The sequence below is a fragment of the Helianthus annuus genome, chromosome 6, assembly GCF_002127325.2.
Source record: "Helianthus annuus cultivar XRQ/B chromosome 6, HanXRQr2.0-SUNRISE, whole genome shotgun sequence".
Taxonomy (NCBI): Eukaryota; Viridiplantae; Streptophyta; class Magnoliopsida; order Asterales; family Asteraceae; genus Helianthus; species Helianthus annuus.
Window position 1 is genome coordinate 147,137,161 of NC_035438.2, and position 144,179 is coordinate 147,281,339.

A 144,179-nucleotide genomic window follows, 5' to 3' on the forward strand; every position below is an offset into this window, starting at 1 on the left:
CAAAGGCGGAATCAGTGTAGACAAAGTAACAACAATTGTTCCTCTTAATTTCCTCTTTATAAACACTTTCTGAGTCGTTTTACAACAAATCTGACAAAAATCCGGCAGCACCTCGACTCTGATTTCGCTCCAACTGATGCATAAGCGAAATCACATTCTGGTATTTATAGGCATCAGGTTTCGCTCCAAACAACATGAGCGAAACCCCATGATTTCCTTATGAGTGAAACCCCCTAGTTACTATGTACGCAGGAGCGAAATCTCAATAATCTGATTTCGCTTCAAATGACATATGTGACATTTGGAGCGAAATTAACACTCTAAAACCCTAAATTGATTTCCAAGCTCCAATCTAACCTATCTAGACCTAAGACTCGATACAGACACAGTTAACTGACATTTAGTGCACCAACACATATATCTAATCTCAAAAAGTGCTTAGCTGATGAATCTCTAATAGTACCTCTTAAGGATATAGAGGTAAATGAACAACTCAAGTTTGTAGAAAGGCCTCTACAGATTGAAGACAGGAACGTCAAGAATCTTAAACACAAGAGATTAGTTTTGGTCAAATTTAAGTGGGACTCCAAAAGAGGACCTGAGTATACATGGGAGCTTGAATCTGAAATGCAACGGAAATATCTGCATTTGTTCCAATAGATCTCGAGGACGAGCACTAAAACAAGGTGGGGAGAATGTAACAACCCTCGGTAAAACCAACACTCTCATAATATTTCCGACACCCTAAGTATATCTTAAAATGTCCCAATATGTCTTTATATACACCCCATATAAGAAAAACCGAGCCCGAAATATATAAAATAGTATTTAAAATAAATAAAAGTTTTAATCTAGGGCTGAGGCGGGCCGCGTAGACCCACCCCAACCCTTACGCGGGCGGTATAAGGGTTAGAACCAGATTCCTTTAATTTTCTTTAGTTTAGACGGGCCGCGTAAGACCCCCGTTTAGTTAACGCGGGCCACGAGAGATCAAGATAAGTGGCGCAACCCGGTGATGACACATGTCATCATCGTGGCTAAGCTAGGCGATGACCCGGATCACCTAAACCCTACCCGGGCTAGTACGCGGGCCGCGTAAGCCCCGCTTATCTTTTACGCGGGCCGCGTGAGAGTCCAGTTCAGCAAGTATAAATCGAAGGCATCAGATTTCATTTCGAATTCGCTTACAACGATTTCTTTCTCCCTAATTCTGATAGTAGGCTTATAATACACGGGTATTATACCCCCTAATTAGCGAGGTTCTGCTCCGTTGTAAGTATTATAACCCCAGTTTCGTAATAGATATGCTGTCCGATTGATTTAGGGTTCCGTAACAACTGTCGTGGTTCTGCCCGACGTAGTTGTTGGAATACCGTCTCGAGGAGGGTATCATTAATATTTTCAAAGGGTTATTATACTAACCTATGTACATTTGTATAAATTATAGATTATTCCCACGAAACCCTTACGCGATGTCTAAGATAGCAACGTGAGTTTATCCTCTTTTTGTTAACATTTTTGGAATATATTACAAAACCTTAATTATTTTATAATGTGATTAAGCGGTGATTGAGTCTTTGTAGTTCTTCAATTACTGCCAGTATGTTGGGGTTTTGTATACAAAATTTACTACTGCGAGTAGTAAGTCGGGATGACAGTACGTTACCATTGGACGATGAGTTAGCCAATGTGTAATATGACCCGCAAGTCAGGATTGACAGTACTGAATGAGTAATTGTGTAGAAATAAACAATGTGATCGCTCTCAATACTGTTTTAATTAATAAAATGTTTCTTGATTAAACTGGGATTCACTCACCAGTATTTCCCACTGACAAAAATGTTTTTAAAACGCGTTTCAGGTAACACAATGTGACATCCAATTAGTAAAAAGCCAGCTGGAGAGCACTGAAGGCTTGGGAAAAATGTGGCTATAAAAGTTACCAAATAAACGATGTTTTAAATTCAATAAAATAGGGTTTATCCCTATAAATGTATTGTAATAAGAAACTTGGGTTTTGCCCATGTGATTATTAATATTAAATATGGTGGTTTTACTTTCATAAACATTTCCTAACTACGGTCCTGATGTAATTTCCGCTGCCAAATTAACAAGCTGATACCACCAGATATCTGAGTTCGCGTCCGCCTGTTCCCGGGACAAATAAGGATCAAGGGTTGCAACATTGGCAATCGGTGCCGTTCCTGGTAAGAGGTGGATTCTGAATTCAACTTCCCTATCTGGCGGCAGTCCTGGCAATTCTTCTGGAAATACATCTGAAAACTGAGACACTACTGGAATGTCTTTTAGTTCTTTTCCTTTAGTGTTAGTGATTATAGAAATCAAATACACTATAGATCCTTTTCTTATACAACTTGCAGTTTTCATCACATAGATGAATTTCGTGGATCTAAATGGTTTATCTCCTTTAATTGTGATCTTTTCACCTTTTGGTGAATTTACTTGGATTGACTTTTGATCACACAAAATACTGGCTTTATTGGCTATTAACCAATCCATTCCTAATACAACATCAAATCCTGCTAGATTTATTGGATAAAGGTTTGCAATAAATTTTTGATTTAAAATTTCTATTCTTGCTCCCTGCAAGATTTTAGAAATCCTAACTGTTTCTCCATTTGCTGTCTCTACTAGACATTCTTGTGGGAGTTTAGTTAATGATTGATTTAGAAGTTTGCAAAACGAAGTATTAATAAAACTTTGGTTTGCACCAGAGTCAAATAATACTTTAGCAAAAACGTCATTAACTAAAAACGTACCAGCTATCACGTCCGGAATCATCTTGGCTTCATCTGTAGTCAGAACAAATGCTCTAGCATTTTTAGGGTTCTTGTCGTTCGCAGCTGGAGCCAATTTTGGACAATTCGGCTTATTGTGACCTTTTTCTCCACAATTGAAGCACAGTGCATTAGTAGGTTTCCTTCTGCAAGTTTCTTCCTTGTGCCCTGGTACTTTGCAGAAATTGCAGTAAGTGGAGCATCTTCCTGAATGCTTCTTTTTGCAGGCTTTGCAGTATGGTGCAGAGGTAGAACCTACATTCCTACGGTTAGAATTTCCAAAACGGAATTCTTGGGTAAGTCTTTGGGTTAGGTTTCTCCTCTGGTCTTCTTCTCTAGTACGGATTAATTCATCTGTCAAGGTATTGGGTAGTTCTACAGCTTCTTCTATGGTTTGGAGCCTAGCTGCCTTGACTACATGTCTAATCTCTCCAATTAATCCCTAGATGTATCAGGAGATTAATACCGGCTCAGGTGATGCAAGGGTTGGCACTATTCTAGCATATTTAAAGAATGTAGTAGTATAACCCTTACTATCTACCCCGGTCATTCTGAGGTTCAGAAACTTATTCGCTATTTGTTCCTTTTCATTGGGAGGGCAAAATTTCCTTTCTACCATATTTCTAAATTCCTCCCACTCCATGTTGTATACCCTATCACTTCCTCTTGACTGGAGGATAGTGTTCCACCACTCCAAGGCTGAGTTCTTAAACAGATTAGAAACAAACATTATCTTGTCTTCTTCAGCACACTTGCTTATTTTTAAAACAGCCTCAGTCTTTTCTATCCAGCATAGAGCTGCAATGGGTCCTTCATTGCCCGAGAATTCTATTGGTTTGCAGGACTATAATTCTTTATAAGAACAACCATATGGCATAGTTCTTCTTCTTTTGGGAGTGGGCACTTGAAGTACGGGTCCATTGTTTACACTGTGTTCTGGTTCAGTTGGTCGCTTACTGCTATGTTTACTTTTATTTTCTGCTTCCTTAACAGTTTGAATAATAAATGGGATTGCATCTATGATTCCTTGTGCCACTATGTGTTGGATGACACTATTATCCACTTGGTTTCCATTGTTATTGTCGTTCGGATTCTCATTATTCAGATTATTGTTATTCGGGTGGTTGGCGTTCTAGGTGTTATCATTCTGGTTTTCTTGATTCGCTTCGTTGTCCATCTGAATTTTAGACATTTACCACATATTAATATTATGAATAATATTGAATATAGCCAATCACATGTCACGCACTTTGGTCAAAAGCGTCGATCATTGCAACTTTACTCTATTCATATAATATGCATCTATTACACACTAGTACCGAAATAAAAATTACAATACCAACTGGAATTTAAAGTTACACTAATAAATATAGGCATCCGTAGTTTTTTTTTAACACACATATTTTATTATTATTATATTATTACTACCATTTTCACCATCTCATTCATGGATATGGATTCATCCAAAAATCCATATTGCGTTCGTCGTATTTCCATACGAGACGCTCTCCCACCTGTCTCATTCTCTCACTGCTTTCTAAAATTTCCTCACCAAATGTCCTAAGTTCTTATACGTTTTCTGCACTCATTGGGGGTGCAGGTTCTAGGACTGGGTTAGGAGTCTGGGGTGCGGGTTCCTGGTATGGAGGTGTAGGGGCCTGAAATGGGTAAGGATTCTCTAAGATCTCTCTAATGTATACATCGTTATCGAAATAGGGATCTAGAGGATCTAAACCTGGGTAGGCTCCTAGGTTCTGCATTGGCATGTCTTCTTGAATAGGGTAGCATTGCACATAGTCCCTGTTGTCGTCCCACCATTGGTCGTAATTTGGGTCTAAGGGATTTGGTGTGGGTACCCTAGGTATTTCCTCTGGATCGAAGTCATGCATTTCTACTTGGTTTTCAGGGTTTTCTATCTCCATCGGTTGGTCAGGAATTGGCGGTTGTGGTTGGGGTGCTAACATTTGCTCCAGGTTAGGGTCTGCTGCAGTGGTTGCTAAGATGTAGATATTCTCTATACCCCTATTAAGCATATCCTGGGCATATGCATCAGTTTTTCTTTTGGCTGCAGCTAATGCTCTCTGCTCTTGTAACTTTTTCATACGCTTCCTACGCTCGTGTGCTCCCCTACTGAACCATCCCCTCTTTTTCTGAGGAAATGGCTCTTCAGATTGAGCCTTAAATACGAATATTCCTTCTTCCGTATCAGCAGAGTACCCCGAAAGGGCAGTCTGAGAAGAGGCACCTTCGCTTCTAGGTGAACCAGACAATTGACGGTACGCGTCAGATGGTCCTTAGTCGCTCATACTGTAAACTAACAGATAGTCAAATAACACATAACAAGAAAATACAATTATGCACGTATTCCCATAATTTATTTCCTAACACTTTGAATTTTGGTGTCAGCAGAACACTTCTGTGGCTGAATCAGTGGCTTAGCTCTGATATCACCTTCTGTCGCAACCCCCGTCCCCCTAGTACAAACCCGGGAACGGGCGGCCACGGCCAGTTTTGGTGGTATCTTGTTTTTGTCTAATTTGGCAGCGGATGTTACATCAGGACCGTAGTTAGGAAATATTTTATCAGAGTAAAATACCACACTTTCATAATATTAAACACATTGGATAAAACCCAAGTTTTTTGTCACACCCCCAAAATCCACATGCGGAGTGCCACCGCCTGGGGGCGTGACTGACCAGGATCCAGCCACCAATTATACTGAGCATTTCAATTCATATCATAAGTAGTATTCACCAACCACAAGGTTAGCAAATATCATAACCAAGGTTCAAAAGATTTAGATTCAAATAGTAGTTTAGGTAAGTAGCGGAAGCATAGACAAAATAGTTTAAAACAAGGTTCTTAGTTCAAGTTTGTTTAGAACCCAACACAAGAGTTAGACGACCACTACACATCCACAAGCTGCAAGCTCCTGAGTCACTGGGTACCTGCAAAGCATGCAGTAGGGTATCAACATAACGTTGGCGAGTTCACGAGGTGTCAAGTTTTAGTTTTCGAAAACGTAAGTTGTTTAGATAAAGCATTTATAATCACGTTATGGGGAGCTACCCCATCTGTAAGCTCACTAAACTGTAGATACCGAAACTGTTAACGTAAAGTTGTTGTGCCCCGAGTCAATGTCTATCGTCATTGACCAAGATGCAAGGTCTACTAGTTCACGCCCGATCCCCCCGGTCACGGTGTGAGGTTGTCAAACCTAATAGCGCTATCAACTAATAACCCGTTCGCCCCCGGCGATTAATCGGTACTGTAAGCAGGGACTTAATGTGATAGAGTTTCGTTTAGCTGGGCTAGTTGTGATTTATAAATAATATCCAAACGTATCTCCCCTGGAGATAGTAATTTAAAAGTACCCAGTCGTATTTCCCCCGGAAATAATAGTTCAAAAGTATTTTCCCCAAAGTTGGCAGTTTGTCTGTGTCCCTCCCTGGGACGCATGCTTTTAGTGTGTGAACTCACCTTGGGTTGCTCGGAAGATTAGGTTACTTGGTCAAGCACGCTGGTCACCACGTCCTAGCATGGTTACCAGCATAGGTCAGGTTTGGGTACAGAGAAGTCACGTATATTCTACACGTATCTATCACACAGTACACATAACATATACGGTTATTGGGCCAGTCCTATCACCTGATCCGTTAATAGTAACACATAGTCCAGTTAAACAGTAGCAAGCACGAACGGTCCGCACAATTCGGCCCAATAACGGAGACAAGCAGCCCAGTCGAGACCAGGCGGTCTTGACTCAAGAACATGCGGTCTCGAGTCGCATTCAGGAGATCTCGAGTTGTAAATGGCTGGTCTCGAGTGGTGCAGGCATGACTCGCAACCTCGGAGGTCTCGAGTCCCGTCTCGAGCCGAGACTATGTGATCTCGAGTCGAGACCTTGATGGTCTGGAGTCCCTGAAGTCTGTTTTGAGTTGCTTGGTCTAGGTCCCGAGTCCCAATCGCTGCGGTCTCGAGTTGTAGCTCCATGGTCTCGAGTCGACACCAAGGGTGTCGACTTCACCACCTGTTGTTTCCTGCATGTCTGCACAAGTCGTACTATCCAATAGAATTCCCATGTCATGCTCCTATGTACTATCCAATGAAAATGCACAAACATGTTTCTTTGTCTAACAATTAACCAAAATGGATCAAACAACATGTTTTTCAAATCTTCATATCATATTCAACACATATTCATCTAGTTCATCTTTAGGGTTTTTCATCCTAGACAAACATGTTCCTTTAAACCGATTTATGCTAGTATAATACACCTAGTTTAATGTATTATCAATCATCATCATTTACACACATCCGAAAACATGATGACACCATATTCATACATTTTTCTACTTATTCATGTGTCAAGTTAGCATGATAATAAATCACTCTATTCTTCCTAACCATAACTTTATCTAGAATCAAGCATCTACATCATAGATAAACAACAATCTTCATGTATTTCATGATTTTTACTCACTAAATCAATCAAGATCATGCAAAAGAGGTTAAGCATATATTTCATCCATCAAGCACACATGACATCTAGTACACATATAACACCTAGTACACATTAGAACACTAACCGGTAGAGACTCGAAGTGTGAGGGTATGAAGGGTCGATGAGTGAGCTTCCGAATGATGATTCCGAGCTTGAACCGAGCCGAGGGTCCTTGTTGCCACCGGTTTGGTCTGAGAGAAAGGAGAGGAGGTTTTGTAGTTCTAGGGTTTTAGTGAGGGAGAGAGTGTGTGAGAGTGTAAGGGAAAAGGTGGATGATGGGTTTTTATACTCGGTTTGGGTGGTGCACCCTACAAGGGTTTCGAGTGGGCTCAAAGGGGTTTGCAGCCCAACCGGCCCAACTATTTACTGTTCACTCGAGACCGAGTGGTCTCGAGTCATGGTCTCGGCCTAGTAGTATTTATACACACACACACACACACACACACACACATATATATATATATATATATATATATATATATATATATATATATATATATATATATATATATATATATATATATATATATATATATATATATATATATATATTTATTACATACACGTTATCAACAACACATAGCATATCAAGATAATTCATACGTACACATTGTCGCTACAAGATATGTGCTCGAGAAAACCCAGAGTGTCACATTATCCCCAAGTTTTAAGAACTTTCGTCCCGAAAGTTAAGGCAGTCACTGTCAAGCTAGTATGAGTGAGAGTGTTTCAACGGGGTGTCACATCATCCCCCCGTTGGTTTGGAATTTCGTCCTGAAATTCGGTTGTAGCTTCAGTGCTGGGGGTTTCATTTGGGAACAACTGGGGATACTTGCACTTCATCTGGTCTTCCCGCTCCCAGGTAAACTCTGGGCCACATCGCGAGTTCCAACGAACTTGCACGAGAGGTATCTGGCTACGTTTGAGGGTTTTGATCTCTCGATCCGTGATCTCAATCGGTTCCTCAGTAAAGTGTAGCTGTTCATCAATAGTGAGTTCCTTAAAGGGAATGATGAGTGTTTCATCTGACAGACACTTCTTCAGATTAGACACGTGAAAGACGTTGTGCACCGCACTCAGCTCTTCAGGCAGATTCAATCTATGCGCAACCCTACCGATTTTCTCAGTAATTTCGAATGGTCCAACATATCGCGGATTAAGCTTGCCCCGTTTACCAAAACGAACCACACCCTTCCAGGGTGAGACTTTAAGTAGAACCCGGTCCCCGACCTGGAATTCTAGCGGTTTCCTACGCTTATCAGCGTAACTTTTCTGACGGTCACGAGCTGCCGCCATGCGTTGTCTGATCTGGGCAATCTTTTCCGTTGTGTTTACCACTAATTCCGGGCCTGTGACCTGGCTGTCACCAACTTCCGCCCAGCAAAGTGGTGATCGGCATTTACGACCGTACAATGCCTCAAAGGGTGCTGCCTGAATGCTGGTGTGGTAGCTGTTATTGTAGGAGAATTCCACTAGCGGTAGATGCTTCTCCCAATTCTTGCCAAAATCGATCACACATGCCCTAAGCATGTCTTCCAGGGTTTGGATGGTGCGTTCCGACTGCCCATCCGTTTGTGGGTGATAAGCGGTGCTCATGTCCAAACGCGAGCCAAAGGATTTGTGCATAGCTTGCCACAACTCAGAAGTAAAACGTGCGTCCCGATCGGAAATAATGGAGGTTGGCACCCCGTGCCTCGAAACCACTTCTTTTAAGTAAACATCTGCCAAGGTAGAAAACTTGTCTGTTTCTTTAATAGCCAAAAAGTGTGCAGATTTAGTTAATCGGTCTACTATCACCCAGATAGTGTCGTTTCCGCGTTGGGATCTAGGTAGGCCAGTGACGAAATCCATGGAAATTTGCTCCCATTTCCATTTCGGGATTCTTGGTTGTTGGAGTAGGCCCGCTGGTTTCTGATACTCAGTCTTGACTCTCGCGCAAGTCAAACATTTGCTGACATATGTTTCTATGTGGGCTTTCATGCCAGGCCACCAATATGTGGTCCTTACGTCGTGGTACATCTTATCCGAACCAGGATGTACTGAGTAACGGGACTTATGGGCTTCATCCATCACAAGTTCACGTAGACTTCCATAGAGTGGAACCTAAATGCGCCCTGTCACATAGTAAGCGCCATCTTCTTTTTGATCTATTCGCTGCCTCGATCCTCGCAGGGACTCAGCCCTGATGTTCTCTGGTTTCAGTGCTTCAACCTGAGCATTTCGAATCTGAGTAGGGAGGTTAGACTGGATGGTAAGTTGTAGCGCTCTCACGCGCTTGGGCGTAGTGTCTTTTCGGCTGAGGGCGTCTGCCACGACATTGGCCTTGCCCGGATGGTACTTGATTGCGCATTCGTAATCATTCAAGAGTTCGACCCATCGACGTTGTCGCGTGTTTAATTCCTTTTGCTTGAAGATATGCTCGAGACTCCTGTGATCGGTGTAAATAGTGCACTTGGTACCGTACAGGTAATGTCTCCATATCTTAAGAGCAAAAACCACTGCTCCCAGTTCCAAGTTGTGCGTAGTGTAGTTCCTTTCGTGAGTCTTAAGTTATCGAGAAGCGTAGGCAATAACCTTCTCGCGTTGCATCAACACGCAACCGAGCCCATGAATAGACGCATCACAGTAGACCGCAAAGTCGTCGGTACCTTCAAGTAACGAGAGAATAGGAGCACTACATGTAACGCCCTGCTTTTTCATACTTTCCATAATTAGAAAGCTCGCCTTGTAATGCTATTTTTGGAAATCTTGTATTATTGTAGTCGTCTTTTCGTTGTAAAATCCAAGACTCGGATCATAAATAAAATTCGTATTTCTTTAAATTCACCATCTACATATTCATACATGTTCATACGTTCGAATTCATTGTACATCGAATCCTTATTTGTAATTCATACTTATACGATACTTATTCACGATGCATGTCCATGCTTATCCTTAAATTGTTGATACCTAGAAACCCCTAATAATATGCTTATTTATACAACGGTTAATCATCTAATATGTGACATATACTTGTCACTTACAAACATGTTACATACTTGTACATTACACTTTTTACCTAGTTAAATCATGTTTTATTTCATATTTTACCTTGTTACAAGTTAGGGGAAACATTGTTGCATATTATTACACAACTTCATTAACAAAATTACTCGTTATAATGTTTTAAAAATAAAAAAATAAAGAAATATGGCAGCCCCAATTCAGCAAAATTCAGCCCCATATAGTTGGGTTTTGTGGGCTAGTTTCAAGGTGTAACCCCTTCTAAACACTTCCAAAGCCCAACCCATTGAAACCCTAATCCTTCTCCCTATAAATACCACTTATAACCAGCCTCCCTACCACTTTTGCAACACTAAAAACTCTCAAAACATCCTCCAAACCGTAGCTGAAAGCAAGGGTTCGAGCAGATTGACACCCCTTCACGAAAATGAGCATAACTCAATCAATTCTTATCCGATTCACTCGATTCTTTTTCCTACTACTTTGTATTGACCTTATCTACGTTTCCATGGGTTTTTCACAGTAAATAAGTCCCTGGAATGTCCCCAAATAGGCTCCAAAGTGGGCTGTTCGTTTCTGTTTTTATCTAAACTTTGTTAAACTCATCCAACTTGAGTCTATCTCATCTCAAACCTATGTCCTAATGCTTACAACCTCACTTATGGTTGGTTAAGCTTAAAAACAAGGTTGAGACACTATAAATCAGAGGTTAAAACCTCAAATACTTTCTGTTTTGTTAGGGTATTTAACCCACAAATCATGTCAAGCTTAGATCTTGATGAATGAGTGATTATGGAACAACTTGGGTTGTTCTACATACAATCCTCACATGATTTGGTGATTTCTCTGTAGTTAGGTTGTTTATGTTATTGTGCTAAACCTAGTTCGTGACCCTTCTTGGTTGTTTTTACATCAAGTGAAGTGGTGAACATTCAAGGGGTTCCTAAATGGAAGCATGTTCTTCCTACCCCATACATGACATCTATGATAACACGAGGTGCCTAAATGAAGATCCTAATCTTCTACCTCATACTTGAATTATTGGACTAAATAATATGTAGTACTTAACCTAGATATATATATACGCTCATTCGAACCTTTGATGTTGAACTTGTGTTTATATGTTAAAGTAGTAGAACATCACCTAAGACCTAAACTTTGTTGTGATTCTTATGGGTGTTCAACTCATGAAAACATTATCATAACCCTTGTGGTTACCAAGTGTCATACAAGTGTTAAGTGTTGAAGATGATTATTTTCACATGCTATTCTCATATCTTACTTTTATGTTGTTTTAAATACCGAATCTCGACTCTAAGCATACTTGAACTTTAACCCTACACATTCAATCTTCTAACCTCATCAACTCGTCAATAATTGGATAATTGGAAAGCATATGCAAACTTTGTGAGTATACTCGTATTTCCCCTTTTTTTACTTTTACCACTTTTGGGGTATAACATGTTTACTTATCAAAAACTTACACATGAACATTTTGCTTAAACACATGAACATTCCTATAACATGCTTGTATACGTGATGGCTTGATACTTTAAACTTGGGTGAAACTTATGTGTTGAATTTATCATTAACTTCGTACGAGCCAAACCGTGACATATGTAGCGCTATAGGATTAACGACCCGCCCTTTATCATCGGTAATGTCATGAGCATATTGCGTTTTCTTGGTTTGATATGTTAGACACATGCCATGTTTAAATGTTTATCTTGAATCACATGCTTGCTATGAGGAATTGTTTAAAACTTATATTTTGTTATGTACGTACCAAACTTGTATACTCGCCTTTGCTTTTGCATTGAATTGTATTTTAAACATGTTACAGGTTGATGATGACGATGCCATGGAAAGAAGTAGCGTTGATGCCTAGATACACACATAGACGTTTAGGTTTAATATGTCGTATCAATTTTGCTTATGTTATCATGTATTTCTTTTGAAGTTGTTGTTACTTGAGTTTATGTAATGTTGACAACTGAAAGTTATGAAATGAAATGGGAATTATTTAATTATCGTCACAAATAGTGTTATGATGTCTCGAGCTATCTTCACACTTCGTCTCATCCCGATGTTTCCGCCATTGGTTGGGGTGTGACAGATTGGTATCAGAGCCATAACTATAGGGAATTAGGAAAAGTAGGAATGCTTTAGCCTAGTCTATAGTTTTAGAGCCTTATTCTTATGTTTTACTTGAAACTACTTGCATGCTACCTTATTTGCTCTTATTCATTCTCTTTTGATCTTTTAAGCATATATGGCGCTTATGTGTTAACACTTGACATGCTATACTTGCTTTATTATGTGCTAATACATGTTTTATTGTCCCACTCATTATGTGCTATTCTTAATATGCTTCATTGTGCGTTTATATTTGTTGTTTATTCCTTTAACATACTCTTTCCCTCATGCATTTTACTCGACTATTCTAAATCCGTAAACACTCGAGACGAATTCACCAAAATAGGCGTGAAACCCACAATTTGGTGAACGACTCACAATCTACCTATTCTTCTTTTTACACGAGATATCGCCATTAAGCTAGGAGTGAAATCCACATCTTAATGGTAAATCTCAAATTTCAAATTCTAGTGGACCCTCGTCAACATGTCGAAATTAAATTTTGACCCGACGAGTACCAACCACACTTAGGATACGAAATCGTCAAGTTAGGGGTGAAACCTGCACCTTGGCGACTAGTTCCACTCCTTGATATTTTTTTTAATCCCGCCAAGTCTCGAAATTTCGATTGATTTGGGACATGTAGTAACCGGAAGGGTAAATACCGTTAACCGACTTGTAGGCAAGAGTATTTTACCTATTAGGCCAAAGCATGCTCCTCAAATTCAAAAGACTTTTCGACCACTTTGGTTAGTCAAAGTTCCGTTTTGGAACCATCCAAATTTTGATCAAACATGTGTTTCTATTATTTATTTATACGATGCAATCTTTCAAACTCGAGTTTACTTTCGATTTCTTTTTTCACACGCACAACATATCGAACCTTTTCCATACATTTATATATATGCATGATTTCATATAATTTAAATTCGTATTCCTTGTAACGACGACTGGAGACATATCATTAAGATTGGAGTGATTTCCTTACCTTGACGATTAACTCCACTCCCCTTTTCTTAAAAAAAACGACCTCACCAACGAGTTAGGGGTGATTCCCTTACCTAGGTGATCGCTACCAAAACGCCTCTTCAAAATATCTTATTATGCAAACTCGATCATATTTTATACCCAAATTGTTTATCATTATTCAAAATACCCACTCATACCGATTTCAAAATACATTGTTTTATCAAACGTACTTCTTATTCTACAATCTATTTTCACTCAACTCATATACACGAGATTCTTAATCATATCTTAAAACGTCTTATTACTCGAACTCCAAAACCTTACGAAATGCCACCTATCAATTAACTCGGTCCAACGAAACTCTTGCCCATGAACTTCATATTCGACTTAATCACTAAAACTTGCTCACATTATATCGTCATACTAGAGACTTCCATTCTTAATTGAAACCAAACCAACCTTTCTCAATTACTTATAGGATCTTATAGATATTATGAGATCGTTTTACCAAAGAATATTTCCAACATCAACGAACCATTTGTCAAAACCCTTTAAAATGAACACTAAGACCTTTGATAAATCCCTTTTCCAAGGATCAACGTATTCAAAAAAACTCCAAAATTTCTTGTTTTGATGAAACGAACTTACTTTTTCGAAGACCTTTTCCTACACCTATTTTCCAAAACATGTGGGCAAGAAGACTTCATAGGGACCGACCATTTTTTTCGGATTACGTAAACCCTTTTAAACAAAATTAGCATTTCTATTTGTTACAAAATACGTTATGCATAACCAACGAGTACTTTATGTTCCTTTACATATACAAACTATATTCTACCTTTCAAACCAAGCTCAATCTAATTTTGATTCGACAAACTCAACGTTTTGTTTAAACAACTATACATGCACATCATCATACACATTTTAGTCGATATCTCGCGACAACATCATTTATATCGTTCGTATCTACATACTTAACCTTTTTTTCCGCAATGTCTCAACGTACACTATATACGCAATATTTATTATTCATACCTACACCTATGTTCATACGTTTATGTTTGTACTTATACACATACTACTTACACGTTTATGTTTATGCTCATACATACATGCGTATTCATACTTAAACTTATGCTCATACTTTCATCCATACTCATGATTCATACATTCGTACCAATACGCGAGGGTAATCCAAGAGATTTGCTTGCGTGGGTCCCATACATACTTAAGCATGGAATTGCTTACATACTATATTCTTATACGTACACATTCTTATTCTTTTTATGTATACCCTGATTCATACACAACTAGTACAAGCTATGCAGATCATGCGACGATCAAAATAATCGCGGGTGCACACGGGATTATAGTGATAGGCGTATGAGAACCATAGAGTGTACTACAGTGTATGGTAAGACACGGAACGTAACCTGACACCGAATACGAGACAGGCGTGACATGGTCAAAACATGGTGGATACGCCGCTGGTACTTCCTATATATAAGTGTTTCACCATGTTACCAAACCGTCGTAAAACGTGCCACGAGAAATTCAGTGTTTTGCAGACCCTTTGACCTAATACAAACTTTAAATAACTCACAAACGCATTATATCCGATTATCCATGACGAGACTTCATCTTTAACACGCTACTTTCATCATATACTTGCATTCATTTAGTGTCAATTGTTCACCCCATACTCCTATTATTCTCCATTATCCTTTCTTTCATATGAACCCCGTTCGCAATCAAGCTTGTTTAAACATTCAAATCCTAACTTATCTCATTACCTTTAAAACCGTCTTCCTATTCTCTTTTCTTATGTAAATGTACTTAGTATACCTTTAACAAATCTTTTCGTTACTCTCAATAAACAATTTTTACGAAAATGTGATTTTTATACTATCCTTTAGACTCCCCATGCAAACTACCACACTTTTCATCGAAATACTAAACGCATTATACGAAAGTTATACTTCTTGGATATCATATTTTAAAGATACCTCTCCATTCTGGGACATTCAAACTTATTTAAACTCCTTTGCCTATGCGCACGCATACACGTTTTACCTATGCTTAAATGCCTCAACTCATTTTAGTCAAACAAATTCCTATCCTATCGTTCTTCAAAATTTCGTACTTTTCTAAACGTTTCAAAACTCCCAAGTCTCGATTCTTTTAGCCAAAATGCTTTTTCTCCAAGGTCTTCCTCTTGAATAAATTTCGGGACGAAATTTCCTAAAGGAGGGGAGACTGTAACGCCCTGCTTTTTCATACTTTCCATAATTAGAAAGCTCGCCTTGTAATGCTATTTTTGGAAATCTTGTATTATTGTAGTCGTCTTTTCGTTGTAAAATCCGAGACTTGGATCATAAATAAAATTCGTATTTCTTTAAATTCACCATCTACATATTCATACATGTTCATACGTTCGAATTCATTGTACATCGAATCCTTATTTGTAATTCATACTTATACGATACTTATTCACGATGCCTGTCCATGCTTATCCTTAAATTGTTGATACCTAGAAACCCCTAATAATATGCTTATTTATACAACGGTTAATCATCTAATATGTGACATATACTTGTCACTTACAAACATGTTACATACTTGTACATTACACTTTTTACCTAGTTAAATCATGTTTTATTTCATATTTTACCTTGTTACAAGTTAGGGGAAACATTGTTGCATATTATTACACAACTTCATTAACAAAATTACTCGTTATAATGTTTTAAAAATAAAAAAATAAAGAAATATGGCAGCCCCAATTCAGCAAAATTCAGCCCCATATAGTTGGGTTTTGTGGGCTAGTTTCAAGGTGTAACCCCTTCTAAACACTTCCAAAGCCCAACCCATTGAAACCCTAATCCTTCCCCCTATAAATACCACTTATAACCAGCCTCCCTACCACTTTTGCAACACTAAAAACTCTCAAAACATCCTCCAAACCGTAGCTGAAAGCAAGGGTTCGAGCAGATTGACACCCCTTCACGAAAATGAGCATAACTCAATCAATTCTTATCCGATTCACTCGATTCTTTTTCTACTACTTTGTATTGACCTTATCTACGTTTCCATGGGTTTTTCACAGTAAATAAGTCCCTGGAATGTCCGATTCACTCGATTCTTTTTCCTACTACTTTGTTAGGTTGTTTATGTTATTGTGCTAAACCTAGTTCGTGACCCTCCTTGGTTGTTTTTACATCAAGTGAAGTGGTGAACATTCAAGGGGTTCCTAAATGGAAGCATGTTCTTCCTACCCCGTACATGACATCTATGATAACACGAGGTGCCTAAATGAAGATCCTAATCTTCTACCTCCTACTTGAATTATTGGACTAAATAATATGTAGTACTTAACCTAGATATATATATACGCTCATTCGAACCTTTGATGTTGAACTTGTGTTTATATATTAAAGTAGTAGAACATCACCTAAGACCTAAACTTTGTTGTGATTCTTATGGGTGTTCAACTCATGAAAACATTATCATAACCCTTGTGGTTACCAAGTGTCATACAAGTGTTAAGTGTTGAAGATGATTATTTTCACATGCTATTCTCATATCTTACTTTTATGTTGTTTTAAATACCGAATCTCGACTCTAAGCATACTTGAACTTTAACCCTACACATTCAATCTTCTAACCTCATCAACTCGTCAATAATTGGATAATTGGAAAGCATATGCAAACTTTGTGAGTATACTCGTATTTCCCCTTTTTTTTACTTTTACCACTTTTGGGGTATAACATGTTTACTTATCAAAAACTTACACATGAACATTTTGCTTAAACACATGAACATTCCTATAACATGCTTGTATACGTGATGGCTTGATACTTTAAACTTGGGTGAAACTTATGTGTTGAATTTATCATTAACTTCGTACGAGCCAAACCGTGACATATGTAGCGCTATAGGATTAACGACCCGCCCTTTATCATCGGTAATGTCATGAGCATATTGCGTTTTCTTGGTTTGATATGTTAGACACATGCCATGTTTAAATGTTTATCTTGAATCACATGCTTGCTATGAGGAATTGTTTAAAACTTATATTTTGTTATGTACGTACCAAACTTGTATACTCGCCTTTGCTTTTGCATTGAATTGTATTTTAAACATGTTACAGGTTGATGATGACGATGCCATGGAAAGAAGTAGCGTTGATGCCTAGATACACACATAGACGTTTAGGTTTAATATGTCGTATCAATTTTGCTTATGTTATCATGTATTTCTTTTGAAGTTGTTGTTACTTGAGTTTATGTAATGTTGACAATTGAAAGTTATGAAATGAAATGGGAATTATTTAATTATCGTCACAAATAGTGTTATGATGTCTCGAGCAATCTTCACACTTCGTCTCATCCCGATGTTTCCGCCATTGGTTGGGGTGTGACACTACAGAGGTTATCCTTCAGATTCTGAAATGCGGACTCCTGAGCTTCATTCCATTTGTAAGCCATGCCCTTTTGGGTGAGAGCCGTGAAGGGCTGAGCAATCTTCGAAAATCCTTTGATAAATCTACGATAGTATCCTGCCAATCCCAAGAATTGGCGAATTTCGGTCGGAGTTTTAGCTGTAGGCCAGTTCTTTACAGAGTCGATCTTAGTTGGGTCGACGTGAATTCCGTCCTTGTTGACCACGTGCCCAAGGAAATGGACTTCTCGAAGCCAGAAGTCACATTTCGAGAACTTGGCGTACAGTTGTTCATTGCGAAGGAGTTCGAGAATAAGACGCAGGTGTTGTTCATGCTCCTCTTGGCTTTTCGAGTATATCAGGATGTCGTCAATAAACACAATTACGAATTTGTCGAGGTAAGGCTTGCATACTCGGTTCATGAGATCCATGAAAACCGCAGGTGCGTTAGTCATTCCAAAGGGCATGACAAGGAATTCGTAATGTCCATAACGAGTTCTGAACGCAATCTTGGAGATGTCTTCATTACGGACTCTTAGCTGATGATAACCTGATCGTAGGTTAATCTTAGAGTAGTAGCTCGATCCTTGCAACTGATCGAATAGGTCGTTAATACGTGGGAGAGGGTAGCGATTCTTGATGGTAACCTTGTTCAGCTCACGCTAGTCGATGCACATTCAGAATGTGCCATCCTTCTTCTTAACAAAGAGCACTGGTGCTCCCCAGGGTGACGAACTAGGACGGATAAATCCTTTATCCAATAGTTCCTGTAGTTGCGTAGAGAGTTCCTTCAGTTCTGCGGGGGCTAGTCGATAGGGCGCACGAGCTATAGGTGCTGCTCCGGGAGCTAGCTCGATTTGGAATTCGACCTGACGGTGGGGAGGGAGTCCAGGCAGTTCTTCAGGAAATACCTAGGGGTAGTCGCGTACCACTGGAAAATCTTCAATCCTCTTTTCCTTCTCCTGTGTGTTGGTGACAAGTGCTAAGATAGCGGTGTGCCCCTTTCGTAAACACTTCTAGGCTTTTAAGAACGAGATGATGCCCGTGACCTCTCCGCCTTTGTCACCTTGAATGATGAGGGGTTTGCCAGAACAGCGGGGGATGCGAACCTTTTTCTCTTGACAGAGGATTTCAGCGCGATGTTTGGATAACCAATCCATACCGATGACGACGTCGAAGCTTCCAAGAACGATAGAGAAAAGATCGATGTTATAGGTCTGTCTAGACAGTACTAGTTTGCAGTTGCTGATAACATGTGAGGCCTCGATGTTTCTACCATTAGCTAACTCGACGATATACTTAGAACTTAGTATCGTAGGCGGGTGCTTAAGCTTCTTACTAATACGTAGGGATACATAACTAGCATCGGCTCCAGAATCAAATAATATGGAAACATAACGATCATCGAGTAGGAACTTACCCGCCACGACGTTGGGGTCATTCCTTGCTTCTCCAGCTCCAATCACAAAAGCCCTTCCTCTTGCACCATTCCCGGCATTGTTGTTTTGATCGTTGTTTCCAGCTCCCTGATTGTTGTTGCGGTTCTGGTTCAGTTCAGGGCAATTCCTCTTAATGTGTCCCTCAGCTCCACACTGGAAACATCCCTTGACATTCCCATGATGTTGCTGCTACTGTTGCTGGTTCTGCCCCGTGGGACGTGGACTCCTACAGTCCTTGGCCTCATGCCCCATCTTGCTACATCGCTGACACTGACCTTTCCCACAAGGCCCGCTGTGGTGCCGGTTGCACTTGTTGCACTTGGGGTGGTTTCCGCGATAGCCACCTTGTTGTTGAGGGCCCTTGTTGTTTTCAGTTTTCCTTTGCTGGGTTGGAGCCTGAGTGGGGTTAGCATCCTTGCTTTGATTTCCTTCCCACTTACGCTTGTTGTCACTAGAAGTTCCAGCAGTAGCACTGATCCTTTTGGGCAACTTGCCCTGTTCCACAGCCTGATCAGTGAGTTTGTGAGCAAGACGAACAACTGGCTGAATGGTATTGAGGTTGGCTACGGTTACATGGCTCCGGATTTCCGGGGCCAAACCCTTGATGTACAATTGGATCCTTCGATACATAGGTCGAGACATGTTTGGGCAAAGAGCAGCATAGTCGTTGGACTGTTTGGTGTATGCCTCGATCTCTGATCCAACCATCTTGAGCTCAAAGTACTCGTTTTCGAGCTTGTGGATGTCATCCCTGTGACAATACTCTTCCTTAATCATGTCCTTGAAATCTTCCCACGCAGTAGCATTAGCAGTTTCCAAACCAAAAATCTGAATTTGCGCCTTCCACCAGGAAAGCGCGTTCCCTTCGAGCGTACCAGTAGCAAACTTCACCCAATTCGCAGGGGGACACTCACAGACAGCAAAGACGGCTTCGACTTTCTCAATCCAGTGTAGGAGACCTATGGCACCCTCAGTGCCATTGAAAGGGAGAGGCTTGCAATCCATAAAGGTTTTGAAGGTACAAACATGTGGTTGCGCAGGCGCGTGCTGACCTGTTGTGAGAAGCGAAGCGAATAGGTTTAGGGGTGAAAAGACGATGTGACGGTAGGATCTAAACATCCTAAAATAACGAGTTTACCTCCAGGGTGAGCTGCGAAAGCTGCAGCCACCGTGTTAAGCAGGTTAGTGAATTGAGCCTGAGTCATGTTAATGTTTCCTCTTCCACGTCCACTCGTTGTCTTCATAATCAGAAAACATAGTATGAGTGTGATGTCGTAATGTAGCGAGAATGAGATAGAGGAGGGAGGTGTATCTATCTAACTAGGCACACTAGTACGTATAGCAGAACAGAAAGCATAAAGCAAGAAAGCAAGTAAACACTAGTCCGAGCTATGAGGTCTAATGTGTTGAGTCTTGCACTTGGAGTATAGTGTCGTCACGAGTCACGGGTTATAGTCTGGTTTTCCTCAAAAAGATTCCCTTTTTAAAACCAAGTTCACTATAACCAATGGCTCTAATACCAATCTGTCACACCCCCAAAATCCACATGCGGAGTGCCACCGCCTGGGGGCGTGACTGACCAGGATCCAGCCACCAATTATACTGAGCATTTCAATTAATATCATAAGTAGTATTCACCAACCACAAGGTTAGCAAATATCATAACCAAGGTTCAAAAGATTTAGATTCAAATAGTAGTTTAGGTAAGTAGCGGAAGCATAGACAAAATAGTTTAAAACAAGGTTCTTAGTTCAAGTTTGTTTAGAACCCAACACACGGGTTAGACGACCACTACACATCCACAAGCTGCAAGCTCCTGAGTCACTGGGTACCTGCAAAGCATGCAGTAGGGTATCAACATAACGTTGGCGAGTTCACGAGGTGTCAAGTTTTAGTTTTCGAAAACGTAAGTTGTTTAGATAAAGCATTTATAATCACGTTATGGGGAGCTACCCATCTGTAAGCTCACAAAACTGTAGATACCGAAACTGTTGACGTAAAGTTGTTGTGCCCCGAGTCAATGTCTATCGTCATTGACCAAGATGCAAGTCTACTAGTTCACGCCCAATCCCCCCAGTCACGGTGTGAGGTTGTCAAACCTAATAGCGCTATCAACTAATAACCCGTTCGCCCTCGACGATTAATCGGTACTGTAAGCAGGGACTTAATGTGATAGAGTTTCGTTTAGCTTGGCTAGTTGTGATTTATAAATAATATCCAAACGTATCTCCCCCGGAGATAGTAATTTAAAAGTACCCAGTCATATTTCCCCCGGAAAAAATAGTTCAAAAGTATTTTCCCCAAAGTTGGTAGTTTGTCCGTGTCCCTCCCTGGGACGCACGCTTTTAGTGTGTGAACTCACCTTGGGTTGCTCGGCAGATTAGGTTACTTGGTCAAGCACACTGGTCACCACGTCCTAGCATGGTTACCAGTATAGGTCATGTTTGGGTACAGAGAAGTCACGTATATTCTACACGTATCTATCACACAGTACACATAACATATACGGTTATTGGGCCAGTCCTATCACCTGATCAATTAATAGTAACACATAGTCCAGTTAAACAGTAGCAAGCACGAACGGTCCGCACAATTCGGCCCAATAACGGAGACAAGCAGCCCAGTCGAGACCATGCGGTCTTGACTCGAGAACATGCGGTCTCGAGTCGCATTCTGGAGATCTCGAGTTGTGAATGGCTGGTCTCGAGTGGTGCAGGCATGACTCACAACCTCGGAGGTCTCGAGTCCCGTCTCGAGCCGAGACTTTGTGATCTCGAGTCGAGACCTTGATGGTCTCGAGTCCCTGAAGTCTGTTTTGAGTTGCTTGGTCTAGGTCCCGAGTCGCAATCGCTGCGGTCTTGAGTTGTAGCTCCATGGTCTCGAGTCGAGACCAAGGGTGTCGACTTCACCACCTGTTGTTTCTTGCATGTCTACACAAGTCGTACTATCCAATAGAATTCCCATGTCATGCTCCTATGTACTATCCAATGAAAATGCACAAACATGTTTGTTTGTCTAACAATTAACCAAAATGGATCAAACAACAAGTTTTTCAAATCTTCATATCATATTCAACACATATTCATCTAGTTCATCTTTAGGGTGTTTCATCCTAAACAAACATGTTCCTTTAAACCGATTTATGCTAGTATAATACACCTAGTTTAATGTATTATCAATCATCATCATTTACACACATCCGAAAACATGATGACACCATATTCATACATTTTTCTACTTATTCATGTGTCAAGTTAGCATGATAATAAATCACTCTATTCTTCCTAACCATAACTTTATCTAGAATCAAGCATCTACATCATAGATAAACAACAATCTTCATACATTTCATGATTTTTACTCACTAAATCAATCAAGATCATGCAAAAGAGGTTAAGCATATATTTCATCCATCAAGCACACATGACATCTAGTACACATATAACACCTAGTACACATTAGAACACTAACCGGTAGAGACTCGAAGTGTGAGGGTATGAAGGGTCGATGAGTGAGCTTCCGAATGATGATTTCGAGCTTGAACCGAGCCGAGGGTCCTTGTTGTCACCGGTTTGGTCCGAGAGAAAGGAGAGGAGGTTTTGTAGTTCTAGGGTTTTAGTGAGGGAGAGAGTGTGTGAGAGTGTAAGGGAAAAGGTGGATGATGGGTTTTTATACTCGGTTTGGGTGGTGCACCCTACAAGGGTTTCGAGTGGGCTCAAAGGGGTTTGCAGCCCAACCGGCCCAACTATTTACTGTTCACTCGAGACCGAGTGGTCTCGAGTCATGGTCTCGGCCCAGTAGTATTTATACACATACATATATATATATTTATTACATACACGTTATCAACAACACATAGCATATCAAGATAATTCACATCTTTCATTTAATAATTCATACGTACACATTGTCGCTACAAGATATGTGCTCGGGAAAACCCAGAGTGTCACATTTTCAGTACACATATTTTCATAGGGGTAACTTTATTGCCACTTTTCCATGCCTTCAGTGCTGTCCAGCTGGCTTCTATTTGGCTTTCACATTTTGTTACCTGAAACGCGTTTTAAAAATATTTTGTCAGTGGGAAATGCTGGTGAGTGAATCCCAGTTCAATCAAGTTTTAATAAAAACCATTGTACAGTATTGAGGGCGATTCAGCAATTACATTTGTTTCCAAGTCATATCTATTAACACCCACGGTACTGTCAACCCGACTTGTGGAAATGTTACTCCTCGCAAGGCAGTAACAAATTTTGTATACAAAACCCCAACATACCGACGATAATTATATCCTTACAAATACTCAATAACTGCTTAATATATAATTAATTGTGTGAGGTTTTGTAAAAACAATTTACAAAGAGGAGATTACTCACATTGCTGTCTTTGATTATCCTTTAGGGTTTCCTGGTGACAATCTATAAATTACACAAATGCATGCGTGTTAGTATAATAACCCATTTTAACATTAGCAATACCCTCCCCGAGACGGCATTCCAATGACTACGTCGGGCAGAACCACGACAGCCGTTACGGAACCCTAGATCAATCGGGTAGAGTATCTAATACGTATCCAGGGGTTATAATACTTACAACGGAGCAGAATCTCGTTATTTAGGGGGGGTGGGGTATTAGACCCGAGTATAATGCCTACTATTCAGAATTTAGAGAAGGAAAATTTTTGTAAGCGATTTCGGACTGAAGGCCGATGCCTCCTTTATATAGGGCCTGATTCTCACTTTCTCGCGGCTCGCGTAAATGTAAGCAAAGGCTTACGCGACCTTTTGGCCTAGGGGTCTAGGTATAGCTGATCCGGGTCATCGACTAGGTTCAACACGCGTCGGCCACGTGTCAGGACCGGAGCTCGCCTGGTTTTTAAGTTGTCGCGGCCCGCGTAAGGGTTAACTAAGGTTTACGCGGCCCGCCTGAAACCAATTTTCTTTGTTTTTTATTTATTTTTAATATTATAACGTATTTTGGGCTCGTTTTTTCACATACGGGGTGTATTTTAGGACATATTAGGATATTTTAAATATTTTTAGGGTGTCGGAAAATATTACAAGGGTGTCGGTTTAGGGTTGTTATATTGGTTTACACATTACATGATTTACATTTTGACATTAAACATTTTGACATGGTTTATACAACAACAAAATTGGTTTAAACATGAACATTTTACATTGGTGGTTTGTTTGGGTAAGTGATTTAAGTAACGAGGTGTGTGTAATATGATACAAGCATGGTGGATACGCCGCTGGTACTTCCTATATAAAAGTACTTGTATGATATTACACATCGTAGCGTTATTTAAATCATTTCAATTTAGACATATAACATTTTACATAAATAACATATTTTTCACAAAACACTGTTTTACAAAACAGTTTGTTTTATACAACTCATTTTACTTGGTTATATTATTAACCATACACCTTTCTTTTATATAATCTGATTTCTTATCGTGTTTTCATATGATTTATAAATGAAAACACTTAACAAGATTCATGACAAATTTTTGTTAAACATTTCTTTAAACCTAAGTCATGAATCCAATTTTCATAAAACCTATGTATCTCACAGGCATTTTTATGCTGACGTACCTATCCTCACATGTGTTTTTCAGGAGCTCGTGCATAGGTTTGAGAAGGATACACTAGGGTGGACTCGGGCCTTAGTGACATAAAATGAAGCTAGACTAGTTAAATAATGTTATGTACTCTTGTTTTCTTTCATTTAAGACAATGTAACTCTCATGTTTGATAAATAAAACATAACTTTAAATGCCATGGTTGTGAAACAATAATTCTGTTACAACACTCCCCGACGTTTCCACCACGATTTGATGTTTTACGTGGTCGGTGTGTGACAATATTCTTGTATAAAATTTACAGAAAAAGGAATTATATTCAAAGCAGAGTATTTTTCTGGTATTGTAATATATACTGAGCATCGTTGCCATAACGAACCGACCCACTACAAGTGCTAATACCATACCCGCGCCATAGGCCAATGTGAAAAATGATTTTTTTAGGTTTCAGTTTCACCCCTTATATTACAAATAATATATGTTTTTAACCATTTCATTTTCATTAAATTTGATTTTTATATAATAACTTGCATTCTTAACTTTAAATAAAAATTGAATACACAATTGTATCCCGATAAAAATGTTTATTAAAAACAGAGTGCTATTCAAATTTCATATTGTAAACCAATGTTTTTAAGGCCGGACTGGACCGGCCAGCTTACTCTATATATATATATATATAGGGGATGGTTCAAATGAAAACCACTTTTATTGTGAAAACTCGAAAACTAACTAAAATAGCCTAAAAAGCACACCAAAAATTTTTTTCAATTTTTTTTATAAAAATCGCAGGTTTTTTTATATAAAAAAAATTCAAAAAAAAATTGTAGTACACATACACATGTGTAGTATTACACATGTGCACTACAAATTTTTTTTTTTTTTTTTTGAAAATTTTTTTAATATATTAAAGGTGGCGAAAATTGGTATGCAAAAAAAATTTGGTATGTTTTTTTGACTTTTTAATTAGTTTTCAAGTTTTCACAATAACTAGTGGTTTTCATTTGAATGTTCCCCTATATATATATATATATATATATATATATATATATATATATATATATATATATATATATATATATAATTACAGGTAGAGGTTCCTGTAAAAAAAAGTTTTTTTTTTGTGAGAAAGGTAAGAAAGATTCTACACCATTAGATCAAACTAATGGTTGAGATCATAATGGCAAAATTGTAAATAATGTTTACTATTAAACATGTTAATTTTTTAGATTAAGGGTATATAGGTAAATTTAACATTTTTAAATTAAGAAACTAACATTAATGCACATGTAATTTCCCTTCGTCTTTTTTAAACGTCAATAACTAACTTTTTATACGTAACTTTTAAAAAAAATTACACCGTAATAACAACGAGCGTTTTTTTATGTTTAATATGAGTACCATATTGCTATACATATATTGAGAAAAAATATGTTTCGATCAGATGTTTAGTCATTTAGTCCGTGAATGGTGTTATATACTTATTGAATTGTGTTATATACTTACTGAATGGTGTTATATACTTGCTGAATTGTGTTATATACTTGTTGAGTGGTGTTATATACTTACTGAATGGTGTTATATACTTGCTGAATGGTGTTATATACTTACTGAATGGTGTTATATACTTGTTGAATGGGGTTATATACTTGCTGAATGGTGTTTATAGAGATCTTTAAAAAAAATCCAGTTCCTATAATTAAGGTGGCGGTTATGAGAAGTTTTTAATTAATTGAATTAATGATAAAATTACTTATTTACCCTTTTGAATTAATTTAGATTTAGGACACATGTCATTTCCACAATATTTCTCACCTTTCTCACACTTTTAACTTTTTTTACAATAACCTTACCCATTAATTACATATCTAACTAGGTTAATGCCCGCGTAATACGCGGGCTTCAACCAAAACCATAATATTTACTTTAAAATGAAATGTTGTGTACACATACATACATTGGAAGAAAAAAACAGAAAACTATTCAAATGCCGAAAAAAACTTCCTTGTAGACTACATTTGTTGTTTTACTCGTTACATATTTCGGTACATTACACTAAATATGGGTGTCAATTCGCACCCAGAAAAATCCATTTAGTTAACAGATTAAATATAAAATTTCTTCTTACTTGGGCAAACCGTTAAGCGGGTCAAGAAGAGCTTTCGTTTCAACAGACTTTTCATAAAGTTAATCACAGGTATAAATTTATTGATTGCTTAGGATTCGTGTTTAAAAATTACTTTGTAAAAGGAACAATAATCACTTTCATCAAATAACTTCAACAAATGGCATCATACCTAAAAGGAACAAAATATTATAAATACTTATATTTATTAATAAGCCGTGTATAATTATTAATTATAAGTATATAAATTATCTGACTCACTATTCAAGATTAAAAGTTCCAAATGAAATGGTGGCATGACACATGTAACTGAAGCATCGACACATGAACCATTTTTAGTAAAATTTCAACATTGGTAAGGAATATGGGATGCATGGCGGACTTATCCATAGTCGTGGATGGACAGGGATACCACTTGAAAAAAAAACTAATGTATATTTTAGGAAACAAAATCCGACCGCACCCCTGAAAAATATGGTTGAACGCTTCATCCGCACCCCAGCAATCATGAGTTTCATGATATTTCTCTATTTCATCCTCTGCACACCAAAATTGTGTCTAATTATTATTATTATTATTATTATTATTATTATTATTATTATTATTATTATTATATAACATTAAATTGAGTGATAAAAAACACTATAATTAATCCTTAAAGAATGTGACATACCCGCATGTCAGCTCAATCAAAGTGAGCAATTATGTCTGGTATAACACAAACTTGCTCATATAATGAGGTGTCTTTTGTAATATCTCGCTCGGTCGCTCGGTCCCATGTAATGTTGTTGAGCTCTTTATTAACCTTCAAAAGAGTTCTTAGACAACTATGTTATCCTCGGACATACGAAAGCACACCTCGACTAAACTTGAGACAGTGCACAAGCCAATGTCTGCATACATTTCAAGGTGGAGGTTGCTTTACATTTAACTGTTTGACCTTGAGTACGCAACGCCCGAGCCCTCTCAGAGCACGCAACGCCCTCCAAGCCTGAAAACAATATTAGCAAAGAGATCAAAAAAATGTTTTATAGCTTTTTAAAATGGAGGTCTAAAGTTCATGAGATAATATTTTACCAAGTGCCATATGGATGGCTGAATCTCGGGATGAAGCCATTTCTTCTGTGAATTTTGCAGATAAATTGGTAGTGGATGTCAAGCAAAACTGATTACTACAATTTGCATGTGTGAGATTCATCAAGAGAACAGAAGGTATCATACTCTCACCCCAGGCAAAACGTCTCACCTCTTGCAGTGCATCCTTATAATCCTATGAAGTATGAAGTAAAACATCCTACTATATTCAATGCATCCTAAAAACGAACCTTAGAGAAGTTTTCTTTATCGCTCATAAGAGAATCCAGCATATTAACAAAATAAATATATGAAAAACTCATAGGCTCATCGTACAAAAGTCAACTTTATTATGTCAAGTTCTGCCCTCTTTTCCAGCAATTGAAAAACTCATATTAACTTGTGACAGAATTAATAGTCTGTGACGAAAGTAAGAACCAGACCCAGACCCAGACGGGTAGGGTTTATATCAAGATGATTCAACTACAGAAACGTGTTGGCACAAATAGACACCGTATCACACCGGGTCGGCAGCGACCCGGGCACCCGACCCTTCCACTTGTCTAAACGGAGTGACCCAACAATGTTGAATAGGTCACCCATCTCGATCCCATCGTCACGTTGCATACCCTTGAAAATTCATTTGTTCATCACGAATTGAAGAGATACCCAGATGTGATTAATCCGAATAGAGCTGAATTTGAAGAAAGAACTCAAGAGTTTGCAAGTTTATGTTAATCATAAAAGAAAATAAAAGACCAAGACATACCTTTAAGCTTTGCCGTATATATAAATGAAACACCTGATGACCTTCTCCATGCTAATGCTTATCCACTGTTGCATGAAAAACCTTGCTATCAAACCATGAGGCGATAACAAATTAACATATCCTTCATGCTTCCTTAATGATAATCAATATTCAAAAACATGTATTATATGTATCAAAATAAACCTGAGCAGTGACAGTGTGTGATCGAGTCGGTAAGCAATATTAAATCCATGCTCAGACAGCCATATATCAACTCGAAGTCCAGCACTTCCTGCCCTAACCACCACCGCATCATAAACTGCATGAATATATACAGACATCCACATATGAGATATATTCTTGCTAAAACACTTAAACACAATTTGGGTTCATAATAATTCAACTAATTATGGCCGTGGTAATTTTAATTGGCCATGTATCGTGTGTCACACTTCCACAATGATCAGGTGGTACAATAATTTACCCTTCATAAAATTATCTAAATTACCAAAAAGCCCCTTAAAGCACCAGCTATGTAGGTTTTTCTCATGCAAGCAATCTTGTTAATGCTCCTCGACTCCTATAGTGGACATCATTACCAGAATGGTCATTCAGATGCAAACTCAGGGTATTCAGGTAAACTACAATGGTTACAATGGTTATTATGGTCAATGTTTATATTTTCAATACTATTGTAGTGGACATCATTACCTTCTCGTAATCATCTTTAACAATTATATTAGTTGCAAAAAATGTTATGGGCCAATCCGGCCCATATATATTGACTGGTACAAAAACTTACCCATTTTGACCCATTACCCGCCCGGTCAATGAACTAAAGAAAACTACCCAAGGGCGGCCCGGCTGATCTAGCATCCATCTGGCAAGAAACACAGCCGCTGCAGTGATATTTGATGGAACAAATACCAAGAAATTATAGTCAATCAGGGTCAACTCAGCCAGATAACTTGCCAAACACTACAATTCAAGACTCGGGCTCTAACAAAAAGTAGAAAACAACAATTAAAACTGCGAACAAAAAGGATTATTAAACCCACATTACAAGCAAAGAGACAATATGTACCTGATGGGAAGCTTGTGCTGCTCTTATAAATCTCCTGCAAACAATAAGTATTCATAATGGTGCTCTCTTTACAAATAACGTACGCAAAACATAACTTTTTTACGCTTACCTGAGAAATATTTGTGATGTTCGTGGTGAAAGGTGAAAATTCAAAATGTTCAGAACTTGACTCTCCATTTTCAGAACCTACAAAACTTATTTGACTAAATACTCTGATGATATAGTTAAATAAGTTATACAAGAGTCAAATAATTATAGAAACTAAACCTCTTATTTTGTGTAAGTACCGTCTATGATGCTACAAAAATCCTCAACACTTGGTGCAATGGTTTTTTCATATTTCCTTCAAACGAAAAGTTTTGTTAATATAGTAAGAAGCACCGAAAGATAGTTTAATGCAAGAAAAAAAAGATGTTAGAGCTTACGAAGCTATTAGCATACAAATGATGCCTAACAGTTGAAGTTTTTGTCGTTCAATATAGTTTTTAGAAAGAAACATGTCAATGAGATAAATCGTGCGATGGAGTGTGTATGGCTCCGGTTTATATTCCACACTTACCTGAAAGTAAAAAATATACACACGAAAAACAACTATTGATTCGAACCTAACTCAACTTTTTATCAGCCCGTTTAAGATTAAACAAACAACCCAAATCGACCGATATATAACTTATAAGTAAATGGGTTAAAACTAATTTCGTATAAATAGAAGTAAAACTAACCTCTACAAGCCAATCAACTAAGACTCCCCTCATACTCTGAGTTACATAAGACACTTGTTTAAAACTAAGACTCCCCTCAACTAATGCACTATAAGACGTTTGTTTAAAACTAAAAGTTCCAAAGTACAAATTGTATTTAAGGAAAAAAAAAGAATTATGTTAAAATGCCAGATAAAATCCAGTAAATACATGAGGATAGCAGTGCTATCAAGCTGCATATTTGTTAACTTACTCAACAAATGCTTGAATTGTTTCAGTTGCAGTATCTCCAAAAAATTCAAGATATGGCTGCCATATAAAGTTACCATATAATTTTAAATGCAGAAATGACCAAATAATATTCAACTATCGTAAACTTGATGAATATTCAGTTCAGTTTTATGGGTTTTACCATTTGTAGACCGAGAACCTGAACTCATATAAAATGCAAATTACAAGACCATAAGCATATATATTCATCCTGATATCGATATTGAGTCACTGGTCCATTCAACTTCAACCAGGCAGCAACCACCTATCACCATCAAGGCCCAGACCTGTAGAATTCAGAAATGAGTAAACCAAAACCCATCTAATTCTTTAGAAATTATATGAGACCCGACAATAAAAAAAAAAGATGACTAACGAACAAAATCAACTTCCATATGAGTTTAAATTACAGCCTACTTGTAACATCACCACTACAAACATTATCCTTTTCTTAAAGCTAAAATGTAGCACCTCGTAAAATCGTGTCCAATGATGTGGTGACACGTGTAATAAACCCTAATAAAGTCAAACGTTGACTATGAGGGACTAATTTTGTCAAAAATCGAAAACCATGATTATAGAAGGACTGAAAGTGTCAACATGCCTAAACTAGGCCCCTGAGTGACCTTATACGGTGTCCGTATTCTCAAATGAGCCACTTGTCGGATGAGAGGAGCCGTTTGCGTAATTATGTGAAAGTTTGCACGTCAAAGGGTTAAGAGTGTCAACATGTTAATTCTTACCTCTGAGTGACCTTTTAACATACCGAGAGCTTCATTATGTTTCATCATATTCTCGGGAATGCCTAATATTGGCTATGCAAGGCTTTTATGCCAATAAGTGATGTTGCGCGCAAGTTTGTAAGTTAGAGGGATTAAAAGTGTCAACATGTTTAATTATACCTCTGAATGACCTTTTAACGAACCCGAAGCATCGTGATGTATTATAATACTCTCAAGAATGCCTAACATGGACTAGATAAGGCTTCGATGCTATTAAACGATGATATGCGCAAGTTTGCGCATTAAAGGGACCAAAAGCGTCAACTTTTGAATCTACGCCTTTCGGTGACCATTTAAGAAAACGGGAGTGTAGAAATAACTAAACACATGCTTTGGAATACCCATTAGGGTCCATGGAAGGCTTGGATATGATTAAATGACATTTCGCGCTACTTTGTGCGATTAAAGGACTAATTGCGTCAAACGCCAAAAATATACCGATTCGTATGGTATCGAACCTTCCGGAATATGATCATAAGGTAAACATGCCCTAGATATCCTTTACATAGCTTAGAAATAGGCTTAGAGGTGTTTGGTGCGCAAAAATAAACTTATTTGATCAACAGGGGCTAAAAGCGTCAAAAAGTGCCTAAGTTTGCATTTTCGCGCATATCTTACGTTCTGAATATATCTGGGCATCCAAAATTTATGTAAGCATTAAAATATTTTATTTTAGTGTTCGGTATGATAATATTTCATTCGTCGCGTTGGATCGTTTTTCGCGTCCGTTCGTGTTTCGTCGTAATTAGCCGAACAACGCGACGGTACGACCAAACGAAACGACATCCGACATGTTTTTGAGCATGTTTTATGTTCCCTATGCTTAGGCATCATTGTAGAGCCTTGAAAATGGCTTAACGGGCTTTAAACATGTCAAATAAGGGCTTAAACACATGCAGGGACCAAAACTGCAACTTCTGCAAGTTGTTTGATCTGTGCAGGCCGTAGCCTACGCCCCCAGCAGCGTAGCCTACGCCCAGGTCTAGGCAACTTTGTTTTTTTTGCTTGCAGCCCACTCCATTCACTTCTTAACCAATCAAAAACGATTCCTTGGGCTCCAAATCAAGTTGGACAGCTGGGGTAACACCTGTAGTGATCCTAAAGATCCATCTAACACTTGTCTCAATCCAAATCATATCCAAAACCTATAAATAGTTCAAGCTTTCATTCATTTCATTGCACAATTCTCATTCTATCATCACATCTCTCAAATCTGGAGCTTCCAAAGCTGAATCGAACTTGTATTCTTGTAGAAAAGTTAGCATGGACCCTTTGTAAGTACCTTAGCCCACCTTATAGTTCAGTTTCATAGTTTTATAAACCGAAATGTCACACCCCCAAAATCCACATGCGGAGTATCACCGCTTGGAGGTGTGACTGACTAGGATCAAGCCACCAATCATATAGAACAATGTAAATAGTAAAAGTAAATGTAATTAAACCAAACCAATCCATATGAAAGGTGTTCCAAAACATAAGTATAATAACAAAGTTTAGCGGAAGCGTATGAGTAAAAGCCCATTCACAGATAGAGTATGTAATGTCATAATGTTTAAATCAAGCATTCACGATCCTTGTCCACAACGACCGCGCCTTCTAGTGTAAGCTCCATGTATACCTAACGACCTGCAAGGCATGTAACAGAGAGTCAACAACTAGTTGAGCGAGTTCACAGTAAGTAAGTTTGTTATAGTAAGTTCCTTTTGTAACGTGTGGCTCTACTGGGCCGACAGTATGTTCTATTGGTGGGGGCTTCCCATAATTGCATATACACCAAACTATTTGTAACCATAAGTGTTCTTCTTAATCTGAGAACGGTAGTACGTACAAGGTTTACGTAGGCTTTACGTAAGTGTCCTTCACAACCGAGGACAGTGGTACGCGGGGGTTTACGTAGGTTTTACGTAAGTGTCCTTCACAAACCGAGGACAGTGGTAGGTGTAAGTTTACGTAGGTTTTACGTAAGTGTCCTTCGCAACCTGAGGACAGTGATGAGTACAAGTATACGTAGGTTTTACGTATGTATCCTGCGCATCCGAGGACGATGGTAGATAGTCTAGTAACAGTGTAAGTACAGGTATCTATTCAATCTCATTTCTTCAATCCCATCCCCAAATCCCGGGAATCCCATGCCTTGGTAAGAGTGTGAACTCACCTTGGTTTGCTCGGTATGTTATTTCTTCTAGTGTTAATTTATGATTAGGTCCGTTACACACGACCTAGGGTACATTGCACATAAACCCAATGTAAGTGTTTACGTTCAATTAGGGTTTACAAGTCCTTGATGTCCAAACAACTGTGATTCGTGTGATAGTTGTGTACAGAATGATAACACACAGATTGTTCGTACATACAGCATCATAAGTAAACTCAGACTTTTCAAGCATTAACAGAACTCGAAGTATGTATCATTACTACAATCCGGATCATGTATTCAATCAAAAATTCAGACAATTCATCGACAAAAGTCGGATCATTCATCAAGCATAAAGCTCAGACAAGGCATCAAGGCATAAAAGTTCCGACAGGGCATTAAGCATAAAATTCGGACAATAGATAACAAGTAAAAAGTCGGACCATATACAACAAGCAAAATTCAGACCTTGTAACATCATATAAAGTTCGGACCTTTTTTTTATATCTTTCAAAAAAAGTCGGACCCCCTTATAACTTTCAAAAAGTCGGACCTCCTTATCTTTCAAAAAGATCGGACTCTTTAATCATACAAAAGTCGGACCTCATATGATTATCACAAAGTCGGACTCAACATTAACTCATATAAATCGGACCATTCACATATCATAAACTCGGACAAGGCACTATATTAAGCATTTAAAAGTCGGACCCTTCTCTTTATTCATAAAAGTTCGGACCATGTTAAGCCAATAAAGGTCGGACCTTTATTTTCATGCTAAAAGTCGGACCCCCTTTATGATCATACAAAAAGTCGGACATGGTATCATACTATAATTCAGACTATTCTTTAAATCATAAGAAACTCGGACTCCTTCATATACATAAAGTTCGGACTCTTGTTTAATTAATAAAGTTCGGATAGCATCAAGTAAACAAAGCTTGGACTTTACATGCAATCAAGAGTCGGGCCAACTATCAATCATGCGAACATTCAACTTCATTGCAACAGTTATGTTTTTACGATCAAGAAACCCTAGTTTTCATATATTCAAAGTGCAGTAATCTAATCAGCAAATCAAACATCTCTATCTTACAAGCATTTCATTGTCAAGCATTTGATTACACTACTAATCACAAACCATTTCACAATAATCAGAATTGACCAAAACACAGAGCCATTATATGTAGAACTAGGGTTTTGCATGAATCACATAATCAAAGATTAACAACAAGAAATCATAAAACGATTACCTTGGATTGATTCTAGATAAAGAGAGGAATCAAGAGTGATGATTGAGAGCTTGTGCCAATGATGAATGTCACACCCCCAAAATCCACATGCGGAACACCACCGCTTGGAGGCGTGACCGACCAGGATCCAGCCACTAATCATACTGAGCATTGATTTAATAATAGACACTATTCAAAGTAGTTAGCAACATCGCAGTTTAAGTTCGATGATTAGTTTAACAAAACAGCGGAAGCAAAAACCAAATAGTTTTAAAGATAGTTCTTAGTTCAAGATAGTTAAACCCAACACACGGGTTTTGACGAACACTACACATCCCCAAGCAGCAGCTCCACAGTCACTGATTACCTGCAAAGCATGCAGTAAGGGGTCAACAATAATGCTGAGTGAGTTCACTAGATGTCCAGTTTTAGTTTACCAAAAGCTTAAGTTATTTAGATAAAGCATTTAAAACCACGTTGTGGGGAGCTACCCCAACTGTAAGCTCACTAAACTGTAGATACCGAAACTGTTGACGGAATGTTATTGTGCCCCGAGTCAATGTCTATCGTCATTGACCATGTTGCAAGGTCTACTAGTTCACGCCCGATCTCCCCCGGTCACGGTGTGAGGTTGTCAAACCTAATAGCGCTATCAACTAATAACCCGTTCGCCCCCGGCGATTAATCGGTACTGTAAGCAGGGACTTAAAGTGATAGAGTTTCGTTTAGCATGGCTAGTCGTGATTTATAAATAATATCCAAACGTATCTCCCCCGGAGATAGTAATTACCCATTCTGTTTTCCCCCGGAGTAATGGGTCAACAGTGTTTTTCCCAAAGTTGGTAGTTTGTTCGTGTCCCTCCGCGGGACGCATGCTTTTAGTGTGTGAACTCACCTTGGGTTGCTCGGCAGATTAGGTTACTTGTCAAACACGTTGGTCACCACGTCCTAACATGGTTACCGGTATAGGTCAGGTTTGGTGTACAAGTAATCACGTAAAAATCTACACTTAACTAACACGTAGCACGCATGAAATCAGACAGTGGGTTATTGGGCCGGCCTTAACATTTACACAATCAAACAGTAACACGTAGATCAGTCAACAGGTAGCCCATATTAAACACATTATGGCCCAATAACCAAAGTGGACAGCCCAGTCGCAACCAGGTGGTCCCGAGTCGCAACCAGGAGGTCTCGGCTTGTCACGCTGTGGTTGCGAGTCGCAACTGTGTGGTCTCGAGTTGTCACGCTGTGGTTGCGAGTCGCACCCGTCGTAGTCTCGAGTCGCAACCGTTGCGGTTTCGAGTTGTCACGCTATGGTTGCGAGTCGCAACCGTGTGGTCTCGAGTCGCAATGCTGTCCTTTTCTTGTTCACGTGTTGATGCTGATTTAACAGTCAAATGATGTAATGCACAGACCCATATCAGGAAACAACCAATAGGGTCTAACTAACAACTTACCCAAACTATCTATTAATCAAAAATGGATCAAATCCTAAGGGTTTTCCTATCTTTAACTATTATTCAATCATGTTCATCCCAAGTTCATCTTTTTAGGGTTTTCTCATTCACACAAAGTAATTATAAACATGCATTTTATGAGTCCCAACACATGTTTTAACAAGATCATTATGCAAGAAAGCAAAAGAAACATACTTTTGTAACATCAAGCATGAATTTGGTTGATTTATCATTCCTAAAATATCATTCTTTAGCCATTTTGAATCATGTTATCAAATGTTATCACATAATGATTTACACATATCATTAAACCCACAAATCACTTCAAAGATCATGCATAACATTTCTAACCCTCATCTTTCTAGCATTCAAAGTAGGCATCATAGTTCATATATCATTTAGTAAATCTCAAAACTAACCGGTTTGTGAAAAAGGCACCGAATAGAAGGAAGAAACCTAGAGTTAAAGTATCCGAGTAATGATGATGAACTTGGCCGAGTTTCCTTGTGAGATCCGAGCTTGAACCGAAAGTTGGAAGAGATGGGATGTTGTTGAAGGTTTTCTAGTGAGAGAGAATAGAAGGAGTGTGGATATGTTTGTGTAACAAATGAGGGAAGTGGGGAAATGTTGGAGATTATATACCAAGTATCAAATAGGCTAAGGGGGTTTCGGCCCAAACCGGTTACGGCCCACTCGAGACCGAGTGGCCCACTCGCAACCGAGCGGTTGCGAGTCATGGTCTCGACTCACATACACATATATACATATATATATATATATATAACACATATCATACAAAAGTCACGTTTCCATTTAATAGCATATATATGCACAAAGATATTACAAGGTGTTCGTTCAGAAAAACCTAGAGTGTCACATTATCCCCAAGTTTTAAGAACTTTCGTCCCGAAAGTTAAAGCAGCCACTGTCAAGCTAGAGTGTTTCAGCGGGGTGTCACATCATCCCCCTGTTAGTTTGGAATTTCGTCCCGAAATTCGATTGTAGCTTCAGTGCTGGGGTTTTCGTTTGGGAACAACTGGGGATACTTGGACTTCATCTGGTCTTCCCGCTCCCAGGTAAACTCTGGGCCACGTCGTGAGTTCCAACGAACTCGCACGAGAGGTATTTAGCTACGTTTGAGGGTTTTGATCTCTCGATCCGTGATCTCAATCGGTTCCTCAGTAAAGTGTAGCTGTTCATCGATAGTGAGTTCCTTGAAGGGAATTATGAGTGTTTCATCTGACAGACACTTCTTCAGATTAGACACGTGAAAGACATTGTGCACTGCACTCAGCTCTGCAGGCAGGTTCAATCTATAAGCAACCTTACCGATTTTCTCGGTAATTTCGAATGGTCCAACATATCGCGGGTTCAGCTTGCCCCGTTTACCGAAACGAACCACACCCTTCCAGGGTGAGACTTTAAGTAGAACCCGGTCCCCGACCTGGAATTCTAGCGGTTTCCTACGCTTATCAGCGTAGCTTTTCTGGCGGTCACGAGCTGCCGCCATGCGTTGTCTGATCTGGGTAATCTTTTCTGTCGTATCCACCACCAGTTCTGGGCCTGTGATTTGACTGTCACCGACTTCCGCCCAGCAAAGAGGTGATCGGCATTTACGACCGTACAATGCCTCAAAAGGTGCTGCCTGAATGCTAGTGTGGTAGCTGTTGTTGTAGGAGAATTCCACCAGCGGTAGATGCTTCTCCCAGTTCTTGCCAAAATCGATCACACATGCCCTAAGCATGTCTTCCAGGGTTTGGATGGTGCGTTCAGACTGCCCATCCGTTTGTGGGTGGTAAGCGGTGCTCATGTCCAAACGTGAGCCAAAGGATTTGTGCATAGCTTGCCACAACTCGGAAGTAAAACGAGCGTCTCGGTCGGAAATAATAGAAGTTGGCACCCCGTGTCTCGAGACTACTTCCTTTAAATAGATTTCTGCCAAGGTAGAAAACTTGTCTGTTTCCTTAATGGCCAGAAAGTGTGCAGACTTAGTCAATCGATCTACTATCACCCAAATAGTGTCATTCCCGCGTTGGGATCTAGGTAGCCCCGTAACAAAATCCATGGAAATTTGTTCCCATTTCCACTTCGGGATTTCTGGTTGCTGGAGTAGGCCTGCTGGTTTCTGATGCTCAGTCTTGACTCTTGCGCAGGTCAAACATTTGCTAACGTATGCTGCTATGTGGGCCTTCGTGCCAGGCCACCAGTAAGTGGTCCTTAAGTCGTGGTACATCTTATCTGAACCAGGATGTACTGAATAACGAGACTTATGGGCTTCGTCCATCACAAGCTCTCGTAGATCTCCGTAAAGTGGGACCCAAATGCGCCCTGCCACATAGTAGGCGCCGTCTTCTTTTTGCTCTAGTCGTTGTCTCGATCCTCGCAGGGACTCAGCCCTGATGTTTTCCGGTTTCAGAGCTTCAGTCTGAGCATTTCGGATCTGGGTAGGGAGATTAGACTGGATGGTAAGTTGTAACGCTCGCACGCGCTTGGGCGTAGTGTCTTTTCGGCTGAGGGCGTCTGCCACGACATTGGCCCTGCCCGGATGGTACTTGATGGCGCATTCATAATCATTCAGGAGTTCGACCCATCGACGTTGTCGCATGTTTAATTCCTTTTGCTTGAAGATATGCTCGAGACTCCTGTGATCGGTGTAAATGGTGCACTTGGTACCGTACAGGTAATGTCTCCATATCTTAAGCGCAAAGATCACTGCTCCTAGTTCCAAGTCGTGCGTAGTATAGTTCCTTTCGTGCGTCTTAAGTTGTCGAGAGGCGTAAGCAATAACTTTGTCGCGTTGCATTAACACACAACCGAGCCCATGGATGGATGCATCGCAGTAAACCACAAAGTCGTCAGTGCCTTCAGGCAACGAGAGAATGGGAGCACTACAGAGGTTATCCTTTAGTTTCTGAAATGCGGTTTCCTGAGCTTCACCCCATTTGTAAACCATACCCTTCTGAGTAAGAGCCGTGAGAGGCTGAGCAAGCTTTGAGAATCCCATGATAAATCTTCGATAGTACCCTGCTAGTCCCAAGAATTGGCGGACTTCGGTCGGAGTCTTAGGGGTAGGCCAATTCTTTATAGAGTCGATCTTTGCAGGGTCGACGTGAATTCCATCCTTGTTAACCACGTGCCCAAGGAAATGGACTTCTCGAAGCCAGAAGTCGCATTTCGAGAACTTGGCATACAGTTGCTCATTGCGAAGGAGTTCGAGGATAAGGCGTAGGTGCTGTTCATGCTCTTCTTGACTTTTCGAGTAGATCAGGATGTCGTCTATAAACACGCTCACAAATTTGTCGAGGTAAGGTTTCCACACTCGGTTCATGAGATCCATGAATACCGCGGGCGCGTTGGTCATTCCAAAGGGCATAACAAGGAATTCATAATGGCCATAACGAGTTCTGAATGCAGTTTTGGAGATGTCTTCATTACGGACTCTTAGCTGATGATAGCCCGATCGTAAGTCGATCTTAGAGTAGTAGCTCGATCCTTGCAACTGATCGAATAGGTCGTCGATTCGCGGGAGAGGGTAACGATTCTTGACGGTAACCTTGTTCAGCTCACGATAGTCAATGCACATTCGGAACGTGCCATCCTTCTTCTTAACAAAGAGTACCGGTGCTCCCCAGGGTGATGAACTAGGGCGGATAAACCCTTTATCCAATAGTTCCTGTAGTTGAGTGGAGAGTTCCTTTAATTCTGCGGGGGCTAGTCGATAAGGCGCACGAGCTATATGCGCTGCTCCGGGAGCTAGCTCGATTTGGAATTCGACCTGACGGTGGGGAGGGAGTCCAGGTAATTCTTCAGGAAATACCTCGGGGTAGTCACGCACTACTGGAAAATCTTCAATCCTCTTTTCCTTTTCCTGCGTGTTGGTGACAAGTGCTAAGATAGCGGTGTGCCCTTTTTGTAAACACTTCTGGGCCTTCAAGAATGAGATAACGCCGGAGATTTCTCCGCCCTTGCCACCTTGTACAATGAGGGGTTTGCCAGAACGGCGGGGAATACAAACTGCTTTCTCTTGACAGAGGATCTCCGCGCGATGCTTGGATAACCAATCCATGCCGATAACGACGTCGAAGCTTCCAAGTGTAACAGGGAAAAGATCGATACTAAATGTCTGACCGGACAATTCTAGCTTGCAACCTTTGATAACATGTGAGGCCTCGATGTTTCTACCATTAGCTAACTCGACGATATGGTGTGAACTTAGTAACGAAAGCGGACGCTTAAGCTTCTTACTAATACGTAGGGACACATAACTAGCATCGGCTCCAGAATCAAATAATACAGAAACATAACGATCATCGAGTAGGAACTTACCCGCCACGACATTGGGGTCATTCCTTGCTTCTCCAGCTCCAATCACAAAAGCCCTTCCTCTAGCACCATTCCCAGCGTTGTTGTTCTGATCGTTGTTTCCAGCTCCCTGATTGTTGTTGCGGTTTTGGTTCAGTTCAGGGCAATTCTTCTTAAAGTGCCCCTCAGCTCCGCACTGGAAACAACCCTTAGCATTCCCGTGATGTTGTGGCTGCTGGTTCTGCCCCACGGGGCGTGGACTCCTACAGTCCTTGGCCTCATGCCCCATCTTGTCACATCGCTGACACTGACTTTTCCCACAAGGCCCACTGTGATGCCGATTGCACTTGTTGCACTTGGGGTGGTTACCGCGATAGCCACCCTGTTGTTGAGTGCCCTTGTTGTTTTCAGTTTTCCTTTGCTGTGCTGGGGCCTGAGTGGGGTTAGCATCCTTGCTTTGATTCCCTTCCCACTTACGCTTGTTGTCACTAGAAGACCCGACAGTAGCACTGATCCTTTTGGGCAACCTGCCCTCTTCTACGGCCTGATCAGTGAGTTTGTGAGCAAGTCGAACGATCGGCTGAATGGTAGTGAGGATGGCTGAAGTTACATGGCTTCCAATTTCTGGAGCCAAACCCTTGACGTACAATTCGATTCTTCGATACATAGGTCGGGACATGTTTGGGCAAAGAGCAGCATAGTCATTGGACAGCTTGGTGTAGGTTTCAATCTCTGACCCAACCATCTTAAGCGCATAGTACTCGTTTTCAAGTTTGTGGATGTCATCTCGGTGACAGTACTCCTCCTTAATCATGTCCTTGAAATCCTCCCACGCAGTAGCATTAGCAGTTTCCAAACCAAACATCTGAATTTGCGCCTTCCACCAGGAAAGCGCGTTTCCTTCAAGCGTAGCAGTAGCAAACTTCACCCAATTCGCAGGGGGACACTCACAGACAGCAAAGACAGCTTCAACTTTCTCAATCCAATGCAGAAGACCTATGGCACCCTTAGTGCCGTTGAAAGGGAGAGGCTTGCAATCCATGAAAGTTTTGAAAGTACACACGGGTGGTTGCGCAGGTGCATGCTGACCTGTTCGAGAGAAGCGAAGCGTATCGATTTAGGGATAAAAGACAATGTGGCGGTAGGATCTAAACATCCTAGGGTAACGAGTTTACCTCCAGGGTGAGCTGCGAAAGCTGCAGCCACCGTGTTAAGCAGGTTAGTGAATTGAGCCTGAGTCATGTTGATGTTTCCTCTTCCACGTCCACTCATTGTCTTCATAATCAGAAAACATAGTATGAGTGTGATGTTGTAATGTAGCGAGAATGGGATAGAAGAGAGAGGCGTATCTATCTAATTAGGCACACTAGTACGTATAGCAAAAATAGGAAGCATACGGTAAGCAATCAAGTAAACACTAGTCCGAGCTATGAGGTCTAATGTGTTGAGCCTTGCACTTGGAGTGTAGTGTCGTCGCGAGTCACAGGTTATAGTCTGGTTTTTTCCCAAAAAGATTTTCCCCTTTTTAAAACCAAGTTCACTATAACCAATGGCTCTGATACCAATCTGTCACACCCCCAAAATCCACATGCGGAACACCACCGCTTGGAGGCGTGACCGACCAGGATCCAGCCACTAATCATAATGAGCATTGATTTAATAATAGACACTATTCAAAGTAGTTAGCAACATCGCAGTTTAAGTTCGATGATTAGTTTAACAAAACAGCGGAAGCAAAAACCAAATAGTTTTAAAGATAGTTCTTAGTTCAAGATAATTAAACCCAACACACGGGTTTTGACGAACACTACACATCCCCAAGCAGCAGCTCCACAGTCACTGATTACCTGCAAAGCATGCAGTAAGGGGTCAACAATAATGCTGAGTGAGTTCACTAGATGTCCAGTTTTAGTTTACCAAAAGCTTAAGTTATTTAGATAAAGCATTTAAAACCACGTTGTGGGGAGCTACCCCAACTGTAAGCTCACTAAATTGTAGATACCGAAACTGTTGACGGAATGTTATTGTGCCCCGAGTCAATGTCTATCGTCATTGACCATGTTGCAAGGTCTACTAGTTCACGCCCGATCTCCCCCGGTCACGGTGTGAGGTTGTCAAACCTAATAGCGCTATCAACTAATAACCCGTTCGCCCCCGGCGATTAATCGGTACTGTAAGCAGGGACTTAAAGTGATAGAGTTTCGTTTAGCATGGCTAGTCGTGAGTTATAAATAATATCCAAACGTATCTCCCCCGGAGATAGTAATTACCCATTCTGTTTTCCCCCGGAGTAATGGGTCAAAAGTGTTTTTCCCAAAGTTGGTAGTTTGTTCGTGTCCCTCCGCGGGACGCATGCTTTTAGTGTGTGAACTCACCTTGGGTTGCTCGGCAGATTAGGTTACTTGTCAAACACGTTGGTCACCACGTCCTAACATGGTTACCGGTATAGGTCAGGTTTGGTGTACAAGTAATCACGTAAAAATCTACACTTAACTAACACGTAGCACGCATGAAATCAGACAGTGGGTTATTGGGCCGGCCTTAACATTTACACAATCAAACAGTAACACGTAGATCAGTCAACAGGTAGCCCATATTAAACACATTATGGCCCAATAACCAAAGTGGACAGCCCAGTCGCAACCAGGTGGTCCCGAGTCGCAACCAGGAGGTCTCGGCTTGTCACGCTGTGGTTGCGAGTCGCAACTGTGTGGTCTCGAGTTGTCACGCTGTGGTTGCGAGTCGCACCCGTCGTAGTCTCGAGTCGCAACCGTTGCGGTTTCGAGTTGTCACGCTATGGTTGCGAGTCGCAACCGTGTGGTCTCGAGTCGCAATGCTGTCCTTTTCTTGTTCACGTGTTGATGCTGATTTAACAGTCAAATGATGTAATGCACAGACCCATATCAGGAAACAACCAATAGGGTCTAACTAACAACTTACCCAAACTATCTATTAATCAAAAATGGATCAAATCCTAAGGGTTTTCCTATTTTCAACTATTATTCAATCATGTTCATCCCAAGTTCATCTTTTTAGGGTTTTCTCATTCACACAAAGTAATTATAAACATGCATTTTATGAGTCCCAACACATGTTTTAACAAGATCATTATGCAAGAAAGCAAAAGAAACATACTTTTGTAACATCAAGCATGAATTTGGTTGATTTATCATTCCTAAAATATCATTCTTTAGCCATTTTGAATCATGTTATCAAATGTTATCACATAATGATTTACACATATCATTAAACCCACAAATCACTTCAAAGATCATGCATAACATTTCTAACCCTCATCTTTCTAGCATTCAAAGTAGGCATCATAGTTCATATATCATTTAGTAAATCTCAAAACTAACCGGTTTGTGAAAAAGGCACCGAATAGAAGGAAGAAACCTAGAGTTGAAGTATCCGAGTAATGATGATGAACTTGGCCGAGTTTCCTTGTGAGATCCGAGCTTGAACCGAAAGTTGGAAGAGATGGGATGTTGTTGAAGGTTTTCTAGTGAGAGAGAATAGAAGGAGTGTGGATATGTTTGTGTAACAAATGAGGGAAGTGGGGAAATGTTGGAGATTATATACCAAGTATCAAATAGGCTAAGGGGGTTTCGGCCCAAACCGGTTACGGCCCACTCGAGACCGAGTGGCCCACTCGCAACCGAGCGGTTGCGAGTCATGGTCTCGACTCACATACACATATATACATATATATATATAACACATATCATATAAAAGTCACGTTTCCATTTAATAGCATATATATGCACAAAGATATTACAAGGTGTTCGTTCAGAAAAACCTAGAGTGTCACAATGAAGAAGATGATTGTAGAGAGGATTGGAGGATGTGAAAGTACGTATGTTGATTGTGAGAATGATTAGGGTTAAGGGTTTTGTTTTATTTTCACTATTAACACTAAACACCCTTCAGTATTATCTATTACATAATACATGCACAAGACATACAATTTACAGTTTCATCACCAAGTTCATGTATTTGACAAATCATTCGTAAAACTTTATCAAATCAAAACGTATACAGTTACAAAGCAAACAAATTGTATAAGTAAGCAACTAAACAAACAGTTAACGTGCAATAAATGCGAAAGTATAATCTCGGAAACTCGAGTTGTCACATTATCCCCAACTTGAAAAAAAATTCGTCCCGAAATTTAGCATGCGGTTACTGAGGAAGCTAGGTAAGTTGTATCGTTTACTGGTTTTCCTGGGGTGTCACATCATCCCCCCGTTGACTTGGAATTTCGTCCCGAAATTCTGTAGTAGCTTCAGCCTCAGTAGTGGTTGCACGGTTTTGAAATAACTGGGGATATTTGAGTTCCATTTGGTCTTCTCGTTCCCAGGTATACTCTGGGCCACGACGGGAGTTCCAACGAACTCGAACAAGAGGTATTCTAGTGTTCTTGAGGACCTTAACATCCCGGTCCGTGATTTCAACAGGTTCCTTGACGAAATGCAACCGTTCGTCGATAGTGAGTTCCTTCAAAGGAACTATGAGGGTCTCATCTGACAGACACTTCTTCAGATTCGACACGTGAAATACGTTGTGAACTGCACCGAGTTCAGCTGGTAGATTCAGTTTGTAGGCCACTTTGCCTATTCTTTCAATGATCTCGAACGGTCCAACGTACCACGGATTGAGCTTGCCCCGTTTACCAAAACGAACCACACCCTTCCAGGGTGAGACTTTGAGTAGTACTCGATCCCCAACTTGGAACTCGAGCGGTTTCCTGCGCTTATCCGCGTAACTTTTCTGACGGTCACGAGCTGCCGCCATGCGTTGTCGTATCTGTGCAATTCGTTTTGTAGCATCAACTACCATTTCTGGACCGGTGATCTGACTATCCCCCACCTCTGCCCAACAGAGAGGTGACCGGCATTTACGTCCATACAATGCCTCGAATGGAGCGGCCTGAATGCTGGTGTGGTAACTGTTATTCTATGAGAACTCCACTAACGGAAGATGTTTTTCCCAGCTGTTGCCGAAATCGATAACACATGCCCGAAGCATGTCTTCTAGAGTCGGGATAGTGCGCTCAGACTGCCCATCTGTCTGAGGGTGGTAAGCTGTGCTCATGTCTAACCGAGAGCCAAAAGATTTGTGCATTGCTTGCCATAGTTCTGAAGTGAATCATGCATCCCGATCCGAAATAATAGAGGTTGGCACTCCGTGCCTCGAAACAACTTCTTTCAAGTAGACGTCTGCTAAGGTAGAGAACTTATCCATTTCTTTGATAGCCAAGAAATGAGCAGACTTTGTGAGTCGATCCACGATCACCCAAATAGTATCATTCCCACGCTGGGATCTAGGCAGGCCAGTAACAAAATCCATGGAAATTTCTTCCCATTTCCACTGTGGTATCTTGGGTTGCTGAAGTAGGCCTGAGGGTTTCTGGTACTCCGTCTTGACCCTTGCACAGGTCAAACACTTGCCGACGTAAGTTGCTATGTGGGCCTTCATGCTAGGCCACCAATATGTAGTTCTGAGATCGTGGTACATTTTGTCCGAACCTGGATGTACCGAGTAGCGAGACTTATGTGCTTCGTCCATTACAAGTTCTCGTAAACCGCCATACAGTGGGACCCAAATGCGCCCCGTTACGTAGTAGGCGCCGTCTTCCTTCTGTTCTAATCGTTGCCTTGAGCCACGTAAGGCTTCAGCCCTCACGTTTTCTGGTTTCAATGCTTCTACCTGAGCATCTCGTATCTGAGCAGGAAGACTGGATTGGATAGTGAGTTGCAAGGCTCGTACACGCCTAGGTAAAGTATCTTTTCAACTGAGAGCATCAGCCACCACATTGGCTTTGCCTGGATGGTACTTGATGGCACATTCATAATCATTCAGTAGTTCAACCCATCGACGTTGCCGCATGTTCAATTCCTTCTGCTTGAAAATATGCTCGAGACTCCTGTGATCGGTGTAAATAGTGCACTTGGTACCGTACAGGTAGTGTCGCCATATCTTAAGCGCGAAAACAACAGCTCCCAGCTCTAAATCGTGCGTTGTGTAGTTCCGTTCATGAACTTTGAGTTGTCGCGAAGCGTAGGCAATGACTTTATCTCTTTGCATCAATACACAACCAAGACCCTGAATCGACGCGTCGCAATAGACCACAAAATCATCCGTGCCCTCTGGCAATGAGAATAGGTGCGCTGCATAGCCTATCCTTTAGGTACTGAAAAGCCGTTTCTTGTGTATTACCCCAACGTTAGGTAACCCCTTTCTGTGTCAACAATGTAAGCGGCTGTGCGATCTTTGAGAAGTCTTTAATAACCGTCTGTAATAACCCGCCAAACCCAAGAATTGGCGTATTTCCGTTGGTGTACGCGGTGCAGGCCAGTTCCTGATCGAATCTACCTTGGATGGATCAACATGAATCCCATCCTTGTTTACCACATGGCCCAAAAAGTGAACTTCACGAAGCCAGAAGTCGCATTTTGAAAACTTAGCGTACAGTTGTTCCTTTCGAAGAAGTTCCAAGATAAGTCGTAAGTGCTGCTCGTGTTCCTCCTGACTCTTGGAATAGATCAGGATGTCGTCGATGAAAACAATGACGAACTTGTCTAGATAAGGCTTGCACACTCTGTTCATAAGATCCATGAAGACTGCCGGTGCGTTTGTTAACCCGAATGGCATGACTAGAAACTCGTAGTGGCCGTAGCGAGTTCTGAATGCTGTTTTGGAGACGTCCTCATCCCGGACTCTCAGCTGATGGTAACCTGACCTCAAGTCTATCTTGGAGTAGTAACTCAACCCTTGCAACTGGTCGAATAAGTCATCAATACGGGGAAGAGGGTAGCGGTTCTTCACTATGACCTTGTTCAGTTCGCGGTAATCAATGCACATCCTGAAGGTTCCATCTTTCTTCTTCACAAATAGTACCGGAGCTCCCCAAGGCGAAGAGCTAGGACGAATGAAGCCCTTATCCAAGAGCTCTTGCAATTGCTTTGACAGCTCTTCCAGTTCGGTTGGAGCTAAACGATACGGTGCGCGGGCTATTGGTGCTGCTCCTGGAGCTAGCTCGACTTGAAACTCGACCTGGCGATGAGGCGGTAGCCCGGGTAAATCTTCAGGAAACACTTGAGGAAATTCACGTACAACTGGGATATCCTCTATTCTTTTCTCTTTCGATGATGCATCAGTAACTAGTGCCAAAATGGAAGTATGACCCTTTCGTAAACATTTCTGAGCCTTCAGGAAGGAGATGATGCCAACCATAGCACCACTCTTATCGCCTTGAACTTCGAGAGGTTCTTTACCAGAACGAGGAATACGGATGATCTTCTCCTTACATAGGATCTCTGCTTGCTGCTTGGATAACCAATCCATACCAATGACGATGTCGAAACTACCCAGAACTATAGGAATGAGGTCGATGGAGAAAGCTTGACCAGCGAGGATAAGATTACAACCCTGAACTATGTGTGTGGCCTCTAGACTTTTACCGTTAGCTAACTCTATGACATGTTTGGTGTTTAGGGGAGTTGGTGCACGTTTTAACATTTGACTGACTTTAAGAGACACATAACTTGTATCCGCACCCGAATCAAACAATACTGTAACATAAAAGTCGTCGAGAAGAAACTTACCCATAACTACGTTGGGATCATTCCTGGCATCACCCTGCCCTAGCACAAATGCACGACCCCTAGCGTCATTGTTCCCATCATTGTTGTTTCCTCCATTATTGTTCTCGTTGTCGTGGTTATTGTTGTTGTTGTTGTTTTTCTGGTTTCGGTTTAACTGAGGGCAGTGCCTTTTGAAGTGACCTTCAGCGCCACAATTAAAACATCCCTTGTTGCCCTGTTGCTGATTCTGCGGTGGTTGGTGCTGCTGCTGATTCTGATTCGCAGGCCGCGGGCTTCTACAATCCTTGGCCTCATGACCCATCTTGAGGCACCTCTGACAGTGACCCTTGTTGCACTGGCCACTGTGATGTCTGTTACAGTTGTTACACCTTGGAAGGTTCCCTCGATAACCACCCTGCCTGTGACTGCCCGAAGATTGCTGACTAGGGCTCTGATAGTTGTCAGTCTTTCGCTCCTGCACCTGAGACTGAACTGAATCTGAACCTTTGCTGGAATCCCCCTCCCATTTTCTCTTGTTGTCACTGGGGGTAGCAGGAGTAACAGAAGTGGTAACGGTAGCAGTAGCGCTGACGCGCTTAGGCAGCCTGTCTTGTTCCACTGCCTGATCCGTGAGGCGATGAGCAAGGCGCTGAATATCCTGGATGTTAGCAAGGTTGGCCGATGTCACGTGGCTTTGAATTTCTGGTGCCAACCCCTTGAGATATAACTCAATGCGTCAGATAGGAGGGTCCACCATAGTTGGACACAGAACGGCCAGCTCGTTTGACCTTTTAGTATAAGCCTCAATTTCTGACCCAGTCATCTTCAAATGAAAGAACTCCACTTCTAACTTGTCGATGTCGTCGCGTGAGCAGTATTCTCGCTTAATCAGCTCTTTGAAATCATTCCAAGGAGTGGCGTTAGCAGCTGCCAATCCCAAAAGTTGGACTTGCGCATTCCACCAAGTCAGCGCGATTCCTTCCAGTGTGCCAGTGGCGTACTTCACCCTGCGAGCCTCAGGGCATTCACACATTTCAAACATAGACTCGAGCTTTTCAAACCAATGGAGGAGTCCTAGTGCTCCCTCCGTGCCACTGAACGTGCTTGGACGACAGTCCATGAAATTCTTGAAAGTGCAAACAGGTGGCTGAGCATGTTGACCTGTTGTGTATATAAGAATAGGACAAGGTTAAACACAGGAGTTGGTTTAGGAATGTAGGATCTAAAGATCCTAGTGTGAGTTACGACTGCAGGGTATACCTCCTGCTTGTGCGGCTGCAAGTGCCGCAGCAACTTCTTCGTTGATAAGAGCCGTCAACTGGGCTTGTGTCAAGTTAATACGTCCAGCCATGATCTTCATAGCAAATATAACATAAGTGAGAGAGGTTCGCGAATAGTGCGATGACAGAAGAGAGTAAGCACACAAGTGTTCTCAAGCAATAACAAATAGTAAGCAATGTAATCTAAGCATACCACGAGCAAAGTTCTACGCAATTCTCGCATGTAGGCCATAAACATAAACCTTATTACCTAGGATGTTGAGTCTTGCACGTGGAGCGAGGCGTCATTGTGGATCGTTGAGCACTGTACTGGTTATAGTCTGGTTTTAATAAAAACGTTTTCCCCATATTAAAACCAAGTTCTCTATAGCCAATGGCTCTGATACCAATCTGTCACACCCCCAAAATCCACACGCGGAGTATCACCGCTTGGAGGCGTGACTGACCAGGATCAAGCCACCAATCATATAGAACAATGTAAATAGTAAAAGTAAATGTAATTAAACCAAACCAATCCATATGAAAGGTGTTCCAAAACATAAGTATAATAACAAAGTTTAGCGGAAGCGTATGAGTAAAAGCCCATTCACAAATAGAGTATGTAATGTCATAATGTTTAAATCAAGCATTCACGATCCTTGTCCACAACGACCGCGCCTCCCAGTGCAAACTCCATGTATACCTAACGACCTGCAAGGCATGTAACAGAGAGTCAATCACTAGTTGAGCGAGTTCACAGTAAGTAAGTTTGTTATAATAAGTTCCTTTTGTAACGTGTGGCTCTACTGGGCCGACAGTATGTTCTATTGGTGGGGGCTTCCCATAATTGCATATACACCAGACTATTTGTAACCATAAGTGTTCTTCTTAATCCGAGAATGGTAGTACGTACAAGGTTTACGTAGGCTTTACGTAAGTGTCCTTCACAACCGAGGACAGTGGTACGCGGGGGTTTACGTAGGTTTTACGTAAGTGTCCTTCACAAACCGAGGACAGTGGTAGGTGTAAGTTTACGTAGGTTTTACGTAAGTGTCCTTCGCAACCTGAGGACAGTGATGAGTACAAGTATACGTAGGTTTTACTTATGTATCCTGCGCATCCGAGGACGATGGTAGATAGTCTAATAACAGTGTAAGTACAGGTATCTATTCAATCTCATTTCTTCAATCCCATCCCCAAATCCCGGGAATCCCATGCCTTGGTACGAGTGTGAACTCACCTTGGTTTGCTCGGTATGTTATTGCTTCTAGTGTTAATTTATGATTAGGTCCGTTACACACGACCTAGGGTACATTGCACATAAACCCGATGTAAGTGTTTACGTTCAATTAGGGTTTACAAGTCCTTGATATCCAAACAACTGTGATTCGTGTGATAGTTGTGTACAGAATGATAACACACAGATTGTTCGTACATACAGCATCATAAGCATCATAAGTAAACTCAGACTTTTCAAGCATTAACAGAACTCGGAGTATGTATCATTACTACAATCCGGATCATGTATTCAATCAAAAATTTAGACAATTCATCGACAAAAGTCGGATCATTCATCAAGCATAAAGCTCAGACAAGGCATCAAGGCATAAAAGTTCGGACAGGGCATTAAGCATAAAATTCGGACAATATATAACAAGTAAAAAGTCGGACCATATACAACAAGCAAAATTCGGACCTTGTAACATCATATAAAGTTCGGACCTTTTTTTTATATCTTTCAAAAAAGTCGGACCCCCTTATAACTTTCAAAAAGTCGGACCCCCTTATCTTTCAAAAAGATCGGACTCTTTAATCATACAAAAGTCGGACCTCATATGATTATCACAAAGTCGGACTCAACATTAACTCATATAAATCGGACCATTCACATATCATAAACTCGGACAAGGCACTATATTAAGCATTTAAAAGTTGGACCCTTCTCTTTATTCATAAAAGTTCGGACCATGTTAAGCCAATAAAGGTCGGACCTTTATTTTCATGCTAAAAGTCGGACCCCCTTTGTGATCATACAAAAAGTCGGACATGGTATCATACTATAATTCAGACTATTCTTTAAATCATAAGAAACTCGGACTCCTTCATATACATAAAGTTCGGACTCTTGTTTAATTAATAAAGTTCGGATAGCATCAAGTAAACAAAGCTCGGACTTTACATGCAATCAAGAGTCGGGCCAACTATCAATCATGCGAACATTCAACTTCATTGCAACAGTTACGTTTTTACGATCAAGAAACCCTAGTTTTCATATATTCAAAGTGCCGTAATCTAATCAGCAAATCAAACATCTCTATCTTACAAGCGTTTCATTGTCAAGCATTTGATTACACTACTAATCACAAACCATTTCACAATAATCAGAATTGACCAAAACACAGAGCCATATTATGTAGAACTAGGGTTTTGCATGAATCACATAATCAAAGATTAACAACAAGAAATCATAAAACGATTACCTTGGATTGATTCTAGATAAAGAGAGGAATCAAGAGTGATGATTGAGAGCTTGTGCCAATGATGAAGAAGATGATTATAGAGAGGATTGGAGGATGTGAAAGTACGTATGTTGATTGTGAGAATGATTAGGGTTAAGGGTTTTGTTTTATTTTCACTATTAACACTAAACACCTGTCACACCCCGACCACATAGGACAACAAACCGTGGCGGAAACGTCGGGGAGTGTTGTAACAGAAGCTATCATTTCACAACCATGGATACAAAAAGTGTTTCGTTTTATTGATATAATTAAACATTACATTGTTTTAACACATAGAACAACAAGTTTCATATCGACTATCATAGTTTTAAAGTCACTAAGGCCTCGTCCAGGTCCTATGTGACGCATGCATCCTAGAAAATCACATCATTCAACCACACCTGAAACATATGTAAAAACTTAGTCACCAAAGAAATTGCTGGCGAGTACATAGGTTTTATAAGGGTATTGGAATCATCGCTCGTTTATATGGTGCAATACTTTATTAGACTACAAAAGTCAAAATACAAACCTCGTTTTGAAAAGTGTATTGCAACATAGTTAACCAACTCAAATCAAGTTGATTACAGTTTATAAAATCTCGTAGCCATGATTCTTAACCCAAAAACATTTTGTTTTAGAAAAACGTCTTGTAAAACATCTAGTAAAAACTCGTTAATAAAACATTATTGTGTGACATCGTTTTAAAAATCGTTTACCCAAGTGAACTAATACGCCACGGTATGTAATATGTTGAAAACACTTATATATAGGAAGTACCAGCGGCGTATCCACCATGCTTTCAACATATTACACCCGTCTCATTATCTAAACACTAACCAAAAACCAATCGTTTACCCAAATCATTTAACTCGTTAAAATCGTTTCAAAATCGTTAACTCGTTTAAAATCGTTTAAATCATCCTCGTTTTAATTTGTGAAAAACTATATATGGTCGTCTCGCTAACAACATTCAAACCTTCGTGACTCGATCACCTCGCTTCTCGCTTCTCGTATTAACAAACCACCAAAGGGTAAGTTAACAAACATCAGATTCAGTCGCTACCCACAACCCCCACACATAACCATGGGTGTAGTAAAGTAACGGGATTTGTCAGATCCTATGGTACCATAACCTAATACTGGTCGGCTTGATTAATGCTAATGAATGTCATTTGTTATGTAACTACAACCATCAAGTTTTGTTCACATTATTAAAATCGTTATTAGTTTAGTAAAAATCGTTTTAATCGTTTTTGAAATCATCGTTTAAACCTTGAAAACATTTCATACATATGAATCACCCCAAAACATTTGAAAAAGGTAAAATAGGGGAACTAAGTACTCACATGAAGTGCAAAGTATCCTCAATCAATAGAACTTCAAACAACCTCAAGCAAACCAAAGGAATCAAGTAGCACCTAGTAATCGAACCACTAGTCAAACAATAGACGCCTAAATCGGACGATCGGATAGGATGAGGTCTTGTAAACCAAATGAGTGTTGGAACTCGTGTGATATGGTTTAACAAAGCCTACATCCTAAGTTGAAACCTAACCTAAGTGCTTTCGACCCATCGCGACCCATTAAGGTAGCTTACGCTACTTTAACGTGTCGTGCGCGCAAATGCGTGTTCGAGACGTCTAACTAGTCCTATGACAAGTATTATATGCCAAAACATGTTTTAAATATGTTACAAAATCAGTTATGTGACAAATGTTTAGGTTACATATGTTTAATTACCAATTACGCATGAAAAGGGTATTTTGGTAATTTACTTAAGGCATATAAACTACTTATCATACAACTATTTAAACTAGGAGACCATAAGGTATAACCTTGGAAGGTTATTCCCTATGCTATTATGGTCACAAAACATGTTTGGTCGGATCCTAATGATTGACCAAACGGGTCGTGTTCGGAAGTCTAAGCGGGTGTTTAGTCCGCTTGACTTACGACTCTACACAAGCACTAAACTAAAAAGTGACGAGCTAAACATGTCGAAACATGTTTAGTTAAGTTAGAAAACAGGTTTGGTATCAAAACAAACGGTTTTGATACCTAAAAGTAGCTTGGTTACAAAATACGTGAGAAAACGCATTCTGGCCGAAGCTACGACTTGTCACTGAGCCTAGATAACGTGGTAATCAGTAGGTATAGTTACTAGGGACTATAACCATCGTGATTACACTCACGTTATGAAGTTCAAACGAACTTTGCGTTGACCATAAACTGGTCAAAGCAGAAAGTCAAACACAGTTTGACTTTAACGATATTTACGAATGAAAAGAATGAAAGAATACTTACAGAAGGTCCCCGCAAGCTCTTGATCCGATTTACTCTCAGGTATGAAGCATAAACTTCAACTTAGAGAGGCAAAATCAGATTCAAGTGTGCTTTGGGAGTGAAATGGGTTTGGGTATTTATAGGAATTCAAGTACCGTTAAGATCGTTCGTCGAAAAACGTGCTTTGATCTAGACCTTACATGTGGGCACATGGTTTTCAAAACCATGGGAATACTTAAAACCATCAAATGGTATTGCAAAACAAGGATCAAAACCATCCATGTGTGGCACATTGTTTTGAAATACCATGGATGCCAAAAAAATGGACCAAGTTCAATGTATCTGCCAGAAATTTCAAAAATGGTCCATGCACTTGTAAAACTTGATTTTTTGGCACTTTTAAACCCCTTTAACCTCATTTCAAGGCTCTAAAATGATGTTAAAGTATAGGGAACTTAAAATATGCTCAAAGACATCACGGATGTCGGTTCATTTGGCCGTACGGTTGCGTTATTCGGTTAATTACGACGGAAGTCGTAACGAACGCAAAAACGATCCAAATTACGCGACGAATGGAATTTTATCATGCCAATCACTAAAATACAACATTTTAATGATTTCATAAATTTTTTGGAAGTCCGGATATATTCAGAACGTAAGATATGCGCGAAAATGCAAACTTATGCACTTTTTGACGCTTTTTGTCCATATTGATCAAATAAGTTTATTTTTGCGCACTAAACACCTCAAAGCCTATTTCTAAGCTATGTAAAGGTTATTTAGGGTATGTTTAACTTATGATCAAGTTCCGGAATGTTCGTTACTACACAAATCGGTATAGTTTCGCAGTTTGACACAAAAAGTCCCTGCGATCGAACAAACTTGATTTCAACACACCAAACCATCCAGAACTTATTTCTAAGTTATGTGGAGGTTATTTAAGGTATGTTAAGCCTATTTCACTATTCCGGAGTGTTCGTTGCATTGAACTGGTTATATTTACGCATCGGCGCGCGTATAACCTTCCAAAAAGCGATTTAGAGCTTGAAATTGGAATCGAATCAAATTGAAAAAAATCACCAAACACAAATACACACATAATAACACAAAAACACATATAATAACACCAAAGCACATTGTTTTATTAATAACTAACATTGTTTTACATTGAACCACGACTATAGAACACAGTTGTCACAGTCTCCCCTACTTCAGGAAATTTCGTCCCGAAATTTTTAACTAGAGGAAGCTTGTGAAAACAAATGAGGATATTTCGCCTTCATCTGGTCCTCACATTCCCAAGTAAACTCTGGGCCACGTTTGGACTCCCAACGAACTTTGACTAATTTAATCCGTTTGTTCTTCAACTGTTTGAAAGTACGGTCCACGATCTCCACGGGTTTCTCGACAAAGTGCATCGTTTCATCGATTTGGATCTCGTCGAGAGGAATGTGAAGATCAGCGTCAGCTAAAAACTTTCGCAAATTGGACACGTGAAAAGTCGGATGAATATTACCAAGCTCTGGAGGTAGCTCTAGTCAATAGGCAACCTTCCCAATTCTTTTCACAATCTTGAATGGTCCCACATATCGAGGTGCAAGTTTTCCTTTCTTTCCAAATCTCACGACTCCTTTCCAAGGTGAAACCTTGAGTAGAACACGATCTCTGACTTGTAATTCTAAGGGCTTGCGTCTCATATCCGCATAACTCTTTTGACGGCTTCGAGGTGTCAGAAGATTATCGCGGATTTTCTTGATTTTGTCTGTTGTTTCCAGAACGAGCTCAGGTCCAGTAAGCAAAGCTTCACCGATCTCATTCCAACAGACAGGTGAACGACATTTTTGACCGTAGAGAGCTTCGAATGGTGCCATATTAATGCTAGCATGATAGCTATTGTTGTAAGAGAATTCTATCAATGGCAGATGAGAATCCCAATTACCACCAAAGTCTATCATGCATTCTCTAAGCATATCCTCCAAAGTTTGAATCGTTCTCTCCGATTGACCATCTGTTTGGGGATGATAAGCAGTGCTTAGATTTAGTTGGGTTCCCATAGCAGATTGCATGGTCTTCCAGAAATGAGATGAAAATCAGGCATCACGATCAGAGATGATATCCAAAGGAACACCATGTCGTGTCACAATCTCATCAACATAAATCTTTGCAAGTTTATCAGCAGATAGGTCCTTGCGAATTGGAATAAAATGAGCTGATTTAGTTAATCGATTGATAACAACCCAAATAGCATCATGACCTTTAGACGTACGCGGTAACTTAGTGATGAGATCCATTGCAATGTTCTCCCACTTCCAAACCGGTGTCTCTGGTTGTACAAGCAACCAGAAGGTCGTTGATGTTCAGCCTTAACTTTAAGACAACTTAGGCATTTCGATACGTACAAGGCAACATCCTTCTTCATACCAAGCCACCAGCACTGAGTACGAAGATCCTTATACATTTTATCAGCACCAGGATGGATAGAATATCGAGACTTATGAGATTCATTCATTACCAAGGTGCGAAGATCGTCTTGTTTCGGAATCCACAAACGATCCTTGAAATAGAGCAAACCATCTCCTTTCGCTTCGAGCTTAAGCTCAAGCTGACGTGGTAATTCCTTACCAATTAAATTTTGTGAAACACAAAATTGCTGAGCTTGAAGGACACGAGATTGAATATCAGATAGAGTTCGAACAGAATGAAGCTTGACTCGCTCCTTTCGACTAAGCGCATCGGCTACGACATTCGCCTTACCAGGGTGGTAGCGAATCTCGCAATCGTAATCGCTCAAGAGCTCGTCCCAACGTCGTTGCCTCATGTTCAGCTCTTTCTGATTAAGAATATGCTGGAGACTTTTGTGGTCTTTAAAACCACACACTTCGTTCCATAGAGGTAGTGTCTCCAGATTTTCAGCGCGAAAACCACGGCTCTTAACTCAAGATCATGAGTCGTGTAGTTCTTCTCATGAATTTTCAGCTGTCTAGATGCATATGCAATAACTTTACCTCGTTGCATGAGGACGCAAGCAAGGTCTAAGTTGGACTCATCGCAGTAGACAACGAAATCATCGCTTCCCTCGAGCAAAGATAGAACAGGAGCATTACAAAGCTTCTGCTTCAGCGTTTGGAATGCTTCTTCTTGCTTGGGTCCCTACTCAAAAGGCTTATTCTTCTGAGTCAAAGCAGTGAGTGGAACCGCAATCTTCGAGAAATTTGAAATGAATCGACGATAATAACCAGCAAGACCAAGAAAAGATCGAATCTCTGTCGGCGTTGTCGGTGTATTCCGCTCCTTAATAGCAGCAATCTTGGATGGATCCACATGAATACCCTGCTCGTTGACTATATGACCCAAGAATTGAACTTCTTTAAGCCAGAATTCACACTTGGAGAATTTAGCAAAAAGTTGTTCCTCCTTCAGGAGTTCCAAAGTCAAACGAAGGTGTTGCTCGTGCTCGGCTCGAGACTTCAAATAGACAAGGATATCGTCGATGAACACAATAATGAACTTGTCTAAATAAGGTTTACAGACCCTATTCATTAAGACCATGAAGATGGCTGGGGCATTTGTCAAACGAAAAGGCATGACTGTAAACTCGTAATGGCCATATCTTGTGCGGAAAGCAGTTTTGGGAATATCTTCTTCGAGAACACGAAGTTGATGATACCCAGAACGCAGATCGATCTTGGAAAAGCATGAAGCACCTTGCAGCTGGTCGAAAGATCATCAATTCGAGGTAGGGGATATCGATTCTTGATGGTAAGCTTATCCAGCTCACGATAATTGATACACATTCAAAAAGACCCATCTTTCTTTTTCACAAAGAGGACAGGAGCTCCCCAAGGTGAAAAGCACAGTCGGATGAATCCTTTATCAGATAACTCTTGAAGCTCCTTCGATAATTCTTGCATCTCCGACGGTGCAAGTTGATAAGGCACTTTTGCAATTAGGTTGGCATTGGGTACGAGGTCAATATGAAACTCGACTTGATGAACTGGAGGTAAACCAGGCAGTTCATCAGGAAACACCTCTGGATAATCCCGAACAATCCGGAATATCCTGAATACTCTTGCTCTTGATTTTCTCCTCGGTGACATGTGCTAGAAAAGCGACATATTCTTTTCGCAAATACCTTTGGGCTTCCATACATGACATAAGCTTCAATCCACCGGAAGGTTTATGGCCACGAACTTCCAAAACATCGCCAGAAGACAAAGGAATGCGAACTATCTTATCAAAACAAACCACCTCAGCATGATGTTTGGTTAACCAATCCATCCCCACGATAATATCGAAACTCCCAAGTTGCATCGGCGTGCGGTCAATAGGAAAAAGATGGTTATCAAGGTTCAATTGACAACCATGAATAACAGAATCGAGAACAAGAGGTTTATTAGAAGCAACTTCGACAGATAAGGGTTTCCTCAGTTTAGTTCTAGGTATCGCAAGCAAAGGCTCAAAAGACAAAGAAACAAAACTTCTATCGGCTCCAGAATCAAAAAAAGAATAGAAGCAGGTCGATTGTTAACAAGAAACATACCGTTCACCAGAAAGGTACCATCGACAACGAGGTGGTTAGCTCGGGCCTCGTTTGCATTCAGATTGAATGCTCCTCCATGAGCGGGATCGACAATTGGAAAAACACAAGAGGCATCGACAAAACGCAAGAGAGGCGATCATTTGTTCGTTACCTCGAACAAACAAACGACGCGCAGAGATTAATCAAAGTAAATGGGTTAATATAATGTGTCGCCGAAGACATGCTCGCCTATTAGTGGACACTCACCCCAAGAGTTCCCATGTAAGAGTGACTGGTCCGATACTGCGGATTTGTACGAACACTCTAGCCTTAGACAGAAGACCCAGGGTACAGGCACCCACTCTTCCAGTTCGCACGTGTTCACACTATTTAGACCCAAACTTTGACGAGATTTTGAAAACTTAAAGGGTTCGAAACCTTATAACAAAGGGTTCAAAACCTAGTAATCAATCATCCTAGAACAGATGATTAGTTTTCAAAGCGGATTCGAATTTTGTGTTCTCATTGTGGTTATCACCTAAGGATAGGTGACCGTATTGTTTTAAAATCTAAACGCAAAGAAACTTGCTTTGGGGTCCTAAAGTTATAGTCTAGGTCAATGCATTACTAAAAACCTAATTCCCTATAACCATTGGCTCTGATACCAACTTCTTCTGTCACACCCCGACCACGTAGGACAACAAACCGTGGCGGAAACGTCGGGGAGTGTTGTAACAGAAGCCATCGTTTCACAACCATGGATACAAAAAGTGTTTAGTTTTATTGATATAATTAAACATTACATTGTTTTAACACATAGAACAACAAGTTTCATATCGACTATCATAGTTTTAAAGTCACTAAGGCCTCGTCCAGATCCTATGTGACGCATGCATCCTAGAAAATCACATCATTCAACCACAGTCACCAAAGAAATTGCTGGCGAGTACATAGGTTTTATAAGGGTATTGGAATCATGGCTCGTTTATATGGTGCAATACTTTATTAGACTACAAAAGTCAAAATACAAACCTCGTTTTGAAAAGTGTATTGCAACATAGTTAACCAACTCAAATCAAGTTGATTACAGTTTATAAAATCTCGTAGCCATGATTCTTAACCCAAAAACATTTTGTTTTAGAAAAACATCTTGTAAAACATCTAGTAAAAACTCGTTAATAAAACATCATTGTGTGACATCGTTTTGAAAATCGTTTACCCAAGTGAACTAATACGCCACGGTATGTAATATGTTGAAAACACTTATATATAGGAAGTACCAGCGGCGTATCGACCATGCTTTCAACATATTACACCCGTCTCATTATCTAAACACTAACCAAAAACCAATTGTTTACCCAAATCGTTTAACTCGTTAAAATCTTTTCAAAATCGTTAACTCGTTTAAAATCGTTTAAATCATCCTCGTTTTAATTTGTGAAAAACTATATATGGTCGTCTCGCTAACAACATTCAAACCTTCGTGACTCGATCACCTCGCTTCTCGCTTCTCGTATTAACAAACCACCAAAGGGTAAGTTAACAAACATCAGATTCAGTCGCTACCCACAACCCCCACACATAACCATGGGTGTAGTAAAGTAACGGGATTTGTCAGATCCTATGGTACCATAACCTAATACTGGTCGGCTTGATCAATGCTAATGAATGTCATTTGTTATGTAACTACAACCATCAAGTTTTGTTCACATTATTGAAATCGTTATTAGTTTAGTAAAAATCGTTTCAATCGTTTTTGAAATCATCGTTTAAACCTTGAAAACATTTCATACATATGAATCACCCCAAAACATTTGAAAACGGTAAAATAGGGGAACTAAGTACTCACATGAAGTCAAAGTATCCTCAATCAATAGAACTTCAAACAACCTCAAGCAAACCAAAGGAATCAAGTAGCACCTAGTAATCGAACCACTAGTCAAACAATAGACGCCTAAATCGGACGATCGGATAGGATGAGGTCTTGTAAACCAAATGAGTGTTGGAACTCATGTGATATGGTTTAACAAAGCCTACATCCTAAGTTGAAACCTAACCTAAGTGCTTTCGACCCATCGCGACCCATTAAGGTAGCTTACGCTACTTTAACGCGTCGTGCGCGCAAATGCATGTTCGAGACGTCAAACTAGTCCTATGAAAAGTATTATATGCCAAAACATGTTTTAAATATGTTACAAAATCAGTTATGTGACAAAAGTTTAGGTTACATATGTTTAATTACCAATTACGCATGAAAAGGGTATTTTGGTAATTTACTTAAGGCATATAAACTACTTATCATACAACTATTTAAACTAGGAGACCATAAGGTATAACCTTGGAAGGTTATTCCCTATGCTATTATGGTCACAAAACATGTTTGGTCGGATACTAATGATCGACCAAACGGGTCGTGTTCGGAAGTCTAAGCGGGTGTTTAGTCCGCTTGACTTACGACTCTACACAAGCACTAAACTAAAAAGTGACGAGCTAAACATGTCGAAACATGTTTAGTTAAGTTAGAAAACAGGTTTGGTATCAAAACAAACGGTTTTGATACCTAAAAGTAGCTTGGTTACAAAATACGTGAGAAAACGCATTCTGGCCGAAGCTACGACTCGTCACTGAGCCTAGATAACGTGGTAATCAGTAGGTATAGTTACTAGGGACTATAACCATCGTGATTACGCTCACGTTATGAAGTTCAAAAGAACTTCGCGTTGACCATAAACTGGTCAAAGCAGAAAGTCAAACACAGTTTGACTTTAACGATAGTTACGAATGAAAAGAATGAAAGAATACTTACAGAAGGTCCCCGCAAGCTCTTGATCCGATTTACTCTCAAGTATGAAGCATAAACTTCAACTTAGAGAGGCAAAATCAGATTCAAGTGTGCTTTGGGAGTGAAATGGGTTTGGGTATTTATAGGAATTCAAGTACCGTTAAGATCGTTCGTCGAAAAACGTGCTTTGATCTAGACCTTACATGTGGGCACATGGTTTTCAAAACCATGGGAATACTTAAAACCATCAAATGGTATTGCAAAACAAGGATCAAAACCATCCATGTGTGGCACATTGTTTTGAAATACCATGGATGCCAAAAAAAATGGACCAAGTTCAATGTATCTGCCAGAAATTTCAAAAATGGTCCATGCACTTGTAAAACTTGATTTTTTGGCACTTTTAAACCCCTTTAACCTCATTTCAAGGCTCTAAAATGATGTTAAAGTATAGGGAACTTAAAATATGCTCAAAGACATCACGGATGTCGGTTCATTTGGCCGTAAGGTTGCGTTATTCGGTTAATTACGACGGAAGTCGTAACGAACGCAAAAACGATCCAAATTACGCGACGAATGGAATTTTATCATGCCAATCACTAAAATACAACATTTTAATGATTTCATAAATTTTTTGGAAGTCCGGATATATTCAGAACGTAAGATATGCGCGAAAATGCAAACTTATGCACTTTTTGACGCTTTTTGTCCATATTGATCAAATAAGTTTATTTTTGCGCACTAAACACCTCAAAGCCTATTTCTAAGCTATGTAACGGTTATTTAGGGTATGTTTAACTTATGATCAAGTTCCGGAATGTTCGTTACTACACAAATCGGTATAGTTTCGCAGTTTGACACAAAAAGTCCCTGCGATCGAACAAACTTGATTTCAACACACCAAACCATCCAGAACTTATTTCTAAGTTATGTGGAGGTTATTTAAGGTATGTTAAGCCTATTTCACTATTCCGGAGTGTTCGTTGCATTGAACTGGTTATATTTACGCATCGGCGCGCGTATAACCTTCCAAAAAGCGATTTAGAGCTTGAAATTGGAATCGAATCAAATTGAAAAAAAAACACCAAACACAAATACACACATAATAACACAAAAACACATATAATAACACCAAAGCACATTGTTTTATTAATAACTAACATTGTTTTACATTGAACCACGACTATAGAACACAGTTGTCACAACACCCTTCAGTATTATCTATTACATAATACATGCACAAGACATACTGTAACGCCCTGCGTTTTCATACTTTCTATATTAAAAAAAAAAACGTTGTTCGTATTCCTATTTTTGGAAAACTTTGTATTCTCGTATTCGTTATAATTGTCGAAAAATCTTTATTTTTTTATTTTATTTCAGTCGTTATAAAAATGGTTATTTATTCATGGTTTAATTTATTTAAATAAATTAATTAATAATTAAAAATTTTATTTTTTTAAACTAGTTAGTCTTGTTAATTTTTGAAGTTAGTAAATACAAAATAACCTAGTTAGTTTAAACAAAAAAAGTTAGTTCCTTTAAAAATAACATAACTTGAGTTTTAATTAAAGTCAAAGGGTGTTAGAGTCAATTTTTGAAACTTTAAACTTACAGGGGCCATTTGGGTAATTACTGAAAGTATAGAAATTAAGAATGGAAAAGAAAAAAAATAAATAAACAAAACTGCTGCCCGCGGGATTCGAACCCGTGTCACCAGATCCAGCAGCTGCGCGCCCAACCAACTGAGCTACAGCCTTTTCAGTGAACTAACCCAGCTTTTAAATCATTTAACAACTCTCTCTCAGATGCCTGATCAGCGCAAACAGCTTGGTTTCAGCTCCATTTTAGCGCGATTTTTGCTTGTTTTTGAGTTTTAAACTCACTTATAACATTAAATACATAACCACCAACTACCTAAACTCTTCCCTATAAATACCACACCTCTTCCAAGCTTCATACACTTTTCAAACACCTCAAAATCACTCTCAAACACCCTCAATCAGCTGCAAATTCGGAGTCTTGGACAGATTCAACACAAGTTCTTAAAACAAGCATAACTTCTTCATTTCTTGTCCGTTTTCGTCGATTCTTCTTCCTACTTGTTTGGATTGACCTAAGGAACAATTCCACAGGTTTTCTATGGAAAACCAAGGTCTGGAATGTCCCCAAATAGGCTCCAAAGTGGGCTGTTCGTTTCTGTTTTTATCTAAACTTTGTTAAACTTAATAAACTTGAGTTAATCTCATCTCAAACCTATGTCCTAATGCTCATAATCAAATGAATGGTTAGTTGGGCTTAAAAACAAGGCTGAGAAATGTTAAATTAGAGGTGTAAACCTCACATATTTTCTGTTTTTATTCAAGGGTTTAACCCACAAGTGATGAACAAGCCTAAAGCTTGAAATTGTGTGATTATTTGGATAGCTTGGGCTATCCTACCTTCAATCCACACATCGCTTGATGATTTCCCTAGTTAGATAGTATGTATTTCTATTCCTTAACGTATGTATTCATGACCATCCTTGTTTTCTATGACAACTCGTGCATTGGTGAAACACAAGAGGTACCTAAATGGAAGATTTATCTTCCTACCTCCTACATGAATTCTATGACACAATAGAGGTACCTAAATGAAGATTTATCTTCTACCTCATGCTTGATTATTGGACTACATAATACATATAATACTTATACATATATTTACTATTCGAACCCTTGATGGTGGACTTGTGTTCATTCGTCAAAGTATTAGAATACATCATCCAAGACATAAGACTTGTTACGATTCTAATGAGTATACTACTCATGAAAACATTCACCCTTGAGGTTTCATAGTGTCAAGAACAAGTACTTGATGTCAAAAGATGATTACTTTCGAATACATATATTCTTGTGTTTTAACTTCCTAAATTCCTAAACGAACATATTCAACCTTCTAACCTCATCAACTTCGTCACATTGGATAATCGGAAAGCATATGCAAATTTGTGAGTATACTCGCATTTTTCCCCTTTTTACTTTTACCACTTTTGGGGTGTAACATGTTTACCTATTGAAAAACTTACACATGAACACTTTGTTAAACACATGAACGTTCCTATAACATGCTTGTATACGTGATGACTTGATACTTTAAACTTGGGTTATTCTTATGTGTTGAACTTATCATTAACTTCGTACGAGCCAAACCTTGACATATGTAGCGCTATAGGATTAACGACCCGCCCGTAAACTTGAGGTTATGTCTTGAGCATATTGCGTTTTCTTGGTTTGATATGTTAGACACATGTCATATTTAATGTTTATCTTGAATCATATGCTTGCTATGAGGAATTGTTCACACTTTTATCTTATGCTATGTATGTACCAAACTTGTATACTCGCCTTTGCTTTTGCATTGAACTTTATTTTAAACATGTTACAGGTTGAGGATGATGATGCTATGAAAAGAAGTAGCGTTGATGCCTAGATACACATATAGACGTTTAGGTTTAACATGTTGTATCAATTTTGATTATGTTGTTATGTATTTCCTTTGAACTTGTTGTTATTTGTATTTCTTGTATTGTTGACAATTTACTTATGAAATGAAACCGGTTTATTAAATATTGTCACAAATAGCGTTATGAAGTCTCTTGCAATCTTCACACTTCGTCTCATCCCGATGTTTCCGCCATTGGTTGGGGTGTGACAGATTGGTATCAGAGCCATAACTATAGGGAATTAGGAAAAGTAGGAATGCTTTTACCTAGTCTATAGTTTTAGAGCCTTATTCGTATGTTTTGCTTGAACTACTACATGATACTTTATTTGTTTCTTATTTATGCTCTTCTAAACATGTATGTCATTCGTGGGTAATATTCGACATGTTATTCTTATGCATTAATGCTTGTCTTTTTATGTGTTAATACTTGTTTCGTTGTTCGATCCTTTACGTATTATTCTTGACCTATTTCTCTATGTATTAATACTTGTTTTATTGTTTCATTCTTTATTCTTTATGTACCATTGTTGATATGCTTTCTTATATGTTTATACTTGTTTATGTATTCTTTTGACGTACACTTTTCCTCATGCATCTTACTTGACTATTCTAAATCCGTAAACCCTCACATTATACAAATGGGACGAATTCACCAAAATAGGCGTGAAACCCACAATTTGGTGAACGACGCTCAATCTATATATTCTTCTTTTTACACGAGATATCGCCATTAAGCTAGGAGTGAAATCCACATCTTAATGGTAAATCTCAAATTTTAAATTCTAGTGGACCCTTGTCAACATGTCGAAACTAAATTTCGACCCGACAAGTACCAACCACACTTAGGATACGAAACCGTCAAGTTAGGGGTGAAACCCGCACCTTGGCGACTAGTTCCACTCCTTGATATTTTTTTTTATCCCGCCAAGTCTCGAAATTTCGATTGATTTGGGACATGTAGTAACCGGAAGGGTAAATACCGTTAACCGACTTGTCGGCGAGAGTATCTTACCTATTAGGCCAAAGCATGCTCCTCAAATTCAAAAGATTTTTCGACCACTTTGGTTAGTCAAAGTTCCGTTTTGGAACACTCCAAACTTTGGTTAAACATGCGTTTCTATTATTCATTTTATACGATACGATCTTTCAAATTTGAATTTACCTTTGATATTCTCTTTTTACTCACACAACATATTGAATCTCTTCCATACATTTATACATATGCATGATTTCATATAATTTAAATTCATAATCCTTGTAACGACAAGTGGAGACATATCATCGAGATAGGAGTGATTTCCTTACCTTGACGATTAACTTCACTCCCCTTTTCTCAAAAACGACCTCACCAACGAGTTAGGGGTGATTCCTTTACCTAGGTGATCGTTTCCAAAACGTCTCTTCAAAATATCTTATTAAGCAAACTCGATCATACTTTATACCCAAATTGTTTAATGTTATTCAAAAATACCCACTCATACCGATTTCAAAATACATTGTTTTATCAAACGTACTCCTTATTCTACAATCTATTTTCACTCAACTCATACACGCGAAATTCATAATCATGTCTTAAAACGTTTTATTACCCGAACTTCAAAACCTTACGAAATGCTACCCATCAATTTAAGCGGTTCAATGAAACTCTTGCCCATGAACTTCATATTCAACTTAATCACTAAAACATGCCCACCTTCTACTTTTAATCAAAATCCAACCAACCTTTCCCAAATACTTACAAGATTTTATAGAAGTTATATGATTGTTTTACCAAATACCCTTTTCAACATCAACAAATCATTTGTTATTTTTTTTTTCATTACTAAGTCCTTTTGCAAAAAAAAATCTCTTCTAAGGATCCTAGTTTTCACAAGGACCTCCTAAGTTCATAATTTCTTATTTGATGAAACGAACCTACTTTTTAAACAAAAACCTTTTCCTACACCAATTTACAAAACACGCGGGCAAGAAGTCTTCATGGGAACCGACAATCTTTGACTTACATGAATTTTTTTTACAAAAGTAGCATTTCAATCATTACAAAAATACATTATGCCTAACCAATTAATACTTTATATCCTCTTACATACACAGCTATATTCTACCCTTCCAATCAAGGTCAACCTAATTTTGATTCGATAAACTCAATGTTTCATTTAAACAACTATACATGCATATCATCGTACACATTTTGGTCGTTACCTCGCGATAACATCATTTATATCATTCGTATTTACATGCTCGACCTTTTGAACGCCTTTATACACTTAAATCCGTAATGACCCAACAAACACTATATACGCGATATTTAGTTTTCGTACCTACGCTTATATTCATACGTATTATGCTTATGCTTATACACATACTACTTATACGTTTTACACTTCTGCTTGTACACATACTACTTACACGTTTTTTTTTTTTTTGTTTATGCTCATACTTTCATGATTCATACATTCGTACCTATACGCGAGCGTAACCCGAGGGATTCGCTTGCGTGGGTGCCACACATACTTAAGCATGGATTTGCTTACATACTACATTCTTGTACGTACACATTCTAAATTTTTTTTTTTTTTTTTTTTTTGTATACCCTAATTCATACATAACTAGTACAAGCTATGCGGACCATACGATGATCAATATAATCACGGGTGCACACGGGATTATAGTGATAGGCGTATGAGAACCATAGAGTGTACTACTATGTATGGTAAGACACGGAATGTAACATGACACCGAATAACGAGACGGACATAACATGGTCAAAACATGGTGGATACGCCACTGGTACTTCCTATATATAAGTGTTTTCACCATGTTACCAAACTTTCGTAAAACGTGCCATGAGAAATTCAGTGTTTCGCAGACCTTTTGACCTAATACAAACTTTAAACAACTCACAAACGCATTATATCCGATTATCCACGATGAGACTTCATTCTTAACACACTACTTTTCATCCATCTAACACTTACGCTATTCTTATACTTGCCTTCATTAAGAGTCAATCGTACGCCCCATACTCCTATTATTCTCCATTATCCTTTCTTTCATACGAACCTCGTTCACAATCAAGCTTGTTTAAACATTCGAATCCTAACTTATCTTATTACCTTTAGAACCGATTTTCTATTCTTTATTCTTGTGCAACATACTTAGTAGGCCGTTATCACTTTATTTAAAGTACCAAACCTTCTTGTCCCTTTCAATAAACAATTTTGTAATGTGTGATTTTTACTATCCTTAAAACTTCCTACGCAAGTTACCTCACTTTTATTGATTTCAACCCATTCTATATATAAAGATCCCTTTACGAACCTATTTTTTTTTCTCGTTCTTCAAAGTTCGCACTTTTCAAAATATTTTAAAATTTCATAATTTCAATTTTTAAAAAAATCATCTTTTGCCAAAACTCTTTCAAGTCTTCCTCTGGATTAAATTTCGGGACGAAATTTCCTAAAGGAGGGGAGACTGTAACGCCCTGCGTTTTCATACTTTCTATATTAAAAAAAAAAACGTTGTTCGTATTCCTATTTTTGGAAAACTTTGTATTCTCGTATTCGTTATAATTGTCGAAAAATCTTTATTTTTTTATTTTATTTCAGTCGTTATAAAAATGGTTATTTATTCATGGTTTAATTTATTTAAATAAATTAATTAATAATTAAAAATTTTATTTTTTTAAACTAGTTAGTCTTGTTAATTTTTGAAGTTAGTAAATACAAAATAACCTAGTTAGTTTAAACAAAAAAAGTTAGTTCCTTTAAAAATAACATAACTTGAGTTTTAATTAAAGTCAAAGGGTGTTAGAGTCAATTTTTGAAACTTTAAACTTACAGGGGCCATTTGGGTAATTACTGAAAGTATAGAAATTAAGAATGGAAAAGAAAAAAAATAAATAAACAAAACTGCTGCCCGCGGGATTCGAACCCGTGTCACCAGATCCAGCAGCTGCGCGCCCAACCAACTGAGCTACAGCCTTTTCAGTGAACTAACCCAGCTTTTAAATCATTTAACAACTCTCTCTCAGATGCCTGATCAGCGCAAACAGCTTGGTTTCAGCTCCATTTTAGCGCGATTTTTGCTTGTTTTTGAGTTTTAAACTCACTTATAACATTAAATACATAACCACCAACTACCTAAACTCTTCCCTATAAATACCACACCTCTTCCAAGCTTCATACACTTTTCAAACACCTCAAAATCACTCTCAAACACCCTCAATCAGCTGCAAATTCGGAGTCTTGGACAGATTCAACACAAGTTCTTAAAACAAGCATAACTTCTTCATTTCTTGTCCGTTTTCGTCGATTCTTCTTCCTACTTGTTTGGATTGACCTAAGGAACAATTCCACAGGTTTTCTATGGAAAACCAAGGTCTGGAATGTCCCCAAATAGGCTCCAAAGTGGGCTGTTCGTTTCTGTTTTTATCTAAACTTTGTTAAACTTAATAAACTTGAGTTAATCTCATCTCAAACCTATGTCCTAATGCTCATAATCAAATGAATGGTTAGTTGGGCTTAAAAACAAGGCTGAGAAATGTTAAATTAGAGGTGTAAACCTCACATATTTTCTGTTTTTATTCAAGGGTTTAACCCACAAGTGATGAACAAGCCTAAAGCTTGAAATTGTGTGATTATTTGGATAGCTTGGGCTATCCTACCTTCAATCCACACATCGCTTGATGATTTCCCTAGTTAGATAGTATGTATTTCTATTCCTTAACGTATGTATTCATGACCATCCTTGTTTTCTATGACAACTCGTGCATTGGTGAAACACAAGAGGTACCTAAATGGAAGATTTATCTTCCTACCTCCTACATGAATTCTATGACACAATAGAGGTACCTAAATGAAGATTTATCTTCTACCTCATGCTTGATTATTGGACTACATAATACATATAATACTTATACATATATTTACTATTCGAACCCTTGATGGTGGACTTGTGTTCATTCGTCAAAGTATTAGAATACATCATCCAAGACATAAGACTTGTTACGATTCTAATGAGTATACTACTCATGAAAACATTCACCCTTGAGGTTTCATAGTGTCAAGAACAAGTACTTGATGTCAAAAGATGATTACTTTCGAATACATATATTCTTGTGTTTTAACTTCCTAAATTCCTAAACGAACATATTCAACCTTCTAACCTCATCAACTTCGTCACATTGGATAATCGGAAAGCATATGCAAATTTGTGAGTATACTCGCATTTTTCCCCTTTTTACTTTTACCACTTTTGGGGTGTAACATGTTTACCTATTGAAAAACTTACACATGAACACTTTGTTAAACACATGAACGTTCCTATAACATGCTTGTATACGTGATGACTTGATACTTTAAACTTGGGTTATTCTTATGTGTTGAACTTATCATTAACTTCGTACGAGCCAAACCTTGACATATGTAGCGCTATAGGATTAACGACCCGCCCGTAAACTTGAGGTTATGTCTTGAGCATATTGCGTTTTCTTGGTTTGATATGTTAGACACATGTCATATTTAATGTTTATCTTGAATCATATGCTTGCTATGAGGAATTGTTCACACTTTTATCTTATGCTATGTATGTACCAAACTTGTATACTCGCCTTTGCTTTTGCATTGAACTTTATTTTAAACATGTTACAGGTTGAGGATGATGATGCTATGAAAAGAAGTAGCGTTGATGCCTAGATACACATATAGACGTTTAGGTTTAACATGTTGTATCAATTTTGATTATGTTGTTATGTATTTCCTTTGAACTTGTTGTTATTTGTATTTCTTGTATTGTTGACAATTTACTTATGAAATGAAACCGGTTTATTAAATATTGTCACAAATAGCGTTATGAAGTCTCTTGCAATCTTCACACTTCGTCTCATCCCGATGTTTCCGCCATTGGTTGGGGTGTGACACATACAATTTACAGTTTCATCACCAAGTTCATGTATTTGACAAATCATTCGTAAAACTTTATCAAATCAAAACGTATACAGTTACAAAGCAAACAAATTGTATAAGTAAGCAACTAAACAAACAGTTAACGTGCAATAAATGCGAAAGTGGAATCTCGGAAACTCGAGTTGTCACATTATCCCCAACTTGAAAGAAATTTCGTCCTGAAATTTAGCATGCGGTTACTGAGGAAGCTAGGTAAGTTGTATCGTTTACTGGTTTTCCTGGGGTGTCACACGAAAAGTCAAGTATCGTAAATTAACTTTGACTTTCGGATTAAACTCTCATGGTCCAGCCACTAACCAAATTAAAAGTGGGTATAAGACCATAGTTAGGTAGGTGATTAACCCCTGAAAGGGCACCTCCTAATTCCTTCGTTTGCTTAGTTAATTGTCGGGTCAAACCGTTTAGGTAAAAAGTCAAACTTGGCAGATTTGTGAATATTAATTAAAAACCATAGATGCAGAGGTTATAAATTATATTTTAACACTCTAATAACTTGGTAATAACTATTAGAACATGTCTAAGCTGGTCCAACCCGACAATTATGAGTTTAGGGTCGGTTCGCAACCGAAAGTCGCAAAAGCTTGACTTTGCTTTGACTTTTCAGTTCTGACCCGATTAAGCTTGATTCTTCCATGTTTTGAGCTTCCATTAGGAACATATTATTCAGTAGTATAACCCTCTGGAGTTATATTGCATGGTTCCTTGTGGTTTGAATTATATGCTCTTGTTTGTTAATATGCTCATAAATGTCGTAAATGCCCTTTTGACATACAAATGAGATTTTTAGAAATGTGAGAGGACAAAAATAGGGCTGCAAACGAACTGAACTTTCAGCGAACAGTTCATGAACCGTTCGGCGGGAAGTTCGTTTGTGTTCGTTCGTTTAATAAATGAACGAACACGAACAAAAAATTTCGTTCGTTTAGTTAAATGGACGAACATGAACAAAGGCCGTGTTCGTTCATTTGTGTTCGTGAACGTTCGGTAACGTGTTCGTTTACGTTCGTTTGTGTTCGTTTGTATGTTCGTGTTCGTTTATGTATAGGAATACATACATACATATATATATATATATATATATATATATATATATATATATATATATATATATATATATATATATATATATATATATATATATATTATTTTGTTACCCAACTTATATTATATTATATTGTATGGCCCAACTTATATTTTATCGTTTGTTTATGTCACACGTGTTGAGCTTACTTGATGATAGTTGGACGAATTCAAGTTTATTTTGGTTATAGACGATTTCAAGGTTATTTTGGTGGATTAAATGGAGACTTGAAGTTTAAGATGAAGTTTTGAGACACTACTTTGTGTTAGTTATGTTTATAAAAATTATATGTTAAGCTACTCAAGTTTGGATAATTAGCTTGGTATATTTTGGGTGGATCTACTTAGTGTTTTTTTTTTTTGTTATGATCATCTTCGAAAGTAAATATATGTTCGTTTGTGTTTGTTTATGTTCATTAACGTTTGTTTGTGTTCGTTTGCGTCCATGTGCGTTCATGAATGTTCGTTTGTGTTCGGTACCTAAATTAACAAACGAACACGAACAAGTTCATTTCCTTAACAAACGAACACGAACAAAAAATCTCGTTCGGTAAGTGTTCGTTAACTGTTCATGAACACATGAAATCCTTAACAAACGAACACGAACAAGGCCGTGTTCGTGTTCGTTCGGTTCGTTTGCAGCCCTAGACAAAAACCTTTGCTACTGATATTTAGACTTGTCCCGAAAATTTGACATCAGTTCTTTGTCCTAAATAGGAGTTATGCTTGATATCGTAATTAGAAGCTTTTTATTAGTTAATTTGCGATATCTTGCATAATGCATGTTTAAACTTGGATTTTGAACCAAAACTCATTACCTACTATTAAGATATTATTTTTAGGGAATTTTAAGATTTTTGTTCAGATTATTATCTGTTTAAAACATAGAGTTCTTGTATGATTCGGTTAATGACGATAATACCCTTTTTAAGCATAAAATGAGATTAACAAATGATTTGAATGCCAAACCTTTTTCTACTGATTTCATATATTAAATAAATTATTTTGAGATTCAAAACATCTTGATTATCGTCAATAAGCGAGTTTTTCGCTAAATAGGTGCATAGTATGGTTTAAAACCATATTTAACATCTAAGACTTGTTACCTACTGAAATTTTAAACAAATTTAAATATTATTACAGTAGGTATAAGTTATGAACTCAGGTTTCCAAAAATGCCCTTAAAAGCCTATGTGAAATGACCAAAATGCCCTTTTCGGGACATAGTTTGGTCATAAATAGTAAATTTCACATATGTGTAATATCTTGCTGATGTAATGAGATAAATTAAATATCTTTACTAATTAGAAAGGACCAGAACTTCGGTTTGTTATAAAATCTCTTTTATAAGTATTAAAATTTCCAAAATGCCCTTACGGGACTTAGAATGGTTTTAAATACTTTTTGGGCATATATGTTAACATCCTACTGATGTATTAACATATTTTAAGAATAATAACAACTAAGACTTGTATATAGTTCATTTGGTTACCCGTTACGCATTTATGCATTCGGATCAGTTTATGTAACTAGATTACGTAAAATAGCCGAAACGGGTTTAACCTTATCGTTTTCACTTCAAAATCCGGAATGTGTTTAGTTTACCCATATAATACAAGTATCCAAACTTGTAGGGTCTAAATAACATTCTATTCCGGTCATCGCTTAATCTAGCGTATCGTACCGTTCTAGATATCTTAAGCTAGCAAGTCTAAGTCTACGACTTAAATAAGACCGTTAGCATTCTAAATTGGTTATATATTACCATCACTCTAGACTAGAGCCACCCGGTAACAGCTACCTGCATTTAGATAGATTGGATACGACTGAGTTATTTTGCTGTAAATCAAGTATTAGCTCAGGTAAATACTTTTAATTTATTTTCCCTTATACAGGCTTGGGATACGGTAGATTAATACCGCTTGGTCGGGTGTGGATCAATCAAACGCCGGATTGTGGCTAGTAAATCCACAAAACCTGTTTTGATACTGTTCTGTTAATAACTAAAATATTGGGGGTTAACGACCGTGTCCTGGATATATCCTTGGCTCATTCATTTGTAAATGGCCACGACCGATGCGCAGGGTGTAGGCATACACCGAAAAGATGCCAATAATAAATTATTAATTACCCACAAGTTGGGGATAACTCCTTTATGGGTTTTATAAGTGGTGAGCCGTTTAATCATGTCTCAGTCTCTGTACTGGGCCCCATATGTATGGTAAACATGTAATTCAGTATACAAAATTATCTTTAAATAATTGTCCCAAGTTATAAAAGGTTTTGTGCCTTGTGCATTTAAATAAATTTTCATAAACTCTTTTCAAATGAGTCGGTTAAATTGTATTTACCAGTGAAAACTGACGTATTTTCAAAAGGCTAAGTGGCAGGTACTACTCGTAATAGGCTGGGAGTTGCTCGGTGTCAAAAAAGAGGATCTTGCAAATCCTTAAAGATGCCATAAAGTCTGCTAAGCTTCATGTTAAACATTCTGTAATGATCCTCCTGTGGATTTGATATTACAGACTCATCTATAATAAATACTTTGATATTTTCAGATATTGAGTTTGTAATAATATTTTATATTCCAAGACTTCCGCTGTGCTATTCTATGTGTGATTGACCATGATGATATCAACTACGTCACGATACTCCCCACCGGGCCCACCGGTGATATGTGGAAATATCGGGGTGTGACAGGTTGGTATCAGAGCCAACATTGAGTGAATTAAACATTAGTCCTTTGTGTTTAATCTCAATGACACAGTAGCATATTCCTTAGACCTTTTGAGTCTAGACTTAACATAGGAATGTTCTCATCCCTATTAAGTAAACACTGTTTTTGATTTTATGTATTTTAAATAAGTCGCCAAGCAAGGAAGTCGTTGATGGAAATTATCTTCAATCCGAAGCCAAGAATTGCCAAGCTTCACAATACGGCTAGAATAAGCGTGCGACTGGTGTGGAAGAAAGACCTTTATGGACTCATTCCTAAAACCAAATCTGTTGAATTGCAATCAGAATTTAGAGTCCATACCGGAGGTCCCTGAGGCTCAAATTTTAAAAGTTTGTGCCAGTGGAGTCCATACCAGGAGGTCCCTGAGGCTCCCGTTTTGAAAATAATGCTAGTAAATGCTGACGATCCTTATTTTATACCTCTAAGTTTTGGAATCCTAGACTTGGATTATATCAGTCAAAACCCAATCCATGGTCCATATCATTCCTTAACCTTTGAATCCTTAAATTCTGCTTTCTATAACGGATCTTGATTGTAATATTTTCAGCGTCCCTACCGTATATGATAAACAAAGAAGAGAAACAGTCGGAATGAAGCAAGGAAGGCGTTAGAGAATCCTTCTTTCATAATATTCTTTCTCTTTCAAGTCCTTATAAAGACCTATCTCTTCTATAGTGTCCCTGTGTGGACACACCTTTTGACTTAAGACCCTATATGGGCATTTGCTATATAGTCCTTTCATGGACGTGTGATTTTATTAAAAATCCCTTTTGTGGATACACTATTTTTAAATAGTCCTCTCATGGACATTATATTTCATCATAGTCCCTTCGTGGACATACTAGTTCTTCAAAATCCCTTGTGGATATGATATTTTATTATAGTCCTTTCAAGGACATATTGCTTCATTAATAAGTCCCCATGCGGACATATCTTATAGTCCCTTTATGGACTTATATTTCCTTTTAGTCCCTGCATGGACTAGAGTTAATTAAAGTCCCTGTGAGGACATCTGTACAGCAAGGCCCTTTTGTGTGCACGATGTACCAATATAGTCCTTTTATGGACATGTTATTGCATTAGAATCCCTTTGGGGATATGCTATTTTGAAATAGTCCCTTTGAGGAGATTGATATTTCATTATAACCCTTATATAGAATTGTAATATTTTATAGTCCCTATACGGACTTATAATTTTTCCACTTAGTCCTATGTGGACAACTATATTACTACAAGTCCTGATTAAGGCACTATCGTAAATTCCTAATGATTTATGGAAGATTTTGAGAATTTATATAGGTATTCGTTTCATCCTTTATCCAACAATAGTTCTGAAATTTTTCTCAAACTTTATTGCTCAGCTAAAAATCTCAAAAGATCCTCTTAATGGTATAACCTAGCCTATGTGTCTATGGACATGGCTATGATGGTAAAACCCTCTTAAGATTATTAATCTTTGTTAACATCTGAGAACATGTTAACATTCCTGGCTGTGTGACATGAGAGACCACACTAGCTTCCAGAAGTACTTGGACTTTTCCAAGCCACCTTCATAGCCTATATGATCAGTACGAATCACGGCTATCAAACAACAGTATGGAAAATTCATCAAAACATCCAATTAAGATGCATGCCTGTGGGCGAAGGTGTATTCATGACAATGATAGTTTTATTTTATAAACTTCTTGTCAAAAGGCGATGAACTATATTCGACCCTTAAAGATCACTGATCCCAGAGATCATTGATTATGTTTTAATTGTCCTTGTGACAAGGCCTTTTGTGCCATCTAACTGCCCTTCGAGACAAGCCTTGTGCTATATGAGGACGTCTCTATGACATTGACATTGTGATCTTTATGATCCCCTGTCCAAGGTAATGAGCTGTGCTCAAGCCTAATAGTCTACACGATCAATGCGATCATGACTAAAATCATCAGTACGATGATTAAATCTGACATCCTTAATGATGTTTTGCCTAAGGGCTATTTTATAATTGTCCAATTGAGACAAGGCAATTGTAATCTTTTCTGATTCCTTACCCAAGGGGGTGAGCCATGCTCAAATCCCATAGTCTATATGATCATTGTGATCCTGACTAGTATCATCAATATGATGATCATAATATTAACATCCCTTGTGATGAAATGCCTAAGGGCTACACTTTACTCTATTGTCGAAGAGACAAAGTTAGTGGTGGTCTTTATGATCCCCTGTACAAAGTGGTGGGTTATACCCAACCCTAACAGTCTGTATGATGACAGTATGATCATGACTAATATCATCAAATGCAATGATGATATATGAACATCCATTAGTGATGTCAGTTGGGTTACCTTAAGTCTTCTTTAGAGACAATGACGGTTGTAGTTTATGACTCCCTGTCCAATGGTGAAGAACTATGTTCAAACCTGGAAGCCTCTAATCCAATAAGATTGCGGCTTATAAACTAATGTCCTTGACGACAAAACAATGAGTTATGTTTTAAAGTCATTCATGACAAGCCAATGTGACATAATTTGTCATTCGTGACAAGTTAACATATTAAATGTTAACATTTCTAGTCACAGGCTTTTGTGACAGCATTGATAAATGTCCTCCGTGACAGGCCTTGGTGCCATATCTTATAACGTCATTATGACGAGGCCACTTTGAGCCGTATCTAAACGTGCTTTGCGTCAAGGCCTTCGTGCCATATAATCATTTATGTCCTTCATGACTAGGCTTTATGCCATATATTTTTACGTCCTTCGCGATGGGCATTTATGCCATATATGTGTATAATTATAATAAAAGTCATGTAAGACTAGCCTTTGAGCTATTCATAATCGTCCTTGTGACAAAGACAATTGTGACATTATGATCCCCTGTCAGGTAGGTATTGGACTCACTCCAAACCTTAAATGCCATTGATGGTCCTTTTGTGACCTAGACTAAATGTAATGGATATACATCCAAATAACATTCGTTAGGAGTGTTTGGAAAATAATAGCCTATACGGTTTACGGATGCCGTGGCTGATCTATGTCAGGTCATCAGGATGATGACTAACAATTGCTTAACATGGTGGTTAGTACCAAGTTTCGAGTATGACAAACTCAAATGAGGTGGATAGCAGTCGTGATACTATTAAGGCGACAAAAGCTAATAATGCTACAACATAAACCTCAATATTAATGGAGTTAGTCTCCAAGCTGTGATTTACGCAGCAATTTGAAAGACCATGGAAAAGGTCATGAAACAGTTTGAAGAGCCGAATACTTCTCGCTCTAAAGTTCATTCAGAACTACACTCAATTCCTCATGAAAAGAGAGCATGGTTCACACTTCAAATGAGAAGGATGAACCAAGGGAGGAGGATAACTCCCAGAAATCAAAGAAAAAGAGCAAATTATGGGCTTAATAAGAACCATCATAAGTTCAGTAAGTAGCCTGTATGTAAGAATTGCTATAAAAGACACTGGGGACAGTGTCGATTAGAACAAAGACCAAAGCAGTATGGCATCTGCTAAGGAACTGGTCATCAGTCCCATGAATGTAGGGACGTAAAGAATGCAGTCTGTTACGGCTGTGGTGAGCAAGGCCACATCAGAACTAGATACCATAAAGTTGCCAAAGAAGGTGCAGCTAAGCCTGGAAAGGCTTAGAAAGGAAACGCCTGAACTCACCTGATGAATGCCAAGAGGCAAAACATGATGTCGTCAAATGCATTCCTTATCATTTACCAATGATAGCTTCTGCTAAGTATCCTGTTTTTAATACAGGCAATAATGAGTCTTCATAGACCGTAAGATTAGCAAACTTTCATATTACCCTCAAGGTATAACTTACCAAGGAAACCATAGTAATCGATTCTTCTATTATCGGCGATGATCCTCCTGTAAAATCTAAGAGTACTCTTTCTTTGAATAGAGTACGACCATATATGTTATTTAATTTATTTTTCTCATTGATTTTATCAACTGCGAGTGCCAACTATGATTGACAAAAGCGCCATATGAGGATTGCGTATCCCAGTGCGTCCCATAGATTATGTCCATGCCTGATTAGTATGGAAGTTTAATGCATGGGGCCACTAAGATATTACAATGGTCATATTGTACTGAAGTCAGCTAGTGGTGTTCAAAGAAGATATCCATAATAAAAATGCCTAAGTAGGCGTCTCTACTTAAGGCATCCGTGCACTCGTAAGACAGATATGTCATTCGCATGACACAATCGACGGTAAGTGGACCAAGGTCGGAGATTGAAGCTACCCCTATCATAATTTATAACTTGATTTCTTCTCAGTTGAACTACCCTGTTTGACCTCTAGAGAGGCAAGATGGACTTAGGATTTGCACCCTATTAGGAGTTGTATCTGTTACAGTAGCCATATATCGGTCAGCATCAACGGAAATGGAAGAACTGAGAACTAACCATATGAGTTTTTGGAGGAAGGCTTGAACAGTCTAGCTCATCATCTTAAGGAGCTCTGATTATGGTGGATAAAAGAAAGCGTGATGCAATACGCTTGTGCATTGGTTGTTGCAACCTAACTAAGAAACGATTAAGAATCGTTATTAACTGCCCAGGATCGTCGATCCGTTCGACTAACTATGAGGATAGATGATTCCCTAAGATTGATTTGGGTAAGAGTTGGAATAACTATCTCACCCTAATTAAGTTATCCTATAACTGATAGCATTATATAAGCATCAAGGCTGCTCCTTTGGAGACCTTGTTTGGGAGAAATAGCCAACGCCCATTTGTTGGGTAGGAAATTGGGAAAGCCCAATTATCAGGATCAGAGATTTGTCTTAAGGACGACGGATAAGATAATATGAATATGTAATTGTTGAAAAACTGCCAGTAATCGACAGAAGAGCAATGCGAACAAGAGGCGCAAATCTCTTAAAGTTCCAAATGGGGAATAAGACTCTATTGAAAATATCAATATGAAAGAGTACGATACGTTTCAGTATAAAGGGCAAGTTAAGCCTTGGATATAAAAATCATTCGAGATCATCGAATATGACGGCAGTATAGCTCATAAGCTAAACTTGCCTAAGGAGCTCGGTGGAATTCACGATGTGTTCCACATTTCTAACTTAAAGAAATAACTAGCTGATGAATCGCTAGCAATGTCTCATAAAGACATATTGATTGATGAAAGCCTGAGGGTTATTGTAAGACCTATATCGATCAAGGATCTACAGGTTAAGAAGCTCCAAAGAGAAGCATATACCTATTGATTAGGTCAACTGGAACACCCATAAACGTCCCTAAATTACTATGGAAGTTAAGTCCAGTATACGACAAAAAGTACTTCCATCTTTTTGAGCAAATCTCGGGGTCTAGATTTCTTTTAAGGGGGTGAGGATGTAACACCTCGTAAAATCGTGTCCAATGATGTGGTGACACGTGTAATGAACCCTAATAAAGTCAAACGTTGACTATGAGGGACTAATTTTGTCAAAAATCGAAAACCATGATTATAGAAGGACTGAAAGTGTCAACATGCCTAAACTAGGCCCCTGAGTGACCTTATACGGTGTCCGTATTCTCAAATGAGCCACTTGTCGGACGAGAGGAGCCATTTGCGTAATTATGTGAAAGTTTGCACGTCAAAGGGTTAAGAGTGTCAACATGTTAATTCTTACCTCTGAGTGACCTATTAACATACCGAGAGCTTCATTATGTTTCATCATATTCTCGGGAATGCCTAATATTGGCTATGCAAGGCTTTTATGCCAATAAGTGAAGTTGTGCGTAAGTTTGTAAGTTAGAGGGATTAAAAGTGTCAACATGTTTAATTATACCTCTGAATGACCTTTTAACGAACCCGAAGCATCGTGATGTATTATAATACTCTCAAGAATGCCTAACATGGACTAGATAAGGCTTCGATGCTATTAAACGATGATATGCGCAAGTTTGCGCATTAAAGGAACCAAAAGCGTCAACTTTTGAATCTACGCCTTTCAGTGACCATTTAAGAAAACAGGAGTGTAGCAATAACTAAACACATGCTTGGGAATACCTATTATGGGCCATGGAAGGCTTGGATATGATTAAATGAAAATTTCGCGCTACTTTGTGCGATTAAAGGACTAATTGCGTCAAACTGCAAAAATATACCGATTCGTATGGTATCGAACCTTCCGGAATATGATCATAAGGTAAACATGCCCTAGATATCTGTGACAACTCTCACTAAAATCCATAATTAGGATAATAAGTATCTATTAAGGAAACCCTAATTGAGACACCCAAGTAATTCTGTATTAACCCTAAAATTTTCAGAACACTTGGAATCAGGATCAGGGCCCCTAAAACCCAAGGGGGGTAAACCCTAGTTGGACGTTTATCTAAATAAAACATTGCTACAATCTGATAGGTCCAATTTGTTGATTCAGCCAAGCTAGTCCCGAGCCTAGGCAGCCTATAATTAGACTGCTTAGCTTACGGACTGCAAAGGAAATGGCTTACGGTCCGTAAGCGAGTCTCAAAAATCACTATAAATAGCCGACCTTGGGACTTGAAATAGGAACTGAAAACGACGTCCCAATTCTGTCTGTACGTCAAAATTACATAGAATTAGTACAATTAAACACACACGATCACGAAGTGCTGCCGCAATCAGGGTAATAACTCGATCGCTATTACGATTCAACATCCGATCGATTATAACTATCCAACGATTGTCCGAGTGCTGCTCAAATTGAGCTTGTACTTTGATTATTCGTCGTGATTTCGACTCGAATATTTGAGTGTTGTTCGAATTCGGACTATGCTCTGTTATTCGTCGTGAATATTAAGTATTGCACTTGTAAATCATTGTGAGGGTTTAATCTCGTGAATTGACGTAACTGCTGTATTAGTTACTAACCCGTTTATGTGTGCATTATTGTTAAACAAGGTTAATCAAGGCTAATCAGTAGGCTTATATCTTGCTCGTTAAATCTGCAATGTGAGTCATTCTCTTTTTATCAACTGTTTTACAAAACTCCAAATTATTTTCAAAGTTATAATTACAGTGATTAAGTTTATGTAATCACCAAGTTACAGCCGGTATGTGGGGTTTTGTATACATTACTTGATAATCGTCACCATTGGGGCAGCCATTGGGTGATATGACCATAATCACAGACACCATTGGACAGGTGGGCCAATGGGTCGAGTGGTAAAGTACTATGGGTAGTTGGTTTGATATCAGAAACATTGTAATCTCTCTTAATACTGTAGACTATAACAAACATAAAGTTTTCAGTAAAACGAATGATTCACTCAGTATTTCCCTGCTGACAAAACCTTTTTCAAACATGTTTCAGGTGATCTGTTGTGAACCAAGAAAAGTGCCGTGAAGCACTACTAGCTCCGAGAAGTGGCTCAATGTGAATAAATAAAGAAACATGTTTTTTTTAAATAAAGATTTCCCGGTGAAATCACTTGATTGTAAATTATGGGATTGTATCCCTAAAAACTTATGTAATATATTAAACGGGCATTTTCAATATTAAACAAGATCCTGTATTAAAAGACTTCCGCTGTCGCCTAAATTAAATACCGCAGGTTTCCTGCCCCGCGGCTCTTAAACCGGGTCAAACCGGGCCGAGGGCCGTGACAGGAAAAAGGTGGTATCAGAGCCACTGATTTAAGCCTATAAATTAAGTATTTAGTAAAATACTTAATTCTATTGATTGCCATTCTGTGATTCTGTGTTTTATTAACTGACTATTTGTTAGATACAGTATGGGTAAACAAAAGCTTTCTGCTATCTACCACAAATTAGATACTACACCCCAGGAAAAAGGAACCTCTTCCTCCAAAAACCCAGCAAACCTAGAAGAAGGAATTTTTATCCGTAAGGCAAACTATGAAAATCCTCTTACCCCAGAGAAAAGAAATTCAATACTTAGAAAAGGTCAGAAGAAAAAGAAAACCCAAGCCAAGAAAGTGAGATTTAACCCAGAAATCCAGGAATTTGGCAATAATCCACCTTGGGAAGATAAACTAGACGAAAAATGGGCAAACCTTTATATGCTAGCTACCGTAGCCGAAAATGCAAACCTTTAAATTTCCAATAAGTCGGATCTAGTAGAAAATCACTATCCAGTAAATAAATAAATCCTAGTGTGTTTCTTTCCTGTTATCCTCTGTACAAAGTAGTATGCAATAAAACTTCAGTATTTATTTGTTAAACTTTGTTCCCAAAGTTTTAACGTTTCATTTTGCATATACGCTACACAGCATGAATGAGATATCAGAAGCATTTCAAAATCTCAACTTATATCCAGTACCAATTGAAGTCTCCCACGACTTTACTGGTTATATTGCTGATATAGAGGAACCCATGGAATTCCAAGCTCCACCGATGGAAAAAGCAAAACCTAAAAAGAGAAGAAGATATGTAGGATGGAGGAAAGTACGCCGAAGGAAGCCGGCCACTAGGAGACTCCCTAAAATAGAAAATCCTGTGAGCAAGGGGAAAGAAATAGAAATTGGGGAGAGTTGTAAACAGCCAGAAATAGACATTAAGAAAAAGGGAATAGAAATTGGAGAGAGCTCGAAACAAACTAAGGAAATCACGTTTCAAGACGAAATAGACCGTCTACTGGCAAACTGTGATGTCATAAGTCCTATCCACAATAATCTGTACCCTTACCCGGCCACAGCCCAATTTCCCTTTAACCTAGAACCAGCTATTCCAGACCCTTTAATCCACACTCGACCTCTAGGTGAAATGGAAGAATGGTGGACAAATGACTGGCAATTCCAAAATATAGTTAATAGCCCTTATACCTTCCTTCTCCAATTTGATCCAGAACCTATCCCTAATCCTCCGATGAGTAACGAAAACCTAGCCGAACTTCGTCAGTTTGGTGAAGAACTGATAGGTACGGGGAATAGGATTCGGGAGATGGGGGAACAACTATCCTGGAAGTATGACGAAAGGGAACGTCGTTACTAAAACTGCCAGTTAACGAACCAAATAGTGAATCAGGAAGTATGTTTATAGCAGTAAATAGAACTTTGTAAAATGGGCAATAAAACCTTGTAAGATACGGTGTGTACGGATGCCTATAGAATCTATAAAACAAAATAGAAGTCGAGAAATCGACAATTTTGATTATAAATATGTGGTGATAAGATTATGTGATTATGTGCAATTGTTTGTTAAAATTATTTGACACTAATAAGTTTATATCTATAAAAATCATCAGATGGAGAACGCTAACAATGAACCGATTAATGAAGAAAATCAATCTGAGCAAAACCAGGAAAATCAGTATATGATTAGACAAGATATTGAAAATATCATTACTCAAGGGATAGCCAATGCTATTCCAGAAATCATGGCTGCTGCTAGGAAACCTGTTGAATCACAACAAATCATTCCTAGTAAACGTACTCAGGAAGAAAATTTTAGCCATAGTGTAAATGGAGGCGGTAATCATGATAACAATCCGTAACAGGCTCCACTTCCTAAGAAAATGAAAGTTGCAACGCCTGGTTGCACTTACAAGGAATTTCTTGCTTGCAAACCCGCAGAATTTGCAGGTAACGAAGGAGCAACTGCAGTACTGCGTTGGTTAGAGAAAACCGAAGCAGTAATTGCAATAAGTAAGTGTGCCGAAGAAGATCAGGTCATGTATGCCTCAAACCTGTTCAAAGAAGGGGCGCTAGAATGGTGGAATACGGTATTACAAGCCAAAAGAAGAAGAATAGCCTATGCACTGAACTGGGAAGAATTTAAGAATCTTGTGGAAAGAAAATTCTGTCCCGAATATGAAAAGGAACAAATGGCAAATAAGTTCCTAAGTCATCGTATGACGGGAGTAGATTGTCGCGGTTATACTTCGACATTCTTTGAATACGCTAGAGTGGTACCAACACTGGCTTCGCCAGAACCGGTACTCATTTCCCGTTATATTTGGGGATTAATTAGTGAAATCCGTAACATCGTTAAAGCCGCAAGACCTCGTACTATTGACGATGCTGTGGAATTAGCTAATACCCTAACTGATGAATTAGTACGCACTAGAGAAGAAGATCGAAAAAAAGACTTGGTTCAGAAAATTACCCAAGGAGTTCGTATGGGTAATAATACCAGTTTCAAAAGAAAAGGAGCAAGGCAATCTTCAACCCCGCCATTTTGCAGGAATTGCAGAAGGAAGCATTTTGGAAGATGCAATGCAATTTGTAATTTCTGCAAATCTGCAGGCCATAGTGAAGAAAATTGTAAAAAGAAAACCGTAGTTTGTTATAACTGTGGAGAAACAGGACATTACAAAACAGAATGTCCTAAACTGGTTAAAACTGCAGACAACAAAGGAAAGCCAGCCGAAGGAGCTACTAAGAAGAATGCACGAGCATTTCAACCGACCACTCAAGAAGCTGAACTTATCCCAGACGTGATAGCCGGTACATTCTTAGTTCACGACGTGTTTGCGAAAGTATTATTTGACTCTGGTGCAAACCAAAATTTTATTAATACTTCATTTTGTCAAGCCCTTAAGCTACCCTTAACTACCCTTAGGCAAATTTCTACGGTTGAAACCGCAGAAGGGAATTCTGTTAACATAGATCAAGTTTTGCAAGAAGGAAAGATAGAACTATTAGGCCATAAGTTTTCTGCAAACCTGTTACCTATGAAATTAGCCGGATTCGATGTAGTATTAGGAATGGATTGGTTAGTAGCCAACCATGCTCGAATCCTATGTGATAAGAATTCCGTAGAAATTCAAACCCCCACAGGAGAAGTGATTTTAATTACAGGAGAGAGACCTCGAAAGCCACTGAAATTCATCTCAGTAATGAAATTGGCTAGTTAATCGAGAAAACAAGAAATGGTGTATATGATTTCCGTAATCATTAACACTAGAGATAAGGAACTTCAAGACATCCCCGTAGTCTCAGAATACCCAGATGTTTTTCCAGAAGAATTACCTGGATTACCACCCAATAGAGAAGTAGAGTTCAGAATTCATCTAATTCCGGGTACTACACCAATAGTCAAGGCACCTTATCGATTAGCACCCACCGAAATGCTAGAGTTGAAAAAGCAATTAGATGAATTACTGAGCAAAGGTTTCATACAACCTAGTTCATCCCTTTGGGGTGCACCAGTGTTGTTTGTGAAAAAGAAAGATGGAACGATGAGAATGTGTATCGATTATAGGGAATTGAATAAGGTTACAGTTAAGAATAGATACCCACTACCTAGGATTGATGACCTTTTTGATCAATTGCAAGGAGCTAGGTATTTTTCTAAGATAGATCTAAGATCCGGATATCACCAACTAAAAGTACAAGAAGAAGACATACCTAAAACTGCGTTCAGAACTAGGTATGGTCATTATGAGTTTACAGTCATGCCATTTGGATTAAAGAATGCACCCGCAGCATTCATGGACATGATGAATAGGATCTGTAAACCATACTTGGATAAATTTGTGATCGTTTTCATTGACGATATACTTATTTACTCCAAAAGTCAAAAGGAACATTGTGAGCATTTACACGCACTCTTAACTTTGTTAAGAAAAGAAAAGCTTTATGCTAAATTCTCAAAATGTGAATTTTGGCTGCAAGAAGTACAATTCTTAGGTCATGTGGTAAATCACGAAGGAATTCAGGTAGATCCTGCTAAGATAGAAGCAATCACAAAATGGAAAGTTCCGCAAACAGCTATGGAAATTAGAAGTTTTCTAGGCTTAGCTGGATACTACAGAAGATTTATTAAGGATTTCTCTAAGATAGCTGTACCCTTGACTAAGTTAACCTGTAAAGCTGTTAAGTTTGAATGGGGATCTAGACAAGAAGAAGCTTTTAAGATTTTAAAACACCGATTGACGAATGCTCCAATTTTAGCCTTACCTGCAGGAACCGAAGATTTTGAAGTATATTGTGATGCTTCAAAATTAGGATACGGATGCGTGTTGATGCAACGCAAGAAAGTAATTGCGTATGCCTCTAGGCAGTTGAAAAAGCACGAAGAAAATTATACGACTCATGACCTAGAGTTAGGAGCCATAATTTTTGCCCTTAAGATTTGGAGACATTATCTGTACGGAAGTAAGTTTACTATCTATACAGATCATAAAAGTTTAAGGTATATATTTGGGCAAAAAGAGTTAAATATGAGGCAAAGAAGGTGGATGGAAATCCTAAGCGATTACGACTGTGATATTCAATATCACGAAGGAAAGGCAAACGTAGTCGCAGATGCCTTAAGTCGTAAGTATCATGAAAAGCAAAAGCGAGTCCGTACTCTTAGATTAAATCTACAATTAGATTTAATGGAACAATTGAAGAACATTCAGGAAACGGAATCAAGGATGATGTCGAAGGAATGAAAGGTTACCTAAAGGAACTAGAACAAGGAAAAGATGGAATTTGGAGATTCCACAAAGAAACGAATTTGGGTACCTAAGCAGGGAGAATTAAGAAATAAAATCTTAGAAGAAGCTCATAAATCTAGGTATACCGTACATCCAGGAAACAATAAGATGTACCAAGATTTAAGAAATAACTTCTGGTGGATAGGAATGAAAAAGGACATAGCTGAATATGTAACCAAGTGTCTTACTTGTTCGCAAGTTAAGGCAGAACACCAGAAACCTTCAGGACTACTACAACAGCTAGAAATGCCTGTATGGAAATGGGAACTCATAACAACGGATTTTGTTACTAAGTTACCCAAAACTAGAAAAGGTAATGATGCGATTTGGGTAATTGTGGACCGATTAACCAAATCAGCTCATTTTCTACCAATGAAGGAAACCTTTAGCATGGAAAGGTTGGCCAAGTTGTACGTAGACGAAGTTGTATCCTTACATGGAGTTCCACTCTCCATTGTATCGGATAGAGATAGTCGTTTCACTTCCCATTTCTGGATAAGTTTTCAGAAAGCAATGGGAACCCGACTAAATCTAAGTACTGCATATCATCTACAAACAGACGGACAGAGTGAAAGGACAATACAAACTCTAGAAGACATGCTCCGAGCATGTGTAATAGATTTTGGTGGAAATTGGGATAGCCACTTACCTTTAATTGAATTTTCCTATAACAATAGTTATCATTCAAGTATTGAAACTGCTCCATTCGAGGCACTGTACGGACGCAAGTGCAGAACTCCAGTTTGTTGGGCAGAAATAGGGGAAAATCAATTGTCAGGTCCTGAGATTGTACAAGAAACTACTGACAAGATAACTCAGATCAAGGAAAGCCTGAAAACGGCTCGAGATCGTCAGAAAAGCTATGCAGACAATCGCCGTAGACCATTAGAATTCCAAGTCGGAGACAAGGTACTTTTAAAAGTTTCTCCTTGGAAAGGAGTAGTACGATTCGGTAAGAAAGGAAAACTGAGTCCAAGATACGTAGGACCATTCCCAGTAATCCAACGAATAGGACCAGTTGCTTATCGTCTACAACTACCGGAAATGTAACATCCGTAAAAAAAAAAAAAAAAAAAAAAAAAAAAAAAAAAAACGGATCCTCGAAAACCGACTTGGAAACCGGATCCTAAACAAGTAAATAGAATAGCGAATTTATTTTTTCTTTGATTATTTTAGTGAAATATATATACACAACACTCTTAGTCTTGGGGTTTTTTTAAAGTAAAATAAAAGGTTGTTTAAAAACAATTTTATAAAATGAATTGAATTTATAAAGAATCTGTATAATATTTGGGTTATAAATAGAAGGATAATATATATATATATATATATATATATATATATATAATGTTATCATGAGTATTCAAGTAATCTAAAGGTCCTTTATTAATTCTAAATGTCCTGTTCGTTTCATTTGCCGAAGACCGAACCAAACCTCCGCAATCCCTTTTTCAGTTTTGGTTGAACTAATAAATTCCTTCTAATAATTATGAATAATACCATTAAACAGCTTTTACACCATATAATTGGCCGACGATTCTAAATATAAGACCGAAACGATCACCTCTATTCTACACCTTCACACCTTCACCACTCGTTTCGTATATTTTCGCACCTCGCCGGAGTTCACTCGCAGCCACTCGAAAAACACTCTCACCTGCATTGTTTCGATAACACCACGTCGGGAAATAAGAAGCATCTCCGGAGCTCGGAGTCCCCGGAACGACGTCACGAACTCACTGTCGCCCATCGTTTCGGTATAATTCCTTTAGTTTTCAGCCCTTTTCTTCTTCTTTGGCATCTACCATCTCTGTTATGAAGTTATATATGTTACTGTTTGGTTGTTGTTACCATCATTATCCCTTATATACATACATACATATATTTATAACATAGTTGAAACCAAAAAAAAAAGAAAGAAAAGAAAAAAAAAATATTAATTTATTATATACATAAACAGTTTCCTATGGTTTCTTTCGATGGACGAGGTGATAGTCACTAGACACTGTTTAAACTTCATAACATAATGATTTTTTTTTAAACAAATGACTCAACAGCCCAGTTGGTTGTTATACATATGATCTCGGGTTGGAGACCTGGTTAGGACAAGGTTTACTCTTTTTTTTTATTATTATAAACCAATATATAAAACATTTCAGCAATAGTTTAAGTTTAATTAAAATACATATTGTAATGGGTTAGACACATAGCTCATTTGTCGGGCTGTGTGCACTTGGACAGGAGGTTCCGAGTCCGAGTCCGGGCCAGTACGCTTTCGGACGGTTTTTGGTCATTTTTTTTGTGTTTAATTTTAGATCTTTTTTTTTAATATAACCCTCATGTTTAACAGTTTTATTATTATTATCCTTATTTATTTTATTCTTCCCCTTGGAAAAAACCACTAAAACACAATTATACCAAGTAATAAAACTATTATATTCATTTAAAATCCTTTTCTTTCAAATCCTTATAAATCATAAAGTTTATAAAATATTCCTAATTTATAATAAGCATCAAAATAACAAACGATTTATTTATAAATCTAAAAGTGTAATAAATCTAATTAAGTAATAACAAGTTCGTTATATATTATTTTAGAATAACTTTTGTGTTCGTTCTCGTGGAATTCCCCATCATTACTCGTGCGTTGTTCCAAGAAATCTCTAAACGCAACCAAGGTGAGTATACATGACCCATTTTCTATTTTATCACATTTTGGGTGCTGTATGCATTTCTATATCAAACACACTATGTTAAACATTTTTGCACTCTCAATCCACATTTCATGTGAATCTATTTGACTCATGTTAATCACGTTATGCTACTGTTAAACATTTATGACTGTGTGTTCATTAACTTTGCAAGCCTCCCCTAACAATGGCAGCGCTGTAGGTTGAGAAACGCCCCTCCCATAATATTATGGGTATTGTTAGGTTTATTCTATGTTACTCATTTACCACCCTTCTAGGGTTAGGCTATGTTAATTGCGTTAAACTTTGGTTTGAACACATAGATTTCATCGTTACGAGTATAACTGTTAATATAAAATCATATAGTCACGTGGATTTGAGCATGTTAATCTATTTCAAACATATTATACTATTATCAAACTTGTATACTCGCCAACATGTTTTGTTGATTATATTTTAATGCATACTGCAGGATGAGGATTCAAGAGTTGAAGAATTGATTAGGATGGCTTAGAAACCCACATTACAATAAACTATGTTTGATGTTTGTTATTTCCCTTTTATGACATTTTGTATGAAACTTAGCAATTTTAATAAATGAAATTTAATTATATTGTCACATATAGTGTTATGATGTCTTTGAGCAGTTTGCACGTCTCATCCCGATGTTTCCGCCATCGGTTGGGGTGTGACAGATTGGTATCAGAGCCATAACTATAGGGAATTAGGAAAAGTAGGAATACTTTTACCTAGTCTATAGTTTAGGAGCTTTCTCATTTATTTGTTGTTTAAGACAATATTCCCTTCTCTCTTCCTTGCTTCCCTCTATTCTTTTGGACTTCTAATATACAAGCCTTTCCTAAGGCTAACACAATACACACATGGAAGCTTTGATGACACTCATGTAACACAATCGAAATGATTCATCAAAACAGGGGTGATTCCCATATTTGGTGATGACTTTCATTCAGCTTAAATTTGATTTTTGCACGAAATCTACCCTCAAGTTAGGAGTGACATCCAAACCTTGATGGGAATTTCCATTTCATATTCTAGTGGACCCTCATCTTTGGATGAGTACCAACCACATCAGGGTACGATGTTACCAAGTTAGAGGTGAAACTCGCATCTTGTTAACTAGTCCCATTCCTTGATTTTCAATCTCGCCAAAGTTTCGATTTTCCCAATCGATTAAGGACGTGTAGTAACTGGAAGGACAAATATCGTTAGTCGCTCCTCGATGAGAGTATTTGTCTATTAGGCCAAAGCACGTCTCCTTAATTCGAAAAGGATTTCGATTCACTTTGGAATAGTCTTATGTTACGTTCCGTGACAATCCATATTTTTATGATAAATCTCTTTTTATGTTATCTCAATTATTATGTGATTTACATTTGAGCGTTATCTTCATTTCAAGTTTGGGAACACGAATCACGTTATTATCGCAATCTAAAACAATTAATAATTACTCCATCGTGAACAAACTAAATTTATCTTGCTTTCATCATACATGATATTCTATGTGTAACATCATGTTATTCTATGTGCAATGCTATGTTATTCTATGTGAAACTATTTGACAATTCATGTGAAAAACAATGTGCTATGTGATGCATACATGAAATCAATTTCCCTAAACAAAAACATTATGATTAAAGTCTCATCCATTTCTTGCTTTAAATTTCTAGATGTCGTTATCTCGCCAGTTCTCTCACTCTCCCAGAAAATCCAAGGCTAATTCCAAAAAGAAAATGATGACGTTCATGGCAAATCAGATTGCCAGAATCGTGCCAAAGATAGTGTCTAAGATTCAATCCTCCAGCACTCCAAATCATTCTTGTGATTCTCGCGTAGTTCAGCCTAAACCAGTCTCATTCAACTACAAACACTTCACTGCCTGTAACCCCAAAACTTTCACTGGGAAGGATGGTGTGACAGCTATGTTGGAATGGTTTGACAGCATAGAGGTCACATTCATAAATAGTGAATGCCCAGAGGAACTCAAGGTTCGAAGTGCCACTGGTGTTTTCCAAGCTAGGGCACTAGATTGGTGGACTAACAAGAGAAACATTCGATCCAATGAGCTAGCCTACGCGTTGTCTTGGGAAGAACTCAAACAGCTTATGATGGAGGAATTCTGCCCTCCTCATGAGCAGCAGAAGTTAGAAGAAGAGTTCTAGACTCTCAAACAAATTGGAGATGAAAACCTTGCATACACTACCCGGTTCAAGCAGTTATGTTTTATCGTGCCTCATTTGGTGTTGACCACAGATCGCACCATTCGGAAGTATATTAATGGGTTGCCTCCTATGATGCGTGATACCATCGAGGCGGCTAAGGTGGATAACATTGAGGATGTGTATCGCCTCGCGGCAAGTTTGAATAATAATCGAGTTCGTGATAAACAAATCGCAGCAGCATCTAAATCTACACCCTCCTCAAAACCCGCTCATCAAATCACCCACCAACCTTACAACAACAGGGGAAAGAAGCGTGCTTACCAACCCCCAGTTTGCAACGCTGTTATACCAGTTGTAAACCCAAAACCTAACCCAGTGAACCCAGAAAAGAAGCAATACACAGGAACAAACCCTAAGTGCACAATTTGCCACTTTCATCACCCAACCACGAGCCCATGTAGACACTGTACCTCCTGCAACCGTTATGGGCATTTGGCACCACACTGTCGCAGCAACCCTATGCCAGCCCAAAACCCAAAGCCAGCAAATGTTGTCAGGGCATGTTTCAAATGTGGGGATCCATCTCACCTACGACCCCAGTGTCCTCAATTAAGGCAAGATTTACAGCAGCAGCCTCCACATGGTCGTGCATTCGTTATCAATGCTAAGCAAGCACGCAACGACAATGAAGTCGTGAACGGTACGTTCCTCATTAATAATTTGTATGCTTCTATTTTATTTGATACTGGTGCAGATAAATGTTTTGTATCTGTAGAATTTGAACCATTGTTAAAATGCACACGCTCAAAACTACCTAAGTCATTCCCAGTCGAAATTGCCAATGGCAAGTCTATTCGTGTCGATTCTGTTCTTCGTAATTGTACTCTCACTTTGAATGATCATGCCTTTTCAATTGACCTCATACCCATGAAGTTGGGTAGTTTCGATATCATAGTTGGCATGGATTGGCTTCGAAAGAACCATGCTGAAATTGCCTGTTTCGAAAAATACGTTCGTTTGCCTCTTCCATCAGGCGATACCCTGCATGTTTATGGGGATCGACCTTCCAATGGTCTAAAGCTAATGTCATGCACCCAAGCGAACAGATACTTACGTAAAAAGTACTTTGCCTTTTTAGCCCACGTAGTGGAAGAAAAGGGCAAGGGAAAATGCGTAAGCGATGTTCCAGTTGTGTGTGATTTCCCAGACGTTTTTCCTGAGGATTTACCTGGTCCTCCTCCTCCTCGGTCAGTTGACTTTCGTATCGACCTTGTGCCTGGTGCAACTCCTGTTGCACGAGCTCCTTATCGCCTTGCACCATCTGAGATGCAAGAGCTTTCCAGCCAACTTCAGGAGCTTCTTGACAAGGGTTTCATTCGACCCAGTACTTCTCCTTGGGGTGCTCCTGTTCTATTCGTTAAAAAGAAAGATGGTTCATTTCGAATGTGCATCGATTATCGTGAGCTCAATAAGCTTACTATCAAAAATCGATATCCGCTTCCTCGCATTGACGACCTCTTTGATCAACTCCAAGGTGCAAGTTGTTTCTCCAAGATCGATCTTCGATCTGGCTATCATCAACTTCGTGTCCTCGAAGAGGATATCCCAAAAACCGCATTTCGAACACGCTATGGACACTACGAGTTCGTAGTCATGCCTTTTGGTCTGACTAACGCGCCCGCCGTGTTCATGGATTTGATGAATCGTGTTTGCAAACCTTATCTAGATCGATTCGTGATTGTCTTCATTGATGACATTCTAATTTATTCTAAATCTCGAGTCGATCATGAGCGTCATTTACGTCTCATACTCGAACTTTTGCGAAGTGAACGTTTATACGCAAAGTTCTCAAAGTGTGAATTCTGGATCAAGGAAGTCCAATTCCTTGGACATGTCGTTAGCGAAAAAGGTATTCATGTCGACCCTGCTAAAATTGAAGCAGTCAAAAGTTGGATCGCACCTAAAAACCCATCAGAAATTCGTTCATTCCTAGGATTGGCGGGTTACTACCGTCGATTCATCTCAAATTTTTCTAAGATAGCTGTTCCCCTCACTATGTTGACCCAAAAGGAAAAACCTTTCGTTTGGAGTCACGAGCAGGAAGAAGCTTTTCAAACCCTCAAGGACATGCTTTGCAATGCTCCTATCTTAGCCCTACCTGACGGAAATGATGACTTCGTAGTATATTGCGATGCATCAAATCGTGGTCTTGGTTGCGTCCTTATGCAACGAGGCAAGGTCATTGCGTATGCTTCTCGCCAATTAAATATTCATGAGAAAAATTACACTACTCACGATCTTGAACTTGGTGCTGTCGTTTTCGCATTAAAAATATGGCGTCACTACCTATATGGTACGAAATGTGTTGTATACACCGATCACAAAAGTCTACAACATATCTTCAATCAAAAAGAATTAAATATGCGTCAACGTCGTTGGGTGGAATTACTTAATGACTACGACTGCGAGATTTGCTACCATCCTGGAAAGGCGAACGTCGTAGCCGATGCCCTGAGTCGTAAGGCTCATTCCTATCGTATACATTGTTTTCAAGTGTTAAATGACCTTCACAATTGTATTCGTGAGGCACAGTTCGCGTCAGCTAACGAAGGAAGTCTGCTCGTCGAAATCCGTGGTGCCTCTATGGACCAACTTGTGACGAAGTCAGACGGACTTCAATATTATCTTAATCGCATTTGGGTACCAAATCGCGATAATCTTCGTGAATTTATCATGAACGAGGCTCACAAGTCTAAATACTCAATTCATCCTGGTGCTGATAAGATGTATCATGATCTTCGAACATCTTATTGGTGGCCTGGCATGAAGACTGATATAGCCTCGTATGTCTCAAAATGTCTTACATGCTCGAAGGTTAAAGCAGAGCATCAGCGTCCCTCTGGTTTGCTTGAACAACCAGAAATTCCTGTTTGGAAGTGGGATAGCATTGCAATGGATTTTATAACTAAACTTCCTCGAACCCCATCTGGTAATGATAGTATTTGGGTCATCGTTGATCGTTTGACCAAGTCAGCCCATTTCTTACCTATTCGGGAAGACTTCAAAGTTGAAAAACTTGCTCGAGTCTATACCGACGAAATCATCTGTCGTCATGGCATACCCCGTGACATCATTTCAGACCGTGATGGTCATTTCACGTCTCGCTTATGGCAAACATTTCAATCAGCTATGGGTACTCATTTAAATCTTAGTACAGCCTTCCATCCTCAAACAGATGGACAGACTGAGCGTACCATTCAAACTCTCGAAGATATGCTTCGATCTTGTGTCATTGACTTCGGTGGTAGTTGGGATGTGCATTTGCCTCTGGTCGAATTCTCATACAATAACAGCTATCACTCCAGCATTCAAATGGCCCCATTCGAAGCATTATATGGACGAAAATGTCGATCACCAATCAGTTGGCACGAAATCGGTGATAAGCAATTCACTGGTCCTGAGCTTATTCAAGAAACCACGGACAAGATTCTTCAAATCCGTGATAATTTACTCAAGGCCAGGAGTCGGCAAAAGAGTTATGCCGACAAAAGACGTAAGCCTTTGGAATTTAATGTTGGAGATCATGTGTTACTCAAAGTATCTCCTTGGAAAGGAGTGGTTCGTTTTGGTAAGAAGGGTAAACTGGCCCCTCGTTATGTTGGTCCTTTCAAGATACTCGAGAGGATTGGCAAGGTGGCATATCGACTTGATTTACCTCAAGAACTTAGCAACGTACATCCAACTTTTCATGTCTCGAACCTCAAGAAGTGTTTAGCTGAAGAGGGACTTCATGTTCCTGTTGACGACTTGCAAATAAACTAGACTCTTCACTTTGTGGAAAAACCGGTCGAAATCATGGACCGAGAAACCAAGCAGCTCAGGCGCAGCAAAATTCCCATAGTCAAGGTTCGTTGGGAAGGAAAGCGTGGTGCCGAATTTACTTGGGAACTTGAAAGCGAGATGAAGACCAAGTATCCACAACTCTTTGTTTAGCCTTCCTCTTAAAGATTTCGAGGACGAAATCTCCTAAAGTAGGGGAGACTGTAACGCTTCGCATTTTCGTATCTTCCTATTTTAGCAAGTTGAGTTGTACTTTCCATTTTTGACACTTGTACCCTCATTGTAATCTATTTCATTTCTATTTGTAATCCGAGACTATTGATCATAATGAAAACGAAGCTATTTTAATCATGTTCGTGCATTCATGTTAGACTTGTGCAACTGTAATCAAAATACGCATTTTGAACGATATATTATCCAAGGATTCTTGATTCTTTATTTATCGACACTTGATACTCGTTAAACTAATTAAAACACTTAAAAAAAACTGAAAGACGAATCCTAATCCTTGAAACTCGAAGGTTCGCGAAATGGTTAATCTTTGAATGATCTTTTATTCTAAATTTAATTCGTTATAAATATTGAGGTTCAATTTTTATTGGTTAATTAATTAAGAATGCCATTTTAAAAAAAAATTCCTCTTAGATTTCGAGGACGAAATCTTTTAAAGTAGGGGAGACTGTAACATCCGTAAAAAAAAAAAAAAAAAAAAAAAGAAAAACGGATCCTCGAAACCCGACTTGGAAACCGGATCCTAAACAAATAAATAGAATAGCGAATTTATCTTTTCTTTGATTATTTTAGTGAAATATATATACACAACACTCTTAGTCTTGGAGTTTTTTTAAAGTAAAATAAAAGGTTGTTTAAAAACAATTTTATAAAATGAATTGAATTTATAAAGAATCTGTATAATATTTGGTTATAAATAGAAGGATAAAAAATATATATATATATATATATATATATATATAATGTTATCATGAGTATTCAAGTAATCTAAAGGTCCCTTATTAATTCTAAATGTCCTGTTCGTTTCATTTGCCGAAGACCGAACCAAACCTCCGCAATCCCTTTTTCAGTTTGGTTGAACTAATAAATTCCTTCTAATAATTATGAATAATACCATTAAACAGCTTTTACACCATATAATTGGCCGACGATTCTAAATATAAGACCGAAATGATCACCTCTATTCTACACCTTCACACCTTCACCACTCGTTTCGTATATTTTCGCACCTCGCCAGAGTTCACTCGCAGCCACTCGAAAAACACTCTCACCTGCATTGTTTCGATAACACCACGTCGGGAAATAAGAAGCATCTCCGGAGCTCGGAGTCCCCGGAACGACGTCACGAACTCACTGTCGCCCATCGTTTCGGTATAATTCCTTTAGTTTTCAGCCCTTTTCTTCTTCTTTCGCATCTACCATCTCTGTTATGAAGTTATATATGTTACTGTTTGGTTGTTGTTACCATCATTATCCCTTATATACATACATACATATATTTATAACATAGTTGAAACCAAAAAAAAAAAAGAAAGAAAAGAAAAAAAAATTATTAATTTATTATATACATAAACAGTTTCCTATGGTTTCTTTCGATGGAGGAGGTGATAGTCACTAGTCACTGTTTAAACTTCATAACATAATGATTTTTTTTAAAACAAATGACTCAACAGCCCAGTTGGTTGTTATACATATGATCTCGGGTTGGAGACCTGGTTAGGACAAGGTTTACTCTTTTTTTTATTATTATAAACCAATATATAAAACATTTCAGCAATAGTTTAAGTTTAATTAAAATACATATTGTAATGGGTTAGACACATAGCTCATTTGTCGGGCTGTGTGCACTTGGACAGGAGGTTCCGAGTTCGAGTCCGGGCCAGTACCCTTTCGGACGGTTTTTGGTCATTTTTTTTGTGTTTAATTTTAGATCTTTTTTTTTAATATAACCCTCATGTTTAACAGTTTTATTATTCTTATCCTTATTTATTTTATTCTTCCCCTTGGATAAAACCACTAAAACACAATTATACCAAGTAATAAAACTATTATATTCATTTAAAATCCTTTTCTTTCAAATCCTTATAAATCATAAAGTTTATAAAATATTCCTAATTTATAATAAACACCAAAATAACAAACGATTTATTTATAAATCTAAAAGGGTAATAAATCTAATTAAGTAATAACAAGTTCGTTATATATTATTTTAGAATAACTTTTGTGTTCGTTCTCGTGGAATTCCCCATCATTACTCGTGCGTTGTTCCAAGAAACCTCTAAACGCAACCAAGGTGAGTATACATGGCCCATTTTCTATTTTATCACATTTTGGGTGTTGTATGCATTTCTATATTAAACACACTATGTTAAACATTTTTGCACTCTCAATCCACATTTCATGTGAATCTATTTGACTCATGTTAATCAGGTTATGCTACTGTTAAACATTTATGACTGTGTGTTCATTAACTTTGCAAGCCTCCCCTAACAATGGCAGCGCTGTAGGTTGAGAAACGCCCCTCCCATAATATTATGGGTATTGTTAGGTTTATTCTATGTTACTCATTTACCACCCTTCTAGGGTTAGGCTATGTTAATTGCGTTGAACTATGGTTTGAACACATAGATTTCATCGTTACGAGTATAACTGTTAATATGAAATCATATAGTCACGTGGATTTGAGCATGTTAATCTATTTCAAACATATTATACTATTATCAAACTTGTATACTCGCCAACATGTTTTGTTGATTATATTTTAATGCATACTGCAGGATGAGGATTCAAGAGTTGAAGAATTGATTAGGATGGCTTAGAAACCCACATTACAATAAACTATGTTTGATGTTTGTTATTTCCCTTTTATGACATTTTGTATGAAACTTAGCAATTTTAATAAATGAAATTTAATTATATTGTCACATATAGTGTTATGATGTCTTTGAGCAATTTGTACGTCTCATCCCGATGTTTCCGCCATCGGTTGGGGTGTGACAAGAAGGACTAGCTGGAGTACATGATGTGTTTCATGTATCCAATCTCAAGAAATGTTTAGCAGACGAATCCCTGGTAGTACCTCTTCGCGACATAGAGGTAAACGAAAAACTGAAGTTCGTAGAAAAACCACTACAGATAGAAGATAGAAAAGTTAAATTTCTCAAGCACAAACGACTAGTGCTGGTCAAGGTCAAATGGAATCCAAAAAGAGGACCATAATACACTTGGGAGCTGGAATCGGAAATGAAGCGAAAATATCCTCATTTATTCCAATAAATCTCGAGGACGAGATTTTTCTTAAGGTAGGGAGGATGTGACAACTCTCACTAAAATCCATAATTAGGATAATAAGTATCTATTAGGGAAACCCTAACTGAGACACCCAAGTAATTCTGTATTAACCCTAAAATTTTCAGAACACTCGGAATCAGGATCAGGGCCCCTAAAACCCAAGGGTGGTAAACCCTAGTTGGACGTTTATCTAAATAAAACGTTGCTACAATCTGATAGGTCCAATTTGTTGATTCAGCCAAGCTAGTCCCGAGCCTAGGCAGCCTATAATTAGACTGCTTAGCTTACGGACCGCAAAGGAAATGGCTTACGGTCCGTAAGCGAGTCTCAAAAATCACTATAAATAGCCGACCTTGGGACTTGAAATAGGAACTGAAAACGGCGTCCCAATTCTGTCTGTACGTCAAAATTACATAGAATTAGTACAATTAAACACACACGATCACGAAGTGCTGCCGCAATCAGGGTAATAACTCGATCGCTATTACAATTCAACGTCCGATCGATTATAACTATCCAACGATTGTCCGAGTGCTGCTCAAATTGAGCTTGTACTTTGATTATTCGTCGTGATTTCGACTCGAATATTTGAGTGCTGTTCGAATTCGGACTATGCTCTGTTATTCGTCGTGAATCCGATTGAATTATTAAGTATTGCACTTGTAAATCGTTGTGAGGGTTTAATCTCGTGAATTGACGTAACTGCTGTATTAGTTACTAACCCGTTTGTGTGTGCATTATTGTTAAACTAGGTTAATCAAGGCTAATCAGTAGGCTTATATCTTGCTCGTTAAATCTACAATGTGAGTCATTCTCTTTTTATCAACTGTTTTACAAAACTCCAAATTATTTTCAAAGTTATAATTACAGTGATTAAGTTTATGTAATCACCAAGTTACAGCCGGTATGTGGGGTTTTGTATACATTACTTGATAATCGTCACCATTGGGGGAGTCATTGGGTGATATGACCATAATCACAGACACCATTGGACAGGTGGGCCAATGGGTCGAGTGGTAAAGTACTGTGGGTAGTTGGTTTGATATCAGAAACATTGTAATCTCTCTTAATACTGTAGATTATAACAAACATAAAGTTTTCAGTAAAACGAATGATTCACTCAGTATTTCCCCGCTGACAAAACATTTTTCAAACATGTTTCAGGTGATCTGTTGTGAACCAAGAAAAGTGCCGTGAAGCACTACTAGCTCCGAGAAGTGGCTCAATGTGAATAAATAAAGAAACATGTTTTTTTTTTAAATAAAGATTTCCCGGTGAAATCACTTGATTGTAAATTATGGGATTGTATCCCTAAAAACTTATGTAATATATTAAACGGGCATTTTCAATATTAAACAAGATCCTGTATTAAAAGACTTCCTGTCACACCCCCAAAATCCACATACGGAGTACCACCGCTTGGAGGCGTGACTGACCAGGATCTTAACCATCAATCACATTGAACTCATAAGTATAGGTGAACAGTACTTTCATTTATAAACAACAAGCGTTACAATATTACAGTATTTCACAGTTTACAGCGGAAGCATATTTAACTCAATGAGTGTTTATAAAACCACATGTAAGTTCTTAATTCTTGTGTTGCGTTTCCATGTGTCTCGACCCATGACCACTCCAGCTTCCCAGACAGCAAGTTCCCTGGATATGCACCTATAAGCCTGCAAGGCATGTAATAGAGAGTCAACAACTAGTTGAGCGAGTTCACAGTTCATAGTTCAGTAATAGTATAGTGTGAGTAGTATGTTCGTTCGTTATGTCATGTATCGTATTAGTTTCCATCGCGGCCTCCCAGGCAGGTATGCGAAGATTAGGGGATGTCTTTCCCAAGTATTCTAGACTAGGTTTATATGTATCGCGGCCTCCCAGGCAGGTGTGCGAAGATTAGTAAATTTAGTTCGCGGCCTTCCTAAGGCAGGTGTGCGAAGTCAGTCATAATATCGCGGCCAACCCTTGGCAGGTGTGCGAAGATCAGTTCAATAAGTGTTACTAGTCTAGCCGTATCTTATCGTTAGGTTCTACCATCTGAGTATATACAATAAGTCATCCAATCCCATTCCCACCCAGGAACCCCAGGCCTTGGCTGTGTGAACTCACCTTGGTTTGCTCGGTTTGATAATATACTTCTAGCGTTCGTTAACTGTTAATTGCTTTACACGTGACCTAGGGTACAATAGATATAAGTACACGTGTGAAGAGTCATGCAATACCCTAATGTATTCAAACAGCCATTTGTTTCATGCGATCTGATTAACTAGTTAATATACAGCAAATACAGCAGCATACAGTGTCATATCATACAGTATCATGCAGGGTAAGCACAAATCAACAAAGCTCGGGCAAGCAATCATCCACCAGAAATTCGGACTAGGCAACCTTAGAAAAGTCGGATTCATAATACAAAGTCGGACCATATGATTACCATTAAAAATTCAGATCATGTGTTATAATTAGAAAATTCGGATCATTTGTTATCATAATCAAAAACTCGGACTCACATATTAATTCATACAAAAGTCGAACACATATAATCCACCCTTTAACACATAATTAAATCATCACTAACTCATATATGCGAAATCCTAACATAGGGATCGAGCCGTGACAATTAAATTCATCACAGTCAATAACTTCGATTATTATAATCTAAATCATCGAACCGAAATTCATTATTCCACGGTTTGCTTTTATCATTAGCGGCCCAATAGAAATTTATTAAAATCATAGGTGTCGGCCATCATTCAACATCATGCTAACTATCAATCACTTTGCATAAACTATAGCTTCTCATAACTTCACATGGCACCCTAATCATTGGACCGATCATATGCATTACCCTTTTTGGTTTCACAAACACCCTTATTACTACATAGCCATATCTTTATTAAATCATCTTGAAATAAATCAAAAGCTAAACCAATCATCCCCATGTGATACGTTGAATGGTGAGGCCCAATCAGATGTATATGATTTGTGTTCTTTAGTCAATTATTTAGTGCATAAAATTGAATGCCCATGTGACCTGTTGACGGTAACAACACATTCAAACCATGTGATGCAATAATCATTGAATATAGCAAGAACTCTAAAGTGATACTTATCATCCTCTATACACATAAATCGAAGACCATCAATTAATAGTTATTTATCATGCAAGTCTAAGTCACTCTCCTTTTAACAACATAACCATCGATCCAAGCATAATCTAATATACCAACATCACATGTACACCTATATAAATTTGTTAACCGAATTCACAAGTAATCAGGAACAGACAAATAATGAATAGTACAAATACGAATCCACTAACCAAGGATCAAACAAAAGAGATTTGGCTTCGACTGAGGGGAGGCTGCCGTCGGGTGTCAACGGAAAAGTGAGAGAGAGAGGATGAAAGGTGTCTAGGGTTTCTTTGTCAGTTCACGTTTTCGAGCACAGGTTAAAACAAATTCTATATATAATCGTTACTGGGCCAAAGCCCATGAGTTGACTTTGCCGATCAGTAATGGACGAAAACTCTTAAGTGTTTTCGCCACAAGAGTGTTTTCGGGTGGGGGTATTTTCGGCTAGGCATCCCTCTATTGTTTTGTTTATAAATCATAACTTAACACTACCATATTTTAACCATACACAAATAATCACATCAAGTGTATATATATATATATATAACACACTTAACACCCATCATGTATAACATACTAACCGCAATACGATTTAACATATTTCAAACGTGTCCAGTTGTGAAACAAACAAGTCGTTTTAACAAACACTTAAACAATTAACGCGCAATTAATGCGAAGATGGAAATCGTGGAAACTCGAGTTGTCACATTATCCCCAACTTGAAAGAAATTTCGTCCCGAAATTCAGCACGTGGTTACTGAGGAAGCTAGTTGTGTTGTGTAGTTTACTGGTTTTCCTGGGGTGTCACATCATCCCCCCGTTGATCTGGAATTTTGTCCCGAAATTCCGTGGTAGTAGCTTCAGCCTCAGCAGTGGTTGTATTGGTTTCGAATAACTGAGGATACTTTTCTGTCATCTGGTCTTCGCGTTCCCAGGTGTACTCTGGGCCACGTTTGGAGTTCCAACGAACTCGGACAAGAGGGATTCTCTTGTGTTTGAGGACCTTAACATCCCGGTCCGTGATTTCTACAGGTTCCTCGACGAACTGCAACCGCTCGTCGATAGTGAGTTCCTTAAAAGGAACTATGAGGGTCTCATCTGACAGGCACTTCTTCAGATTCGACACGTGAAATACATTGTGAACTGCACCGAGTTCAGCTGGTAGGTTTAGCTTGTAGGCCACTTTGCCTATTTTCTCAATGATCTCGAACGGTCCGACATACCGCGGATTTAGTTTGCCCCGTTTGCCAAAACGAACCACACCCTTCCAGGGTGAGACTTTAAGTAAAACCCGGTCCCCGACCTGAAATTCCAATGGCTTCCTACGCTTATCCGCGTAGGCTTTCTGACGGTCGCGTGCTGCCGCCATGCGTCGTCGTATCTGCGCAATCTTTTCCGTGGCGTCCACTACAATCTCTGGACCCGTAATCTGACTATCCCCCACCTCTGCCCAACAGAGAGGTGACCGGCATTTACGCCCGTACAATGCCTCGAATGGAGCGGCTTGTATGCTGGTGTGATAACTGTTATTGTATGAGAACTCCACCAAAGGGAGATGTTTTTCCCAGCTGTTGCCGAAATCAATAACACATGCCCGAAGCATGTCTTCAAGAGTCTGGATCGTTCGCTCAGACTGTCCATCCGTCTGAGGATGATATGCTGTGCTCATGTCTAATCGTGAGCCAAAAGATTTGTGCATCGCTTGCCACAGCTCTGACGTGAATCGTGCATCCCGATCCGAAATGATGGAGGTGGGCACCCCGTGCCTCGAAACAACTTCTTTTAGATAGACGTCTGCGAGAGTGGAGAACTTATCCGTTTCCTTTATAGCAAGGAAGTGTGCAGACTTGGTGAGTCGATCTACGGTCACCCATATGGTATCATTCCCACGCTGAGATCTAGGTAGGCATGTAACAAAATCCATGGAAATTTCTTCCCATTTCCACTGTGGTATCCTGGGTTGTTGAAGTAGGCCCGCTGGTTTCTGATACTCCACTTTGACCTTTGCACCTGTCAAACACTTGCCGACGTAAGTAGCGATGTGGGCTTTCATGCTAGGCCACCAATACGTAGTTCTGATGTCGTGGTACATTTCATCCGACCCTGGATGTACCGAGTAGCGCGATTTGTGAGCTTCATCCATCACTAGTTCTCGTAATCCGCCGTATAGTGGGACCCAAATACGCCCTGTTACATAGTAGGCACTATCTTCCTTCTGTTCCAATCGTTGCCTTGAGCCGCGTAGGGCTTCAGCCCTAACGTTTTCCGGTTTTAATGCTTCTACCTGAGCATCTCGTATCTGTGCTGGAAGACTAGACTGAATTGTGAGCTGCAATGCTCGTACGCGCTTAGGTGTAGTGTCTTTCTGGCTGAGGGCGTCAGCCACAACATTGGCTTTGCCTGGATGGTACTTGATAGCGCATTCGTAATCGTTCAAAAGTTCGACCCATCTTCGTTGACGCATGTTCAAATCCTAATGCTTGAAGATATGCTCAAGACTCCTGTGATCGGTGTAGATGGTGCCCTTGGTACCGTACAGGTAATGTCGCCATATCTCAAGCACGAAAACAACAGCTCCCAGCTCTAAAGCGTGCGTCGTGTAATTCTGTTCGTGAGCTTTAAGTTGGCGCGAAGCGTAAGCAATAACTTTATCCCGTTACATCAATACACAACCAAGCCCCTGTATCGATGCGTCACATTCGACCACAAAATCGTCTGTGCCCTCTGGCAATGAGAGGATAGGTGCGCTGCAGAGCCTATCCTTTAAGCGCTGAAAAGCGGTTTCCTGGAGATTACCCCAACGATAGGTGACACCCTTCTGTGTCAGTAGTGTAAGCGGCTGTGCAATCTTTGAGTAATCTTTGGTGAACCGTCTGTAATATCCCGCCAAACCCAAAAATTGGCGTATTTCTGTTGGTGTACGCGGTGCAGGCCAGTTCCTGATCGAATCTACCTTGGATGGATCAACATGGATCCCATCCTTGTTTACTATGTGGCCTAGAAAGTGGACTTCACGAAGCCAAAAGTCGCATTTTGAAAACTTGGCGTAAAGTTGTTCCTTTCGAAGAAGTTCCAAGATAAGTCGTAGATGCTGCTCGTGTTCCTCCTGACTCTTGGAGTAGATCAGGATGTCGAAAACTATCACAAACTTGTCTAGGTAGGGTTTGCACACCCTGTTCATCAAACCCATGAAGACTGCGGGCGCATTCGTTAGCCCGAATGGCATAACAAGAAACTCGTAGTGTCCGTAGCAAGTTCTGAATGCTGTTTTGGAGACGTCCTCATCCTGGACTCTCAGCTGATGGTAACCTGGCCTCTGGTCTATCTTGGAGTAGTAGCTCGGCCCTTGAAACTGGTCGAATAAATCATCAATTCGTGGAGGAGGATAGCGGTTCTTCATCGTCCCTTTGTTGAGTTCTCGATAATCATTACACATGCGGAATAACTTCTCTTCTTGAGTATAACGGGGCTCCTTAAAGCGAAAACTAGGTCCGACGAAGCTCGAGTCCAATAATTCCTGGAGTTGATTTGACAGTTCCTGCAACCTTCCTGGTGTAAGGTAGTAAGGTACACCAATAACGAGGGTTACTTCTAGCATGATACAGGTCTGACGTCCCTCCTGTCGATGTGTAGATAAACCTGACAGTTCTTCGGGTAACATTTAGGGGGAAGTCACGAATAATTGGTGGATCCTCGATCCTCCTTTCCTTGGTCTTGACATCTATGTTGATGGTCAACATTGCAGGGTAATCCTTCCTCAGACACTCCTGGTCCTTCTTGCTGAAATGAAGTTAACCGTTGTGCCACTCTGACACGCTGCAGTAGGTAATGTTTTTCTGCACAAAGTTTTCTCCTCAGTGGGTGTATGCATACGATATCTGGGTAGCCAATCCACGCGGCTACTGTATCAAATCTGTCAAGGGTAGCAGAAGGATGGTCGACGTTGATCACTTGTCCCACAACGTCGAGTTTGCATTCCTACACCCATATGAGGTTTCAATTGGCTCGCCATCTACCGTTTCCATAGCAGGTTCGGTTTCGAGATGTACCAGGGTTGAGCTAAACGGTGACGAAGTGATTTATTACTAAGAGCATGAAGGCCACCATGTTGTTACAATCTTGGCGTTGCCCACACCAATCCTGAATGCCCATCGCGAATACCACATCCAGTGTTGTTGCTACTGTTACTAGAACTCCCAAAACTGTCATTGTTCCTTGGGTTGATGACGTTTTAACTTATCCCGTACTGAGGTCGGTAGGGTGCTACGCTCATCCTCCTGTCCGTCGTCGTTACGAGTGGTTCAAGGAGTTCACTGTCTGATACGAGGAGTGTTGCAGAAGTGGTCACACTTCGGGATCGGAGTCATCAATCCATGAGTTTCAGAAAACGAGGAGGAGTAGGAAAAATGTTGTTCAATCATTCGACGCGGGGACATCCAGCTCAGGGATGTTCGTATAAGCACCTAACATTCTACAGGGTCCGCTAGGTGTTCTGATGGGTGTTCAGGTAATACTTGATAACTTCTAGTTTCGAAAGAATCCAACGATAAATGAGAGGTTCACGTTTGAGTTTAAGTATGGGACAATTACTACTATAGCCCCTATAGGTTGGTTATGTTTCATACTGATCGAATAACAGGACAGAACCCCTTTTCCACTTGTTAAGCCTAACTGGGACTCACATGCACCCCACATTATTATTATGTGTGCACCCACAATAATATTGTGATTTGCATGTTCATCTCAGCTCCTCTTAACTCATGTCAAATGGTTCCCCACACTCGAGTAGGTTTCAAAGAGTATCAAGTAGTGTAAGTTATGAAGGTTTAGGGAATGACCACCCTATCGGTCTCTTATTACGTGAAAATGTACATGAATTCGTATCGTGGTGCTAAGCGTGCAATCACATGCAATATCGTATGTAGGTGTTCACAAGTTATGTAGTACAATGAGTATAAGAGAGACGAACCTTGCAATCTGGAGCTGAGTGTCATGGTCGTATTCTCGCTTTCAGAACTGTCCGGTTATAGTCTGGTTTTACAAAAACAGTTTTCCCTTTTTAAAACCAAGTTCACTATAACCAATGGCTCTGATACCAATCTGTCACACCCCCAAAATCCACATACGGAGTACCACCGCTTGGAGGCGTGACTGACCAGGATCTTAACCATCAATCACATTGAACTCATAAGTATAGGTGAACAGTACTTTCATTTATAAACAACAAGCGTTACAATATTACAGTATTTCACAGTTTACAGCGGAAGCATATTTAACTCAATGAGTGTTTATAAAACCACATGTAAGTTCTTAATTCTTGTGTTGCGTTTCCATGTGTCTCGACCCATGACCACTCCAGCTTCCCAGACAGCAAGTTCCCTGGATATGCACCTATAAGCCTGCAAGGCATGTAATAGAGAGTCAACAACTACTTGAGCGAGTTCACAGTTCATAGTTCAGTAATAGTATAGTGTGAGTAGTATGTTGGTTCGTTATGTCATGTATCGTATTAGTTTCCATCGCGGCCTCCCAGGCAGGTATGCGAAGATTAGGGGATGTCTTTCCCAAGTATTCTAGACTAGGTTTATATGTATCGCGGCCTCCCAGGCAGGTGTGCGAAGATTAGTAAATTTAGTTCGCGGCCTTCCTAATGCAGGTGTGCGAAGTCAGTCATAATATCGCGGCCAACCCTTGGCAGGTGTGCGAAGATCAGTTCAATAAGTGTTACTAGTCTAGCCGTATCTTATCGTTAGGTTCTACCATCTGAGTATATACAATAAGTCATCCAATCCCATTCCCACCCGGGAACCCCATGCCTTGGCTGTGTGAACTCACCTTGGTTTGCTCGGTTTGATAATATACTTCTAGCATTCGTTAACTGTTAATTGCTTTACACGTGACCTAGGGTACAATAGATATAAGTACACGTGTGAAGAGTCATGCAATACCCTAATGTATTCAAACAGCCATTTGTTTCATGCGATCTGATTAACTAGTTAATATACAGCAAATACAGCAGCATACAGTGTCATATCATACAGTAACATGCAGGGTAAGCACAAATCAACAAAGCTCGGGCAAGCAATCATCCACCAGAAATTCGGACTAGGCAGCCTTAGAAAAGTCGGATTCATAATACAAAGTCGGACCATATGATTACCATTAAAAATTCAGATCATGTGTTATAATTAGAAAATTCGGATCATTTGTTATCATAATCAAAAACTCGGACTCACATATTAATTCATACAAAAGTCGAACACATATAATCCACCCTTTAACACATAATTAAATCATCACTAACTCATATATGCGAAATCCTAACATAGGGATCGAGCCGTGACAATTAAATTCATCACAGTCAATAACTTCGATTATTATAATCTAAATCATCGAACCGAAATTCATTATTCCACGGTTTGCTTTTATCATTAGCGGCCCAATAGAAATTTATTAAAATCATAGGTGTCGGCCATCATTCAACATCATGCTAACTATCAATCACTTTGCATAAACTATAGCTTCTCATAACTTCACATGGCACCCTAATCATTGGACCGATCATATGCATTACCCTTTTTGGTTTCACAAACACCCTTATTACTACATAGCCATATCTTTATTAAATCATCTTGAAATAAATCAAAAGCTAAACCAATCATCCCCATGTGATACGTTGAATGGTGAGGCCCAATCAGATGTATATGATTTGTGTTCTTTAGTCAATTATTTAGTGCATAAAATTGAATGCCCATGTGACCTGTTGACGGTAACAACACATTCAAACCATGTGATGCAATAATCATTGAATATAGCAAGAACTCTAAAGTGATACTTATCATCCTCTATACACATAAATCGAAGACCATCAATTAATAGTTATTTATCATGCAAGTCTAAGTCACTCTCCTTTTAACAACATAACCATCGATCCAAGCATAATCTAATATACCAACATCACATGTACACCTATATAAATTTGTTAACCGAATTCACAAGTAATCAGGAACAGACAAATAATGAATAGTACAAATACGAATCCACTAACCAAGGATCAAACAAAAGAGATTTGGCTTCGACTGAGGGGAGGCTGTCGTCGGGTGTCAACGGAAAAGCGAGAGAGAGAGGATGAAAGGTGTCTAGGGTTTCTTTGTCAGTTCACGTTTTCGAGCACAGGTTAAAACAAATTCTATATATAATCGTTACTGGGCCAAAGCCCATGAGTTGACTTTGCCGATCAGTAATGGACGAAAACTCTTAAGTGTTTTCGCCACAAGAGTGTTTTCGGGTGGGGGTATTTTCGGCTAGGCATCCCTCTATTGTTTTGTTTATAAATCATAACTTAACACTACCATATTTTAACCATACACAAATAATCACATCAAGTGTATATATATATATATATATAACACACTTAACACCCATCATGTATAACATACTAACCGCAATACGATTTAACATATTTCAAACGTGTCCAGTTGTGAAACAAACAAGTCGTTTTAACAAACACTTAAACAATTAACGCGCAATTAATGCGAAGATGGAAATCGTGGAAACTCGAGTTGTCACATTATCCCCAACTTGAAAGAAATTTCGTCCCGAAATTCAGCACGTGGTTACTGAGGAAGCTAGTTGTGTTGTGTAGTTTACTGGTTTTCCTGGGGTGTCACATCATCCCCCCGTTGATCTGGAATTTTGTCCCGAAATTCCGTGGTAGTAGCTTCAGCCTCAGCAGTGGTTGTATTGGTTTCGAATAACTGAGGATACTTTTCTGTCATCTGGTCTTCGCGTTCCCAGGTGTACTCTGGGCCACGTTTGGAGTTCCAACGAACTCGGACAAGAGGGATTCTCTTGTGTTTGAGGACCTTAACATCCCGGTCCGTGATTTCTACAGGTTCCTCGACGAACTGCAACCGCTCGTCGATAGTGAGTTCCTTAAAAGGAACTATGAGGGTCTCATCTGACAGGCACTTCTTCAGATTCGACACATGAAATACATTGTGAACTGCACCGAGTTCAGCTGGTAGGTTTAGCTTGTAGGCCACTTTGCCTATTTTCTCAATGATCTCGAACGGTCCGACATACCGCGGATTTAGTTTGCCCCGTTTGCCAAAACGAACCACACCCTTCCAGGGTGAGACTTTAAGTAAAACCCGGTCCCCGACCTGAAATTCCAATGGCTTCCTACGCTTATCCGCGTAGGCTTTCTGACGGTCGCGTGCTGCCGCCATGCGTCGTCGTATCTGCGCAATCTTTTCCGTGGCGTCCACTACAATCTTTGGACCCGTAATCTGACTATCCCCCACCTCTGCCCAACAGAGAGGTGACCGGCATTTACGCCCGTACAATGCCTCGAATGGAGCGGCTTGTATGCTGGTGTGATAACTGTTATTGTATGAGAACTCCACCAAAGGGAGATGTTTTTCCCAGCTGTTGCCGAAATCAATAACACATGCCCGAAGCATGTCTTCAAGAGTCTGGATCGTTCGCTCAGACTGTCCATCCGTCTGAGGATGATATGCTGTGCTCATGTCTAATCGTGAGCCAAAAGATTTGTGCATCGCTTGCCACAGCTCTGACGTGAATCGTGCATCCCGATCCGAAATGATGGAGGTGGGCACCCCGTGCCTCGAAACAACTTCTTTTAGATAGACGTCTGCGAGAGTGGAGAACTTATCCGTTTCCTTTATAGCAAGGAAGTGTGCAGACTTGGTGAGTCGATCTACGGTCACCCATATGGTATCATTCCCACGCTGAGATCTAGGTAGGCATGTAACAAAATCCATGGAAATTTCTTCCCATTTCCACTGTGGTATCCTGGGTTGTTGAAGTAGGCCCGCTGGTTTCTGATACTCCACTTTGACCTTTGCACCTGTCAAACACTTGCCGACGTAAGTAGCGATGTGGGCTTTCATGCTAGGCCACCAATACGTAGTTCTGATGTCGTGGTACATTTCATCCGACCCTGGATGTACCGAGTAGCGCGATTTGTGAGCTTCATCCATCACTAGTTCTCGTAATCCGCCGTATAGTGGGACCCAAATACGCCCTGTTACATAGTAGGCACTATCTTCCTTCTGTTCCAATCGTTGCCTTGAGCCGCGTAGGGCTTCAGCCCTAACGTTTTCCGGTTTTAATGCTTCTACCTGAGCATCTCGTATCTGTGCTGGAAGACTAGACTGAATTGTGAGCTGCAATGCTCGTACGCGCTTAGGTGTAGTGTCTTTCTGGCTGAGGGCGTCAGCCACAACATTGGCTTTGCCTGGATGGTACTTGATAGCGCATTCGTAATCGTTCAAAAGTTCGACCCATCTTCGTTGACGCATGTTCAAATCCTAATGCTTGAAGATATGCTCAAGACTCCTGTGATCGGTGTAGATGGTGCCCTTGGTACCGTACAGGTAATGTCGCCATATCTCAAGCACGAAAACAACAGCTCCCAGCTCTAAAGCGTGCGTCGTGTAATTCTGTTCGTGAGCTTTAAGTTGGCGCGAAGCGTAAGCAATAACTTTATCCCGTTACATCAATACACAACCAAGCCCCTGTATCGATGCGTCACATTCGACCACAAAATCGTCTGTGCCCTCTGGCAATGAGAGGATAGGTGCGCTGCAGAGCCTATCCTTTAAGCGCTGAAAAGCGGTTTCCTGGAGATTACCCCAACGATAGGTGACACCCTTCTGTGTCAGTAGTGTAAGCGGCTGTGCAATCTTTGAGTAATCTTTGGTGAACCGTCTGTAATATCCCGCCAAACCCAAAAATTGGCGTATTTCTGTTGGTGTACGCGGTGCAGGCCAGTTCCTGATCGAATCTACCTTGGATGGATCAACATGGATCCCATCCTTGTTTACTATGTGGCCTAGAAAGTGGACTTCACGAAGCCAAAAGTCGCATTTTGAAAACTTGGCGTAAAGTTGTTCCTTTCGAAGAAGTTCCAAGATAAGTCGTAGATGCTGCTCGTGTTCCTCCTGACTCTTGGAGTAGATCAGGATGTCGAAAACTATCACAAACTTGTCTAGGTAGGGTTTGCACACCCTGTTCATCAAACCCATGAAGACTGCGGGCGCATTCGTTAGCCCGAATGGCATAACAAGAAACTCGTAGTGTCCGTAGCAAGTTCTGAATGCTGTTTTGGAGACGTCCTCATCCTGGACTCTCAGCTGATGGTAACCTGGCCTCTGGTCTATCTTGGAGTAGTAGCTCGGCCCTTGAAACTGGTCGAATAAATCATCAATTCGTGGAGGAGGATAGCGGTTCTTCATCGTCCCTTTGTTGAGTTCTCGATAATATGAGTACCATATTGCTATACATATATTGAGAAAAAAATATGTTTCGATCAGATGTTTAGTCATTTAGTCCGTGAATGGTGTTATATACTTATTGAATTGTGTTATATACTTACTGAATGGTGTTATATACTTGTTGAATTGTGTTATATACTTGTTGAGTGGTGTTATATACTTACTGAATGGTGTTATATACTTGCTGAATGGTGTTATATACTTACTGAATGGTGTTATATATTTGCTGAATGGGGTTATATACTTGCTGAATGGTGTTTATAGAGATCTTTAAAAAAATCCAGTTCCTATAATTAAGGTGGCGGTTATGAGAAGTTTTTAATTAATTGAATTAATGATAAAATTACTTATTTACCCTTTTGAATTAATTTAGATTTAGGACACATGTCATTTCCACAATATTTCTCACCTTTCTCACACTTTTAACTTTTTTTACAATAACCTTACCCATTAATTACATATCTAACTAGGTTAATGCCCGCGTAATACGCGGGCTTCAACCAAAACCATAATATTTACTTTAAAATGAAATGTTGTGTACACATACATACATTGGAAGAAAAAAACAGAAAACTATTCAAATGCCGAAAAAAACTTCCTTGTAGACTACATTTGTTGTTTTACTCGTTACATATTTCGGTACATTACACTAAATATGGGTGTCAATTCGCACCCAGAAAAATCCATTTAGTTAACAGATTAAATATAAAATTTCTTCTTACTTGGGCAAACCGTTAAGCGGGTCAAGAAGAGCTTTCGTTTCAACAGACTTTTCATAAAGTTAATCACAGATGTAATAAAAGGTATAAATTTATTGATTGCTTAGGATTCGTGTTTAAAAATTACTTTGTAAAAGGAACAATAATCACTTTCATCAAATAACTTCAACAAATGGCATCATACCTAAAAGGAACAAAATATTATAAATACTTATATTTATTAATAAGCCGTGTATAATTATTAATTATAAGTATATAAATTATCTGACTCACTATTCAAGATTAAAAGTTCCAAATGAAATGGTGGCATGACACATGTAACTGAAGCATCGACACATGAACCATTTTTAGTAAAATTTCAACATTGGTAAGGAATATGGGATGCATGGCGGACTTATCCATAGTCGTGGATGGACAGGGATACCACTTGAAAAAAAAACTAATGTATATTTTAGGAAACAAAATCCGACCGCACCCCTGAAAAATATGGTTGAACGCTTCATCCGCACCCCAGCAATCATGAGTTTCATGATATTTCTCTATTTCATCCTCTGCACACCAAAATTGTGTCTAATTATTATTATTATTATTATTATTATTATTATTATTATTATTATTATTATTATTATTATATAACATTAAATTGAGTGATAAAAAACACTATAATTAATCCTTAAAGAATGTGACATACCCGCATGTCAGCTCAATCAAAGTGAGCAATTATGTCTGGTATAACACAAACTTGCTCATATAATGAGGTGTCTTTTGTAATATCTCGCTCGGTCGCTCGGTCCCATGTAATGTTGTTGAGCTCTTTATTAACCTTCAAAAGAGTTCTTAGACAACTATGTTATCCTCGGACATACGAAAGCACACCTCGACTAAACTTGAGACAGTGCACAAGCCAATGTCTGCATACATTTCAAGGTGGAGGTTGCTTTACATTTAACTGTTTGACCTTGAGTACGCAACGCCCGAGCCCTCTCAGAGCACGCAACGCCCTCCAAGCCTGAAAACAATATTAGCAAAGAGATCAAAAAAATGTTTTATAGCTTTTTAAAATGGAGGTCTAAAGTTCATGAGATAATATTTTACCAAGTGCCATATGGATGGCTGAATCTCGGGATGAAGCCATTTCTTCTGTGAATTTTGCAGATAAATTGGTAGTGGATGTCAAGCAAAACTGATTACTACAATTTGCATGTGTGAGATTCATCAAGAGAACAGAAGGTATCATACTCTCACCCCAGGCAAAACGTCTCACCTCTTGCAGTGCATCCTTATAATCCTATGAAGTATGAAGTAAAACATCCTACTATATTCAATGCATCCTAAAAACGAACCTTAGAGAAGTTTTCTTTATCGCTCATAAGAGAATCCAGCATATTAACAAAATAAATATATGAAAAACTCATAGGCTCATCGTACAAAAGTCAACTTTATTATGTCAAGTTCTGCCCTCTTTTCCAGCAATTGAAAAACTCATATTAACTTGTGACAGAATTAATAGTCTGTGACGAAAGTAAGAACCAGACCCAGACCCAGACGGGTAGGGTTTATATCAAGATGATTCAACTACAGAAACGTGTTGGCACAAATAGACACCGTATCACACCGGGTCGGCAGCGACCCGGGCACCCGACCCTTCCACTTGTCTAAACGGAGTGACCCAACAATGTTGAATAGGTCACCCATCTCGATCCCATCGTCACGTTGCATACCCTTGAAAATTCATTTGTTCATCACGAATTGAAGAGATACCCAGATGTGATTAATCCGAATAGAGCTGAATTTGAAGAAAGAACTCAAGAGTTTGCAAGTTTATGTTAATCATAAAAGAAAATAAAAGACCAAGACATACCTTTAAGCTTTGCCGTATATATAAATGAAACACCTGATGACCTTCTCCATGCTAATGCTTATCCACTGTTGCATGAAAAACCTTGCTATCAAACCATGAGGCGATAACAAATTAACATATCCTTCATGCTTCCTTAATGATAATCAATATTCAAAAACATGTATTATATGTATCAAAATAAACCTGAGCAGTGACAGTGTGTGATCGAGTCGGTAAGCAATATTAAATCCATGCTCAGACAGCCATATATCAACTCGAAGTCCAGCACTTCCTGCCCTAACCACCACCGCATCATAAACTGCATGAATATATACAGACATCCACATATGAGATATATTCTTGCTAAAACACTTAAACACAATTTGGGTTCATAATAATTCAACTAATTATGGCCGTGGTAATTTTAATTGGCCATGTATCGTGTGTCACACTTCCACAATGATCAGGTGGTACAATAATTTACCCTTCATAAAATTATCTAAATTACCAAAAAGCCCCTTAAAGCACCAGCTATGTAGGTTTTTCTCATGCAAGCAATCTTGTTAATGCTCCTCGACTCCTATAGTGGACATCATTACCAGAATGGTCATTCAGATGCAAACTCAGGGTATTCAGGTAAACTACAATGGTTACAATGGTTATTATGGTCAATGTTTATATTTTCAATACTATTGTAGTGGACATCATTACCTTCTCGTAATCATCTTTAACAATTATATTAGTTGCAAAAAATGTTATGGGCCAATCCGGCCCATATATATTGACTGGTACAAAAACTTACCCATTTTGACCCATTACCCGCCCGGTCAATGAACTAAAGAAAACTACCCAAGGGCGGCCCGGCTGATCTAGCATCCATCTGGCAAGAAACACAGCCGCTGCAGTGATATTTGATGGAACAAATACCAAGAAATTATAGTCAATCAGGGTCAACTCAGCCAGATAACTTGCCAAACACTACAATTCAAGACTCGGGCTCTAACAAAAAGTAGAAAACAACAATTAAAACTGCGAACAAAAAGGATTATTAAACCCACATTACAAGCAAAGAGACAATATGTACCTGATGGGAAGCTTGTGCTGCTCTTATAAATCTCCTGCAAACAATAAGTATTCATAATGGTGCTCTCTTTACAAATAACGTACGCAAAACATAACTTTTTTACGCTTACCTGAGAAATATTTGTGATGTTCGTGGTGAAAGGTGAAAATTCAAAATGTTCAGAACTTGACTCTCCATTTTCAGAACCTACAAAACTTATTTGACTAAATACTCTGATGATATAGTTAAATAAGTTATACAAGAGTCAAATAATTATAGAAACTAAACCTCTTATTTTGTGTAAGTACCGTCTATGATGCTACAAAAATCCTCAACACTTGGTGCAATGGTTTTTTCATATTTCCTTCAAACGAAAAGTTTTGTTAATATAGTAAGAAGCACCGAAAGATAGTTTAATGCAAGAAAAAAAAGATGTTAGAGCTTACGAAGCTATTAGCATACAAATGATGCCTAACAGTTGAAGTTTTTGTCGTTCAATATAGTTTTTAGAAAGAAACATGTCAATGAGATAAATCGTGCGATGGAGTGTGTATGGCTCCGGTTTATATTCCACACTTACCTGAAAGTAAAAAATATACACACGAAAAACAACTATTGATTCGAACCTAACTCAACTTTTTATCAGCCCGTTTAAGATTAAACAAACAACCCAAATCGACCGATATATAACTTATAAGTAAATGGGTTAAAACTAATTTCGTATAAATAGAAGTAAAACTAACCTCTACAAGCCAATCAACTAAGACTCCCCTCATACTCTGAGTTACATAAGACACTTGTTTAAAACTAAGACTCCCCTCAACTAATGCACTATAAGACGTTTGTTTAAAACTAAAAGTTCCAAAGTACAAATTGTATTTAAGGAAAAAAAAAAGAATTATGTTAAAATGCCAGATAAAATCCAGTAAATACATGAGGATAGCAGTGCTATCAAGCTGCATATTTGTTAACTTACTCAACAAATGCTTGAATTGTTTCAGTTGCAGTATCTCCAAAAAATTCAAGATATGGCTGCCATATAAAGTTACCATATAATTTTAAATGCAGAAATGACCAAATAATATTCAACTATCGTAAATTTGATGAATATTCAGTTCAGTTTTATGGGTTTTACCATTTGTAGACCGAGAACCTGAACTCATATAAAATGCAAATTACAAGACCATAAGCATATATATTCATCCTGATATCGATATTGAGTCACTGGTCCATTCAACTTCAACCAGGCAGCAACCACCTATCACCATCAAGGCCCAGACCTGTAGAATTCAGAAATGAGTAAACCAAAACCCATCTAATTCTTTAGAAATTATATGAGACCCGACAATAAAAAAAAGATGACTAACGAACAAAATCAACTTCCATATGAGTTTAAATTACAGCCTACTTGTAACATCACCACTACAAACATTATCCTTTTCTTAAAGCTAAAATGTAACACCTCGTAAAATCGTGTCCAATGATGTGGTGACACGTGTAATAAACCCTAATAAAGTCAAACGTTGACTATGAGGGACTAATTTTGTCAAAAATCGAAAACCATGATTATAGAAGGACTGAAAGTGTCAACATGCCTAAACTAGGCCCCTGAGTGACCTTATACGGTGTCCGTATTCTCAAATGAGCCACTTGTCGGATGAGAGGAGCCGTTTGCGTAATTATGTGAAAGTTTGCACGTCAAAGGGTTAAGAGTGTCAACATGTTAATTCTTACCTCTGAGTGACCTTTTAACATACCGAGAGCTTCATTATGTTTCATCATATTCTCGGGAATGCCTAATATTGGCTATGCAAGGCTTTTATGCCAATAAGTGATGTTGCGCGCAAGTTTGTAAGTTAGAGGGATTAAAAGTGTCAACATGTTTAATTATACCTCTGAATGACCTTTTAACGAACCCGAAGCATCGTGATGTATTATAATACTCTCAAGAATGCCTAACATGGACTAGATAAGGCTTCGATGCTATTAAACGATGATATGCGCAAGTTTGCGCATTAAAGGGACCAAAAGCGTCAACTTTTGAATCTACGCCTTTCGGTGACCATTTAAGAAAACGGGAGTGTAGAAATAACTAAACACATGCTTTGGAATACCCATTATGGTCCATGGAAGGCTTGGATATGATTAAATGACATTTCGCGCTACTTTGTGCGATTAAAGGACTAATTGCGTCAAACGCCAAAAATATACCGATTCGTATGGTATCGAACCTTCCGGAATATGATCATAAGGTAAACATGCCCTAGATATCCTTTACATAGCTTAGAAATAGGCTTAGAGGTGTTTGGTGCGCAAAAATAAACTTATTTGATCAACAGGGGCTAAAAGCGTCAAAAAGTGCCTAAGTTTGCATTTTCGCGCATATCTTACGTTCTGAATATATCTGGGCATCCAAAAATTTATGTAAGCATTAAAATATTTTATTTTAGTGTTCGGTATGATAATATTTCATTCGTCGCGTTGGATCGTTTTTCGCGTCCGTTCGTGTTTCGTCGTAATTAGCCGAACAACGCGACGGTACGACCAAACGAAACGACATCCGACATGTTTTTGAGCATGTTTTATGTTCCCTATGCTTAGGCATCATTGTAGAGCCTTGAAAATGGCTTAACGGGCTTTAAACATGTCAAATAAGGGCTTAAACACATGCAGGGACCAAAACTGCAACTTCTGCAAGTTGTTTGATCTGTGCAGGCCGTAGCCTACGCCCCCAGCAGCGTAGCCTACGCCCAGGTCTAGGCAACTTTGTTTTTTTTGCTTGCAGCCCACTCCATTCACTTCTTAACCAATCAAAAACGATTCCTTGGGCTCCAAATCAAGTTGGACAGCTGGGGTAACACCTGTAGTGATCCTAAAGATCCATCTAACACTTGTCTCAATCCAAATCATATCCAAAACCTATAAATAGTTCAAGCTTTCATTCATTTCATTGCACAATTCTCATTCTATCATCACATCTCTCAAATCTGGAGCTTCCAAAGCTGAATGGAACTTGTATTCTTGTAGAAAAGTTAGCATGGACCCTTTGTAAGTACCTTAGCCCACCTTATAGTTCAGTTTCATAGTTTTATGAACCGAAAAGTCAAGTATCATAAATTAACTTTGACTTTCGGATTAAACTCTCATGGTCCAGCCACTAACCAAATTAAAAGTGGGTATAAGACCATAGTTAGGTAGGTGATTAACCCCTGAAAGGGCACCTCCTAATTCCTTCGTTTGCTTAGTTAATTGTCGGGTCAAACCGTTTAGGTAAAAAGTCAAACTTGGCAGATTTGTGAATATTAATTAAAAACCATAGATGCAGAGGTTATAAATTATATTTTAACACTCTAATAACTTGGTAATAACTATTAGAACATGTCTAAGTTGGTCCAACCCGACAATTATGAGTTTAGGGTCGGTTCGCAACCGAAAGTCGCAAAAGCTTGACTTTGCTTTGACTTTTCAGTTCTGACCCGATTAAGCTTGATTCTTCCATGTTTTAAGCTTCCATTAGGACCATATTATTCAGTAGTATAACCCTCTGGAGTTATATTGCATGGTTCCTTGTGGTTTGAATTACATGCTCTTGTTTGTTAATATGCTCATAAATGCCGTAAATGCCCTTTTGACATACAAATGAGATTTTTAGAAATGTGAGAGGACAAAAACCTTTGCTACTGATATTTAGACTTGTCCCGAAAATTTGACATCAGTTCTTGGTCCTAAATAGGAGTTATGCTCGATATCGTAATTAGAAGCTTTTTTTTAGTTAATTTGCGATATCTTGCATAATGCATGTTTAAACTTCGATTTTGAACCAAAACTCATTACCTATTATTAAGATATTATTTTTAGGGAATTTTAAGATTTTTGGTCAGATTATTATCTGTTTAAAACATAGAGTTCTTGTATGATTCGGTTAATGACGATAATACCCTTTTAAGCATAAAATGAGATTAACAAATGATTTGAATGCCAAACCTTTTTCTACTGATTTCATATATTAAATAAATTATTTTGGGTATTCAAAACTGATCAAAACCTCAGATTCACATAAAACATCTTGATTATCGTCAATAAGCGAGTTTTTGGCTAAATAGGTGCATAGTATGGTTTAAAACCATATTTAACATCTAAGACTTGTTACCTACTGAAATTTTAAACAAATTTAAATATTATTACAGTAGGTATAAGTTATGAACTCAGGTTTCCAAAAATGCCCTTAAAAGCCTATGTGAAATGACCAAAATGCCCTTTTCGGGACATAGTTTGGTCATAAATAGTAAATTTCACATATGTGTAATATCTTACTGATGTAATGAGATAAATTAAATATCTTTACTAATTAGAAAGGACCAGAACTTCGGTTTGTTATAAAATCTCTTTTATAAGTCTTAAAATTTCCAAAATGCCCTTTCGGGACTTAGAATGGTTTTAAATACTTTTTGGGCATATATGTTAACATCCTACTGATGTATTAACATATTTTAAGAATAATAACAACTAAGACTTGTATATAGTTCATTTGGTTACCCGTTACGCATTTATGCGTTCGGATCGGTTTATGTAACTAGATTACGTAAAATAGCCGAAACGGGTTTAACCTTATCGTTTTCACTTCAAAATCCGGAATGTGTTTAGTTTACCCATGTAATACAAGTATCCAAACTTGTAGGGTCTAAATAACATTCTATTCCGGTCATCGCTTAATCTAGCGTATCGTACCGTTCTAGATATTTTAAGCTAGCAGGTCTAAGTCTACGACTTAAATAAGACCGTTAGCATTCTAAATTGGTTATATATTACCATCACTCTAGACTAGAGCTACCCGGTAAAAGCTACCTGCATTTACATAGATTGGATACGACTGAGTTATTTTGCTGTGAATCAAGTATTAGCTTAGGTAAATACTTTTAATTTATTTTCCCTTATACGGGCTTGGGATACGGTAGATTAATACCGCTTGGTCGGGTGTGGATCAATCAAACGCCGGATTGTGGCTAGTAAATCCACAAAACCTGTTTTGATACTGTTCTGTTAATAACTTAAACATTGGGGGTTAACGACCGTGTCCTAGATATATCCTTGGCTCATTCATTTGTAAATGGCCACGATCGATGCGCAGGGTGTAGGCATACACCGAAAAGATGCCAATAATAAATTATTAATTACCCGCAAGTTGGGGATAACTCCTTTATTGGTTTTATAAGTGGTGAGTCGTTTAATCATGTCTCGGTCTCTGTACTGGGCCCCATATGTATGGTAAACATGTAATTCAGTATACAAGATTATCTTTAAATGATTGTCCCAAGTTATAAAAGGTTTTGTGCCTTGTGCATTTAAATAAATTTTCATAAACTCTTTTTAAATGAGTCGGTTAAATTGTATTTACCAGTGAAAACTGACGTATTTTCAAAAGGCTAAGTGGCAGGTACTACTCGTAATAGGCTGTGAGTTGCTCGGTGTCAAAAAAGAGGATCTTGCAAATCCTTAAAGATGCCATAAAGTCTGCTAAGCTTCATTTTAAACATTCTGTAATGATCCTCCTATGGATTTGATATTACAGACTCGTCTATAATAAATACTTTGATATTTTTAGACATTGAGTTTGTAATAATATTTTATATTCCAAGACTTCCGCTGTGCTATTCTGTGTGTGATTGACCATGATGATATCAACTACGTCACGATACTCCCCACCGGGCCCACCGGTGATATGTGGAAATATCGGGGTGTGACATTAAATTACCTAAAAAGATCTACCAAAGAACCATATTCATGAGTTATTGCATCTGTCATAAATAAATATAGAGTTGGTGTTGTAGACGTTGATATAATACAGGTATTGCATTATCACTCGTTTTGGATTTCTTACCAGCAACTTCATCAGTACTATACTTTTGGGTTTCATCTACTAAGAAAGCTAATAGGTGTACCTGCCCGTTACTACCCAAAATCACTGCTTTCTTTGAAGAAGCACTTTTTTCACTCTTCTTCTTTTCTTGCCTACGTTGAAACATTCATTGATTTCATCATCTTCTTCAACCTACATCACGACAATAAATCACTATTATTACCATAACTTCTTAATTATATGCTTATCAAAATCTGGTTTTTTTCATTGCAAAATTATAAATAAAAAAATAAAATCATGATACTTTTCTTGGTCGTCTGGTATTCTAATCTAATGTTCCTGCATTCAGTAGGCTGCAACAATGTGATTAAGATATCAAAAAGCATATGATCAAGAGAAATTAAAAACCCTAAATTCTATCCCAAAAAATTCAAAACGTAAACGTAAATCAAACCAATATTAGGGATAAACAACATAATCAATGACGAACAATCATATGAAAACGATGAAGGATTCAAACATGTTGATGCGATGATGTAACAACTACAAGTTTAACCTTACAACGACAAAGTCTTACCATAGATCGGAACTTTGGCCATGAAATTCCGTTGTTGGATTGTTTAATTCAAGAGAAGCTTTGGCTGATCATGAAGTAAACGGCGGAAGAACATCACGGTTTATGTAAAAGAGAGAAAAATCGTTATGTTGAAAAGGTGGAGGAAGATGTGAAGCGGAGGAATTGTTGGACGGATCTTGTTCGCCGTGTTCGCCAAATCTTGTTCATTAGGGTTTTGAATGAGAAGACAATAGAAAGAGATAGAATGAGAGAGAGAGAGTTTAGACCGAGAGTATGTGAGAAGCCAAAATTAATCCGCATCTTAGAGCTATGCCACTTGTCCAATTATTTGCCATATGCCACCTCATTGCCTATGTGGATGCTTAGTTGGCTTGCACCATTGGGTGACATGTGTCCCCCAATGGTTTGCTTTATTAGAGATATAGATATTAATAAAAGAGTCCACTTAATGCCACATGGCATCTAATTCTAATAAAAAAACTCTCAATAATGTCAAATGTCATTTTCTCCAATAATGCATTAATATTAATGATATTATTAATTAACTAATATCTAATTCAAATTTATAATTAAAAAATATATAAATTATTTGTAATTTTAAAACCTTTGATTTTATTACTTCTTAAAATGGATAAGCATAATCCCCATATGAGATTTTCTCCATCAATTCATTAATATTAACGATATTATTAATTAATATTTAATTCTAATTTATGATAAAAAATATATAAATTATCTATAATTTTAAAACTTTTGATTTTATTATTTATTAAAATAGATAAACATATGGTTTAGTTTACGTTATCTGTTTCGCGGAAATCAAGTTTGAGAAAAAATAATTGTTATTATCTAAGAAACATGGTGTTATGCTATTAAAATGTTATTTTTTATAGTGTTATGTTATTAAAAATGTTATTTTTTTAATTATGTGCATCAATATTTCGTATCAATACCATAAAAATATGTAAAATAATAACACTCCGATTTGAGTTTATATATTGGAATTAATGTAGTGAAGTGATTATTTCAACTAAGTATTTTGTAATGAATTTATCTATTAATTCAAACTAAAATTAATTAATTAATTAATTAATAATACTATTAATGAATTAAAAGATAGAATATTATATGACATTAACTGAAATTTTTTATTAGAATTAGATATACCATTGCACATCACAATCCATCTCCATCACCACCAATTTATAATTAAAAAATATATAAATTATCTATAATTTTAAAACCTTTAATTTTATTACTTCTTAAAATGGATAAGCATAATCCGACATGACATTTTCTCCATCAATTCATTAATATTAATGAAATTATTAATTAATATCTAATACTAATTTATGATTAAAAATATATAAATTATCTATAATTTTAAAACCTTTGATTTTATTATTTCTTAAAACGGATAAGCATATGGTTCAGTTTATGTTATCTATTTTGTGTAAATCAAGTTTGAGAAAAAATAATTGTTATTATCTAAGAAACATGGTGTTACGCTATTAAAATGTTATTTTTTTATAGTGTTACGTTATTAAAAATGTTATTTTTTTAATTATATGCATCAATATTTTATATGAACACCACAAAAAATATGTAAAATAATAACACTCGGATTTGAGTTTATATATTAGAAATAATGTAGCGAATTGATTATTTCAACTAAATATTTTGTGATGAATTTATCTATTAAGTCAAACAAAAAATAATTAATTAATAATATTATTAATGAATTGAAAGAGAGAATATTAAATAACATTAACTGAAAATTTTATTAGAATTAGATATATACAATTACCCATCACAATCCATCTCCATCACTACCATTTTCAGCCACCAACTCTATCTCAATTAAGATTTAAGAGCATTCTCATTATTATCCCAAAATTTTAAAGAAACCTTTATGTGTTCATCGGTTTTTTTCTACTTCGTCTCATTCCCTAAGATAAGGATGAGATTTAAGAATTTTCTTCCCTATATATATATTTTATGTAGAATTGCGCTAAAATAAGAACCACCTCGAGTTGTAAGAACCGTGAGAACTTTTTGATCCGGGGCGAGGTGGACCAAATTTTTTTTCATAAACGTAGATGCACGTATTATAAAAACATTTGTAAAAAAAAATTCAAAAAAAAGATGTCGTGTGTGTAGTTTTGAGCACCACAAGTTTGTGTTTACGGGTACCGTAAATTTTCCGGTAAGATTTACGGTACCCGTAAACACAAACTTGTGGTGCTCAAAACTACACACACGACATTTTCTTTTTTGAATTTTTTTTTTTTTACAAATGTGTTTATAATACACGCATCTACGTTTATGAAAAAAAATTTTGGTCCACCTCGCCCCGTACAGTGTAGTTCTCACGGTTCTTACAACTCGAGGTGTTTCTCATTTTAGCGGTCCCCTATTTTATGTATATCTAATTATTATTACTAAAGTAACAAATAAATATAAGGTATTTGCTTAAATGCGTCATTAATAGTGAGTAATGTTATATTCTGTTTAACTTGGTATGGATAGTTCATGTTAGGGTAATATGTGTTTATGTGAAAACTTATTTTTAACATGTGCAATATCAAGAATAATTCAAATTTTGTAATTATTATGTTCTTCGAATACAACCAATCTTATCATTCAACCGTGTAAGTCATGGGACTAGAAAGTAGTATCTAATAAAAAACACACACCTACACACTTTCTCTCTCATCGTTACACACTCTTCTCTCTCTCTAAACACCAGCGCACAACCACCATCCCCACCACCAGTGGCGGACTCACCTTATGGGGTGGGTGGGCGGCCGCACCCCTTGAAAAAAAAATTTAGTGGTATTTTTCGCAAAAAATCTCGACCGCACCCCTTGAAAAATTCCGACCGCAACCCTTGGATATTTTCGTCTGCACGCCTTAGAAAAAAATATTAGGAATTTATATAAAAAAAATTGTGAACACGGATTGTAACCCGATCAAATTATGTAAACAAGTTAGCCAACTAACATCTTTAATAAAACTTAAATTCAATCCATCAACCCCAATAACTTAAAACACATTCAAGCCCAACCCAACTACTAGTTTTGTTAAACAAAATCAGTCCACATAATTAAAAAAAAAAAAAACCAAATCGCTGCCACTTGCCAGCGACTCCCGCCCTCCCTCTGCCTCACCAGCATAATTCCGGCCAGCGACTACAAAATTCCGGCTGCAAACTGGTTAATTCAGGCCGCCCCTGACAGGTACAAGTTTTGTTTTGTTTTTTTATTTTTTTTATTTATTTGTTATGCGATTTTGTTCAAGAGTCATGAGATAATAGGATTTTAGGATGAGTTAAAAAAAGTTTAAACTTTTATGTGTTTTGAGGTTATTTGGGGTTGTTCTAGTCCTTATAGTATGGGTTTGTTGTTTCTTAATTTCTTATTGATTATATGATTCTAGTATAGGGTTTGAAAAGATGAAATTCAAAAACTGAACTTAAATAGGTAATTCGATTTGTTTTGATGTTTTATTGGGTTTTTTCAATAGAAACAGATATATATATATTTGTTAAAAAGGTTTAAAATTTTATATGTTTTTATGTATTTTTTAGTTGTTCTAGTCTTTAGTTGGGTGGTTTTGTTGATTATATGATTGTTGGTTGGTAAATAACAATTACTAGGGCTTGAAATTCAAATGGCCCCGGCCCGATCTGATTGTTAGGAACTAAGGTTTAATTGTTTGAAAATTGAAATGGACCCGACCCGATCTGATTCGACCCGCTATGAAACTTTGTTTGTTTGTGTTTACTTGTTTTACATGACCCGACCCGACCCGATCCAACCCGCTATGAACCGATTTTTTTATATAGCTAGGGGTCTAAAATCTTTAAAAAATTTCCGCACCCCCAGGAAAAAAATCCTGGATCCACCACTGACCACCACTGCCCCACCATCATCCCCACCGCTGCCACCACCATCGCACTACTGCCACCTCTAAACACTCTCACCTCCACCACTAGTGCCGCCCCACTGCCACCACCGCCACCGCCCCATGGCTTACTATCCCGAGACGAATGGTACAATACAAGTTGTGAATTTGCAAAAGCAAAGCAAAGCAAAAGAACACCAAATTCCCAAATACCACAATACCAAGAAGCATTCACTTAAGCAAAGCGGAAATCATAGAAAGAGAAGAGGTTTACAACGTAAAAACAAACTAAATTAATTAATCCAATTCAAGCCATTTAAAATAATGAATTATATCTCCATAAACCTCAAAGCTTTCCTCAGCAAGACGATTCATTCCTCTTGATAGCCTGCAAATATTAATCAGCAGGTTAAATATATGATGATGATTGATGAGAGGTTCACACACACACACATATATATTTATTTACCTTAGTGTTAGATTTATGGTATTTCCTGTATGCCTTTGTACCCATATGAAGTAACCTGGTCTGTTTATCTATGAGTAGGATAAGATTGTTAGCATGGTGAAACCGGGTTTGGTAAAACGACGCGTGTTCAGCTTCGAGCTCCCTGAGCTGGTGTTCAGCAGTAGACATCAGATAGTCTAACCTGATGACATTCACATCATTTCGTGGTAGACACGTTAAATCATCGAAACCCGCGTTCACAAGCGGATACTTGGAAGCAAATTGGCTCCTTGTCTTTACCCGTTGCTTCCTGATGAAATTAATTCCTTGTGTTTATTAAAAAAAAAACTTGACAAAGTAGATAGTTAAAAAAACTGTAAGATGTAACCCAAACCTTGTGTTATCAGAATTCGCAGGCTGTTGGTACGCCCCCTGAGACAGCTGAAATAACGCAGCGTATTTGGGCATGAGTGCCATTTCTTGTTCAGTACATTGGCAGCCCTCATTGAAGTAATTTATCCACTCCCCTTCCAACTCGTCAAGTTTGGCTGGAGAAACAAAGGTGAAGCAATCTCCGATGACAGTTGCACTAATCGGAGTATGGCAATACGGAAAGTAATGGCCAACACCCTTGGCTATGTTCGGGTAGCGCTGAAAGAATTCGTCACGATCCATACGAGGAGCACGGACACGACTAACTTTTTCTCGGCCACTCATGTCTTGTTCATTTTTGGTGCTGCATTTACCGCTATTTTCTGTGCAGAGTTGTTTGGCGTTCCCACTGCCACTGTCTGTGCGGCGGCGTTTGATGACACTGCCTGCTTCTTCATCTGCTGAAGAGGAAGGAATTACCGCGTTTTCAAGCGTGGTATCCAATTTATCAGACGAAGCAATTACGGTGGCGTTGTTATCAGCCATTGTGATCAACTTAACTTGTTTGCAGAAAGAATGTGTGATATTACTGTCAAGAATTACAATACAGCAAGACAAATCGAATGATTAAACTACTGAAAGTAAAGCAATAAGAAGGCTCACAAAGTAAGTAATGATCAGTGCTCCCCCTCAATAACAGCAACCAAGATAGCAACGGTTAACGTGATTGAAGAAAAGGAAAGGAAAGAATAGACATTCCTTGTACAATCATATACCAAATTGAAGCAATATACGTATTATTATTATACATATAAAGCCCAAACAATGCTTTAGCACAATAACCCAGATCTTCTGGTCCAAGAGAAGCTAGCCCATCTAGAGATATATGCAATATTTAGAGAATACGTGTATCTTTGACATGAATTGGGTGTATATATATTTCAACAATTACACACCCATATATAAAGCAATTATCTGTATTTATCTTTGTCTTAGACCTTGTTTCATTTCAAAACTATTAGTTCTCTTTATTTCTAGAAATTATATACTTGCCTTTGGTTTCATAGAAATACAAATACTTTTCTTTATAATCAAAATAATTGTATATTTTTTGTGTTATTATTTAGCCAAAAATATTTTGCTGTTCTATTTAAAAAAAAGAGAGAGTTTATTTATTTTTGTTGTTCTGTTTTGAAACAAAGGGATACTTTATCTATTTAAGACCAACTTTGAAAGAATTTGTTATATATATATATATACTAGCCGTTTACCCGCGCGATGCGGCGGGAAACATATCACTTAGGTTAGTGAGTTTAGGGCTATGTACGGGGCGGTTCGGTTTTGAGCCATAACCAAAACCATGGATAGCGCCCCCATTGGCGAAGGCGGGGTGGTCATGCATAGTAATCTTATGACCCCGAGATCTATGGACGTAGCTTTTAAAAGACTTAGTTTTGCTATTTACAAAGAGGTAGTGGCGCAATTTATTGCCTGTTTATCTCCATGTAAATTCATAACACAATTAATTAAAGTTATTCTAAGCGTAAAAATTAAAACGAATATGATAAAACATCGTATATATTTACTTTACAATACACAACATGCATCTTTATGTATTTATTTCCAGCTTTACCTTCTCTATAATATTAAAAAGGTTGGCAAGCAGGGATGTTTGTATATCAAAGTAAGACCACAGTATTTGCCACAGCTTCAAAACTTCAGAAAAACATGCTTCTGATATAAAGTCTAATAAAAATAGCAATTGCACAACCATAATATATAGGTTCAATGTACCAAAACAACTATCCACTACCAACACCATAACAAGAGCTAAAACATGAAATTCTGAAAACATAACAGCCCTTTTGGCAACTAAATCACTCGAGTGCTGACCCAGGGGCTGACCAAAGCATCCCTGTCTGGTTTGCCTCTCGAGTAGTCATGTGGATCAGGACCATGACTCGTTGGCGCCAGTTTCACTCTTTCAGGACCTGGGCATGGGCTCCTTGAGCCATTACAAGGTGGAGGAGACCTGTCCCTGACATGACTTTGCCTTTTTCTCAATTTCTGTGAGGTGTAATAGACCTAAACAATTCATAATTATGAATACAATTTAAATCGTATGCTATTCACAAACCAAAAAAAAAAAAAGAGAATTAAAACACCTACCTTGAGTGATGCTTTCTATTGGGAGGAGGCGAGTACTCACGCCAGTAGGACCGTGATCTTCCATGGCATGGAGATAGAGAGCGGGTGTAGTGACGTGGAATCGATCGCCTGCAGTGCCATCGCCTCTGCAACAACATTTAACGTGTCATTTTTAGTGAGTCAGTAATTATAAAAATCAAACCCGGTCCAACAATACGCAGCGGCTGCACTCGCTGCGGCTGCGCTCGCTTAAATTCTCAACGTACACTCCGGTTTTATTATCCTCTCGTAGATGAAGATTTATTTGAGATGGATTCAGCAAGTCGGTGATTTGTTCGTTATAGATTGTATATAATATGTTTTGGTATCATTAAAACCGTGAGAAGATAAAGTTCAGTTCTAGATGGTAAAACTGTAAAAGATCATGTTACCTAGAGAAACGAACATCGGCACTGATATGTAGTTGTTTGTCAGCATGTGTTTTTTTGTTCCTAAAAGATATATACAAACCACAACTAATTCAGAGACACACTTATGTTAGGAATTCACATCTGATAATACAAGAAATATGACATAAAGACACCTCATTGATGCGAGAAAACAATCATGCGAAAACACGGGACGTCAATCCTTGTTCATTACTATACGCATTCTCTTCTAACAACGTATTGGTCGGTCCCCATATCGTGTAGTACTTCCCGGTCCCAGTCTAGGAAAATAAATTAGAAGTATTAAATTAACAAAAATGATATAATAAATGGTGAAAACGTGCATTTATGAATTGTACCTGCCTATATGAAAATATTGAGGTATTGAATCCAACAAGACAGTTTTCAACAAGCTCGAATATATCAATCTGAGAGAAGCAACAAACAGTGAGAAACAATGTTAATGATCATAAAATCTAAAACTGAAAGTGACCGGTGATCTACTTGTCTGAGTTGACGATACATCTGCTACATGATCGAAAGTAAATTGGTGTTCGAGCATTGTCAATGAGTCGCCAGATGTCTTTTGGACTACTGTCATCTGATTCAGACTTAGCGTGTGAATCAACTTCATTTTCAGCTGCAACATCACAATGGGAGGCATCTTCTCTTACATATGACCACAAACGTAAAGCCAAGTTATACAACCACCGTACGACCACTTCATGCATCCAATCCGCCTGTAACACCAATTCCATCAATAAATAAATTTATTTTATTCAAACATAGTATAGAAAATCCATGAGAATAGTTTAGATTTGAACTTCCTGCCGGATCTTATTGAAGAGAAGCAACTCGATGGAGGGAAGCTTAAATAGTGCAGGATTCCACATTAGAACACTTTTTGCTCATCAGCAATAAGCAATAATCGGCAAGTGCCAATAACCATGGTGCTTAAATACATAATATTTGAAACTATAAAACATGACAGGTTGATTGAAACTCTGAATGGGATGTCTTATAGTTTACAAATCATAATTCTTTAATAAATAGTTAGATCAGCCTGTGCTAGTATGCTACTCATTGTCCTTATTTCAACCAGCGGTGCTACTCGTCTCAATTTCAACTAAATATGACAATCAAGCATTCCATAAAACAGACACTGATATCAGCTATCAATGATCTAATCATAAAAGCAAATTAGATGAAGGTTAATGGAAGTTTGTTAGACATAAAAAAATATCAATGCTTGTGGAGAATAACAAACAGACGATTGTTTCATTTGTTAAAATATCTTAAAAATGAAGGTTAATGGATTTTTTTTAACAAATACAATCATAACTTGGCGTATGCAAGTAAGACGACAATCAAGAAAGACAGTTACCTGCCTAAAGCACCTCAATGAGAGGAGCCGAGTGACCGCCAAGATTCAGATGTGTTTCTCGAATCCGCTTTTTGGTAGTTTCTATGAAAACCCAACAGTTGCAGAAGATCCAGTGGTCTTTTAAAGCACCTCAATGAGAGGAGCCGATTGCAACGTTGCTTACGTTTCTCGACTTTTATATTCCTTTGGTCTTTTAAAGATGGTGACCCATTTATCCCATTAAAAACCTAACGACTATAAAAAAAGAGAAAAAAAGGCCTCCAAAAACACATGCTCGTCGCCTTAACGCGCCTCGCGCATAGACGTTCTTTTATAAACACATACTTAATCAACAAATTATCTCAATTTCATTGTTCAAGTGATCAAATCACAAATAAACTCTTTCAAAAACACATCCCCAAAAACAAATGAAACTGTTTAATACACGAATGAGATTTATTTTTTCAGATCAAACACTTGCACAACAAAAATATCAGCACAAACTATAAACCTAGAACTCATAGCATGCAATGGTACCAACTACCAACTTAAACCCTACCAGATTACTTGCAACACATGCAACTATCATCCATAAAATTCACTCAATTACAGAAACAATTGACACATAAAACTTATCAAACAACACAAAATCAAGAAATTAAGGATGTTCAGATGTACTCTTCGACGAAATACAGGATGTTCACCAAGCTTGTTGTAGCAGCATGTAACTCCTTCAATCAGAATATCCTCCATGCTGATCCTTTCTTCCCTTTCTCTTTCCTGTTCAATTACCAACAAGTAAACACAAACAACAAATAAAAATCCCTTTCATACATCTTCTAAGTCAACTAATCAGCCACAATCACAAGAACCATACGCCCAAATAAAATATTAAAAAATTTGGAAAAATTACAAACTAATTACAAATTTTCGTGCTTTATTTTGTTGGTAGTGAAAATTACAAGTTTATCACCTAAAACTCAATCAAGAACCAAATTCAAAGGCTTCAAAGATAAGCAATATAACAGCAAAATCAAGCCACTTAAGAGAAAACCTAAACCCACAATCTAATCCTAAAACTCTAAAAATTAAATAACTTACCGAGGAATATAGCTTATATGTTTGACTACTCCAGCAACTTGAGGAGGCTGTGGAACACAATGATAAATCAACAAAAGAGAAATTGAAGCATAAGATCACAGATAGTTGAAATCAGCACCGTCTTCACCAGATGCGACGGCTAGGGATCCATCTTCAACCAGCTTACGGTGAATAGATCCAGATCCAGATCTAAAATCTTAATCTTTGAGTAAGAGAGAGAGAGAGAGAACGAAAAGGAAAGGAAAGGGGCGGTCAGATACATCTTTGATTTGTGTTTTCTCTCTTTCACAATGGACAAGGTTTTCAAAATGAATGGTCCAGATTATATTATATTATAATCCATGTATAAAAATGAACGGTAGAGATTGTGATCCGTGTGAAGTGTTTTCTTGTACTTAAAAGGCTTGAGTGAAGTAAGAAAATTTAAATGACCTTAAGAAATCCTTTGGATATGCTTATTAATATAGTACTAGTCATTTACCCGCGCGATGCGGCGGGAAACATATCACTTAGGTTGGTGACTTTAGGGCTATATACGAGGCGGTTCGGTTTTGAGCCATATCACTTAGGTTTGGTTAGTTTGTGGATTATTTTAAAGTGTTTTCTTGTTATAATATTTTCCGATGTTAAACAGCCATTAAAATCCACGAAGTTGATTAATCTGATTTTATAAGCACGTTCTTTTGCAATCGACTTCATAATTTCCAAGCGAATCTTCTACTATTTTAAAATGCAATAGCCCAAGTCGAGCCCGAATTAAACTCAATGCAGTTTCTCTTGTACACGAACCACTTTTGCAGTTGTATAACGTTTAGATGGCGAATACTAAATTAATTTGGTGAAACCAAGACCCTTCCTAGAGGATAAAAAATAGATCATTGCAAAATTCAAACATACAAGCAAACATGCCCAAAAAAACCACCTATTTCACGCCCAAAATATGTAAAAATCATTTCACAAGACATAAATAAAAAGTTAAACATGAAACTGGTACTTGCACGATGTCTTAGCGACATCAATCTACAAAGGAGATACCAGTATTTTTTTGTTTTTATTTAAAGATAAAAACGAAAATATAAAGAATAAAATAATAAATGGATAACCGGTACCCATTTTTTCCGTTTTTCGGTACTGATACCGGTATTTACGGGTAAAACACCGGTAACTACCCGGTTCTAATTTTTCCGTTTTTTGTTACCGGTACCGGTTCGGTACCGAACGGGTACCATGCTCATCCCTAGACTTAACCATACAATTTAAATGAGTTAGTGATTTGGATTGAAAATGAAACAAAATTGAAACCTCAGGGATCATGGAAAAAAAAAAGTTTTATTTTTAAACTGAAATGACCTAAACTTAGGGACCATTTTGGCATTTTACTCTTAACTAAAACTTAAACTTTGTGATAGGGTGTGTGGGTCAAATTTGTTTAATAGCACATTCAGAATACTCGCTGGATATTTGGAACATATAAATGGATTTGTGAACAAAACTTGCGATTTAGGAAACTTGAAAGAAAATTTGGTTGGGAGATAATTACAGCCCAGTTCAATTTAGCAAGTGATCATAAGTTCGAGTTGTCACCATGGGTTGTTTAGCCTTACATAATAGTCAATTTACGTAGGCATGCCTCAAAAGTAATACTTACCGACTATGACATAGATGTGTTTAGTTGGGTTTTTTTTTATTGAATAGCAAATAACATACTCCTAAACACTTCTATATTACACCTTGCACAATTTGAAAGATGTGTTCAGTTGTGATGTAACTCAAATGTAAATTGAATTTTATATAATCACTTACACTCCATTTTAACATTTTTATTATTATTGAAAACTTAAGAATTGGACCACTTTATAGTAAAAAAAATAAAAAAAAATCAGTTGTTGACTGGTACATTAAATTCTCCAAACATACGAACCCCTCAAAACTCCCTTTCTCCCTTACAAAACATCCTAAAACACAACCAATTTACACAAGACATGATCTATGACACAGAATGCCTCTGGCTCCTCAATGTCGGCATGCCCGACTTTGTCTCCTCAGCATTCGTCGAACGGCTATCCGAAGTATCCGAACTCCCGTTATTACTATCCTTGTCCTTGCTAGAAAACACCTTCATAAATATTCGTTTTGATAACACATAATCCAAAAAATAAATTTATTATTAAAAAAGTGATTTAGAAGGTACTTCATCTGGAGTTAAAGGACATTTTCCAATAGCCCTTCTTTCACTATAAACAAGTTTCTTGTCAGCAAAGTTTTCCTTTCGGTATTTCATCAATATCTTTTGTTCATGTGGGGTAAGTATATCAAAACACCTGCAAAAGAAACAAAGCAATTAGTTATTTATCACACAAACAATATCCATTAGAGGTCGATAACAAGTTAGTACAGGCTCCTATGAATGGGTCTTTATAACGAAGATACCCCTGAATTAAAACAGGCGGGTTGAGCAGAGAAGCAAAAAAACGTTTTGTTTACATTTCGTTAACCCAACAAAAAAGACGGGAATACTCCTAGCTTAGCAAAGAAAAATGGATGGAGTTAACGAGCCGGATGAAAATAGCAAGATTTCAAACCTTTTTGATCCAGATGCAAAAACAAACCTTTGGAAGAAAGTCGCAAAACTGGCCAAACCGCAAGGACGAAAATGGCATTTTACTCGAAATATTAATATAAACTTTGTATGACTTTCAACTTGTTCAATCCATGCCATTTCAGCTTAAGAAACTATACGGCCATTTGAGATATAAAAAAATCAACCCAAAATCGACCAACTCGTAAGTAAACAGGTCGAAATTTTAAACCAGAACTTTATGACTGAATGGTGAACTTACCCCGCAAATGACAACATATCCTTTTCAAACCGAAGATGTATTGACATGAAGTGACCTTGTGAGCGAAGGTTAGCAACTATTGACTGACTTAACAGCACGATATGCGGCTTAAATCTAAGGGCATGATAGTTGACTCTACATCTTAACCGTTGATATTCCGAATTATCGTTCCCTTCCGCTAATCGATGAGAAAATGGTGTGAGATAAATAGCACCATGTTCCTTCATTTTCTCCAAAGCAACCATTGTATACCAACTAATAGGCGCATCTCTAGGTGGACGAAGCTATAAAAATAAATAATTAAAAATTTTAGAGTTAAGCATGATTAAAATCACAAAAAACTGGAACTGGTTACGCGTGAAACATACCTGAAAAGATTTTATCTTCTTTGTCCTTCCGTGTTTCCTAATTTCAGGGATGCTTTCGACAACATGAACATCATACCGCAATGACTTGATAAAATAATCAACATCATATATACCTTAGAAACCACTGTTCATAAGCAAGAAGTAGTAATTAGATTTCTTAATGTTTTAGCACAAGTATTAATCATGCCCCAAACAAAATGTAACAACTTTCTTTATTAGTATGAACCACCAAATCCTAAAATGTTTTTTGCTTAATTGAAGGATGTATCATATATTTGACTAATAGTCAAACATTAAAGATACCTGTCATCATGCCAATAGGAATTCGTATCAAGCTCGGGCAGCACAAGGGTGGCATTCATTATTCGGGCAGCAAAAACTGCGTTACATATCTACACAAAATTATATAATTCGTACTCATTAACTTCATATGAATGCAGTTGCTGTTAAACTATGTAACTTTACTAATTCACGTCTATGCAAACGCAGCCGTTTGCTGCCACGTTTGCAGCCGTTTAACGGCACGTTTACGGCTGTAAACGCAGCAACAAACGACTGCGTTTTTACACCTGTTTGCTGCTGCGTTTGCAGCCGTAAACGCGCCGTTAAACGGCTGCAAACGCGGATGCAAACGGCTGCGTTTTTGCATTCGTTTGCAGCCGCGTTTGCAGCCGTATAACGGCGCGTTTACGGCTGCAATGCAGCCGTTTGCTGCTGCGTTTGCAGGGCTGCAAACGATCCATGTCGATACCTTCCTCCCTCTGTGTTCGCTGACAAAATCACCAACATTTCAACTCGTACAATTGCAAAAACAGGTAATTTGAGTAACAGATGAAAACGGGTAATCTTTGGTAAGGATGGCTCAGAACACTTGTTTTCAAAATAACTATATTACGTCAATAATAATAATTTGGCTAAAAGAATTTTGGGAGGTTGTATGTATTAAAGTAACTTTAGGCCACTTAATACCAGTTCAACTCATTTGACGCTTTACCATTTAATCTAACTTTGAGTAAGCCGCTTGATACATTCTGCACCAAAGGCGAATCACCTTCTGCAAGAACAAACCATAAAAATCAAAACCTTACATCTTGATTGATAAAATGCTATAACTCACAGACCAAAAGTAAATAAGAACCATTACCTGTAAAAGTAGAGCGTGCGAGCGCACTATTGTTCGACCCAACCCATTCATCCACCAAATCCTTCCATTTCCTATTACATATACAAAAGATAAAAAAAGCTCAACAACAATCTACAATAGAACAATAAGCTTTTCCATAGATAATAGATTCAAATCCAATATACTCTCAATCATACTCACCTCACCAAGTGCTTCACCAGTCCTCTTACTTCATTTGACGGATGCTTTCGAAGTCGGTTAACATTCCTTCATATATCAGTTTCCTAATTTGATCATCAAAAATCAGCGCATGTAACCAAAACTCTATACAATAACATTAAGACGTAAAGTAACAAACACAGATGATGTTTATTCACCTTAAGGACTGTAAAAGTCAGATCCATATCAGCTAGGGTTTGAAGCAAATCAACAATAGCATCATCAGTCTAAACCACAATATCATTAACAATAAGTCAACTAACAATCTAATAAGCCACAATATCATTCGTAAAAGGTCAACTAACAATAATAACTCAACTAAAGAATCTAATAAACAAGATGAACACATATGATTCATTGAAAACTATACCTGATTTGAATCCTCAAGCTGCTCTTTAATTCTCAGAACTTTAGAGTGCTCATCATCAAACAGACCTCCACACGGATCTGGTTCATCATCTTCATCCTCTTGCAGAGTTAACGGCGAATCTCACCTCCTCTGACGTCATCATTCACCTTCCGGCCAACGCCGTTCGGAATCCGCTCATTCAGATCCACGTCACAATTACTACACCGTTTGGAGTACAGCCGCTGCACGATTCCGTCTCTCCGCCGCTTAAGCTCGCCGGAATATTCCGTCGAAACTACTCCTCATCACCTGATTGGATGTTTAAAGGTAAAAACGGCAACAGAGGTTATGTGCGTGGAGAAAGGCTAGATCTTGAATCGCCTTGGAGAAAAACCCTAGATCCAGATCTGGAATCGCCAGTGAGAGAGGAGCAGGGAAGCGGACGATTTTGAAATGTTTTGAAAATTGAAATCATTGTGAAACCATGTATCCCGTGTGTTTTTTTTTTGGAAGGGTACAAGTGGGAAGTGATTTTTCTGATGCTTAAAAGACTTGTACATCATGCTTTAGAGGTGTTTTAAGGAAATTTCAATGACCTTAAGAAGCCCTTTGGATATGTATATTATATACTAGTCGTTTACCCGCGCGATGCGGCGGGAAACATATTACTTAGATTGATGTGTTTAGGGCTATGTACGGGACGGTTCAGTTTTGAGCCATAACCAAAACCAAATTCGCGATGCAACGGGAAACACAACACTTGTTAGTAATTCTAAGGGTGTGCATAAGAAGGTTTAGTTTAGTTGGGTCATAATTAAAATCTAAATTTTCGGTTAAGTTACTTCAAAACCGGTCATAACGATTTAAAGATTTTTAAAAGGATGTAAACAAACCGAACTGCGCCAAGCCAACAAAAGCACAACCATAAGCTCGAAACTAATCAAACCAATCCGTTAGTTTACCATTAGTTTATCAGTCGTCCCGTAATATATTGTATAGTACTTAAGTTGGTTTTCTTATTTGTGATATGTTGGCACTCGTTTTTTCTGTTAGTTGATGAAAACCGACATGAAGTTGAAATGCTAATAAGCTAATAAACTCAATATTTTTAAATTATAAACTTTATATTACACATCTGAAACAGATATTCACCACCCCACCCCCACCCAAAAAAAAAAAAAAAAACTGGACGTTATAGATGTGTTTGTGCTATCGCGTTTTGATAGAATCACAATTAGACAACTGACTTTCAATTTATCCAATCATTTATTTAATTTACTTGCCACATGCAATTCAAGAAACAAATCAAACAAACAAGCAGCAAGTTATATATAAAACATTTTACCACCAATCTAAATCCGCAGTTTAGTTACATTGCAAAAAGTTTCACAAAAACCTCAGTTTAGGCATGGGCGAGTTGGATTGTTGTTGATGATGAGGGCCGAGTTTTTAAATCCAATGACGAAGTCCCTTTCTATGATCTAAACATGTCGGGTATTGTAAAAGATCCAAATTTCCTTCGCGAGCGACTAATGTATCAAACTCCTCTAACACCTTCGCCACCTGCCAGAATTCGGGCCTTTTCTCGGGGTGTGATGACCAACATTGCTCGATTAATGCTCTCATTGCTGGAGGACAGTTATTCGGAATCACGGTCGTAGATTCTGAAAACGCGAATGTAAAAAATTTTAAAAGCTGATATATGATGATGAAAAGTCAAAATTAAGTTATAATAGACCGCTGGAGATCATGCTTATTAGATCTTCTGTAATTCGAAGTTGTAATAATCTGGACAATAGGTTGTGTCGTGTGCATTGGGTGGTGGTGGTGATGGTGGGGTGTGTGTGTGTGTGTGTGTGGGTGGGGGGGGGGGGCGGGTAAATTTATAATACCACACGAACCTAATATGATATTCATAGGTTTGGGTTTAGTCTAAATGTTTTAGGGCCAGCTTCGGCCGAAGCCACGAGCACGTTTAGATAAACAGGCTGGCTTTGGTTGACCTGCGGGTTCACGGGTTGACTCTTGTAACCCGTTTATATTTTCTGAATAGTGTTTCTTATGTCATAACTGAAGGTTGGCAATTTTGCGGCAACATTTAAATATTATAAGAGATTGTAATTTTAGAGCAATTATGCAAAACATAAAAAAATCGGGTTAAACGGGTCGTGGTTGTGTCAACCTGAGAATACTCGTGCCGTGTTCAGGTTCACCTGCCAGACACAATTTTCAGGTTCATGCAGTGTTTCGGGTTCGTGCCGTGTTCAACCCACGACCCGTTTAGCACACCAATGTATATAGGTGACAAATGAAGACGATATACCTTATGGACTACGGCAAATGCAGCTTGTATTGGAGTCGTATCTTTATATGGGATAGTCCCGGCCACCATCTCCCATAAAATGAGCCCAAATCCGTACACATCAACTTTCCAACCGTAGGATTTCCGTTTAATCATCTCGGGAGCCATCCAACGGTAAGTTCCAGGATCATCTGCAAAAAAATCGCAATACGCCTCCTCACAACCAATGCCAAAATCGGCAATTTTAAGCTGGAAATCCTCGCTTATTAGCATATTTTCAGGCTTCAGATCCCTGTGAATAACGCCTTGCGAAATATCACATTAAAGGAAGCTATAGCAGTAACATATGTGATTTACAGCAGCACGAAAATAGAAGGTGAAAATGGAGACATCTATTATATTATATAAGATTGAAAGTGTGCAGAGGATTGATATAGATATATCAGTTAAGGAAAAAGCAACATAAAATATACCTACAACTTATGTGTTGGCAAAAGGAAGGCCCAGCACCGAAGTGGTTTGCCGCTGCTGATAACGAATGGAAAAAAAATCTCAAAATTAGGGCCTCACGTCGGATTTCGCATCTTCCTGAATTACACAAATTCATAGTCAGAAACAATAACATCGGATCTAGATAAACAAACATTTTACCTCATCGGAGACCTCTGAGAGAACCTCGGATTCTAGGAATTGAGCCAGATGCTCGTCTTCGTCTTCCGAAACACCAGAAAATTAGAGAGAAAATAATGTGGTTCGTTTTAAAACCTGTAAATGCGGGTTTTTCTCAAATAGTGTGTTTTTTGAAAAAAAGTCCTCGAGTTGTTAGTTCACTTTAGACCACCAAATTGGTTGAGCCGGCCCTCTCACATAGCAACCAGTTTCACCCAAGCAGCTCTTGGAATGGTTTGTATCAGTTTTTGAATCAGGATCCAGCTTGGAGGTGCAAAACTACAATAGAATAATGTGTAAATATGAATAAACTCTACAATGACCCACGAAAGCATCAAAGAACCCAAATGAATCTAGCCAAAACATCTGATAGTGGAGTTTTGCTGTAAATACTCGGCATTAGAACATGTTATAATGTTGTTCTTGTGCATCAAGTTGGGAGTTGGATAAGCGAATATAAGCCGGTAAGTTGCCTGCCATAATCAAGTGCAACTATCACCCACATAAAAGGCTTAGGAACAGCATTATAGAGACAGCTAGGCTATAATAGGGCTTTAAGATGTAGCCGCGGAAGTTACTCATAAGTGAACACTTGTTGCAAGCATCAACTCTGATACAGGTATCGACGCTCCACATCAGGTCTAACTTCAGAGTAACCAACCCATAAAGAAAGAAGCATGCTAAAAAACGGCAAACGCCATTGTGGTGCATCCAGGTGCATATAAGCCTGTCAGAGCACCGTCCAAATCAGTGGATGCCGTCAACTGCATAAGATGAGCAGTACCAGCATTATTGTGATAGCGAGACTTAAACACAACTTTGGGATGATTATTGATCTCCGATTTCTTAACATATAAGGCGTTAGTTTGATTAAAGAACTCTAATATGTCAGAAAAATTATCCTTAAAACCTACTCCATCGAGTTGAGCACAGCCATTCATCTTCCTCTAACTAATCCAGAAAGCAAGTAAACCAACAAAAGATGCAACGTAAAAAAGGTAAAACCAATTATGTGACAATGACATCACTGTGACAAACCAGGAGTGCAGTTGGTAACATTGTGCCTTAAACCTATTTGGACACCAACTTAATTGAAGTAGAGGTAGACATAACACTTTTAAACTCTTGAGGAATATAAGTAATTTACTTCGTATGAAATAAACAGATGCATTAGAAAACAAACCAGTTATCCCTGTAAGAAGTGCTTCTCTCGAGTAGCCGATCTTTTTTCTTCTGTTAGATGTAAAATAGTTGCTTTAGCCTGAGGAAGTCCACAGAATTTGGTAATCAAAATTAGCCAAAAAAAACTAATCCAAAGAGCATAAATGAAGTAGCAATAGACATGATATCGCAGCTTATAAAGATTATATAATTAAGCTCTAATACTTCTAGATTTATAAAAGCACCAATGCAAAAATTTGACAGCATGAAGATTCTTTTAAAAGAGAATTCCTTAGATTTCTAAAAGATCTTTCAACGACTTAGTATGAAACTAAAATCCTCAAAGAACTATAACCTAATCGATGTACTTAAATTGAAATTATAAACTCCCCTCATAGGACCCAAGGCAACAACATCATACACAGCTTCGCTAGGTAAAGACGACTATAAAACAAATCACACCACAAGAAGTCAAAAATTAAGAACGGAAACAGGCCACCTATGGCTGCCATTGGATGTTCTCAAGCAAAAAAAGAAAAAGAAATGCATGTTCTAAAAGGATAATTTTGATTGCTTCACCGTATTTTTACTATTTATTACCTCCTGGAAGTAAAGCTAATCTCCAAAAGGCTGTTAAAAGCATTGAAGCTTGAAGAGCCATTAACTGGTTAACAAATTAAGAGTGGCGTAAATGGGTAGACACGTTTTTATCTTTTGATTCTAAACTCAAATTGATTGTCAAAGCAACTTATTTATTTACCACCAAACTCGAAGACTACATGCTTATTATAATATAAAAGTTAATGTTGATGAACCGAATAAAAAGGGTAATCATAATCAAACATAGTTCATATATATAAATAAAAAAGTTACCGTTATAAGAAACACAGAGCACGTTTTCATTTAGTATTTGGAAATTGCAAAAGACATTTAGGAGACCTTGTAGGCATGTTACCATCAACTCGATTTTCATGAAAAAATGAATCGGGCTTACACCAGCTAGCAAGCTGCAATAACAGCCAAAACTACCTACACTCAGCCAGCAATTTTTCAAAAAATATATATAAAAATGTGCAGGATGCTATAAACCTTCTCAGCTGGAATACCGTCATAAATAGTCACCTGGGCACTGTAAAAAACTGAAATCCCTGAAACATAAAAGCAAAAAAAATTAATATATTGAAGGAACAAAAGAACCACAACCGCTAACAAGTCAAAGATGATGTAGTGCTAAGATAATATGCAATTTTTTCATGAAGATTATTAAGCATGCTGCAACCTTTGAATTTAATCAAAATAAAATAAACAAAACTTAATATAATACAACATAATTCCACTCAGACAAGTCATCAAACAGTTAGAGGACATCCCTATATCTAGGGATTTTCATTAGGTGGAACGGGTCTGATCAATATAGGCCAGGTCACTCCAACATTACACCTTTCAACAATCATTTTCATAGATACAAAAAATGAAGAACCATTTTAACTTGATTGAACAGAAAAATACAGAAACTTAATCAGCAAGAAACAAAACTAAACACACAAGACACAAAAGTTTTCAAACAGGTTCCAATATTTGCCATTAGACGCATCTTGAAACCGTAATGCCACCTCAAGGTTTCTGAAGTTCACAAAAGCAAATACAGTGTTCATTATGTGATCGTAAAACACAAAGTTACACCAACACAAAGTTTAATATAGGATAATTAACTTAGTTGAAATCAATTAGCAGGTAAACAAAACATAAACAGACACAAATCCCCCTTTGTTGATCTTCTTGTTCTAAAGTTCACAATTATTGTCAAGAGTCTGGATAATAAACTTCTAGCTGCAAAGAAAGAAACTTATTTAAATCAAAACATTCACATTTCAAGAAAACAAGGAACATTAACAGTAACCGAACCAAATGATGCTTCTTGTAGTCTAAACCAATAAATACAAAAAGAGGCGAGTCCTAGTCAACTATACAAATCAACCTCAGCACAAAAATTTACCGTTCCTAATGTTAAACGGAAACCAAAACCGCATCTGACAATCATTAACACAAACCAACAAATCCCATATCATCAATCATCAGGAATCATCATCAGAAGCATAATCAAAGTTAAAGATCATAATATACAAAAAAAAGTGATATTCATACTATCACCACCAAAAGTTAAAAATTAGAAGCCAGATCTAGGTTGGAATTCGTAGTAGAGAAGCCGTTACCTAATCGGAGTGTTTTGGTTCCGAACGGCATGGAAGCCCAACTCGAACATATCCGACCACCCTTTCCACCGTCTCCATTAAGTTTAGGGTTGATAGGAAGAAGATATTGCATACCAGATGTAAGATTAGCAGCTTGAATCGCCTTGGAGGAAAACCCTAGATCCAGATCTGGAATCGAGAGAGAGAGAGAGGAGCAGGGAAGCGGGCGATTTTGAAATGTTTTGAAACGGTGAAACGTATCCCGTGTTTTTAGTGTGTTTTTTTTAGTGGAAGGGTATAAGTG

The 144,179-nt window shown here is 38.3% G+C and overlaps 2 protein-coding genes, 2 long non-coding RNA genes, 1 other non-coding gene and 3 pseudogenes across 17 annotated transcripts; all 8 read right to left on the minus strand.

The window, feature by feature from the left end:
• Positions 1-27,228: 27,228 nt before the first annotated feature.
• On the minus strand, positions 27,229-28,964 carry LOC110942006. The gene is made up of 4 exons (XR_002594551.2): positions 28,849-28,964; positions 28,083-28,773; positions 27,679-27,996; positions 27,229-27,544 (listed from the first exon to the last, which is right to left on the minus strand). It is a non-coding gene; the product is annotated as an uncharacterized LOC110942006 (long non-coding RNA).
• Positions 28,965-29,434: 470 nt separating this feature from the next.
• On the minus strand, positions 29,435-89,126 carry LOC110942007 (annotated as a pseudogene).
• Positions 89,127-113,784: 24,658 nt separating this feature from the next.
• On the minus strand, positions 113,785-115,526 carry LOC110942008. The gene is made up of 4 exons (XR_002594553.2): positions 115,411-115,526; positions 114,645-115,335; positions 114,241-114,558; positions 113,785-114,100 (listed from the first exon to the last, which is right to left on the minus strand). It is a non-coding gene; the product is annotated as an uncharacterized LOC110942008 (long non-coding RNA).
• A 470-nt stretch (positions 115,527-115,996) lies between these two features.
• On the minus strand, positions 115,997-122,475 carry LOC110942009 (annotated as a pseudogene).
• Positions 122,476-127,018: 4,543 nt separating this feature from the next.
• LOC110939429 lies at positions 127,019-128,543 on the minus strand. Of its 2 annotated transcripts, none has more exons than XM_035974613.1 (5): positions 128,276-128,543; positions 128,029-128,167; positions 127,635-127,992; positions 127,262-127,550; positions 127,019-127,180 (listed from the first exon to the last, which is right to left on the minus strand). In XM_035974613.1, exons 2-5 carry the CDS (start codon positions 128,156-128,158, stop codon positions 127,151-127,153), a joined length of 807 nt encoding a protein of 268 aa, XP_035830506.1. In that variant the 5' UTR covers positions 128,159-128,167; positions 128,276-128,543; the 3' UTR covers positions 127,019-127,150. The 2 variants fall into 2 exon arrangements, with proteins under 2 accessions (XP_035830506.1, XP_035830505.1); XM_035974612.1 differs by having other exon boundaries at positions 128,029-128,172.
• Positions 128,544-129,329: 786 nt separating this feature from the next.
• Positions 129,330-132,955, minus strand: LOC110942010. Of its 10 annotated transcripts, none has more exons than XR_004860977.1 (9): positions 132,771-132,950; positions 132,653-132,699; positions 132,256-132,331; positions 130,693-130,928; positions 130,548-130,616; positions 130,344-130,469; positions 130,192-130,251; positions 129,782-129,906; positions 129,330-129,697 (listed from the first exon to the last, which is right to left on the minus strand). XR_004860977.1 is itself a non-coding variant. In XM_022183705.1 (5 exons), exons 2-5 carry the CDS (start codon positions 132,302-132,304, stop codon positions 130,402-130,404), a joined length of 444 nt encoding a protein of 147 aa, XP_022039397.1. In that variant the 5' UTR covers positions 132,305-132,331; positions 132,653-132,955; the 3' UTR covers positions 130,343-130,401. The 10 variants fall into 10 exon arrangements, 2 of the variants coding, with proteins under 2 accessions (XP_022039397.1, XP_022039398.1); XR_004860976.1 differs by having other exon boundaries at positions 132,230-132,331; XR_004860975.1 differs by having other exon boundaries at positions 130,693-132,331; positions 132,780-132,954.
• A 1,466-nt stretch (positions 132,956-134,421) lies between these two features.
• LOC110944040 lies at positions 134,422-138,021 on the minus strand. 3 transcript variants are annotated; one of them, XR_004860980.1, is made up of 10 exons: positions 137,573-138,021; positions 137,361-137,429; positions 137,185-137,267; positions 137,005-137,075; positions 136,855-136,914; positions 136,164-136,252; positions 135,861-135,984; positions 135,493-135,776; positions 134,844-134,973; positions 134,422-134,757 (listed from the first exon to the last, which is right to left on the minus strand). It is a non-coding gene; the product is annotated as an uncharacterized LOC110944040 (transcript). The 3 variants fall into 3 exon arrangements; XR_004860979.1 differs by having other exon boundaries at positions 134,452-134,768; XR_004860981.1 differs by having other exon boundaries at positions 134,452-134,768; positions 136,830-136,914.
• Positions 138,022-138,937: 916 nt separating this feature from the next.
• Positions 138,938-140,174, minus strand: LOC110944041 (annotated as a pseudogene).
• Positions 140,175-144,179: the final 4,005 nt, after the last annotated feature.

Coding starts and splice junctions, on each gene's coding strand:
- LOC110939429 (XM_035974613.1), bottom strand. CDS start 128,158: ATGGCTGATAACAACGCCACCGTAATTGCTTCGTCTGATAAATTGGAT. Junction 127,993..128,028: donor CAAACGCCGCCGCACAGACA/GTGGCAGTGGGA, acceptor TCTGCACAGAAA/ATAGCGGTAAATGCAGCACC. Junction 127,181..127,261: donor ACCATAAATCTAACACTAAG/GTAAATAAATAT, acceptor TAATATTTGCAG/GCTATCAAGAGGAATGAATC.
- LOC110942010 (XM_022183705.1), bottom strand. CDS start 132,304: ATGGAGGATATTCTGATTGAAGGAGTTACATGCTGCTACAACAAGCTT. Junction 130,929..132,229: donor ATCCTGTATTTCGTCGAAGA/GTACATCTGAAC, acceptor TTGGTGTTACAG/GCGGATTGGATGCATGAAGT. Junction 130,470..130,551: donor ACCTCAATATTTTCATATAG/GCAGGTACAATT, acceptor TTATTTTCCTAG/ACTGGGACCGGGAAGTACTA.